Source organism: Vanacampus margaritifer, chromosome 2 (genome assembly GCF_051991255.1).
Source record: "Vanacampus margaritifer isolate UIUO_Vmar chromosome 2, RoL_Vmar_1.0, whole genome shotgun sequence".
NCBI classification, from domain to species: domain Eukaryota; kingdom Metazoa; phylum Chordata; class Actinopteri; order Syngnathiformes; family Syngnathidae; genus Vanacampus; species Vanacampus margaritifer.
In genome coordinates this window covers 9,046,696-9,157,540 of record NC_135433.1, presented here as the reverse complement: position 1 = coordinate 9,157,540, position 110,845 = coordinate 9,046,696, and the positions used below count along the sequence as shown (strand labels likewise).

The 110,845-nt window shown below is 38.4% G+C and overlaps 1 protein-coding gene across 1 annotated transcript; it reads right to left on the bottom strand.

The window, feature by feature from the left end:
- Window positions 1-7,905: 7,905 nt before the first annotated feature.
- Window positions 7,906-108,815, bottom strand: kcnn1a (potassium intermediate/small conductance calcium-activated channel, subfamily N, member 1a). Its single transcript, XM_077558075.1, has 9 exons — window positions 107,538-108,815; window positions 64,861-65,334; window positions 61,639-61,734; window positions 59,625-60,043; window positions 32,348-32,489; window positions 31,204-31,314; window positions 29,267-29,394; window positions 23,696-23,765; window positions 7,906-13,924 (listed from the first exon to the last, which is right to left on the bottom strand). Exons 1-9 carry the CDS (start codon window positions 108,606-108,608, stop codon window positions 13,619-13,621), a joined length of 2,817 nt encoding a protein of 938 aa, XP_077414201.1. The 5' UTR covers window positions 108,609-108,815; the 3' UTR covers window positions 7,906-13,618.
- Window positions 108,816-110,845: the final 2,030 nt, after the last annotated feature.

The window sequence follows — 110,845 nt, the reverse complement described above, 5'->3', positions numbered from 1 at the left end:
GCCCATCTGTCAATTTACCAAATTATGTATAAATTCAACATTTAGTATCCATGATTTTATCAAACAATTGTCAGATTGCATCAAAAGTTTAATGCATTATTTTAGTAATAAATTGCAAAAATATGAGTAGAATAAACAATTTTACATATACAATTATACAACATTTAAGAAAAAAAAGTAACAATACCGATTAACTATAATTACAGGAAAGAATGGAAATTAATTATTTTATTATAAAAATAATCTGTTTTACATATTTTACATGCATTAAGCTCCTACATTTTAAATCATTTTAAATGCAACTTTAAACTTTTTTTTTTTAAACCTCAAGCAAGAATGACCTGGCCAATCTGTCAATTTACCAAATTATGTATAAATTCAACATTTAGTATCCATGATTTTATCAAACAATTGTCAGATTGCATCAAAAGTTTAATGCATTATTTTAGTAATAAATTGCAAAAATATGAGTAGAATAAACAATTTTACATATACAATTGTATAACATAAAAAAAAACGATTAACTATAATTACAGGAAAGAATTGGAATTAATTATTTTCTTATAATATAATATAATATAATATAATAATCCGTTTTACATATTTTACATGCATTTTAGCGCCTACATTTTAAATAATTTTGAATGCAACTTAATTATTATTTTTTTTTAAACCTCATGCAAGAATGACCTGGCCTGGCTGTCAAATGATCAAAGTTTGCTCAAAGCTTTGTGCAGTACATTTCAAGATTTCTGAAATCTATCATTTTTGTTCCAATATTAGAATTCGCCACTAGAGGGAAGCAGACTCCTGAATTTCTTCTGACATACCCCTACATACAATTTTTTTTTTCTGCTCGTGCTCTTTTTTTCCCCGCCTACTGGTTATCAGATTTTTTCATTTTGTTTTTCTACCTGGTCTAACATACATTGCTTAGAGACCCCATCTTCAACTGAGTTGGGAATCTCAACTGAGGAGACAATTTTCCAATGATAATTTATTTAATGTTTCAACTTAAATATTCATTACCTGTTGAATAGAAAGAAGCTTAACCAAATTCAATTGAATTAAATGCCCCCCCCCCCTTAAATGCCATAGAGATTTAAAAGTTGATCATTATAATGTCATGATAACAAATTCATATTTTTCAGAGCAAACAAAGTGTATGTTGTGAAAACAACGTACACTTTTCATCCAAGAAATAAAAGATGCACTAATCTTTACATGAAGATAAGATGTGTATTGTTGGGCTAAAAAATCTGAATATTCTGAGAGAATAAAGTCTTATTTTTTCAAGACAAAGTCCTAAAATTACGATATTAAAGTGAAAGTTTAACAAGGCAAGTAAGTCATATTTTAACAACTGAATTAAAAAAAATCAAACTTTATTTTCCTAATACTATGATAACTTCTAATTCTTGAAACGACACCTTTATTTTGGGGGGAAAAAAAGTATGGCTTGGAAAAAATATTTATGCAGGAATATCAAAACATTTGAACTGAATAATAGTTTAAGCGGTTTTTTTTTTAATTATTTTTTATTGTTTTTATTTTTAAAACTTTTTGTACTAGACAATATGATCAATGCTGACGTGAGCACGACGGTTCGCATTGCATCTTTAGTAGGGGCGAGCCATTTCTAGCCCATTTTTGGGGGTGCTCAAGCACCCCTAAATTAAACCGCAGCACCTCTAAAATTTTGCAGTACTTTATTCAATCTTCATATAACAAACAACAAAATTATGTATAATGTGACACCCCGTCTGTAAATGCAGTGTTGATTTTCATGCAGAGAGAGCTCAGGGCAAGGACACCAGGAATGACCCCGACTCCATTCACCACCCCCACACACACACACACACACACACACACACACACACACACACACACACACACACACACACACACACACACACACACACACTCGGCAGTCCTGGTGACCAATAGGCTCGCGGAAGCACATCACACAACCCACTTCCTCAAGTGAATAGAATCCCACCAGTGGCCCTGCCTTGCCCGGGGCACCCTCGTCTGCTGCCGCATTGCGTGTGCCCCCCCAACCCCACCCCCCACTCCACGGCACAAGTAGTCATAAGTAATGTGCACATGGGATGTAATAGTCATGCAGAGGGAGGATATAGAAGATAAAGATGTGAGTAAGTCAAAGTGCACATTTGTGTGTCTCATATTAACACAATGAATTGTTGAAATGTTACAATTCTTTCAATTTTTTTGTGTGCTTATTTTTTATACTGTGCATTCACATGGGCATTATTTAAGGTTTACATTTTACATTAGAACATTTCCACACTCCACCTCCAAACTAAAAAGTCACGATTAGTAAATATAGTGGTGCCTTGACCTAAAAATGTAATTCGGAACTTGAACCATTTTCGTCTCAAACCATTGTGTCCCATTGAAATGAATGGGAATGCAATTATTCCGTTCCAGACTTCCTCCCAAAAACAGAAAAACACAAAAATGTTGTATATTATTAGCTAACGCCAAGCTAACCTGGGAGGGTTAGTTTATTATTAAAAATATATATACAGTATATTATTGCCATTTTTTTTAGAGAGTCATTTGAACTTTCACTTTTCATTGAGTACACTTTAAAAAGTCAGTGCATGAAATTCAATTTACAATTTAATGTTCACTCACACTTAGTTGTCGCATTTGTGGTTGTGTTGCTGTGTAAAACGTCACATTATTTGAAGTCAATGAAATAGGGGCACTCACTGCTAAATATTTACAGAAAAAATAATAATAATAAAAAAAAAATATATATATATATCCAATATATTATTGCCAATTTTTTAGAGAGTCATTTGAACTTTCCAAATAAAAACATATGTGAAATAAATTTAAATAAATAATGATGATGATAAATGAACACTTATCACTTTTTGGAAGACTCCTGATGGCGTTTACAGTGAAAAAGGGAGCCACGGGAGCCATTTTCCAAAACGTTTGAATGTCTTTTCTGGATTGCCGCACGTGATAACAACATGTGCACACGCAGTGATACTTCTAGTCCTGACACATGGCTCGAGGCATGAAGGCAAGAAAATCCTCCTTTCTTCCTTCCCTAGCAAAAATGAAGCTACTGTACAGCAGCCGCCTCATTTCTATCCCTTCACTCTTCTTTCGTTCTTGACACACAAGAGATGGAACAGCAGAGAGAGAAATAATAACGGAAGCCGATATAAATGACACTCAAAAAAACATTTAGTGGAATGAATAGATAGGCCCTTCACACCCACTCCGCACCTCTAGCTCGGTGTGCATTATGGGAAAAAAAAAAGGCTGGGAAGCAAGATCAATACTTGTATTTTCTGGGATTTCTCAAGTGTGCAGCAAAGCCCGTTTTTGCTGCTGGTGATAAGGCAGGGTTCGAGGCATTATTCAGCTCCGTGCTGCATGTCCGTGCGCGGACACACAGGGAGAAGAACACGCCGGGCATGGATTTAATAATTGGCTCCCCCTTTTCTGCCGCAAGCTGTCCTCAAAGGACCTTTGGACAACCTGGGATGATCCTCACACTGCAAGAGAACCTCCCCCATTTTCTCCAAAGTGCAGCATTCTGAGCTTTTTTTTTCTCCCCACAAGACCAAATTTGAGGTTTTTATACTGTGGGTCTTCGAGGACTTCTCTGCTGGCCCAAACACTTTCAGAATTACAGATCTACATTTAGAACTTATATGAAATAATGCTCATTTATTTCCAACAGTTTTTGTTGTCTTCATTTCCTAGCATGTCTTGGCTTTGTCCAATCAGATTTCAGCTTCGATGTGTTGCTACGCAAATATTAGTTACCCAACAGCCTCACTATCTCAATTGTTGGCGTCAACCACACACACCCATTGAAATAAAGTTGATTTTTTTTTTTTAAACCAATCACATTTAGAGACTAACCAAATATTGATTTACAGTGGAGGATACTGTCGGCATTGATTAAAAAATTATTTTCAAGGCGCAGTTTTAATGAAAAACTTGTCTTTTTTTGAGGCTAGGTTAACCAACACTGCTGCTAGCTGGCTTGTTTCAATATGGAAACAGTTTTTTTTTTTCTCTTCCAGAGCTGTATGTATGAGCGCAACAATTAGCTTACACCTGTCCTTCTCAAATAGGGGCCAGGGTGAAATGCCAGGGCACATGATTTTTAATATTTTTTTTTGCCTTACTAGAATAAAGTGTAATTACTAGGGGGGTGTCAGGTGATTAAAAATTTTAATCGGAATTAATCGCATGATTAGTTAATAGTTAACTCACGATTAATCACAAATGTTGTATCTGTTCTAAATGTACAGTAAAATATTTTTTCCCCAAGTTTTCATATTCTTGTTAACATAAAAGAGAAAAAAATGTTAAAGTAATAGATCTATGGCTGCTTCTTTTAATTATTGATAAAGTAATTTCATAATAATTCATGAAATGGAGTTAAAATTACAAAGATGTACTGTACTGTAAAAAATGAGCGTTATTGATTTGTGTCGAGGTCATTTTCTGCCGCTAGATGGCATAATTGCATTTGTAAGACTTTGGTGGCAGCTCAGTGCATTTTTCTTTTTATATTAAGAGCTATCTAATCTTTGTTGATGAAAATGTTTCTCAGTCCTGTCAAAGAAAAATAATTAATTAATATTGTTAATAATTGTAAAGATAAAACATCTATTGATTGTGATCAACTTGAAATGAAAACAGTGAAAAAGATAGCTATGGGAATTTCTAAACCACTTACAAACATCGCCAACTTAGCATTTCAAATTTCCGAATAAAATGAAAACTGCAAGCATTATTCCAATCTACAAAGCTGGGGACAAATACAAATTCACAAATTACAGGCCTCCCTATTACCACAATTCTCTAAAATTCTTGAAAAACTTTTCAAAAGCAGATTCATAGAAAAACATAAAATACTTTCTGATAGTCAGTATGGATTTAGAACAAAACGGTCAACTGCACTAGCTTTAACAGAACTTACTGAAGAAATGACTGATTCCATCGATAAAAAGAAACTTACAATCGGACTGTTCGTTGATCTACAAAAAGCATTTGACGCTATAAACCAAGATATATTGATTAGTAAATTGGAGCGTTATGGTATTACGGATACAGCCTTGAATTGGATCAGAAGTTATTTACAAGAAAGATCACAGTTTGTGGAGTTGGGGGAATTTAAAAAAAAAATTGGGATATAGTATGTGGTGTCCCTCAGGGGTCAGTGTTGGGGCCAAAACTGTTTATATTGTATAATAATGAGTTGTGCAACGTGTCTCATTTATTGAAGTTTGGGTTATTTGCAGATGACGCAACTATTTTAGTTTTTTTGTTTTCTATGTTTAAAAAATATATATTTTGTACACATGTACTTTTATAATCAGTTTGTTTTTTCTTTATATGCATGTTCGAAATAAAATTGAAAAAAAAAATCTTTAAAGGATCTTTGTGCATTTTGTCACTTTTTTACTCACGACTGACATCACTGGCCCAAAGCTTAACTGCAGCATCTGTGTCAGACTCGCTCATGGTGCGCGTGCCAGTACGTGCATGAGCTTAACTCTTTGACTGCCAGACGTTTTCAGAAAAGGGATGCCGTGGGTGCCAGCCGATTTAAGCATTTTTGACTGATCTTTCAAGGTCCACAGAAAATCATGTGTTTGGACTATGGAAACACACATACTACCAAATGAAAGATTGTACTCTCATCTTTCATCAGAAAAAAAAGTTTGTTTCTACCTTATTCCGTTTTTCAGTAATCAACAATAGAAAATGGTTAGTTTCACCTCTGTTTTGAAAAAAAAAACGTCTTTTAACGTCTATGGCACTCCTCCATAGGATTTTACTAAACGTTATTTAACGTTTTTGGCAGTCAAAGAGTTAAGTGCGGGGACGTGCATGACATCACCCTCTACCACTCCACCCCTCCCATCCCCCCAAAAAACTGGCGTGTGCAGGGTCCGCACACTCTACTATAAAGGGAAGATAAAAGCTGATAGGTGCAGTCAGAGTAAAATAGTCAGGGCTCTTCGTACTCAACTGGGCATTGGTGGAGCATGCATGATGTAGAAAAAGCTTTAATGCACCTTTAACATGAAGTAACTTGTGAAATTCTGCACTTTTGTAGAATTGTAAAATACAACTTGACCCCAGTCTCCACAAATATATGTATTATTATAATTTTCTTTACTGCTAAATTTTGACGTGTTTGCTGCATTGCGACTGGAATTCCCCCAGTCCAGGTTTTCCAAGTAAGGAGCAGTCATTAATCGTGCGTAAAAAAAAAATTGTGGTCTTAAAGGAACTTTAAAATAACTCAAAATTAACCCCCTAAATTTTCTAGTAATTACATATCCATGCAGTAGGTGGCAGTGGTGCTTTCATTGTCAGAGAGTGCGCAAGGAGTATTCTCTCCTCTGCTGTGGTGTACTTCGAACAGACAAATGATACTTGCGTTTGTTTTTTTTTGTACATTATTTTGCGAGGTGATGGTGGCTTAGGTCACTTAAGGTTGGAAACTCACCGCTTGCCGCTGCGTCTGACTCGATGATAAAAACAATACATCATGCAATTTGGCTCTCATGGGACCTTTGGGGTTGTGGAACAACATGGACAGGGTGACTGACTCTGCCACTCTGCTGGGATATCGGACTGGTGCCAGCTCCCTCCTGATTTGGCTGTAATTAACCACGCTGAGCCCTGTTTGTACATGTAGACATGAGGAGACGCTTGTTATTTGACTGTGTGCGTGCTACGGGTTTCACCTTGGAACAGGGCCTCAGCAGCTGTCTGTCCTCTGATACAGCCGTCGTGTTTATATCAATACAACCCCACCCGCCCCCCTCCCCCGCAATCCTGTTTAACAGTAGCTGATGATCAGAGGTCGTTATTACCAGGGTTGGGAGGGTTACTTTTATTTTTAAATATTCCGTTACAGTTACATGTTACCTGCAATTTTTTTTTAAATTAGTAACGTAATCCAAGTAATCCATAATATTAATGTAATGTAACTTGATTACTTTGGATTACTCCAATACTGTGTATGCTCATGCAGACAAGATAAAAATAAATATCACCACAATATATATTCTATACAATGTGCCCTTGCTATTTGTGGGGGGTGATAGGGACCCGGGCAGCCTACAAATAGCAAAAATCCTTGTGTAATTAAAAAGCATGGAGGCTATAGATTGTTTGATTGATTGATTGATATATGCTGTTTTCGAACTGTCACTGAAAGCATAGATAGATAGATAGATAGATCAATCTGGATGACGATGCATGACATCAACTGCAAAATTAACTTTTAAGTTTAGTTGTGTATATGTTGTGTGTGATGTTTAAATAGTGAATTGGTGGGAGGAAGATTTGTTTGGAAGGTGTAACTCACATTATGGTTGTAGGCTAGCGGACTAGCTAGCAAGAAGCTACAGCGCGTAGCATGCCGCTGGACTCTCAGCTCAAACTTTCGCTCCGAGTAAGTTCCCGTGAATACCGATCGCCATTTCCTCCTACCGTCTGTGGAGCTTTTTTAAAACTGCCCGCGTGTGGAGGACACGACTAGTCAATTCGTTTGTCCCCACCTCTCTCTCTCTCTCATCATAGAAATTGTAATCCTCGAAGTAATCCCCATTTTTAATAAATGTGACTGTAATCTGATTACATGTTTTTTCCTGTAACTGTAAGGGAATACAGTTAAAAAAAAAATTGTAATCTGATTACGTAACGGCGGTACATGTATTTCGTTACTCCCCTTATGCTCATACTACCTTTTTCTCTTTTAAAAGTGTGGCCCTTATAGTCTTTCAACAACTCTCACAAGAAACAGAGAATATGTGGTTTGATTATATTATTAGTGTGATGGAAGGGAAATAAATAAATACAGAGAAGAGATTTCAGAGCACGTATCATTGGGGAAAGTCTTTAATGTTGTGACCTTGGTCGTCTCTCCTTGCTAGGACAACAGTTGAGCTGTAAAATTCAAAATCAGCAAAATGCATACAGAGAACACGTTCAACCCATTTGCCGTCCGTTGAACGTCGACGTATTCCTGTGCTACCGCGTACATGATGTATCGTGATGAAGCCATGTGCGCAGAACAATAGATGCGTTACATTTCATTTTGGGTGAGTGTTATTGTTCAATGGAGGTGTGTTGATTTCCTCTCAGGGAGATAAAAGAAGCGGATCTCTTATCTAATGCCAATACAAGCCGCTGACTTTTAATATAAAATGTTTGGTGTTTTCGAGAGGAGAAAATGAGTCAGGTATTTAGTTCTGAATCAGTGTTTTGGCCGAGCTTTGTATGTCATACAGTTGATCTAAAAAGTCTACACACCCCTGTTCAAATGCCAAGTTTTTGTGATATAAAATATGAGATCAAGTCATTTCTAACATTAATATGACTTATAACTTCAACAGCTAATTCGATTTTTTTTTTTAAATGACATAACGTAAACAAGGCATTGTGGTTGCACAAGTGTACACACCCTCTTATAAATAGGAATGTAGTGTGTTCAAAACTCATGTTAGAAGGGAGTCACCACATACCTGTCGCCATTTAAATTGCTTCTGATGAACCTCAAAGTTCAGATGTTCTAGTGAGCTTTTCCTGACATTTACCGGTATGTCATTACGTCCTACATCATTTTTCAAAGGCATGTGTCAAGAGAAGAGTACAGAAGAATCATCAAAAATATGGCACAATTGACATTACCAAGAACTGGACATCCCTGGACGACAAAACGAAAACATATATCATCACTCATCATCAATACTGAAGGAGCTGCAGGAATTTAAGTACAAGTGACAACAATCGGCCATCTTCTTCATGTGTCTGAACTTTTGGTGTAGTGTCAAGATATTGCAAACAAAATAAGAACACTTGAAATTTCCCAAACACGTGTAAAAAAAAAAAGAAAAAAGCACAAAAACTTCAGGCTTCTGCTAGACAAGAAAATGCCGGGAAAAGCCTTCTAGAACACATGAACTTCATTTGGGTTTAATTAGAGACATGTAAAATGGTGCCAGGCGAGTGCTGACTTCCCTTTAACCCTATAAAGCCAAACATATCATATTAAATGCAAGACTTTTTGAGCCCTCTATTTCATGAGTATAATATTTCCCCCCGCCCCCGTTAAAAACCCTGGCGTATATGATCTGACACATTCATTGCACGGATAATCCATTAGGGGGGTAGTATCACCCAGCTGATGGCTTTTCCAGCGACCTTGCATGATCACCCCAATTGAGAAAGAAGAGACACCTATTCTTATTAATCGTTAGAAATGTTCCTTCTGATTTTTGGAAATACTAATATGTTTTCATATGTCTGTTTATTGTTATATTATTGGAAGTTTAAAATGTACGAATTTAAAGGATTGTGACCGGATGTATCACATATGACACGAATCAAAAGTCATATGTGAAAGTTGATTTAAAAAAGAAAAGAAAAAAAAAGTATTCATTGGTCCTTTTGAATAAACAATTTTTTATTGTTTGTTCAAAAGGACCAATAAATGATATTGTTGACAAAGAATCTACATTTTCTCTCATATATTTCATGGTTCAGGCTTTATAGGGTTAACATGATCTTAATTCATTCAGAACACAGCCAGCCACACCCTAGTTTTGAGAGGGTGTGCACACTTGTGCAACCACATTATCTCAGTTAATGTCAATCCCTCTTTTGGAAAGATTTTAAAAATTTAATTGCGATGTACAGGTTGTAGGTCACATTAATGATGGAAAATAAAATTACATGTAAAATAATATATTTAAAGCATTTGTGCAAGAATGTATCAAGAATTTCTTATATATATTGTTTTGAATAAAACATATTTGTAATATCTATTGCTATGTAACATCAGTAGATCACTAAATTGGAATATTGTGGAAAGCTGAATTTATGTAAGTAGTTCAATTTCAAAAGAGAACGTTCTGAGAAGTATTTATTTTTTAAATCTACATATGGGTGTCAATTCATTTGAGTGAAGTGAATTTTTTTACATTTTAATTTATTGAGGTTCACTTCTGAAAAATATCAAGTTCTTACTTTAGTTATTCTTTCATACTAGTCACATAAATCTTCCCTCTTATGCCACCCAAATTATGAATCGTGTCTCATCTCTGTGTTTTCCCTCTTGGGTGTGATGACACCAGACCGCCTTACCCTGTGTCACCAAATATTACACACTACACAGCACGACCCGAAGCTTCCCCCTGCTGTTGTAGTTATCGTTTCAGATTTGAGGTCTTCGCTGCAGGCCGTTTTGGAAGCCGCTTTTTTTCTGACTTAATGATGACAGATGACAAACACGAGGCTGAACCTCACCACGTAATAAGGAGATTGAACCATGAGCGGGCGTCAAGCCGCCTGCCATTAGCTGTCCTAAGTAATTGGATGACATTGATTGAAAGGGAGGCCGTAATGACGGGACGGATTCTTTCACACGGCATGGAGCAAAGGGGAGTGTAGGCGCAAGATGGGGCTCAAGGTGGTCACAGGGAAGGAGTCGTGCTTCATCACTTCCAGGTGAAAGGGGGGGAGGGAAAAAAAAGCTGATACTCATGCTTAATTCAGTTCCAATTATAAAAGACTGAATATGTTCTTAATTTGAATACGAACGAATCTCCAGAAATAAATTTATTTTTATTTTTATTTTTTATTTTAAATAAAATAAAATAAATTGAATACGCGATGGTGGGTCCAGAGTAGGGCTGAACAATTCCTCAATTTTCGAATTAACATGGTTTCAAATGGCAAAAGCTGCAATTTGTTAAAGGAAAAAAAAAACTAACAACCTGTGCTGCAGTAGGCTTTATCCGGTAGGCTTCATTTTATTGATTGATTGTAGGGGTGTGAATTGCCTAGTACCTGGCGATTCGATTCATATCACGATTCATAGGTCACGATTCGATACCGATTAATCCCGATACGAATCTATAAATTGATTATTGCGATTTTTTTAAAACTCAAATTTAGAAAATACAAATCAGTAAACTTGTACATGTACGCTCTAAGATTTGTATGAAAATGTATTTATTTATCTGAAAATTCAGGCTTATAAGTGAGCCACTGCATTTAACAAAGTTGCAGTCTGTTTCATGTTTGAACAGCACTGAAATCAAATATTAAGGCTTAATGTTCCATGAATATAACATTCTTCCATGCTTAATGTGTGAATCCTAACCCTAATTAAGATGTTTTGTTGAATATTTCCATAAAAAATGTATGTAAAAAATTCTATTCGATATTGAATTGATTTGAGAATTGCGTGCTGTAATATCGGGATATATTGCCGAATCGATTTTTTCTAACACCCTTAATTGATTGATTGATTGATATTGTGCCTTGATTCAGTGCTTAAGAATATTGTCAAGTTTATCACTTGTTTCATGAAATTCGATTGTTTTTCAAAATGGTTCAGCCCTAGCCTGGTGTCTCTCAAAAATAAAATAAAATAAAAAAATTGTTCATGTCAAACTATCGGGGTCATTTTTTTTCCTTTTAAATTATGCAAGTAATTAACTGATTAGAAAAAGAGGAGGATGAGTGTGCAGTGGATCAAAAAATGCTGAAGACGTCCTCATAACATTAAATGTCGAAAGAATGAACAGCAGGTGCTCTTTAAATTTGGTGGGGAAAAAATGTTGATAATAAAAGCCTTTTTTATTAAGTGATTAATTGCGATTAATCAAAATTTTAAGATGTGATTTAACTCATTACAAATTTAATTTAGCTGTAATATTATATATATATATATATATATATATATATATTTTTTTTTATTTAATTAAAAAAAAAAATTCTTGTATAACCAAACTCCTCATGTTGATTTCATGCGTTCCAATGGAGAAGCTTTCTGGAGCTTTTCCATGGCTGTGCGGTTGCTAGGCAACCAGCTAGACTCCCAATACTTGACTGAGCTTAGTCAAGAAGGACAGACTCATGCTTGCCACTCTTCAAATACAATGTTGTTACCCTTTTGAAATATGAAATAATGATAACCAGAAGCACGAGTTTTATTTGGATTTTTTTTGCTTTAAAACTGCAGCGGGACCAATTGAGTATTCCGTACCCATCAAAGTTTCTTCAGCACTTTTATTTGCGTCCTTTCAGAACTGTTTTTGTAACCATGGTTTTCCTTTGTCTTGTGTTTTTAAACAGGGAATGCATTACAGAATCACATTTAGTGCAACTCTCTAGATGCTAATAACAAAAAAAAAATCTGTGAAAAAAAGAAGAGACAAACGGAGAAAAAAAAGAGTAGTGGACATAATTAAGAATCCAAATCATCTAAATTCAGCAAGCCATCCAAGGAGCATTACGTTCGACTGTCATTTTTGCACAGAACCATGCAAGGGACAGGGTGTTTTTTTTTTTCTTTCTCTTTCTTCCCTTTCTCACTTTCTACCGTTTACACCAGCAGCCCTCAAGACATGCCATTATCTGGAGAGCAACGGGGAGCTCTAATTAGTGGTGCTGAGGAAGGTACACTACATTTTCCCACTGTTGTGTATGGGTGTGCAGCGTCGAGCTAAAAGTGAACTCATTTTCATACAAACACACATTAAACATACTTTCGCTCGCTCTCGGAACATTCTCCTTTTTCTTCCCCCCCCCCTCCACGGTGTTAGTATAAATAGAAAAGAAAAAAGGTTCTCAAAACAAGGTTGCTCAATGGAGGCCGTGTTATGCATCATTTTTAAGACGATTTCTTTTGATATTCGGAGAGGAATGTATCTGAAAAGGGAATGCAATGCTGTAGTCAAGACTGTTAACATCGTAAAAAAGCTCTGAAATTAGTAATTAAATAACCCTCTACTATTTATACATTCAGGCACTGAAAAAATCACATGTCAATATGTAACTAAAAAAGATAGTCGCTCTCATTTCTCCCTTGGTAAGAACAAGGAAGCTGAAACCTTGAAGTTGGCAATTGTGTAAATTTTTCCTACCCAGTAGTAATGCCATCGCGTCCCCCCTTTTTGCCCCCGCTCGTGCGGGGCACGTTCCCTCCTCGCCGTTTTAGTGCAGTCTTCAACGCTGTTAGGCCCCCCCCGACAGCTTTTGCCCTAACCTACGGGAAAGAATCCATGTCGGCAGTCTTTTGAAAGGGAAATCCAAAAGTTTTGTCTCACCCTCCTCACCGAATACCAGTAGGACGCACTGACACCCCCCCCCAACCCCCCGCCCACCCCCCGCCCCCCAGGTGGTTAAGGACTCTCCGGTGTGATAGCCAGCTCTCACCTCAGTGACCTCTGACCTCAGTCAATTTTAAGGGCTTTTACAAAAAAGCTAACTTGAACAGCCATACAATGGCTAAAACATAAACCATATCTCTACTTTATCTCAGTTTATCAGTCTTTTCTTTTCTTTTTTTGTTTGTCAGATGCATTTGTATTTTTTCTGGATCTCTACCCCAACCCCCCCCCCCCCCCCTTCCTCTCTTAGAGTTGCTCTGATCCAGTCCTGCGCTGAAACGCTCAGTCACAGCGGGAGAGAAATTGGTTTTTGGATTTAATCGGTGTTAAGGAGGAGAGGGGAGCGACGGACTCTTTGAGAGGGAAGAAGAATGAAGTGATGCGATGGATCTGGAAAAAGTACTCGTCGGAGGTTATCCACTATCGGAGGAGGTGTGCGGCGCGGTGGACGGCGAGCGCCGCCTGCGGGTGGTGGACGTCCAGGAGCGCTCGGAGCGTTCGGAGCGCTCCGAGGCTAGCGAGGCGGGCCGGAAGCGGTGAACAAAGCCGTCCAGGAAGTCCTGCTGCTGCTGGGTTATGGCTTGGGAGATGAGGCAGGGCAGCGCCTGCAGGCTGCCCGTCACCGAGTCCAGCTTGTCCTCCAACGTGCCGATTCGCTTGTCCAGCTCCTCGCTGCGCTCTTGGAGTTCGGACACCAGGTCGTACATCACGTTCTGGGTCTGAGTGGAGACGGGTGGGAAAATAGGGGGTTGGGTAAGTGAAGAGTTCAAATGGAAAACAAAAAAAACTTCATACAGTAATTGAGGCCAAGGTGAACTGAACGGAGTGTATTTCTGCTTGTGGAACGTTTCCGTGGCCCTTCTAGTGTCTGTGAATGTTTTTTGTTGAAGAATACCTGGTTTTGTTAGATTAAGGGTCAACAACCTTTACTGTCAAAAGAGCCATTTTAGGTCAAATAAAAAAAAAAAACTAAACAAAATCAGTTTGGAGCCGCAAAACATTTAAAGATTGTGATGAAGGAAAACAGTGTTTAGCTTTAGTCTAATTTAGTCTAAGAGATAACATCGAATACGTAGAGATTCGTTGTCTTTTACTTTTTTTATACTTCAGTTTTCATTACATTTTTAGACTTTTTGCCTTTCTGACATTTTTGGCAAAGTTTCTCCCTCTCTTCCTTTTTTGGAAATGTTATGGCTATTTTTGTGATTTATTTTTTATTTTTTTGCTATCAAATTTCGGACATTTTTGGCAATTTTGTGGACATTTCATGGTCATTATTTGAACGTTTTCTTTTCCGCATTTTCTGACTTTATTGGCAATTTCAAAGACACTTTATGGTACTTTTCTGCTTCTCTTCTATTGTTTTTGGCCATTTTATGGTTACTTTTTGAATATGTTCTTTTATGCCTTTTTTTTTTATCAATTATCTGACATTTTTGACAATTTCAATTACCTGCTTTTACTCTTCCTTTTTTGGGGGACATTTTATGGTTATGTTTTGGGCATGCTTAGGTAATTTTTTAAAAAACTTTTCCATCTACCTTTTGTTTCTCTTTTTTTGACAACTTTATTCATTTATTTATTTATTTTAAATATTTTTGCGGGGCTTTTTAGCCTTTAATTGACAGGACAGCTGAAGAGTTGATCGGAAATAAGAAAGAGAGGGAATTTGAATATTTAATTATTTCTTTTTTAATTTAATAATTCATTTAAAGACCAATTGATCTAAAAAAAAATACAATGCCTCACGACTATGCCTGGAAGTGTTCGGTTTAGGTGAACGGTATGGTATTTTTTTTATAGGTTTTAGGTGAACTAATAATTTCACACGCACGCACGCACATACACTTACTCACCCACATACAAAATAAAAAATAAATAAATAAATACATAAAAAAAAGAGAGCGCAATGATGATGATATGTCAAATCGGTAAAATTACCGAATTAGCTTTTGGGGGTATATTTGACAACCACTTTTGTCATCATTCTCAGTTCAAGTCATTGCTAGTCAATTATTTTCTGAAGAACCCTAACACTTCCTATTTACAACCAAGAAGCTAGATTCAAATAAAGGATTTGTCTTTAGGCACTTTACGGAGTTTGCATGTTCTCCCCGGGCAAGCATCGGTTTTCTCCGAGTGCTCTGGCTTCCTCCCACATGGCAGTATCGAAAATGGATGAAGAGACTTTGTTCTTGTTGCACCATTAAAAGTGCTTTCTACAGTCTCCCTCCTTCATGCACTACAGTAGTGGTATTATTGATTCAGCATTTTTTCTTCATCAGTACACTTCATGACTTGATTTAAACATAAAAGTCACCTCTTTTTTTTTTATTTTGTCATTGACGATAACGCTGCACCTATTTCTGGACATACTGTAACTATTTCTTCAATGCTAGAACCAACTTTCTGGGCTCGGTTGTTGTAGACTGCTGTATTCTGATTTTTGGACGCCATAATGGGTGTTCCAGGTGTAATGAGGGTGTGTCCTTGCAGAAATGCCCAGCAGAATGGCAATTTGGTGGCAGAAAGACAGAAAGTCACGCACCATCAGACCACGTCTAAGTGGTGGCGCAGGTAAAGTATTTTAGGTGAATTTGAACGGGGCACAGGCAGACAAGAGTCAGATGTCAGAAACATTTCATTCATAAATATGGCAATCAAGTCTTCTGAATCGCTGTAGAAATCAGTTAATTGAAGGCATTGTTATTATTTTGTTGTTATTATCATAGTTATACGCGAACAATCGGGGTGGGGATAAATTAATGAGGTCCTTGGAGATAAATTTACGTCACCAGCGGTGATCACCAGCGCATTCTGGATTTAATGAGGGTACGAACGAAGGAGCAAAAACTAAAACGAAATAACTAAAATTAAAATTCAAAAAACATTTTCGTTAACAAAATAAAATAAAAATACTGATGCTTTAAAAAAAACTAACTATAACTACATTTTACATTTACAAAACTAATTAAAACTAACTATAATTATAGCGAAAATGCCCTTCGTTTTAGCCTTTGGGTCGTTTGAAAGTGTGACGTCATCTAGCAGCAGCCAATAGAAAAGCACTTTCAAATGACGTCGCTCCTCGCTGACAATTTTGCATGTTTGACTTTTAGCTCCAATGGCTCGTTCTTGCCTGTTTTTACATTTAATTCAGCTGAAGCGCAAGGCTCGGTAAGAAGTGCATTACTTTTTTCATTGTACCATGGCATTTATTAAATATTGCACACAAGTAATAAACCCCCAAAAATTAATATTAAAACTAACTAAAACTAAACTAATACTGAGCCGCCCTGAAAACGAAATAAAAAGTAACTATAATGAAATTTCCAAAACTATAATAAGCCTGAAGAACAGAGACAATGCTCTGGTCAAGCACGTCTCCGTGCAAATCACTCTTTTTGAAATACGTCATCTTATGCATGTTTGTGAAATTACCAACACCTTGTCTAACTCGCCTCTATGCAGATTTTCGCCGTGCCGGAGTTTGGATACCGGCATGTATCTAGTACTTTACTCTTGTAGCTTCTTGAGAGGAAAGAGAGAAACGCGTACAGTACAATAATTGAAACAAATACCTCAATATCCTTCAGTTTAGATGCAACCAACAAAGTAAGGTAAGTCAGACTCCGACATAATGAAGTAAGGATGACCGCAAAGATATGAAAGCCAATTTGTCAAATTCAAATAACCGCAGCGGCTAAGGGTTCTTAAAAAATAATTTTCCCGAAATTACGAGTGTAGATGAAGGATTTTGATTCTAAATGTGACACTGCGAGAGGCGAAGGAAACGTTAGCAGGGAGATTGAGAGACGAGAAGCGCGGTGCGGTTTCAGCAAGTCAGCAAAGATTTTATCTAACTGCCAATTTAACAACCGCCTTCTCCATTTATAGCCAGAGATGCTCTTTAATGTCTCAAGTATTAGCTTCATGTTCCTCACTCACGTAATGAGAGGCTTTTCACAGTCAACGTGGGATCTGCCAATGCCAGCCAGCGCTTCTACATTTTGTAGCAGGATACATTCAAAAACTATATGCCATATTCTGCTTGTCTTTTCAAGGAATTTGTCCACGATACGACACAGTAATTAACTCATTAACTGCCATTGATGGCTATAAACGTCAAAAATTCATTTTCATTTTTTGTATTAGTTTAACATTTTTTTCCACTTTTGTTGAAAATCTAGATTTTTTTTATTGTACATTTTGTTTTGTACGTAAAATTTGTGATTAATCGCGAGTTAACTAGTGAAGTCATGCGATTAATTACGATTAAAAACTTTGATCGCCTGACGGCCCGAATTTTTTACAATATTTTCTTTTTTTTTCTTTTTATTCATTCACTGCCGTTGACGGCTACAAACGTCAAAAATTAGTTTGAACTATTTCTATTAGTTAAAAAAAAAATTCTACTTTTGTTAACAAGAGTATAAAAACCTAGAATTTTTTATACATTTAGAACATATAGAATTTGTGATTAATTGTGAGTTAACTAGTGAAGTCATGTGATTAATTACAATTAAAAAAATTCAGTGCCGTTGACGGCTACAAACGTCAAACATTAATTCGAACTATTTCCATAGTTTAAAAAAAATATATACTTTTGTTAACAAGAGTATAAAAACCTAGAATTTTTTATACATTTAGAAGATATAGAATTTGTGATTAATTGTGAGTTAACTAGTGAAGTCGTGATTAATTACAATTAAAAACATTTAATCGCCTCTTGCCCCTAATTTTCAATAATCTTTTTTTTTTTTTTAATGAATTTATGGCAGTGAATGAGTTAAACACAAATTATTGAGTACAGGTACATTCCCAGCATGAATTTATTGTACAGCTAGATATTGAAGGGTGTCTTCAAAAAGGAGACAAAGTACCGCACAATGCACACCCATGCAATGCGATGGAGGAGCAGAGGAGGGGCAAGTAAACACACATTAAAGGAGGTGGCCTTGTGACCTTTTAAAACACACAGTGGAGTGGAAATGCCAGCCACATCAAATGAGGCTGCGGGATGGCACCTCCCTTTGAACCGTGTCTGGTCTCCGCTCTGCTCTGCTGCCTCGCCTCATGTCTGCGGCAGGACGGAGGCTGCCGAGGCATTTATGTGTTGCCCCTACAACCCTTTCTGTATGCCTTCCAGGATCGAGACGCCTTCTCTGGGCTCTTTAACGCTGAGATTGCGGTCTCTGCCTTGCAGCTTGGAACGTACCCTGTCAGTTCAGATAGTGTTGCCGTTGTTGGTTAGGCTGGATCTAAGTGCTTAAATCCTATTTAATGCCTATATCTGATGTCGTCTATTTACATGTACGCTCAAGTGATCCATATCTGACCTACACAATGTCTGGGATTATATCATGTATTCATTCTGTTCAAGCGCCACAAACCTGCACTGTCTGACTGTTATTGCTATTATTAGCCATCTTTTCAGTCACCGTTAAGGCAATCGTTGAGCAATCTATAGCACAACGGATTGGTTGTGATGCCACTCAATAGGTGTTTAGCGTTCATTAATGTCACAAGTTAAAGTTAAAGACCCCGTAAAGTGAATTCACAGATTTGTTTCGAAATACATGATATGCAAAAGGAAGATCGGTTCTGAAAATGTGTAAAGATTTCGAAGTATGGAATACTCAATTGTGGAGATTTAGCATTACCCCCCCCCCCCCCCAACATGGCTAAAATGGCAGCCAGTGACGCGCTTCACTTCCCCTGCCATAAAATGAAACATTCTTTCTAGACTGCCATTATCATAAATATTATTTTAAGGCAGTGTGTTCGGGCCTAACATTCAGTATTTAATTGTTAATATTGTCATGTGGGGCTTTGTTTTTAAGCTTGAATGTGCTACAATCCATATCATGTTTTTTTTTTTAAATATATATACAGTATTGGTAGTTTTTTTTTAAGCTTCGTCAACAGCACTGTGCAACGTACCTTAATGTTTTCTTTAGCTCACACACTCAAAATAGTGACTGGATTTCCATCTTGGAAACGCAAATCTGTCTTCTTCCTACTTTGTTATTTTTCATGTGGTCGAAATGTGACAAATGGCACACACGTGACATCACTCCCTAGACGGGAATGTTCATTGTGAAGTCCTTGGAATGCTTCACTTGAAGCTGTAAACAATTTAGTTCATTTTCTTATGGACGCCGATATTGGGCATTTTGACAAGTATTGGCAACGGCTTTTTTTCAAAATCTGACTTCCGATAAAAGGTAAAGCTAAAACCATTTTAATCTCAGGGAACTATTTATTTAAATTTTCAGTTAACTTTATAAGAGATGCTGCTGAACCCTGGGAACCTTCTGAACCTTTCGATTTTGTTCGACATTAAAACAATGAAACGTGTTTCCAGTTTCCATTTAACTTTTTAAGACATAGTGATAACCTTGGCAGCTCCCATAACATTTTTTTTTTGAAATTTAAAAGGAAATATATTGTTTAAGATAAAAAAAAAAAAATTACATTTTGAAAAATCTTAAAAATGGTTCAATAAGCATTAATGCTTAAAGACATTACAACAAAGTCAAGATTGGCATTTGTATTAAAAAAAAAAAAAATTGCGCAAATATTTTTTTTTTTACTGAAAATGAAAATCGGTCTCAAATATCGTCTATCCGCCTCCTTGACTACTAATAATCGGCATCGGCCCTGAAAAAAACATATCGGTCTATCTCCATTCCACGATGTTTACTGTTTGCTATGTGTTTTTATCTCGAAATGTGTCATATTGCTGCATATTGCTCAGTGTGTTTTTCCTACATCTCACAGTGCCTGGTTAACGAGGGGGGCGTCAGCCATTAGGACTATATGTTTTTTTTGTCTTCGCTATTAGTAAGGATGGCAGAAATGAATCAAATCATTTGAAACGATTGATTCACCAAAAGCATCGATCTTTTGGAACGTTCGAAACATCTCCCCACAGCGACATCTGGTGGCCAAGTGTAAAATATTACAATCATCAGTGTTGGCAGCTCCCCAGTAAGGAAATTTAACTATTGGCTGTCTGTCATCACCTAATATACACAACTGGCAATCGGGCTGTAATTGTAATGGATGCCATAAGAGAGAGAAATAATATCATGGGAAACAAAAACTGAATAGCCCCCACCTCGTCAAAATAAGTCGAGAAGTACAAATGAGCTTTTTGTTGCTGAGACTTGGTTTGTTTTTAATTTTGCCTCTCAACATGACTTAAATGCTTTGATGAAACCCCCCAGTGCTATCACATTTAATCAAAAGCTACATTTCAAAGGCTTTTTTTTTTTTTTGTGACAGGGCATTAAGTTTTGACAGAAAGTATTAGAGAGGAAAAAGAATGACCTGCAAAAACATGACACCCGTAGCGGGAATTGAACCTGGGTTACGGATCTTATTCTCAGCCCTCTGTGCGGGTGCGTTACCACTAAACCAACCGCAGCGTTCAAGAGGATGTTGACATTTTATCATGTAGGGCGTTGAATCAGCAGGACAATTTTACATACAAAGTATACTTAGGTTGGATTTATTTCAGATTCAAGACATTTTAATGGTCGTATTTTATTGAATTTTAGAAAAGGCACTTGCTGAAACAATGTGACGTTTGAAGGCGTAATGGAACGCGAAAGGCAACTGTCACGTGACGTCCTGATTCTGAGACAGATTTAGGAACGCGATTCGAATCACAGGTTCCGCCTGGGTTCCGGTACGTACCAAAACAAAGTTTCGATTTTGCCATCACGAGCTACTAGTTCGATTCTAAAGCTCTCGTTTTGGGTACACGTAAGTTATGCTGCGTCTCTTTTTGTTCCCACCTTTGAGTGGTGCGTTTTCATAGCTCTAGTACTTGTGTTGATTTTTTGTGTTTGTGGTTTGCAGCCTTCGGGTACTTTTTGCATTTGTGTTAATTTCCCTACTTGCATTTGCAAAGTACTTTTTGTTTTCCTTTTGTCCTGGCTTTCGACCAGCGCTTTGTGTTTGTATTGACGTGTTTTGGTGTATAAGCCACTCGCATCCTTCCTCTGTGATTCTGGGATCCACTTTCCGTTCATACCGGAAACCTAACAGAAGGGAGTCTACTCCTGTATTTTATTATTTGTTAAAGGGATACTTGACTCATTGAGCCATTTTCAGCAGTAAAAAGTTCATATTCTGTCTATAATTAATGTGATAACTTCATTATTTTTCATGTACAATTAATACCTTTAAAACCTAGGTAATGACCAACCATGCCTCAGTTTGCTGACCAAATCCGGAAAACAGGTGAGCCATGATTGGTCGTTACCTACTTTCTCAGCACGGGTGATGTCATCTTCAGTCGACAGCAAGTGGAAAAAATGTTTTTTAACGGTATTAATTGCACATGAAATATATTTATGTCATCACATTAATTATAGACAAAATATTAACTTTTCACTGCTGTAGTATCCCTTTAATTATTAGTTTTGTAGTGAAGACCGTAACTGAAAAATGACTCACCGCTGCACTTAAAGGGATACTTGACTCATTGAGCCATTTTCGGCAGTAAAAAGGTAATATTTTTGTCTATAATACATTTTTTATCTTCCTTATTTTTCATGTACAATAAATACCTTTAACTCTTTGACTGCCAGACGTTTTCAGAAACGGGTTGTTGCCAGTGCCAGCCGATTTAAGCATTTTGACTGATCTTTCAAGGTCCACAGAAAATGTTGTGTTTGGACTATGGAAACACACATACTACCAAATGAAAGATTGGACTCTCATCTTTCATCAGAAAAAAAGTTCGTTTCTACCTTATTCCGTTCTTCAGTAATCAACAATAGAAAATGGTTACTTTCACCGAAATGCTCTGTTTTGAAACAAAAAGCGGAGAAAAAGAGCTTTTTGTGAAACAATGTTATTTCATGCACTCTAGTGAATTGTACACTTCTTTTTGTCCATGAATGATGCCACAAACACCTAAATAGTGCTTTACTTCTGTAAAACGCTTTCACCAACAATGAAAGTGTTTTTAGTTTGCAAAATACGTTTATTTCCATTCAACAGTGTAACAATTTGACAAAACAATTTCGCAAACTATTTACAAATGTGTGCAACTGTGGTACTACTTACAATTATGTGGATGTTTCAAATACAGTTTTTCCTTTTGTAACGCTCTCCTGCGTGCAAGGAGACGCCGCTGGACTCGCACAACAGTTTACTTTCACTTTCGCATTTGTCCGTTTCGCGTGCAAACGTTACACTTTCTTGACGGCCTTTTTTCCCGGGGAATAAATAGCAAGTAGCAGACTGTACACACTCCTCCGATGAATATGCATTGGACTCGGGGCACTCTTCGTCGTCCGATTGAACGTCCGCCTGAGCGTTGTGCTCCGTGTTTTCCGGTGTCAGCATCGCTCGCCCGTGAACCTTTATAACGTCGTCATAGCCGCCGCGTCAGCGCTTCCAACTTCGGCGTCAACCTCGGAGTCACCATCATCATCATCGATGATGATCATCGTCGTCATCAATGTGCTCTTTATCGTTGGTCGATGTCTTTGAAAAAAAACGGCTCGACCGTGAGCTGCTTGCAAGCGGCCGCCATTATGGCTTCTTCAGCCAATGTCCCCTCAACACTCTAGCCCCGCCTCACGTCTTCTACTGACGCCCACCCAATCTTGTCAAAAGAGTCATCGCTGCCCTCTAGGGGCCAAAAATAGTCATTAGGCACAACAGACTTGATGGAAACTTTCACCACAGATGCGGAAGGGTTCCCTCTACCCGTTTCAAAAAAAAAAAAATAAAAAATGGGTGGACGTCTTTTAACGTCTTTGGCGCTCCTCCGAAGGTTTTTGCAGAACGTCATTTAACGTCTTTGGCAGTAAAAGAGTTAAAAACAAAAATATCCACTTGCTGTTAACTGACGATGACATCACCTGCGCTGAGGAAGTCGGCAACGACCAATCATGGCTCACCTGTTTTCTAGGTTTAATCAGCAAACTGAGCCATGATTGGTCGTTACCCATTTCCCGAGTACAGGTGATGCCATCTTCAGTCGACAAGGGGCAAAATGAGTTTCTAAACCTATTAATTGTTCATGAACAATTATGAAGTTATCACATTAATTATAGACAAAATGTTATCTTCTTACTGTTGAGTACGAGTCAAGTATCCCTTTAAGAGTTAGTGACTGGAAATACCACTTGACAGCGAATGGTACGGGTCAGTGCATACATTGACAATGTATATGCAGTAACAAATTGTAACTGTAGTCAGATTACTTAACCGAGAGAAGTAACTGGGTATTTTGCGTAATATTTTATTTTCTAGCTACGTTACTAGCATCAGTGCTTGTTACGCTAGGTCACGATCTACTTAGATGTTACTTGTATTTTTCACTTAGTCATACAGTAATAATTGCTACAATAAATCCTAGTAAAATACTTTTTGGGACGATTAAGCACAGAGTCAGAATTTTAAAAATTATAAACAGCATATTTAGTGTAAAATAAAAAATAGATCAACTCAATGAAACTTGCCTTCGCCAGGTCCACCAAGGTGTTGGCCTGATCATTGAGCTTCCTTTGCTCCATCTTCACACTGCGCAGTCTGGGTGGAGACACAGGGGGGTCGAGATGGGTGGGTGGGGGTTGGACCAAAAAGATCGGGGAGGAATCCAAAAAGAGTGGAAGGTAGCAGGTAGTTTGGGGTCATGAAAGGGCCGGTAGAAAAGAAAGGAGGAGGAACAACACCGTTGGTTATCAGATGAAATCCAAATCAAAAAATGTCACTGCGCATGCATCGTAAATACAGGCTTTCACCTTTATAATCATACATACATATATAATATATATGTATAGAAATTCAAGCATTTCCTGGTCTTTGTCAATTCAATAGCAAACCAATACATGCAAAATGACGGAAGCATATTACATTTGCGTGTGGTTGTTTACTGCTGCTTTTTCCGAGTGAAAACGAGACGATGTAGCATTTGCTGGTGTCGGTGAAAAAGAGAGACGCAGTACGCTTGAGTACATTACTATCATTGTTGTTTCATTCTAATAGCTGCAGGAAGCCTTAGCTAAACTTGCCGACTAAGCATCCGATAACTCACGCAGCTTACAGTGGCTAATGTAATGAATTCAATAAAGTGCAACTTAACTCCGCTCAGCGGCAAATGCGAAAATAATGCCATTGCGAAATGAAAATTACATTTCCGCTAATATGGAGGCACAAATCAACACAACATTTTACACGGGACGCGTTATTGTTAACGTAAAGCTTTGATTTGCGTTATTGCCGTTGGATGTGATTTGTCAGCACGAACGCAATATGCTTCCGTTGTCGAGCAACCCTTCAAAATCCGTCTGAAATAAAAACATTCTCATTGCTTGTCACCCAAAAATAAGAAATTAAAGAAATGAGAGCATGCCCATTGTCACTGCTACACCCAGTCCAGTGCCAGGAATAATCAAAAAAAACAAAAATAGTTTATCTGCGAGCGTGCAGTGACTGAGAGTGGTGTGTACACAATGAAATGTGTGTGTGTGTGTACATGATGTGTTTTATGTGGATGCCACAGATGGGGCCTGAAATGAGATGTCAAATGACATTGCTTGGCTAGCATACTGTACATACAGTACTTGTGGCGTGATACACAAGTCGCTGTCTTTTGCTGAAGTACCCGACAACACCGTTATGCCTGACTCGAATGTGTCATTGTGGGCAATGGCCGTCACCTGGACGTGTGCGGGGAGGAATTTTTTCTGTTCAGCAAATTATGAGACACGATGGCATTCAATGGCTTTTGTTCATGTGCAAATCGCTTCACGGGAGACGTGCGCGCCTGAGTAGGTTTTCCGCGCTTACGTCGTCGTCATCCTTGAGATACGAATGACCCCGACTTTTTTTGTGATATGAGCCATCGTTTTCTTTCACTTTCTTTCTTTCACAGATTTACAATATAGACATCAAAAACAGAACCAATCAGCCTCAGTGGCAGAGCCTCGTGGGAGTCAGGGGTGGTCAGGAAACACTAGTGTTTTTTTTTCCTTTTTTTTCCCAGGTTTTTTTTTTCAGAAAAAAAAGAAGAAAAAAGGAAATACGAGTGTTCATTTCGTCAACGAAAACTAAACAACAGTATTTTCGTCAACACGCATTTTTCACCGGACAAAAACTAGACTAAAACCCTCATTAATAAACAATAACTGAGACTAAATCAGTATGCATTTTCGTCGACGAGAGACGAGACAAAAATGTACTTCACTTAACTTCATTCACTGCCATTGACGGCTAGAGATGTCAAAAATGAATTTGAACTATTTCTATTAGTTTCACATTTTTTCCCACTTTTGTTAACAAGAGTATGAAAACCTGGAAAAAAATGTATTGTACGTTTAGAACAGATATAAAATTTGTGATTAATCTGGAGTTTAAATAATTAAGTAATCAAACAAAAAAGAAAATATTAAAATATTAGGGGCGTTAGACGATTACATTTTTTTATTGTAATTAATCGCATGACTTCAATAGTTAACCCGTGATTAATCAAAAAATGTTATATCTGTTCTAAACAAACAATGCATTTTTTTCTAGCTTTCATACTCTTGTTAACAAAAGTGGAAAAAAATGTGAAACTAATAGAAATAATGAATTTTTTTTTCGTCTATAGCAGTCAATGAGTTAATAAAAACTGGACTAAAATATATGGACATTTTAGTTCATGAACAAAGACAAGAAAAATTTGATTTTGTCCTGCTAATCTGTCACTGTGACACGAGGTGGGTTTCCATCCACCTATTTTGATTCAAATTTTCAAGAATTGCGAAAAAGAAACTGAATGGAAACGCCAGAAATTTGAAAAAAGGCCCAAAATTCCCCAAAAAGTTTTTACGCTTGGAGGGGGTGGTTTTTAAAGCGTATCGAAAAAAGGATAATGAACATTTTGCCGATGGAAACAGGTTTTGCGAATAAGCGACTACAAGATCGGATATGCATACGTCACACGCACGTTTGTAGTCACAATAAATGGCGGATGATAAAGTAAGATATGTTTGGGGAGATGAGGAAACACAATTATTTTTTATAATTAATTTAAGAAAAAAAACATGAATGCAATCTTAGATGGCTTTATTAACATCAGCTCTCAATGTAACGACACACTTCACTTACAAGCGGGAGGGAAGCCAACAAGACAAACTACTTTCGTTCAGCCCGTCAAAAGCAACATTCCCACCCGGAACGCCCCGTTGTCCCAAAGTTCCGTCGCTACAACGTCATCTCGCGGCGCATATTCGCAAAAAGAAAAGCGGATGGAAACGGGCATGTTCGTTTTGCGCATTTTCACAAAATGTGCATAAAAATTTGGAAACGTTTGGATGGAAACCTGATGACTGTCATGTGACACACCCCCTTTCAAATCTGCATCTAGCGAGTGCAACATGCACATTCAAATGAGACAAAAAAAAAAGTAAATTATATTTATAACGTATCATTAAGCCAACTACTATAACGTTCCAGCAATAATGCTAATCTGACCGCTAAGTAATGCTGGCTAACTTACTAGCTTGTAGCATGGAGCCATAGAAGCCATTTGTTGATATACTGTAATTGTGTGTGAAGTTTTTCATAAAAAATATGAGAGAAATTTCATGTGAAACCGTTTTATATCCAAAATGTTCAACATTATCTGCTGACAAAAAAATTTACGGGTAAAATGATGACAGTTTTTGTTGACTAAAAACTTGATGAATACAATTATGTTTCCTTGGACTAAAATAAAGTCTAAAATGCTGGCTAAAAGTTGACTAAATAAAAACAGGATAAGGTTGACTAATCATGATAAAAATAAGAGTATTTGAAACTGGACTAAAACTGAGACTAAATTAAAAAATGTCTGATAAAATTAACACTACTGTCTTTAAAACAGAATGTTTGATTTTTACAGTCAATGTCGATTCAAATCATTACTTTCTCACCACAGCAAGCAAACAAAATGGGTTTTGAAAACTCTTGTTAATTGCTTGCTCAACACATTCATAATACAAGCAGGAACAAATCTAAGTCAATGCAGCATTTAAAATTGTGAAGAATTATTATCATTTTTTTTGTCTCATTGCGATTTATAGATATCATTTGAATGAATCGGTCATCAATCACACAGTATGCTATATGGAGATCACTCTGATTGGCTGTTTACTAGCAAATGCAACAAATCAGTGCATGAGATACAGTAGAGATTCAAATTCAAAAAACTTTATTTGTCCCAAGCAGTCAATTGAAGGCACATAGAGCAGCAGGGAAAAAAAACGGTATAAAAATATGATCAATAAGGCTAATAATGTTTAAAATGCAGAAGGTAGCATTATTGCCAAAGAAAGCAATAAAATAAGGGAAGAAATAAAGAAGGGGGGAGAAGAAGAGCGATTAAAAAATATTAATTATGAATTTATTAAAAATGTTAAAAGTTTGTTGGTAGATAATAATTGTACATAAAAAAACAAAACAAGGACAAATAAAATGGCATTTTTGTAGTAAGTTAAACGCAGAAAAATATTTGACTTGATCCTGCTTGCGTTATGAGTGTGGTGAGCAAGGTTCTGGAGATGTGGGCATATTACTTCATGAAACCCTGATGCCAAGGCCAATTTTATTGATTTATTTAAATATATATATATATTTTTTTTTTTGTGCCAGTCTAGCCCTGGGTAATGCAGTATTTTTGCACTACAACTATACCACGAAACCCTTTTAATAAATAAAGGTAAATCAAGAAAATGGGCATATTATTTCATGAAACCCTGATGCCAGGGCCAATTTTTTAATTTATTTGTTTTTTGTGCCATTCTAGCCCTGGGTAATGCAGTACTTTTGCACTACAACTATACCATGAAACCCTTTTAATAAATAAATAAATAAAGGTAAATTAATAAAATGTGTTAATTCAGAAGTGTGTACTACATTAGTAGCCCATTAATCAGTAAGTGTAGCTCTCAGTAAAAAAAAAAAAAAGTTAACCCTTTAAAATGTGGTCTGTTGACAAATGTGCAAATTTATATTGGTGAAGCACAAAGAAAAACAAAAAAACGAAACGTGCCTCAGCCAAACTAAATTTTGATTTAACACAAATCTCTCTATCATTAATAACGTTGGAAATAAAAACATTAGCTTCAAAACAACAGCAACCATTTCAACCACATTAGAACTAACTATACGTGCGCTGCTGTGTGTGTGTGTGTGCGTGTGTGTGTGTTCACAAAAATAAGTGGGCGTGCACAATGGGTTTTGTTGATGCAGGTTAATATAGCCTCCAGAGCAGCTATATTAATCATGGGCAAACGTAGCACAGGACGTTTGAGATGAAAATGAACCGCTGGCCAACAAAGCTCAAGCTCATTCTCTGCAAGATGCTTATTTTTTTCGTTTGTTCTTTCTTTTCCTTTCACACGCTCGCCCCCACCATCGACACGGGGCGGCGAAACGTGGACGCTGATTTTTGTTTCATTCCATTCAAGAGAGCATGGCAAGCGAGAGAGAGAAGTCAATGGAACGCCGACTTGAGCGAAACCAAAAACAATCCCGGCGTCTATTTTTGGTTTGTCGTCGTTCTTATTTTGGCAACACACACTCGGTTCATGCATGTCAAAGGCAGACATGGGAAGGAGAGAGGAGGATGTCGAGGAGACAGAAGGAGGATACATAGAAGACTCAACTTACTTCTGAGCTCTGCGGTGATAGAGCAAAACAAAGACAGAACACAGTACAGGTTTTAACCCCACGACATTCACCAAACGACTGATACCTTCACAATTCTCACTGTAAGCACAGGGTCAAAAGGGGGGTTGGCGGGGAAAGGGAACAGAGGAAGGGGGATCGGGGGATCGGGACCGTTACACTAGATTCTAGCGTGTGTGTGTGTGAAGAATTGAATTGAATTGAATCGTGAACGTGGAACTCTTTATAATACATCATAAATTGTTTCTACCACTAAAATCATCTTAGATTGGGCATTATATAGATTTTTTTTTTTTTTTTTGCGATACACTGAGTTGATTCTCAATTGGTGGGTGCTGGTGCGCAATATTATTTCATGATCTGAACACGGGACTTACTGGTGAATGGCTTGGAGAAACTTGCGTTGGTGTTTCCGCACCTTGGCGTGATCAATCTTCTTGACCAACTTGGTGTGTTTGTAGATGAGCCATGTTTCCCTGAGTACATTGGCAGCTGTATTCTTTACCTGGGAAGCAAGGAAACAATCTGTGACGCTCAAACAATAAAATGTGAGTGTAGGGAATAAAAAAAAAATAATACAGAGGTGCATCCTGTGATGAGGAACTATGAGTGGTATTCATTTATCCATCCATTTGCTATAGTGCCTTTCCCAGAAAAATAGACTGAATATAAGGCTGGTGACGTGATATCGGTGTCGTAGTATCGGAGCATATTTATGATTTCAAATGCGAGTACAGGCATAAAGTATCGACGCCGATTAAATAAAAGTTTTATGATTGGCAACATTTTGGTCCTAGAGAAGTTTATTTTTTGTGTGAATACTGTTGCATTCACATTTATACACATACGCTTTTTGTGCAATTAATCAAAATTACAATTTCAATTATTACACTCCACAATTACAAAATCTACATAATCGTTTAAAAAAAAAAGGGAAAAAAAAAGAGATTATTAATACAATTTTTTGAGTTGTTTAAATTTATACATTTGCAATTTATTTTTATTTTTAAAATAATTAATTTAATAAATTGTTTCATCCAAAAGGAACTTGCACGATAAGTGTTTCAAATAATTTAATTTGTCTTAATATTTTTAATTAGTTTTTTTTTTTTTTTTACATTTAAAAAATTTCTTCTTTTGTACCAAAAATATAAATGATTGTCATATTGTCACACATGCTGCACTCCAACTTCAAGTTTTTGCCAACACAAATAAATAATTATGTATTATTATAAATATATATTATTATTAATTCTGTTTGATCCAGAAGGAACTTACATAATTTTAGTGTTTCAATTTTTTTTTAACCCCTTCAGACCCATTTTTTTTCTGCTGGGCAAATTTTTTGTATTTTTTGTGCTGATTTTTACTCTTTTTTCCCCCCCCCCCCCACATAAGAACATAAAAAAATATTTTTTTTGGTGGGGGGGGGGGGGGGGTTATCTCATGTTTTTAGTGGACTTATAGTGGACGCCAGGATAATTTGGCTGTAATGTGTTTTAAACCAAGCTTATATGCAACATTTTTAACATGTCTATCATGCAAATCAACTTGCGATTGTGATTGGTTAGTTAAGATCCAATCATGAACCAGAAGTATTAACATCATCCAAATTTGGCATTTTATTGGTTTAGACACGTGAATATTTCATGTCCACTGGGACCATCTATGGGTCTGAATTTGTTAATTGGGCTTAATATTTTTACATGTGTAAACATTTTCTTGTTTTGTACCAAAAAATAAATAATCCTTTGAATAATCGTGATTTCAATTATTACCAAAATAATCGTGATTATTTATTTTTTTCCATAATCGAGCAGCTGTATTGTCCAGTACCCAGGAAGTCGTGGGTTCGAATCCCACCTCCGACTGTACATTGCAAATGTATCCATGGCTGTTATGCTAAGTGATATACATGCATACCAACTGACTATCATATCAGGAAATGCAATATAATTTCACTAACATGACTGACACGTGGAAGGTCAGGGTTCGATTCCTGTTTTGGACACTATTTTTTTTTGTTGTAATTTCCACACAATTTATCTTTCTATATCCTTCATAAGCATTTCACAAGCATTCCACATGCATTCAAATATTAGCATTCAGCTTTCAGCATTCACACGCAATTTCCTTTGCCTTGTTTTTTAAAGAATTTCCTATGGAAATTGTTTTTTTTTAACTTTGAATAAAATGGAGGTAGAAGTGTCACAGAATGGAATGTGTTAGACTTAGGAGGATCCATCATAGTTTTCTGAAGCACTTCAGTTTTGCCGTTTCTAATATCTTTAATAGCAGCGAGTTGGTCACTCACTCGTTTGCAGAGTTGCGTATCCATCATGAAGTTGTGAACATGCTTCTCTGCCTTGGTCAGCTCCAGTTTCCTGGCCACCACTGCAACCACAAGTGCAGTGCAGCCAGCCCCCTGTTTTCCACAAAGACATGTTTAGACTCACGACATATGATGGAGAACGTGTTGGAAGATTTTTATTTATTTTTTTAACCTCACCATATGCTATAAAAATCTAACATTTTGACATGAGAAATAATCTTGCCTACTTACGACTTGTATTAAAGGCTATCACAGAAAACGAAACAAATGATCGAGTAGTATGGGTTCTTTAGTGATGAGGGGGACGGACAGTGGTAAACTTAATGTGGAAAATCATAATGTGGAACTCCACAGCAATGGATATAGTGGAACTACTGTACGTGTATGGGATACATAACAACTTATTCAGCAAAAAGGAAGAAAAATCGAATTTTGAAGCAAATTAGCAAACTCATAATTTTAACACTTAACATTGGGTACACTTGAATATTTTGAGAATAGCATTTTAAAACTACGATTTTTTTTTTTTAATTAATGAATCATTACAATTAAAATAGAGCAAATTTCTAGAAAACAACATGTAACGATGGTTTGGACTGTTGTATTTGGATTTGTGTTGGAATACAATATAATACAGTCATAGGCTTCACTCTCATATTGAAACTCGCAAAAATATTTTTCTAAAAATAAAATAAGACTTTTAGCGCAGTGTTCCTTTTTTTTTTTTTTTTTAAATAAAAATGACTTCACTTCCATAGTTTGATTACTTGTTTTTAAAGACATACAACTTAAATTTTTTTAACAATATTGCCTCGTACGTAATCTTACCCCTTACAACTTTCTATTTTGTCGTAATAGTTTGACTATGCTTACATACTTCATAACTTTTTCTCTTCTAAGTGCTCAATTTCTTCATTTTTTCTTCCTTCAACCTTCTTTTTTTCAGGCAAATATTTTTTCTTTTAGTAAAATCTTTTTTGGTGATCCTAACAGATTGTTTTCAGTAAAGTAACATATTGCTTTTTGTAGCAATTCATTTCAAGTTAAAACTGTGGTGACTACAACCTGAACTTATTTAATGAGAAAATAATTAATGCATAAGCGGCTTTTGAAAAAAGGAACCTACCATAATCCCTGTAAGCAGACACACGCCTTTCCCGCAGTACGTGTGCGGTACCATGTCCCCGTAGCCAATGGAGAGGAAGGTAATTGAGATGAGCCACATGGCTCCCAGGAAGTTACTGGTCACTTCCTGTTTGTCATGATACCTGAAGTAAGAAAGACGAGCAGAGGTGGGAGACATGCAAGTCAGTAAGACGGCACGCAATTTGGGGAAGGGGAACATGCTGAGTCAAAAAGGTGTGGAGCTGGTGCCGACCAAATGGAAGTGGTGGGGAAGGTGTCATTGACATGTATGAAAAGGTAACAAAGATGAAGGTCAAAGCAAGTCAGATTGATGGAGAACAGTAGGGATACACTGATACCGATACCAGTATCAGGTAGTGGTAAAAAAATTCTCTGATACTGTGCACACCACATTTTAGCCTGACATATATACCTTTCGGTTCAGCCGTGTGTATGTGGAGATATTTTAAGTATGACAGCACTTTTAGGTGATTGCAAATTATTCTGTTGAAAATGGATGTTGCAGTCTTTAGGCAGCAGCAGAGGCGAGGCCACTGCCAACTAGCAAGCAATTAGTTTCGTAAACCTTGTCGCCTGCTCCGCTCCTTTCCCAGATTAATACATTTAATAAAGATAAAAAAAAAAAAGTATATATATATATATATATATATATATATATATATATATATATAAATAAATAAAATAAAATAAAAGAATAATATAATAATAATTCAAAATAAAATTAAAACGAAAATGGAAATTTAACTGAAAATACTTTTTTTTTTTTTAACTAATTAAATCTGAATATAGCTAAAAAGTCCTTTGCTTTCATTTTTGGCAACATTTTTGGGGTTTATTTTAAATGGATTTATTTTTTGTATTACTGGAAAGTCGAACAGTCATTTGGGAATTGTAGTTTACTTTATTTTATTACACAATAATAAGCAGCTTTTTTTTTTTTACATGACTCGACAAATACGCCTTACATTAAAGAAAAACTAAAACTAATGCTAAAACTAGTAAAAAAACTACAACAAATAATTTTACCCAAAATAAAACCTAATAAACTTAAAATTAAAATTAACTGAATTTAGAGAAACAAACGTGAAAATAAAATAAAAACTATTATGAAAAATCCCGAACTGTTGTAACCCTGTTCCGCTCTGCTTGTTCATAATTAGGGGTTCATATTCTCTTTGTGTGTGTGTTTTTAATTTTTTTATTGTACTTTGTAATATGCTCATATCTGCTGTTGAATCTGTGTTGACTGTAAAGTGACATTTTGTGACGGTAATGTACTTTGAACAAATTTGCAGTTATATTATAGTATACAACAATAATAAATATAAAAGTATATATTATGAATATATATATTTTTTTTTTTAGGGTAGTTAATGGTGACTTCTTGATTAGTGCAGTCATCATTCTTTACACTAGCACTCATGGAACGGCAATGTGAGCTGCATTCAGGTACACTTTGTAACTTTTTTCTATGCAATTTAAAATTTTTATTTATTAATTATTTATTTGTACTTTTTTTTTTAAAATATGAGATTTATTCTGTTTGTGTTGTAATGACTAAAAAGGGTAAATTTAGAATGCCGCTTGCATACAGTAGCGAGAAGTGATCACATTTTCAAGTATCTACGAGTAGTCAAATATCTGGGGAAAAAAAAGGTATCGGTGCATCCCTATTTAAAAGTGGGGAACTTAACCTGATGTGTACTCAGTCATGTGATGTGATGAAATGATATCAAAACAAAAGCACCAAACATATTTCAGGTTTCAGTGACTGGTGAGAAGATCGAAACCAAGGAAGCATTCAGAATCAGGCCAATAGACTGTTTTAGCTGTAAAATGTACATGAAACCATGAGATGCCCACGAGAGAGAGAATGTTTCTATGAGATGAGGAACGCCACAGGTCAAACCCGATTTGAACATGACAACCCAACATACTGTAATGTCAGTTTATCCCAAAATACATGTACTTCTGCATTCAATTAAACAGCTGCCATATTCATATTTTGTTGAAAATCTACCACCATGGGGGTTTAAACTGCCCCCAGCAAGGTTGGAAAATGGAAATGATCACTCCTAATTATGTTGCCTGCTGAAAATAGATGACAGCCATGCTTGAATTGACAGTCCAAAGGCCCACTGTGAAGATGCAAAGATATTGGAGAAAAAGACAGACTGGTACATGGCTGCATTGATGATGACATTCCCACACCTTTCACTGAGACAAACGTGCCTTATCCGCCCACCCCCCATTCAATTCGGCTGATTATTCCCAATGGGCTGTCTAGGAGGAGATCAGATATGATTTAATTTGGCGTAGAAAATCAAATATTCATTCAACACTTTGGGACAACGGTTAGCTAACATCCTCCTGACAAGACAATGTATGTCAATCTCATTTCTTGGGATTTGCCTCAAGAACGGGAATTCAGTCTGGCCTGATAATGAATTGCAAATTCAAACTCCCAGCGGTGACCCAGCACGTGCGCTCAAAATTACCCAAATAATTAGCCCCACCCCCCGCGCAGTTCATTAGCACAGAACAGAATACATAGATATATGAAATTTGTTGGCGTCAACATTTTTTGTTGTGCAGAAGTGACTGCTCTGTCTGCTCCTCCCAGGCAGCACATTGCTCTCAGGTAATCAAGTCAACCCATTTCTTCCACCAGTTCTTCAAATGACCACTCGCCCTGTTTCCTTTCATGCTCCAAAACGAAAAATGAGCACTTCTGTTCTCCTCAGAATGACAAAAAAAAAAAAAAAAAAGTGCAGTCCATGGGATTCAAGCTTCACTGATGACATGCAGAGAAGCAGGCTGTACAATACCATGCAGGAGTAAAAAAAAAAAAAAAAGTTTGCATCCTGCATGCTTCAGAGGCAGTATATTGAGAGCAAAGCTGGGGTCCTTTTGGAGAGAGCACCTCTGAGAAATACTGTAGTATCACCACATGGAAGTGGCTGGCATGTCTTCTCAGATGGAGCGTTTGTAAATAGTGGCCGAGTATTTGGATGTGCTCATTAAGTTTCATACCGCTGTCTCTTTTACCTGCATCTCAACATTTCACCAGCTGCCCTTTGATAGTTGCCGGCGGGCTTAACTTGATCACTTATTATGCTCATTTCATTCATCTTGCCATCAAGGCGAGTCAAAGTGGGCTAACTTGAATACAGCAGGGGAAAAAAACATATATAGTGGAACCTCTAAAGTCGAATAAAAGGTTGACATTTAACCGGAATGTATTCACGTGGCTGGTTTGAGCTTTTTGTGACTTTTTAGCTTAAAGAGAGACCGTTAAGAGAAGAAGAATTTAAAGACATACAGTATATACAGTGGTACCTTATAATAATAATTTTAGAATCGAGTAGTTAGATCAAAATTGAACACAATAACATACATTATGTATGTGTGTGAGGTCCAGGTATTATTTTTGGCCACTCGGTTCTACTGTACAGTAGTACTGGTAGCCCATTCCGGCCAATAAAAATAAATAAATAAATAAAAAAAGTTTCCCTTTTTTTCCCCCCTGTAAGAAGCTAATGTCTGCCAATGCTACTGTCTGTTACTGTCTTAAAGCAACACTAAGGAACTTTCAATTTATGTTGATTATGGCGGCGCCATTTGGACAAAAGCGGTAATGTTATGCCTGATGGAAGACCACATTTCCCATGAGGACAAGCACATTACGTCGTTTGTGAGCTCATGCCAGCGAGTGAAAGCCGGACCAATGTTGATCCTTGACTGTCCTTTTACCCACTTCCCTTTTTTCTTTTTTGTCTCCTCAGACAAAACTTTTCAGTTGTTTTGCAGCTTCTGCCAGGAAAGCAGTAATAATGCGTCCACATTTAAATTGAGTTCTGTAACGAATGGGTAAAAAGGGTGAAGTGACGTATGCCGTAAAGCAGTCAGCACATTTCCTCACAAGGGTCGCGGGGGGTGCAGAGCCTATCCCAGCTATTATTATTATTATTATTAGGGGTGTTAGAAAAAATCAATTCGGCAATATCTCGCAATATTACAGCGCGCAATTCTCAAATCGATTAGATATGCGGCCGAATCGATTTTTAAACATAATTTTTTTAATGGGAATATTCAACAAAACGTCTTACTTAGAGTTAGGATTCACACATTAAACATGGAAGAATGTTCTATTAATGAACATTAAGCCTTAATATTTTAGGCACAGCCTGGCCTGGTGAGTGACGTGGGCTAGCTGTTAGCTGGCTAACCTGTTAGCCAGCCTGTGTCTGAGTGACTCTGTGTTAGCGTTCGTATAAATGTGCTTATTTATGTGTACTTGTTTTTACCGTTTACGCAATCAAACCATTGGAAGAGCATGAGCTGCTTTGTCTATCCTACACTACTTGAGTGGCATTATAATACGGTCTTATTAGCAATGTTAGGCTATAATAAATAAGCAACAATACTGTACCTTATGTTGGTAATTGGAAGTGTGCTGCTATGGTGTAGATGCCACAAACTTTTGCACATCAGCACGGTTTGGCCGCGTTCCAACACTTGCACCCCCACCCCTGCGCCCCCCAACCGTGCGCTCACGCTCATCGACGGGAGGGCGTCTCGGCCATCCGAAATGCTTCGTACACTGAGACGGACACTACACACTCGCAGCCTCGCACCCGTCGACGCGCAACCGAGGGGCACAAAGACGGAAGCGCAAGTACTGGGATGCCGCCCACACGTCGCAAACCGGAAACGGGAACAAAGTTGATGGCTGAAAACCCGGAAGTCGGAAGTCCCGCCTCCTCGATGGCATATAGTCCATTGTACACATTTCAATGTATCTTCCTTTTTAAGTGGGAAATGATCCCACAACTTTGAAATTCATGTATTTTTATGGATGCTTTCTTCCTGGCTCGCGGGCTTCATGGCGACTTATTTCTACGCTGAGTGTGATCCCTGGGGAGCTTGGATGCAGAGATTCCTCTTTGACCTTTTATTGTAATGAAATTATTTGAGATATCGAATTAAGCCTTGCGGCCTTTTATAGGAGTTTACTTGTTTCCGTTTAACTCAACTTACTTGAATCTTGTTCGTATCTTGTATTTTTGCTCATGTCTTTAAAGCTGAGACTGATTGTTTTTTGTTTCTAATTGACACAGGTGGATGGACCGGCAACATTAACATCTAAATATAAATGTTTTACCAACACGACAGTTTGACATTAGAACAAATTAATTCTATTAACATTATTTCCAATAGGAAAATGTATTTTCCTAGCATACTGGAACAAATTGTGTTCGACCTTAAAGGTTCCACTCAATTACATGACACTAAGAGTAGGGCTAATACGAAATAAAATTAAATGACACCTTTTTCTATAATTGCCTACTTATATAGAGAGCAGCATCTCCAGTGAGAAATAGAGCAAAAGACAGTCATTTGGGGAACTGAGACAGAAGCGGATGAGAAGTATTTGAAGGCTCTCAATATACTGTGTTAACGTTTGGAATAGCACGGAGAAGAGCTGGCACCACTTTAGACCTATTCAATGACAAGAGCTTTGATAGTTTCACCCCCACCTCCCCCCTTAATAAAATCTTGTGGATAAAATGTGAACATTGTGGATAAGGGCTATAGGTATCAGAACATAATATATTTAAATAGTCATGAATCATACAATATATTGGGGGATGGGGGGGGGGGGGGTACTTAACTGACCTGATTAATCAGTCAAACTAGTCATCTATGACCACTACAATAATACTTCATTTCTCATATCAGTCGTGCCCGTTTCATAAAAAAGTGCCCATTTCCTCTGTCTGTGTGTATGTGAGAGACTGAAAGCTGAAATAAACACATTGAAGATGGAGGGTGTGAGAGAACCAGACACTCGTTACCACATGCACACGCATTCACACCAACCAGCAGCATGAGAGCCAATTTGCCAAAAATATTCTTCAATATTCTTCTAATTACATAAACATAGTTCCAGATGGCTTTTATGCTATAATGAAATTATTTTCGTTATAGGATTGGTTCAAAATGACGACTTGCTTTTTCAAAGGTTGTCTTTTATTGGGCTAATTCATTTAATCCGTAAAAAAAAAAAAAAACATGACACGGTCATTTAGAATCCTTAGCCTATTTCCAAAAAGAGCTGTTACGCAATACTTGAGTCTTGGATTCCAAACGTCATCCTTGTTTTTTGTTTCAAGCGGTTGACCGTTGATTTCCGCCACATTCACATGCTCCTTTTTCTGTTTTATTTAACATTTAACTCTCTGACAATTACTTCCACTTTCCGTAATCCCCCCCATTGGATTCACATCAACAAAAACAAATTAGAAAAAAAAAAAACAACTTTCAACAAATGCAAATCTTACATAAATTTGAGCAACAAGTCGCGATGCCCCTTGCACTAATCCTAGTAAACAGATCAACTCAAGAGATGAATACTGAAGACATTTAACATTTTCAATTTATATTTTTACTGTTTATGAATTTACTAATAAGTATATAGGTGCCATATAACTGTGTATTGGAATGAATAACTCTGTGATAATGTTGTTGTGAAATGTATTGGAACTTTTACTCCCTTCCAGTTCTCAAGAAGATAAGAAAGAATGTGGAAGTTCTCATGGAGATAAAAAATGTGTGTCTGAAAGGGAGTCAAGTTCTCATGCTATTACTCATTATGTCGTAAAAACTGAAGGTCCAAGATCATTACCTGCCTACATCATATATCCGGGATGGTAGGAGAGCTGGAGTAAACATGTCGGTATATCACATGTCTGCTTATTATAATTACTAACCCTTTGTCCAGCCAGAGAGGGGGAGTATGCTTTTTTCAAGTATAAAGCAACTGTGTGTTTTCATATTCGAACACACTCGGGGCTTAACATTACCTTTGAATGTAAGCATTTTCTCCTGTGTCTTTAAGAGCTCTTAAATAAATCTTTGCAAAGAAAGCTTCTTCATAAGATCTCAATGCAATTATTTTGAACACGCAAAGATTACACTTAATATAGTAATCAAATAATACCTTCAATACCTAATTGCCAGGATGCAAACATCTCCACTGCGTGTTGAAGGCAAAGCAAGCATGTGGCAGCACGTACAGCACAATGTGGATTGGCACGGTTTAATGACACATGCGTTCCATAATGTATTAAGGAATAAAAGAGGGTGAGGAACTTGCGTACCACAACAGCAAATCTACGAGGTAACATATTTATGTTAGCTAGATGCAGAGGTAGCAAATCCAGGTCCAGAAAATAAATACCCTGCCACAGTTTGGCCTTAGCCCCTTGTGCTAGCTAGCTAGCTAAATAGCTCCCTAGGTTATAAACGAGCACCATGGGAGCTAGCTAGGGAGCTAGCTAGCTAGTACCTGGGGCTAAAGCCACACGGTGGCAGGGTTTTTAATTTCGGACCTGGATTTGCCACCTCTGGCTAGATAGTTAGCTAGCCATAAGTGACAATTACTTTATTGAATAAATGGTAACAAAATAAATACACAATACATTCATACACAAGCTGCTAAGGCCACAACTGATGTCCGGAATTCAACGCGCTGACTGAATAACCAAACATAATAACATCCAACTAGACGCACACGTCACTCACCAGGCCAGACACTCCTTTACAGCTTAGGACATAAAGATGCCGACCCCAACTGGACAAAAAGTAATACCAGCACCTAATTGGCACATTTTGTGTTGCTGTTTAATAATACAAAATCAATTAGTATCTGATTACGTGATAAATCGTTGCGATGTAGAGTGCTCCAGTGTAAAAATATTCACTAGCAGCCGTGCTAATTGCTGCATCGCTTTCCAAATCTGAGACAAGTAACAACATGACTTGTGTTGAGTATACCCTCTGCTCATATTTAACCAAATGCTACACAAATTATGGGACTAGATCATCAGAGAACTGAATGAGTGACTCTAAATGGAATATTCTTCAAGTCAGCAACCTGACCTTCACCCAATAGAGAACGCACTTCACTCATACGTAGAATACAAAAGTGGTGACAGCAAAAGCCGCAAACAAGCAGAAAGTGGATGTGGTTGGAATGAGGGCTTGCAAAAGCATCCCCAGGGAGGAGAATCACAATCATGCAAGTCTAGCAACAACTTCTCTTCTTCTACACTCTTGCCAGAGCTACACTTGGACAGTCATCAAATGTAAATAACATGATACTATTGCCATCACAACTTGATAATATGCTATGTCCTTGACTTTGAAACAGTCCTTGTATTTAGTCATCACCAAAGTTATTTTAGTCAACTAAAACTAACGGAAAACAATAAAATTCAAAAAACAATTTCGGTAACGAAATAAAATACAAACGCAAATGCTCTTTAAAAAACTAAAACTAACTATAAGTATAGCAAAAATGTCCTTCGTTTTAGTCTTTGGTAATAAATTTAATGCATGAGCCTTTGGGGATGATTTTAAATGTGATTTTAAGTAGATTAATTTTGATATTAACCGGAATAAGGACATTTGAAAGTGTGTCATACAAAAGTGACGTCATCTAGCAGCAGCCAATAGAAAAGCCCCTTCAGATGGCGTTGCTCCCATGGTGTTTTTTAAATATTGCGCACAAGTAGTACACTTAAAAAAAAAAAAAAAAACTAATACTGAAACTAACTAAAACTAAGCATTTATGAAATAACTAAAACTAATACAACAGAACCACCTTGAAAATGTATTAAAACAAACTAAAAATCAAAACTCAAAACAAAATAAAAACTAACTAAAATGGAAAATTCCAAAACTATAATAACCCTGGTCATCACCCTTCTTCCAAAAGCGAAGCAATGAAGTACAATAAGCTGATGCATAGTTTTCCCTCATAGATATAATGGAAAGACCGACACTACCATGAATTTGAGCGCAAACCGCAGAATACCACAATGCCATAACACATTTTCTGTATACAACTGTCACATTGCCAAAAACAATAATAACAGTTATTGTTCATACATTACGAAAGCATGGAAGTAGCATTGTGGAGCAAACAGTTTTGACTGGTCTACGTCGTTCAAATAAACTGCAGTTTATCGACGGTATTGATAAAGTTATTCAAAAAGTATTCTTAAAAAAAAAAGAAGCAAGTTTCCCATAATGCCACAGGGTATTTTCCCATAATTTCAGTGGCTAATGCAACAATCGTGCATGTGCAAATCAATATCCCACGGGATAAAAGTCTTTTTTTTTTTTTTTTTTTACCAATACATTCGACTTTGCAGTACGTTCAGACAACTTTATCAACTCGTTGAAACTACTTTGCAGTACAAAGTACGCTCGAACGACATAGCCCGGTCAAAACTGCTCACTCCAAATTGGCAGTTCCAAGCTTCCGTAGTTACATAACTTATCTGACCAGTAATAAATGTTCGCAAAAGTCTTTGCTCACTGCTCTTATTTAATCGAATGATCAATAAATAATAAGTGATTGGTTGATTTGACAAAAATAGTAGACAAAAATTCTAAGACTTTCCAGAACATTGTAGAAAGTATTCCCTCAAGAGTGGAAGCTGTTCTCGAAACAAATTCCATGCAGTATTCCAGTTTCAGAGACCCTGTAAATGTATTATCCAGATTTCCCAATACTTTTATCAGAATCAATGTGCAGGTCAATACTGAAAGTGAAAACTCCAAGACCAGATCTTAAAGCTTTGATATGAACGTAAATCTGCGGTATTGAATATCTCAAATCAACGGGCTACGTCCCATTGATTCAACGTCTGCACTCATTTTAGTACCATAAATGCAAGGCAATTTCTTAATCAAAATTTTGCGTGGCTTTATTGTCATACCTTATCAGTAAAGTCTTGTCCGGTCATATCCGCGTGCATGTTTTATCTGGTCAAGGGGCTTAGTTTCATGTTGACCTTCATTTTAAAATAAACTACACTAGTGGGGTTTCCATCCATTTTTATTTGTATTTTCAAGAAATGTGAAAATAAAACTGAATGGAAACGCTAGAAATTTGAAAAAGGGCCCAAAATTCGCAAAAAGGTTTTATGCTTGGAAGTGTATCGAAAAGGGAAAATGCTAATTTTGGCTATGGAAAACAGGTTTTGCACATCGCACGTTTTGACCGGATATTACATCACACAAACGTTTGTAGTCACGAAGCAATGGCGGACGATAAGGTATGTTTGGGGAGGGGGGGCTACGAAACAGAAATCTTTTTAGAATTAATTAAAGAAGTGAATGTTAATGCAATTTTAGATGAAAAACAGCAAAGAAACGCTACGGTTTATCAAGAATTACAAAAGCAAAGTCATACGACGTCAACGCACGGGCACAGTTGCTTCCTGGTCTTCTTCTTTTCAATTACTGGTGGATCACATCTCTATGGTGCATAGCGCCACCTAGAGCGGCGGAGTCCCCTCTCAATATTCACAAAAGAAGAACAGATGGAAACGGGCATAAGTCGCATTGTCCGTTTTGCGCCTTTTTTGTAAATTTGCTTAAATTTTTGAAACAATTGGATGGAAAGCCACTTTCAACTCATTTAATGTTTTACGTATTTTTAGTATCAAGTTCCTGACATTCAATCCCAAGTACATGTTTATACTTACAAAAAAGAAGAAGAAGAAGAAGAATTGCGTGGTAGGGTTAAAGGATAATCAGAAAATTCCTGGCATTGAATTTAAGCACCGATCAGGTGGCGCCGGCAGTATTTTAAAACATGTTTTGCGATGCAGAATGCTGACTTACATCTTACGTCTCCATTTAATTAATCGAGCAAAACGATCGTGACAGCACTTTAGCGAATGATTATGTGTAATATATTGCTATCAATCAACTGAATAATTAAAGTGAAAGTACACTCTTTGTTTGCATGATGGATTTATGCCATTCTTGTTTAACTTGATAACAAAAAAAATTGCAGGATATGACGCTGCAGTCTGCATGCATTCATTCATCTCAACTTCAGCACAGTGCAGACCATAAATCATTTTCTGTCAACTGTCACTGTTTCACCATTTTTGAACAGGAAATTCTTGAACTATAAAATGATATTAAATTAAATACAACTGAACTGTAGATACAGTAGGCAATAAGACTTACTTACTAGTGGTATTCCTACGCCCTGTTTTCTAAACGCTGAAGTCAATCTTATCAACACATGGATCCACTCTACCACCTGCTAAAAGAGCTATTTCTTGATCTGCCGGGCGTCCAACAGAAAGTACTGTTCGCAAAGCCCTTCATTTTAATATTTCAAGGCTGAGTTGTGTCTCAGGGGTTATCAGATATCAAGCACTCTATTACAGTGTTTCTCTGAACAGTTGGGCTGAGTGCTGCTGTGTCATAGTCTGCCAGACCCGTCTCTGCAGGGCCCATCTTACATGAAAGGAAACTGTGACGAAAGCTTGCCAAACTTCACAACAACAAAGTGCCCATTAAAAAATGCATTCCACAGGTAGCTCAGTGTTGGTTTTGTTTTTGTAAAAATGAGCGCACGGCGTTCAGGGGACACAGACACGCTTTGAAACACAAGCCCAGGACACTTACGCATTTAAGTATGCAGTGCTAGTAGTCATACAAAAACACATCTGATCTACTAAAGTCACGACATAACTCCATCAGGACTAGGACCAACTAGCTTTAACCATGCCATCTTTTACACATAAAAAAACATCTGGCCACAGAAGTTGAATCTACAACACTTGTACAGCAAAAGTTTATAGTTTTGTTCTGTGCATTTGCCACTGGACTTGAATAGATTTTTCAGGTATCTGTACTTGGTATTTTCTACTCCTTACTTTGACCCAAAAAAAAAAGGCTTTGTACTTTTTCATGAAGTTGCGTCAGAATCCGTACTTTTCCAGTCTTTAAAAAAAAAAAAATATATATATATATATATATAGATATAATTTTTTTTTTATAAATCCTATCTGGCAGGCATAACTGTTTGTGTTAGCGTTGGTTGCTCTCTGCCCCACTGTCGTATGGTGTTCCACAGGGTTCCATTTCGGAGCCTCTGCTGTTTTCATTTGCTGGTGCATGGTTTTTCCTTTCACTGCTACTGCTGTCATCTTTCAAAAAGTTATTAAAATACAAATTACACATAAACTAGCTACTTCCTTATAATTGAGGGAAGCAATGTAATTGTATCTTATTCTCATTGTATAATCTTATTAATATTTTTTATGGTTGCTTGTCTGTTTTTACTTGATCTGTTGAGTATTGTTTTATATTATGTTATTGGGGGGTTGACTTACTCTTTAACTATTTTACTGCCAAGGACGTTAAATGACGTTTAGTAAAAACCTACGGAGGGCCGCCAAGGACGTTAAAAGACGTTCTCCAATTTTATTTTATTTTTGGGGGGAAACGGGTGGAGGAAAGCCTTGGCCAGCTGTGGTGAAAGTTTCAAGCAGATCTAGTTAGCCTAATGACTATTTTTGGCCCCTAGATGGCAGCGATGACTCTCTTTTGACAAGATTGGGTAGGCGTCAGTAGAAGACGTGAGGCGGAGCTAGAGGGGACAATGGCTGGGGAAGGGAAGCGAAAATGGCGACCGGTTGCAAGCAGCTCACGATTGATTTTTTTTTTCCAAAGACGAAAAGCATCGACCAGTGCTAAAGAGCACATTGATGACGACGATGATCATCATCAATGATGATAATGGTGACTCCGAGGTTGGAAGCGTTGGCGCGGGCAGTAGAAGACGTGAGGCGGAGCTAGATGGCTGAGGAAGCGAACAATGGCGACCGGTTGCAAGCAGCTCATCGACCAATGCTAAAGAGCACAGTGATGACGACGACGACGATGATGATGATGGTGGCTTTGAGGTTGACGCCGAAGTTGGAAGCGTTGACGCGGCGGCTATGACCACGTCATAAAGCCTCACCGGCTAGCGATGCTAACGCCGGAATACGCGGAGCATAACCGAGCACGCTCAGGCGGACGCTCAGGCGGACGTTCAATCGGACGACGAAGAGTGCCCCGAGTCCAGTGCATATTCATCGGAGGAGTGGGTACAGTCTGCTACTTGCTATTCCCCGGAAAAAAAGGCCGTCAAGAAAGTGTAACGTCTGCACGCGAAAGGGGCAATCGCAGTGAAACGAATCTGTTGTGCAAATCCTGCTCCATCTCCTTGCACGCAGGGGAGTGTTACAAAAAGAAAAAACTGTATTTGAAACATCCACATAATTGTAAATAGTGCCACAGTTGCACACATTTGTAAATAGTTTGCGAAATTGTTTTGTCAAATTGTTATACTGTTGAATGGAAATAAACGTACTGTATTTTGCAATCTAAAAACACTTTTTCATTGTTGGTGGTGGTGTATTACAGAAGTAAAGCACTATTTAGGTGTTTGTGGCATCATTCATGGACAAAAAGAAGTGTACAATTCACTAGAGTGCATGAAATAACATCGTTTCACAAAAAGCTTGTTTTCTCCGTTTTTTGTTTCAAAACAGAGCATTTCGGTAAAACTAACCATTTTCTATTGTTGATTACTGAAAAACGGAATAAGGTAGAGACAAACTTTTTTTTCTGATGAAAGTTGAGAGTTCAATCTTTCGTTTGGTAGAATGTGTGTTTTCATAGTCCAAACACAACATTTTCTGTGGACCTTGAAAGATCAGTCAAAATCCTTAAATCGGCTGGCACTGGCGGCATCCCTTTTCTGAAAACGTCTGGCAGTCAAAGAGTTAAATGTAAAATTTGTGCCAATCAAAAAAAAATGGCCGTGTATAAGGTTTAAGCAAGTTGATCCTAGTCAAAAGTGACAAAACTCAATTCAAATCAGCTCAACTCAACTGCCACCAGGACCAAACACCATAACTTATGTAAAATATGTGTATATTGTTGCATCTGCTCAGCATGACGCAAAATGGAATCATATTTCAAACTAGGGTTGTCAGGCGATTTAAAATTTTTAATCGGAATTCGTCGCATGACTTCAATAGTTAACTCTCGATTAATCGCAAATTTTACATCTGTTCTTAATGTACAATAAAAATATTTTTTTCTAAGTTTTCATACTCTTGTTAAAATAAAAGTGGGGGGAAAATGCTAAAGTAATAGAAATATAGCTGCATCTTTTAGTCATTGATGCAGTAATTTCATAATTCATAAAAGTGAGTAAAAAGATGTCCAGCACTTTAAAAAACAAGTGTGATATTGATTTGTGTTGAGGTCATTTTTCTGCCACTAGATGGCATAATTGCATTTGTAAGACATTGGGGACAGTTCAGTGCATTTTTCTTTTCATAAGAGCTAACTAACTTGTGACATTCTGCACATTTTTTAAATTGTAAAATACAACTTGACCCCAGTCTTCACAAATATATGCATAATTATTATTAAATTAATTACTGCTAAATTGTGACCTGGACATGTCTGCTGCGTTGCGGCTGAAATTCCCCCAGTACAGGCTTTCTAAGTAAGGGGTGGCCATTAATCGCACATTTTAAAAACATTAGTGGCGTTAAAGGAATTTTAAATTAACTCAAAATGAATGCACTAATTTTGACCCCCCTATTTTAAACACTTGCTTCTCTGGTAAAAAAAAAAAAAGTGTTTTAGTAGATTGTAACATATTGCTCAATTTTAAATGGCATGAATGAAGGTGACTTGCAACATTTCTCTCAACTGTGCAGCAGTAGCTTACACACTCAATCAAAATGATTAAAAATAGCTTCTATGCCTGTTTCATATGAGGGAGCCTTTTTACCCGTCTCACGCTGTCAAAGTTGAATTAAACCTCTTTTCTTTAAAAAAAAAATAAATACAATTTCAACCACACAGACATTGTGCACACAATCCTGACATTGGATTTCTATTAAAGGTGCTTCTCAATACCAAAGGAGGATCAACACACTAAGCCTGCTTTGTCATTGAGGCCTGCCAACGATTTCGTCCACATTCCATAAGATTGTAAGTACTGCTTTTTAAACATCATTATCATTATTATTATGACATGTAACTAAAACAGCTATTTAACATTTCTAATGTAATGCATCCATATTTTTAATTAAGACATTTGTAAAATATTGTCCAGTTATAATCGGCTGGTCCTTTTCGTTCCACTTGATATAGATACCCTTGATATATACTTTTAACAACCGTCTTATTTGGCCGTCGGGAAATAAATGTTGCTCTCAGAGATGAAGTGTAAAGCGCATCAGTTACAGTGAGGTTCACCTTCATGCTTTAAACGGACATTTCAAAATGTGCTGCCTCTGTGGACATGCACAGGCAGATACAGATACTAGATAGGAATTGGGGGGGGGGGGTGGAATCACACACACATTCTTTGACATGGGAGTTCACTGAACTTATAAGTGCTTGAAAATGTATGAAATATTCAAAGTGGTATTTGTATGTCATTTAGGAATGGCTTTTCCTGTGGATTATATTTTCAGGTCTCTCATAAAAAAAAAACACACACACACTTAAGAGTATCTCTGAAACCCAAAAAAACACATTTGCAGTGGATTATCAACGGACAGTTTCCAGCAGGTTCCTTGACACTGAGAAGCATGACGAGTAAATGACATGATAAGTGTGTGAATGTTTGATGCAACAGCTGTGGAATAATTGTGTGTTGGCTGTTTTGCGTCCGAGCAGCAAGTGTGCAGTGACACTGATAATGTGTCACTTTCGGAAAAGGTCATCAGACCATACAGTGGCCGCTTGCCCTCGAGGTTGAGATCATTCACATTAACTGGCCTCCATCTTTGTGCTGTGTCAGTCATCGCAAACATGCGAGGAGCTACATAAACAATTCACACACTATCAAGGTGCAGCAACACAAACACAATCTTTTTTTTTTATTTTGCCATCTGGTTGTCCCCATTGTTAGCTCTTATTATGCGAATGCTGAGTCGGGCATTCGCATTAAAAATGTGTAATAGGATTTCTCAGCAGATTAGAACTGTATGAAATTTGTATGTGACAGAGATGAACAGTGCAACTGAATGCGGATTTAGTTCTCTACTATAGAATAACCTGCACATTTTAGATTATTCCCAGTAATTCCTTTGTGGCAAATTCTTGTATATATGTTTTTTGCTAGGGCTGTCAAAATTAAAGCGTTAACTCTGGAAATTAATTTGAATTCTTTAAAGTGTTAAAAAAATGAACTCTGTTTTATTTACTTCCTGTTTTGGCCTATAACCTGCAGCACATTTTCAGTTTATTCCCAGTAATTCCTTTAAATTGTGGCAAATTCCCGTTCATATGTTTTTTTTTACTAAGGCTGTCAAAATTAAAGCGTTAACGCTGGAAATTAATTTGAATTCTTTTAAGCGTTAAAAAAATTAACTGTTTTATTTACTTCCTGTTTTGGCCTATAACCTGCAGCACATTTTCAGTTTATTCCCAGTAATTCCTTTAAATTGTGGCAAATTCCCGTTCATATGTTTTTTTTTACTAAGGCTGTCAAAATTAAAGCGTTAACTCTGGAAATTAATTTGAATTCTTTAAAGTGTTAAAAAAATGAACTCTGTTTTATTTACTTCCTGTTTTGGCCTATAACCTGCAGCACATTTTCAGTTTATTCCCAGTAATTCCTTTAAATTGTGGCAAATTCCCGTTCATATGTTTTTTTTTACTAAGGCTGTCAAAATTAAAGCGTTAACTCTGGAAATGAATTTGAATTCTTTAAAGTGTTAAAAAAATGAACTCTGTTTTATTTACTTCCTGTTTTGGCCTATAACCTGCAGCACATTTTCAGTTTATTCCCAGTAATTCCTTTAAATTGTGGCAAATTCCTGTTCATATGTTTTTTTTTACTAAGGCTGTCAAAATTAAAGCGTTAACGCTGGAAATTAATTTGAATTCTTTTAAGCGTTAAAAAAATTAACTGTTTTATTTACTTCCTGTTTTGGCCTATAACCTGCAGCACATTTTCAGTTTATTCCCAGTAATTCCTTTAAATTGTGGCAAATTCCCGTTCATATGTTTTTTTTTACTAAGGCTGTCAAAATTAAAGCGTTAACTCTGGAAATTAATTTGAATTCTTTAAAGTGTTAAAAAAATGAACTCTGTTTTATTTACTTCCTGTTTTGGCCTATAACCTGCAGCACATTTTCAGTTTATTCCCAGTAATTCCTTTAAATTGTGGCAAATTCCTGTTCATATGTTTTTTTTTACTAAGGCTGTAAAAATTAAAGCGTTAACGCTGGAAATTAATTTTAATTCTTTTAAGCGTTAAAAAAATTAACTGTTTTATTTACTTCCTGTTTTGGCCTATAACCTGCAGCACATTTTCAGTTTATTCCCAGTAATTCCTTTAAATTGTGGCAAATTCCTGTTCATATGTTTTTTTTTACTAGGGCTGTCAAAATTAAAGCGTTAACTCTGGAAATTAATTTTAATTCTTTTAAGCGTTAAAAAAATTAACTGTTTTATTTACTTCCTGTTTTGGCCTATAACCTGCAGCACATTTTCAGTTTATTCCCAGTAATTCCTTTAAATTGTGGCAAATTCCCGTTCATATGTTTTTTTTTTACTAAGGCTGTCAAAATTAAAGCGTTAACTCTGGAAATTAATTTTAATTCTTTAGAGTGTTAAAAAAATGAACTCTGTTTTATTTACTTCCTGTTTTGGCCTATAACCTGCAGCACATTTCCAGTTTATTCCCAGTAATTCCTTTAAATTGTGGCAAATTCCCGTTCATATGTTTTTTTTTACTAAGGCTGTCTAAATTAAAGCGTTAACTCTGGAAATTAATTTTAATTCTTTTAAGCGTTAAAAAAATTAACTGTTTTATTTACTTCCTGTTTTGGCCTATAACCTGCAGCACATTTTCAGTTTATTCCCAGTAATTCCTTTAAATTGTGGCAAATTCCTGTTCGTATGTTTTTTTTTACTAGGGCTGTCAAAATTAAAGCGTTAACTCTGGAAATTAATTTTAATTCTTTTAAGCGTTAAAAAAATTATCTGTTTTATTTACTTCCTGTTTTGGCCTATAACCTGCAGCACATTTTCAGTTTATTCCCAGTAATTCCTTTAAATTGTGGCAAATTCCCGTTCATATGTTTTTTTTTTACTAAGGCTGTCAAAATTAAAGCGTTAACGCTGGAAATTAATTTTAATTCTTTTAAGCGTTAAAAAAATTAATTGTTTTATTTACTTCCTGTTTTGCCCTATAACCTGCAGCACATTTTCAGTTTATTCCCAGTAATTCCTTTAAATTGTGGCAAATTCCCGTTCATATGTTTTTTTTTACTAGGGCTGTCAAAATTAAAGCGTTAACTCTGGAAATTAATATTAATTCTTTAAAGCGTAAAAAAAAAAAAAACTCAGTTTGACTAAGTTCTTGTTTTGGCATAACCTCCAGCCGAACTTGAACGCAGACAAACTATAGGTATACGACTGTAGATATAGACGACTATAGCTAGTAGTTTTACTTTTAGTTTTATTCGACGCTTGTTGGAGAAATCACAAGTAATTTGTACACTTTACAAAGCCAAATTCAAGTAGCATCTTAGGTGTACGTCTTTGGTGCATCATCTCAGAGTAAAATACCCTGCTCAAGTTCCCTCCACGGGGCCTCACAAATCAACCGTTGTGAAGTGTGCTGCTTGTGAGCACAACAAAGCCTCGGAGCAAAAAGTTCTGAGAAATGTTTCTACGAGAAAAAAATGGCCCGTAAAGCTGAGTCCATTTTGATTGTTTTGTTTAACAGTTGTACTTTACAGAAGTATTCCATTCAAAGATGGAAGAAAGCTATCAAAACAGTCTTTGATTCTAAATATAGTTTCTATTTACTCATTCACTCCAAGCCATTTTCACTGAAGCAACCCCCTTCGCTCTCGTCTGTTTTACTGGATTTTAACAGATTTTGCAAGACCCGCAGAATATTGTGTTCTATTGCTATAAAAACATGGAACCTACCAAAAGAAAGATTAGAGTCTCTTCTTTCATCAGGAAATATTATATTTCTATCTGTTTCCAGCTTTGCAGCAATTAGTGTTAGAATACATTTAAGTTTCATCATTATTCGCAAATCTGTTTAGAACAGTGGGGGGGAAAGTTTTTTGCAACACGGCCCTGGTTGATCGCTTAACTCTGCTGCCACCTGCTGGCCGTTTTTGTAATTACTATCATTGCTTCACCCGTTCTCTGCAGTTCACAGGCTGCATCAAAGCCTTCTGTATGTTCTAGCATTAAAAAAAAAGAGAAAAAGTTTTTTGTTTTGTTTTTTAAACGTAAATACTTTTTGGGGGAGTAAATGAGTTAATGATTTTACTAAAGTAAATGTCTGTTACAAGTTTTGAAGAAAAAAGTAGGAGCAGAAGTAGAAAATGTGATTAATTGTGATTAATCGCGATTAATTATAATAAATTGTGCGATTAATTAGTTAAAAAATTTGAATAGCTTGACAGCGCTAGTTTTTCCATTACAAATTAGCTCTGGAAGTAGCATTACTAACCATTTACTTATTCGTTTTGACGGGATTTAAATCCCTAGTGCTTGCCCACCCATGTTGGTATCTTCAGTGATCATAGCAGCTATGTTTTGCCCTGCATACCGTGAAGCGATTTTAATCCACCCAAATGTTTAATTCAAGTCTCTGGTTGGTGTCAAGAAAGTTTCCCTTTTTTGGTCTGACATTCATACAGTGCGGCGCACTTTTTAGACTGCGGCTGTTTGTATTTTCTCACTAAGCAATACCACCATCTGCATGGAGGTGTATCTGACTTGAACCTCAAGCCTGATAAAGTTAGCGAAACTTCCTCAGGTAGCCTATAGGTCTCGTATCACCTGGAAATCGAGCACTTTGTGTCAGTTAACAGCGTTGGAGTAAAAGCACACAAAGAGAATTAGATTACAGATTTTAGAGGGGGAGAAAAAAAAAAAAAAAAAGAACGCGATACCAGGGAGGCAAGCAAGGCATGCATGAGAGTGTGTAACTGAGTTTTTGGGGTGGATTAGGCCTGCTTGGTGATGGGGGATCAGTCGTGGGGAGAGATGAGGCAAAGCATGCCACGTTGGATGGGTACAGTAAGAGATCTGCAGGGGATCAGTCAGGAGTAGAAGAGAGAGAGAGAGAGAGGGAGGGAGCTGCAGGGTAGTGAGGGAGAATCCAGCTTAGTTAAGGAGCTTAGTTGAGCTAGGTTAGCTCCGAAGATGGGCTGCATCAAGACACAGGGCAAAAGGGGCCCGGCGTTAAATCCATCCATTGCAACATTAATATTCCTTCCAACTCCACCTTCCCTTCAGCCCTCCATCCCTCACTCGCTCCGTCCGCTTTGGTGTCTTTCATTCCCCTCATCTAGGCGTTTTCCAGACAGACTCCATGCTTGTCCAATCTCACACCGTATTGCCCTCTGATGGGCTCAGGAGCGCCGTCAAAGTGCAATGGCGCCGTTGACAGAAGATACTCAAACAGCACTTTGGGAAACAAGCGCCTCTTATCCCCCCCCCCCCCCCCCGCCCTTTTGTTGTTGTTGTTTTTTCATACTTGAAATGATGGCTTAAAAATGTAAACATGAAAACCCACATGCTGTTTTGATGTTTACTGGAGGTGGTGGTGGGCTAAGGGAGATGTGATTTATGGATGAGAATTGGAACAAAAACTGGAGATGCTGCAGTCAGCACTCAAAGTCCCCTTCAAAAATGTCTCCGTTTGGAAGCGACTTACCTGCCTATTATTCTACTGCCTTACACTTTCCATACATCATTGCTGCACGACATCGTAAACATACGCCCCTGACCAGTAGTTACATTAAATTGTATTAAATGACTTGACATCTGTCCCCTTCTTGGATGCTCTGACTGTCTTGCAACAGACTACTTTCTTTATAGCAAAAAGAAAAGAAATAAAACATTGCGTAGAGCAGGGATGAGCATTTGATTGATTTAAAACAAAAAGTTTTTTTTCTTCACTTAACAAACCCAAGAAATTCTTCAAAAAACGCTGATAAATATTCAAGATACGTTTTTCACTATGAGCCGAGGGAAATGGGGAAAAATCCCGTAAAATCCAGGAAAAAAATCAAAAATGTGAAAATATTTTGGGGAAAAAAAGAAAATACAAAAATCTACGCGAGTAGGCATAATAATTTTTTGCTGATTTGCAATGTATGCAGGGCAAAGGTACGGAGGACCCAAAATGCCGAAGAAAAAAAAAAAAAGTAAAAATAAAAACGGATATAAAAATAATTCAAAAATTAAATACAAAAAATAATAATGAATGGAATAAAGACAACAACAAAAAATACATAAATAAAAGTAAAAATAAATACAACAGTAAAAAAACGAGATTAAAAAGATATAAAAAATTTGTGGAAATAAAAACAAAAGAAATATATAAATACATGTAAATATCAATTAATAAATAATCATATACACATTTAGGACCGCCCTCTCATTTGAATAACATTTCATGACACATTTCATGCTGCAGCATTATATAAATAAATATGAGAGCAGAGCGTTTTTATTTATTGGTTGACATTTAATAGTATTTATATATTTATTTTTGTATTTATTCCCATATTAATTTTAATATTCATTTTTATTTTTTGAATCTCGTTTTCTATTTTTGTATTTATTTTTACTTTTATTTATTTGTGTATGTATATGGTTATGTTATGTTTATGTATGTAATTTCAATTATTTATTTTTTGAATATTTTTTTTTAGCTCCGTTTTTATTTTCACTTTTATTGTTTTTATCTATTTATTGCATTTTTGGTCCTCCATACATAGGTAGCACTTCAATAATGTTAAAATTGTGAGTGAGTTGATTTTTGTGAAGAAAACAAACAAAATGAGTTCTTGCACTCATGTTGGTTTCTTGTTCAACAGTTATATGCTGTCCTTGAATGGTAATTTTTTTTATATGAGAGCCCTTTGCACTGGAAAAAAAATAAAGTATGTGGTTATTTTGTTGTTTTCTTCAAACCCTTTGTTATTGGGTTGTGATAATGGATCTTTTATACATTAAGAACTTAATAATGCCCCAAAATTCTTAATAGCATTTTTGTCATACATCTAGATAGGAAGTGCGTGTCTATGTAGCCCCCCAACAAAACCTTACAACCCGCCCCCAGTAGTGTTGACGAAAAATCTTTAACCCCCCCCCCCCCCCCCCCCCCCCACCTGCATTGAATTTGCCATCCCTGGCGTAGAGGCAACGGACAGAAGTCTGTGCAAACCATTACAGCACTGTTGAATTAAATTGTGAAGGGAGACACATAATGAGATGGTAATGAAAGAACAGAAAGGTTTTTGCTCCTCAAACAAATCTTGGAGTTGGTGCTAAAACGACTTTTGTGCAATATGGATCTATAGCAATTGCATCAAGAAAGGGAGGGGAAAAAACTGAAGCCACAAAACGCTCTCCGGCCAACTTGGGAAGGTGACTTGAAGGACGAATCTCCTCCTCCTTCTCGACCCGACCGGCACAAAATAGTGAGCGAAGAGACGCTTGCTTCAAAGTGCTGCTCCGCTATGCTCCTAGCCCCTAAAAACCTGGGAGGGACCCCCCCTTGAAGTATGGGGTCACCTTCATGGCTAACTCTAGAGGTCCTCCCTAATCCTCCTCTGCAGTCTGCACACTAAATTTTGGGAAGGACCATTTATTTATTATTTTAGAAGGGGGGCCTTGCCCCTTGTCACCACTAAACCCTGCCCACCCAAAAATCACGCTCAGGAGAGCAGTGGCGCCAGCTCGGTGCAAAAAATGTTTTGTTTTTTTTGTTTTGTTTTTCCACAGCTAGAGAGCGAGGACTCACATGGTATCCCTATGGAGCAGCATAGTGGGGAATAGAAAGTACAACAAAACATTATACAAACACATGCACACGCTCACACATACATGTGCATGCTCGCACCCATTCGTAGAAACACACCCGCTCGCATGTTATTCCAATACTGAAACCAAATGACATGCACTGGTCATGGGAGGTGTCCGAGTGTTTTTTGTGTGAGAGCAAACCAATCACTGCTTTTGTTGGACAGTCTGACCTTCTCATCGAATCATATTTTAACCCTGTACCGACCCGAACACACAGCTGATATTTTTTATTTTAAATCTGTAAAAAAAAAAAAAAAAAAAAAACTTTTTATGAGAATGTTTACATGACAATGACCTTTTCATTGCAAAATGTTCCCCATTCACACTGAGCTACAAAAATGCGCCATCAGTGTGCGTAGATGAAATATTGAAATGGAGGGTAGAATCCGTGCAGCCAGAAGTGCTCAGCTGCGCCCTTTCTCCGATTTAAGCACTCAAGAGACTATGGGCCTTAATGTGCATACCGATTCTCTATTTTTGTAGACCACCGCTTTCAACATTAAGACCAAAACAAGTCTTACTGTCTAAACTCAGATTAGAGAGATTTATCCAGCAATTTTTTTTTCTAGCTACCATAACAGCCTTCCTGTAGGACTCTCTAAACGAGCTGAAAGACACCCTGCAGAACATTTGGAACACTGCTGCTCTGGTCTTGACCAGAACCAGGAAGTAAAACCACATCAGTTTGTGCTCAGGTCTCCGTACTGGCCTTCTATTGCTCAGAGAATAAACTCAAACTCAGCTTTGCTTGGGTTTAAGTCTCTCAATGGGGCCTCTTTGACATCCCATATGACCCATCCCAGACATTGACTACGTTTACATACAGTCAGTAACACTTTCAAAACTCGAATATTGCCAATATTCATGTAAAAACCAGAATAAGATCCATGAAATATTGGTACCTACTTTGAACAGAAGTTTGGTTTGTGTCCTGTGCGTGCTCTATTTGCAAAAAAATCGTGATATTTCGAGTACAGGAACTACTTGGTATGCGCGGCGGCCATCTTGCGTTGCCGCTCGCCAAGCGAGTCTAACTTGAATACATTGATTTTTGCTGCGATGTTTTCATATTATTTTCTGTCTCTACGGCAAAAATTCCATAGGACTGTGTGTGTGTGTGTATATACATATATATATATATATATATATATATATATATATATATACACACACTCACATACATGTGTGTATATAAGTCCGTGCGACTCCCTGACAAAACTGAAACCGACTTCTCAATTATTGTGGTGAGTTGCATGAGTATAAATGTCTTTTACTGTATTTTCACGACTATAAGGCGCACTTACAAGTCTTAAATTTTCTCAAAAATCGACCGTTATAGTGAGGTGCGTCTTTTGTGTGTGAGTTCCAAAATCTGTAAATGTTGTTGTGCGACTTGGGTAAGCGCTCCGCTTGACTGTCTGCGTGGGAGCATTTCTGCCCACAGTCAAGCGGAGCAGTGCCGACATAATGCTTATATACAGAAAATCTAGCCCTGGTTGAGGACTGGCAGGCAGGAGAACCGGAAAGACTCAACTGAAAGATGATGTATTTTGGTTTCTCGTGCCTGCCAGTCGGACGTCATGGTGCTCACTGCTTTTGCTTTCGCTAGATTAGAGCGAGTTATGCCACAATTTGTGAATGGAATTGTGCATGCTTGGGTACACGTGTCTGCTTGCACTGTTGTTCAAGCTTTCGCAAAAGCCGGCATCATTTCTGAGGAGCCGCACGGGAACGAGACTCTGACAATACTACAATGACGGGAGGGATATCTGGCGTATTTGATGGAGATTTAGCTCAGCTGTTTATTTCAGATACAGAAGATGAGGACTTTGAGGGATTTGTGGATGAGGATTGATCAAAAGTAACGTGAGTACATTGTTAAATACTTCACGAACAATCAAACTCACTGTTTACATTGTTAAATACTTCAATAAAGTACAACCGAACTCAGTTTTGCTCTGCTGCCTTTTTACAAACATATGCTAGCATGCTTGCTAGCGTATGTTTTAGCGTGAAAGCATGCTACCATATGTTTTGAGCTGTATGTTTAACCGTGCCTGCGCCCAATAGCGCGGTTTGCCTTATGTGTGTGTTAAATACACAAAAGGCACCCGTAACTGAGACTGGCGCCTTTTAGTACCTTATGGTCATAAAAATTCGGTATTGACCATAATTAGTTATAAGTGTAAATGATGTCAAAAAACAGGAAACTGAGGCACTCAAAGTCGTTGCCTTTATTTTCACATGGCCAGTTGATTAAAAAATTGCCAGCGCGTTTTGGCCTTTGCGGGCCTTCGTCAGGGCAAGCTCCATGCTCTGTCTATTTGGGTAATGACGTCCATGCGTTCACAGTTTCGATCGGGATATGTTTGCGGGAGTAACTCTGTCCGCTCATGCATGTAAACGGGTTATCCCGTATGTTTCAGAAACAGGAATTTTGACCTTAGCCTGAATATTGACTGCATGTAAACATAATCACTGAGAACCCAAGGGACAGGTCCCAGAGTCAGAACCAAACATGATGGAGCTACGTTTCAGTCCCCTGCAGTTATAGCCTAGGACGGTCTTCCTGCCATTGTTTAAGCCCAAGATAAAATCGGCAATCGTAATTGTGTGATTTTTGCTGAGTATGAATTTCCCTACAGTCTACAAATAAACCCTCTCTGCCACTTTGAGACCAGTTTTCAAACATTTGCATTTTCAGGCTTCAAAGCATCGTTGTCATGTAAACAAATAGCCAAACGACACATTCTTGCGATATTTCTAGATTTAAAAATGGCTTCCTGTGAGAATGTTTAACAAGCCGCCATTCGTGCTGCTGAGGTTTTCTCTTTTGAACGTACTCTCTCTCAAACTGGAACTATGACTCCGGTAACTCCTCACTCTTCGAGGAGCTCAGACATGGTGTGATCTTTCAATCGCCGGGTTCCCACCTTGAGGTTTTAACCCCACTAGTATCCCGCATTCACAGGTTTTGAGGATCTAGGGTTGGTCGTGCGAGGGGAAGTGGTTAGTGAGCGGTGTGAACTCAGTGGGGTCGTTAAAAGGAGAGGTTGGGGAAGGGGCGGGAGGCAGAAGCAGGCGAGGTGGGCTGCAGGAGTTCACCAAGCATCCATAACGAGGGCATGGCTGGAAAGAGTGATAGCAAGCCTGAGCCTTAACTTTTTGATCACGCGGTTCTGACAAGACCTGCCGTGATGGAGTTCTCAACCTTCCCTACCCTACTGGCTCCCCTTCCCTCCAACTATACAAAGATGACTTAAAAACATCAAAGCTGGCATTAACGTCTCATTTCCTTATGTAAATGCCAAATGAGGAAGGAAAGAAAAGCGTTTCCTTCCTCGCTTTCTTTTTCGTTTCAGAAACATAGCTGCCCCCCTTGAGACAGTTGCACAGTTTGGGGCAGAAAACGGGTAGGGGATCCAGGGGGGCTGCTCTGCATTACCAAAACAAATCATTCAGCAAACAAACAATTAGACACTCATGAATTATGGACAAGCCGTATAGCAATAAACACAAGGCGTGGGGACTTGTGCAGCGATTGCTCAGCTAATGAATCATGTGTCAGGGTGCTGTTGTTTTAAAACAGGCGGTGTCGTGAGCAGGCTGCTTGTGCGTGTGGCCGCCTGTCTATGTGTTGTATGGAGGACCAAAACTAACAAAATTAAAAATAAATAAAATGACTAAATAAATGAATAAAAGTGAAAATAAAAACATCTTGAATTTATATATATATATATATATATATATATATAAATATAATTAAGTATAAATACAAAAATAAAAGACAAGATTCAAAAAATAAAAATAAATAAATAAATAAATAAATGAATATATTAATGGAATTAAATATCAATCAATAAATCAAAACACTCTCACATTTATTTATTTCATGCTGCACAACTTGCGACTTGAGTTGCTCGACAACGGGCAAGATAGTCGTCCAGTCGCAATTTGCAAAGGCGGAGTCCAACCCAAGACACGCTTAGGACCGCCCCCTCATTTGAATAACATTTCATCATGGGCATCTGCAGCATGAAATAAATAAATGTGAGAGCAGAACGTTTTTATTTTTTTGATTGATATTTAATTCTTTTTAGATATTTATTTTTGTATTTATTTTGAAATTGATTTTAAATTTTTGAATATCATTTTTTATTTTTTACTTTTATCTATTTTACGGATGTATATACTGTATATATATATATATATATATATATATTTTTTTTTCATTTATTAATTTGGATTAATTTTTTTAATTATATTGTTTTTATTCTCACTTTTAGACATTGATTTATTTATTTAGTCATTTATTTATTTTTAATTTTGGCATTTTTGGTCCTCCATAGTGTTTTATTGTAAGACTTTCTGTGGATTCAAGTGCAAATTAGTGATGGCAAACAAGGTAACGCTGACAGGTACTAGTGAAGGAAGGAAGGTGTTTGGAAAATCCACAAAGTGTTTCAACTTTGACCCCAGCATGATCCAATATTGATGTTTACCTCTCACAGACGCGCACAGTCCATGCAGCAATGATCCAGGACGATATACTGAACACTAGCAGAACAGTTCCCGGGCAGATGGTCATGAGTGTTTTCATGACAAAGCGCGTGTTGAAGTTGATCTTGTTGAGGGCGCCGATGCTGCGAGACGAGGCGTCCGTGAACAGCTTGCTGTGAAGTAACATGACCCTGCCGATCAGGTAGAGTCTCAGGAACATGGGGATGGAGAGGATGATGTCCACGTCGGCGTCTGCCACCGACGGCGTGTACGTAAAAGCCAGCCGGGCCTTCCACGTGAAGACGTACTGGCCGGGGATGGGATGGATGGCACACACCAGCAGCTCCAGCACGATGAAGAAGATCCGCTCATAGGTCATGGCTATCCTCCAGTCATCTGCACCGTTGTCGACCATAAACAGCTGGGGGACGAGCAGACGACAAGATGTCAGTTTTAGCACCACGCAAATACGAACTCGTACGTCAAAAAGTACTTCCGAGGCGTGTCAGAAAAGTTCCAGGATTGCTGCTGCAAAAGATTTCAAATCCAAGCTACTAGAAGTTTTTTTTAAATCGACAATTTGCAAATCAGAAAGGTTGTTCAATAAACAATAAAGTAATGTAACAATAAAGAATTCCAACAAAGTTAAGAGTTGGAATTTATACTAAAAAAAATGACGCCATTATTTTTTCTCTTTTACTGAAATTGAATATCGGCTCCAAATATCGGTTATTGTCTCCTTGACTAGTAATAATCGGTATGGGCCCTGAAAAAAAAACATCGGTCTATATCTAATTAAAATCAGCCAGACTGGCCCACGAATATAAAAAATCCAGGTATAATTGACGCCCGTTGAAATGCATTAGGAGGGGAATGGGGGTAATTCAAACCCCTCAAAATCTTCCCAAAACTACGGTACACATTCATGATACGTGTTCCCAAAAATAGCAGGAAACTGCAGAATTTATATATTTTTTAATTTAAAAAAATCTGCAAATATACGAATCTGTGGATGCCAAACCGTGAGAATGTGGGGGCCAACTGTACTCAGAGTGTTACGTAATACTTACTATTAATAGTACTGTACTTTAATTTCTAAATCAGTCAGTTTCAGTGATTTTTATTTTTTTTTCAAACAAAGGCATACATATTGTAATAATTTAAAGACCTACATTGTTGAACTATTTAACTATTTGAATTTGCCTTTTGTTTAAGAGGACTTAAATTGTCCAGACCCACTTTCTTTTTCAAGAAAAAGTGGGTGTGGCTTGCGTATCTGTTTGGGAAAATAAAAATGCTTATGATTAGCATATCTTTTATAATAATCTAATATAATATCATAAAATATGGCTACATGGCAAAGAGATTTCTTATTTTCAACATTCTTCATGCTAGGCATAAGCCAATTACCAGTTTGATGGTATACCGTGATTTTAAAAAGTCAACGTTTCAATAACCGCTAATATTGGCTGTCACCGGTAAGCTGTCAGCTCTTTTCTTTTTTAAGCGGATGTCTAAGCAGAGCACATCTGATTGGCCGCTTGCAAAGTTGAATAAATAAGCCAACTCTTTAAAATGAACGGATTCCAATTAACCCCACCCCCCATTTCTCAGCATGTAACCTAGAAGGAGGGCGGGAGCAAGATGCAAAACATGATTAGCCCACAGGTCTTTTCTAAAAATCCATCACCAGTGATGGAAAACTGTGACTGTGAGAACAGAAGAAGAATTATAACATTTATTTAACTTAACAAGTTTTACTCTGTATTTAGTTATTTTGTTTGTAATAAATCGTGTTCAATGGGGGGGAGCTGTAGCTTTAATACCATGATACCGCAATACCACAATATTCTTGCTCAACGTTGTCAGAATCTAATATCAGCTAATGCTTTCCTACATTATCATTGTCCGGTATGCAATCACAAATCTCACTACAAGAAAGCCCGAACTGCTGGTAATAAAAAAAAATAATAATTCCCGTCATTTTAATTTTACATCACAACAATTTAAACTCACCTGGATTTCCCGTGCGTGGTACATTATTATAAGACCAAGCAGTATAACAGTGGAAAGGCTGATAAGGCATTTCAGTGCAAATGAATATGAAGATTCCTATAATGAGAGAGAAAAACAACACCATTACTCTTAGACATGACACACCAAATGAATAAAACATTGCAGTACAACCTTTACTTGTAAAAAGATCATTTACATTTTCTAAATAGACTTCTGTTGCATGTTGCTGCTCGACAACAAAGTCACACGCGGCATTTCGGTAAACGACCAATTCAAAAGCCGGGCACGTCATAATGTCGAATCTCACACACACGCACATACACATACTCACCCACATACAAAAAATAAAAATAAATAAATAAATAACAAATAAAAAAATAAAAAAATAAATAATAAAAAAATATATATATTTTATTTTTTATTTATTTTATTTTATTTTTTTAAATATATATATATTTTTTAAACATTAAAAATAAAAATGAAAAAAAAGAGCGCAATGATGATGACAGGGCAAATCGGTAAAATTACCGAATGAACAATACTGAGCTCTCCAGAAATAAACTTTTTTTTTTTTTTAAATAAATAATGTGGAATCTCATCCCTTATAAATTTTAAAAAGTTGGAATGGAAACAAATGGCTCCGTTACAGGCTCAGACAAGGACAATAAATGTCCTTATATAAACGCACGTATGTACAAGAGGCTCACAAAGTGGACAATGCACAGCTACAAGCCGACACACATGCACTACACACACTACCTATTAGCTTAAAAGTCTTAAGTGAGGCCGGATAATGGGCTTTACACACAAACACGGCGGACAGGACGTGGCTAAACAATGAAGCTGCAGGTGTAGGTGCAGGCTGATATTATCCACGGGACGTTAGCAATTAATCAAAGCACAGCACTAACAGGGGGACTTTCCATTTAATGGCAGGTGCAGAAAAGGCAAGGCTAGCATTAGCAGAGCCCCACCACAGAGAGCGTCACTGGTGATAAATAGACCAGCTGGATGCCAGAGTTGCTGCGTTTGTGTGTGCGCGAGCGGGACACATTAGGGCCATAGATCTGGAAAATGAGAGAGTGCAAGAGACCAGTGCCTCGCCATTTGATGAATCTCCAAACAGCTGCCCAGCGACGACAGGACAGCGATCACGCGCTTGTTGTTACAATGAGGACATCGACTGACAAAAAAACAACAAGCGGAAGAGTATCGTTCCGAATTGTCAGCGTGATGACTGCGAAAGTTGCCGCTCATTAGCTCGCCGCGTCCTTCTGTGGTCTTGATTAGAAAATGTATTTTTAGCTAACAACTATATTGCTTTGCCCTTCGGGTCGGGCAACATGTTCTCAAGGCGTTCTAACATCTCAAATTGTTTTAAGAAGTCCCCGGTGAAATAACATTGAGTAAACCAATTAATCCACCTGCCAGAGGTTCAAGGAGTTTTCAATCCCAGAGCTCAGAACCTCTTAATGTCTTTCGCCCCGTTAGGGTTTGAGAAAACCTTTTCTGGGCCTCGAGCGTTATCTGATGTGACGTGGGATGGAAAACATGCCGCAGTACCTGCCGGGTTTGGGATTGGCGCAGGACGTTTCCATTTTCAAATGGTGGACTAACCGTCTCATTTAAATCACACTCCAAATTAGCATGTTGAAGCTAAAAAAACATAGCTATACTTCATTACTCTAACTGGGAGAGATGAATAAATGTATCATTCTGTGATTTGTCCAGTAGCAGACCAAGGATATACTCAAGTTTTTGTACGGTATGTGATCGGTTATGTTTTGCTATGGCGACGGGTTATGTTTGTGTATTCTTTTATATCTGGTGTTAGCGTAGAAACATTTTTCATGTCTGTCTGAGTTACAGGCTTTCCCCTAAAATATGTTACTCATCTATATTTTGGCAGAGGTGGGCATTCCATCAACATTGACGATGGCCATTTTGTTGACGATTGACGGTAAACCCCGAAATTTGACGAACAAAGCATTAACACGAGTTTTTTTTCCGTCCGTCAATAAATTGAAGAATCTGTTTGACAGAACCTTGACGGATGCCCATTTTGAGTGAAAGAAATATTGATGGACGCTTATTTTGCTGCGCGATCAACGAATGACGGATTGACGGTTCGGCTTGAAATATTGACGGATTGACAAAGACCGAATGACGGACGCTCAAAATTCAGTGACGCGCCCACCTTGGTTTTGTTTCACGTGCAAATCACTCCAAAATAATGGCAAACGTAGAATTAACACTCAAAAAATGAAAATCTGTCCAAGACCTTCATGTCATGGAAGACAATTTAGAAAAAAGAGGTCGCATTGGATTCAGAGGTAGCGTTGGATTCTCTGCACGTTCCCCCAGACGCATCACCAATAGATTTTTCGATGGAGATACTGCAAAAATCTCAAAAGTTCCTGCCTGCCGCAAAACTAGCGACAACCGATGAGTTGAACGATGACAGTTGCAAATGAAATGTTACGTAATCCTGTTCGATCCATTTGCTGTGTCGTCAGTTGTGTTTAGAAAATGGCAAAAAACACTTGTTGGGGACTTGGCACGGTGCAAGAACTAAGACAAGGGCAGGCAAAATTCTCTCTGACCCTCCACATCCTGGGCACCACCTCTTCCAGCTCCTTCCCTTAGGGAGGCGATCCCAATAGCTTCTTCCCTCTTGCCATCAATTCCCTAAACACTTAGTGGTTAGTGGTACCGCCCTTCAAGATAGTATAAGAATGTTGTAAGTCCTCTGAAATATTTGCATTTGTGATGAGAAGCAGCCATTGTCTGTCATTACCAGCTCAGTGGCCTAGTAGTACAGTGTCCGCCCTGAGACTGGGAGGTCGTGGGTTCAATTCCCGGCCGGGTCATACCAAAGACTATAAAAATGGGACCCATTGCCGCTCTGCTTGACACTCAGCAATAAGGGTTGGAATTGGGAGGTTAGACCACCATCCCGAGCGCGGCTGCTGCTGCTGCTGCTCACCGCTCCCTCAGGGGATGGGTCAAATGCGGAGAACGAATTTCGCCCCACTTAGGTGGGTGTGACAATCAGTGAATCTTTTCTTATCTTATCTTATAAGCGCCCGGAATATTCTGTAAAATAAAACCTTCGAAGGAACTGTTCATCGATCTCCAGCCTGCATTCGGATCACCAACATTCTCACTACCCGAAAGAAAACGAATACGCGGAAGAAAAGATTATTTTCTTCACCAACATACCTTAGTGTAAACCCCCCATGACAGTTCAGTCTCCGTCACCATGACAACGATCCCAAACATTCCAAAGATGAGCGCGTAGTCGCTAAGCCGCTTCCGCTTCTCGAACAGCGCCCTCCGGTGGCCGAGCTTGTAGCCAATGTCCCTGTTTTTCTTTTGGGGCGCCCTGCCTCCGCCGCGTCCGCTGCCCTCCCTGACCAAGCTCTCGTTGGACGCCTTGCTGTGGTCTTCGCCGCCATTCCCCTTGGACACCACCACCTCCAGGCCAGAGCTGTGCAGCGTTTGCAGGGGCTGCGTTTCCGAGTCGAGCTCCGCGAGGTTGCGGCGCGACGAGGACGCCAGACTGCCCACCAGTGGTCTCACCACGCCGCCATTGTACTTGCAGGTGTTCATGGCTATCTGAGGGAGTCGGCCGCTGCTCTCGGAGAGGGAGGGCTTGGATCCAGCATGGCTCGGCTTCTTTTTCTCAGTAGTGGCCTGTAAAGAGGAACAAGAGTTCAAAATGTCTGTTGTTGTTGTTTTTTTAACCTTTATTTAACCAGGTAAAAATGTTTACAAACATCTTGAAGAGACTAAATAGAATGTCAGCTATCCATTTTCTTAACCGCATATTCCTCACAAGGGTCGCGAGGGTTGCTGGAGCCTATCCTAGCTGGCTTCGGTCAGTAGGCGGGATACACCCTGAACTGGTTGCCAGCCAATCTAGACTGTAATGTGAAACGGTACCGTTCAAAAAGATAACTGTCCGGAAATACCAGCATAACTATGCACGGTCTGATAACAATCTTGCGACGAATATGCGCAATAATGTGGCAGTTTCTTCTTTTAGGGTCATTGTGAAAAGTGGACATTATAGACTATAAGCGAATTTACGCAAAAACTTGCTACAGTGGACTGAATTAATGAGGAAATGACATGTGTGGCTAAAAGGAGGCGGGGACAGAGAAAAACTCGCAGTTCATTGCGATAAACCTGCTCGCGACCAGGTTAGGTTCATGGACTCTGTTACTACGGTAACTGAGCGAGAGCTTAAATGACCTCTTTTTATGAAACAGGCTAGAGTTACCTCTTTTTCTCTGTTTTCAGTTACCTCCCTTTCTGAAACGGAAAACGCAGAGTTTCCCCACATATCAGGGTTTATTGACTCAGGGTTCTCACTAAACCTGCTTTGTGAAATAAACCCCATTTGTCCAAATGTAAAGCATATATTCTCATTTCAACACATAAGCTGTTTAAAATGTGGTAGCTTGTACAGTCACTTTGCTGTTGAATTCTGTTGCGGGCATGCGTGCCGCACGTAAAAAAAAAAAAAATGCTCTAAAAGAAATGAATAATGAATGTACCTTAATGTATAAATAAAACCACTGTATATAACCAATAGTGAAGACCAAAGTGCAGAAAATTGAATCTTTGCGCTGCACAAATTTCGATATGAAAGATTGATGCCCGGCGTGACCCCGTTTCCTGTCTTTCCCTGCTGAGCGGAGCAGCAGGCTGCCCTATCCGGAGGAAAGGACCTTCTCAAATAAGGTATGAGGCAGGGACACAATGCGGGATCCCGCCAATTTCTCAGCAAACATAACTGAATATTAACACAAAAGGATACCTGAGCAGATCAAATCTGACTGGAGAATATTTGGCACTATTAAAACCAGGATAAAAAAATATTATTTTTTTTAAATAAAAAATCAATAAATAAATTTTAAAAAAGAGAGCAATGATGATGACATGTCAAATCTGTAAAATTACCGAATGAACAATACTGAGCTCTCTAGAAAAAAAAACAAAAACAAAACAGGATAACCATGTTATCCCCTATACGGATAAACAAGGCTTCTATTTATTTCTTGAAAGTGTCTTCTCCAGTTCTGCAGACAAAAAAAATAAAATAAATCTATCGGTACAAAGGTCAAGACCGCATCTAGCCGGCCTGTCTATTCTATAGAGACTAAAGCAGATTATCTAAATGGGTTATGAAAACTTCACATGGAACAGTGCCTTTGCTGAAACAAGTTGGTGCGTGCGACGGCACCCTCTTTATTAGCCCTGACAGAGCATCCCTAATGCCTTTAAATGTGCTGGTGGGAATAAAGAAGGGGAGACCCTAATGGAAATGTACTAAACTCCCGTCCGGTGATGCTATCGTCGTGTGCATATTGTGCCTCTATGAGAACAGGACTGAAGGTTAAGGATTAGTGCAGCCCGTAGTGTTTCTAATCCCCTTTTCTGTATTAAATTGCCTTTTAATCTGTGCCATTAGGACCCTCGTACACAGCGAAGACTGTACAGTAAGTGAACTATTGGTTTTAATGAGGGGAAATATAGAAATAGATGCAGTGGATGCTAATCTAACAGTAAGGGATTTTTCATTGTAAGGCTCGGATTTAGGAAACTAAATACTGATCATATGAATTACTGTAAAATCCCCATGTATAAAGCGTCCCCACAAAATCACCCTTAAAAATTGTCATGTTTATTTTCAATCTTGTTTAGTCCCTGTCATGTTTAGCCTCTGTTTTCCTTGTGTGTTCCCCTTGTCGTGTCATTTCCTGTTTTATTGTGAAAAGTCTGACTCCTCTCGTTTCAGGTCACTTGCCCTTCCTTGTGTGGTGTCTGTGTCAACCCTGATTGTGTCCACCTTTCCCCATTACCCTCATGTGTCATCCAATCAGTGCCCTCAGCCAGGTGTGTCTTGTTATGTCATTAATGTTGGTGTATTTAGTCGGTTGTCTCCCCCCTGTCTGTGTCGGTTCATTGTTGCCACTGTCGTAAGTCTTTCGCCACATCACGCTGACCTCTTTGCCTTATCAGTATCCATGTCATGTTGTTAGTCTCGCCTTAGTTGTTTTGTCATGTTTAGCTTCATGTTTTGTTAGTTCATTTTATTTTGTATTTTGAAGTTAGCTTTTTTTGATTAGAAATTAAAACCTCTTTTTGGACTGCACCTCTGCCTCCTTGCTCTGCCTTCCCGCATCTGGGTCCTAAAGCCCCCACCTTACTGACAAAAATCTGTTTTTTCGATGTACTTGGGTTATAATACGGTCTCCCGATTTGCTGGTATCCTTCATTATCAGATTGAATAATATTAATAAGGATTGAAAGAATTTGAATAATGTGTCAATACTTTTAAAGGGGAAGTCAACCCAAAAAAAAAAAAACATTTTGGACAATAATCTGTTCTATGCAGCCCCATTAGTCTAAATATGGTATTCTGATTAATATGAGTTAAGCAGCAAAATCCAGACGTTTTTATCTATCTCAAGGGGGCAGCCATTTTGTCACTTGCTGTCGAATGAAAATGACATCACAGTGCCTGAAGGCTCAACTTTTTGCTCAGGTTTCAGGTAACAACCAATCATAGTGCAACTCCAGAAAACAGGTGAGCTGTGATTGGTTGCCTGAGCCCTGAGCAACGGTGATGTCATTCTCAGTTGACAGCAAGTGGCAAAATGGTCACGGCCGCAGCCTGGGATGGAGAAAAATGGCTGGATTTTGCTGCGTAACTCATATTCCAAAAATGTAATATTAATCAGAATGTCATGTTTAGACTAGTGAGGTCACATATAACATATTATTGTAAAAAAAAAAAAAAAAAAGGTATATAACTGTTTTTAAGGTCTTTCAAAATCATGCGTTTGAAAATCTTGTTCTTGCGCAGTAGTAATTTTAGTAAGCTGCTTTTGAATCTCTTACTAACTGCTTTTAATTACAGTATGTGAAGCATATTCAAAACTCATTCACTCCCAGCCATTTTCACTGAAGCCACCCCCTTCGCTCCCAGCTGTTTTACTGGATTTTGACAGATTTTGCAAGGTCCACAGAATATTGTGTTCTATTGCTATAAAAACATGGAACCAACCAAAAGAAAGATTAGAGTCTCTTCTTCTATCAGGGAAAAAAGTATATTCATATCGGTTTCCATTTCGCGGCAATTAGCATTAGAATATAGCTAAGTTTCATCATTATTCACAAATATGTTTAAAACACTGGGGGGGGGGGGAACTTTTTTGCAACATGGCCCTGGTTGATCTCTTATACTCTGCTGCCATCTGCTAGCCGTTTTTGTAATAACTACCATTGCTTCAACCGTTCTCTTCAGTTCAGAGGCTGATTCAAAGCCTTTCTGTAAGCTCTAGCATAAAAAAAAACAACAACATAAAAACGTATAAATAGGTCTTTGGGACACTGGTAATATTTAAAATAGAACATATTTATACGTTTTTGGGGAGCAAATGAGTTAAGTTAGGTTGTATATGAAATGTTCTTTAAATCATTGATTCTTTTTTTTCTTCTTCTTCTTTATTTACCACCGTAGGTTACTGGTAAAAGTTTTCATTTTTTTATTAAGTCTCCCTATATAATACCCCTCTCAATCATTTTTGCGATATGTCAGTTATTCCTGCAAATAAGCATAGTAGCCTTGAGGAGTACAAATGCATCTTTAATATAGCTGCAATTTGAATATCAGTATAAAAAAAAAGTACTGAAAACACTCAGCACCACTAACATCATTACCAAAGCTTGGCCTGCTTGACAAATAGAATGATATTGATTGGGAAAATTAAACGGCAATACCATTTCATTGAAAGCGATCGGGAAAGGCCCCGAAAATCAATCTTGGCATGAATATTTAAAATGTCTGTGTGAGTGCATTTACTGATTCCTCGATGTACAGGAGCTCAGCCTGTCAGTCTTTTGAATGCTTCACATCCACCATGTAAGCGTCACGTTCTCCGTTTGTTGCGCGCCTCCAAGACTTTGTTGCCCAGGGGCAGAGAGTAAATATGTCTGTCATTCCACCAGGAGTATTTTTAGTCACAGTCAAACTTTCTCTATTCTCCGATGCGCTTGATATGTAAATGTGTGTGATGTCGTCGTAGACGTTGACAGAAGGCCCGACTTTGAAGCTGACGGAACTGCTTTTGACAGAGGACCGTTATAGCCATCGATGTGAGAGATTTAGACATTGAAGCGCTGCTAACGTTTCAGAGTATTGTAGTTGTCTTGTAGTTAAGACAAAATCCCTGAAGGCTTCTCAAGAACAGATTTGATTTAACTGCTTTCACATTTTAAAGAAAGTCATTTTTTTTTACTTTGCCCAGATGCACTGCATAAAGTGTAATTTCATTATCTGTAAATGTTCATGCAATAATTGAAACTAGGGGTGTGAATTGCCTAGTACCTGGCGATTCGATTCGTATCACGATTCATAGGTCACGATTCGATTCGATTAATCCCGATACGAATCCATAAATTAATTATTGTGATTTTTTTTTTTTTTTTTTTACTCAAATTTTGAAAATACAAATCAGTAAACTTGTACATGAACGCTGTAAGATTTGTATGAAATTGTATTTCTTTATCTGAAAAGTGGTTGCAGTCTGTTTCATGTTTGAACAGCACTGAAATAAAATATTAAGGCTTAATATTCATTAATATAACATTCTTCCCTGCTTAATGTGTGAATCCTAACCCTGAGTAAGACGTTTTGTTGAATATTTCCATAAAAATTATGTTTAAAAATCGATTCGGCCGCATGTTGATTTGATTCGAGAATTGCGTGCTGTAATATCGCGATATATTGCCGAATCGATTTTTTCTAACACCCCTAAAGGAAACACAATCAAGCTCGATCACATCAAGATCAATTTCTTTCTAATGCCGACTTGTGTTATTTCAGTCTTACAACTAAAACAAGTGCCGCGCTCTTTGCCATTCACTTGGAGGGAATGTAAATATGAACAAGACACCTTCAAGTCAAACAGCCCACCAGCCAAGAAATCAATGTTCCTATTAGTGTTTTGTGCAGATTGCTGATCGACATTGGCTGACCGAGCGTGTAAAATAGATTGCTGGAGGTGTCTTGGATCCTGGACATGTGCTACAAACAAAATATTTAAAGCGGGTTACATACATACCAAACATCTGGCCAGATTTGAGCGTTTTTTTCTCCTTGCAATCAAAATTAGGAAAGACCCGATTGTCTGATGTCTGAAAGATTATCCTGTAGTCTGGGGTGTGTTAAAAGTGATTTTATTTTTCCCTGATCTGCTAGGAAAACATTTAGGACCAACAAACGTGAACGATAATATATTTTCATTCACAAATCATCCCGTGATTGTGACGTGAAATGGAACAATAGTTAATTAGCAAGCGACCTGAAGCTGGTTTTGTTGCTTGACACAAACAATGGCGGAATTGGTTGTGTTATAATTGATTTGCCACAATAAAAATGTCAAGAAGACCAGATAAGCTACCACCACCACTTCTTCACTAGTATTTTTCCGGGAGTGTGGATTCCCCGTGGCACCGTTCTGCCTCTCAAAGGTCAGTCTTGGTACTACAACAGACATGTTTTGTTTGTAGTTTTCTGTACGACACACGCACAAGGACACATTTTTTTCAGTGTGTCTGGTTTTATGTATTTTGATGAGAAAAACAAATCGTATGCGTGTAGCCTGCTTAAGGTAATTTGTTTTGGAAAGCTAGTCAACTTCAACAATTAGATTTTTTTCCTGAGAGGAAATAATGGAAATAGAAACACCCAGATCCATCGTCAAACTATCGAGTAGAGTTTTAAAAAATGATTTATTGTAAAGCAATTAAAAAAAAAAAAAATGCTGACTCTGGAGTCTGTGCATCACAGATTTAATTTGTACTGCACAGTTTTGCGCAATGCTTAATTAAATGCGAAACATCGGATTGTTGTTGACAACATGTGGGGAAAGGGTTAATGATATTTTTAGATGCAAATCAGTCAATTCATTTATAATGTCAATTGTTAGTTAGCATTATTGACGATACGAAAAACCTTTTCCGAAACACAAGGCATAACATCGTACCCCTAATGTGGTTTCCAATGACCGTTTGCATGACGATACATCAGCCCATTAAGGCCATGTTGTGACAATCATGGGCCAAAATGGGAGCCTGACATGTAAAAAGAGAATGATCCGGGAAGGTAAAGGGTAAATGCACAGGGGGGGTCAGGGCTGCTGTTACATCCTCAGCTTTAGTTACCGCTTGCCAGTGGTCATTTATCATTGAACCAGGTCAGGTCTGTCCTGAATATGATTGATAGATAGATAGATGGATGGATGGATGGATGGATGCATGCATGCATGCTTGGGGGGAAAGGAGTTGTAATACTTTTTCAAGATAGCATAAGAATGATATGAGTCCGTTGAAAACACACACTTGCGAGAGGACTGCAGCCATTTGTCTGTAAACTTGCTTGTGTCCGTAATATTCTGTAAGATAAATCCTTCGAAGGACCTGTTCACCGATCTCCAGTCTGTGTTCAGAAAATCAACATTCTCTCTACACGAACACGCGGAAGACAAAGATAGTCTTCTAACAATAGATAGATGGATAGATTAAAGTCAAAGCTAAAAAAAACAACCAAACAATGACTTGTATCTCAGAAACTTGTCAGTCTTATATCTCAAGACACCACTGGACTTCCATTTTGTCAGTAAAGACGAGAAAAGTCCTCCACAGACATTGCTCCAGAAGCCCTCGTATCACATTCCAAACCACTAAACCGCTAAACGGGCAGCAGACGAGCACAGAAGGGCCAGCGTCGCCCCTGTTGCTGCCACAGCGGAGACAGAGGAAGGTTGCCTGCCCAGCCGACCAATGGCTCAATTTCATTGTGAATGGCACGCGGCATCCAAGCCTCTACGAAATGGAGCCTCATAATCAAATTGAAAAGCCTCAGTGCAGAACAGTTTAAATGAAGGCAAGTCTGTGCCTCGCTCTTCTCTCTCAGCCGCTCTCCTGCCAGCTCAAATCTAATAGAAAATCCTCATTGTTTAGTGACGTATGGGGTGACTGTGCTGCGATTTTAGAAGGCTTTCGCGACCCCCCACCCCCAAAAAATGGTATGTTTGAGAATTTAGCTGGTTGCATGTACACATACAAATAATGGTCAGTCAGGGTCAGAAACCCATTCTGTGCTGGTCTGAACATGATCCGAAAAAGGAATACGTGTACAACCTAAATCCTAACATCCTATTCTCTTAATTTTATAGTGTTTCTCTTGGCTGCACTGCTGTATGTGGATGTTGAATTTGTTGTGGTTGTTTTTTTGGGCCAATCAGATTTCAGCCTCTATGCGCTGCTATGTCAATCTCAATCTAATCTGCATAGGGCATTAAGAATGTTAGACCGTGTAACTTAAAGATCATGTAAAACAAAAAATATATGTCTTGTAAAAATGTTGTGAATATCCAAAGAAGCCTAGTGTAACATAGCACAACTGACCTAAGATACACAACTCTACTGTAAAGTAAACAGGATTAGCTCACCTAATATAGCCAACCCAATGACTGCTATTAAAATGAATTGCAACCCAAACAGTTAGCATTAAGAATGTTAGCCAGTGCGACTTAAATATCATGTAAACAAAAATAAGTCCTGTAAAAATGTTGTGAATGTCCAAAGAAGCATAGCATAGCATAGCGTAGCACAACTGGCCTAAATTACACAACTCTACTGTAAAGTAAACAGCATTAGCTCACCTAATATAGCCAACCCAACGACTGCTATTAAAATGAATTGCAACCCAAACAGTTAGCATTAAGAATGTTAGCCAGTGCGACTTAAATATCATGTAAACAAAAATAAGTCCTGTAAAAATGTTGTGAATGTTCAAAGAAGCCTAGCATAGCATAGCATAGCATAGCATAGCATAGCACAACTGGCCTAAATTACACAACTCTACTGTAAAGTAAACAGGATTAGCTCACCTAATATAGCTAACCCAACGACTGCTATTAAAATGAATTGCAAACCAAACAGTTAGCATTAAGAATGTTAGCCAGTGCGACTTAAATATCATGTAAACAAAAATAAGTCCTGTAAAAATGTTGTGAATGTCCAAAGAAGCCTAGCATAGCATAGCATAGCACAACTGGCCTAAGTTACACAACTCTACTGTAAAGTAAACAGCATTAGCTAACTTAATATAGCCAACCACCGCTATTCAAATGAATTGTAATTCGTAACAGGTGGACACAGCCGCTGGTGCTCGCTTTATTGAACAGACGGTAACAAAATACAGTAAATACAAGCACAGAGTAGCTAATGCTTTAGCTAGTTAACACCTAGCCAACTGTTCATCATCATACGCTCACTTCCACTTTACTTTAAGGCACACAGACTACTCTGCACTGTAGATATGAAAATGGCGACCCCCGAGTGGACGAAAATAATAATACTTGCACCTCACTTGCGTATTTATCTGCATGAAATTTCAAATATTGTAAATAATCTAATAAATATTTTGTGATAGCTTGTGGATTTTGTCTAAACGTTATTATGTTTTTATATACAGTACAGAAGTAGCCTACTCGTGATTTCTATAATTGAGTTGTGATACAGTATTACTTGTAATAGGTGACTGTATTTCAAACTGAAGGCCCAGGTAACCAAAATGCACGGACAGCTACAGACACATAAAATATGCGTGCTAGCCAAGCCTCAGCCAGGCTTTGGCTTATGTTAAATATTGATGCAGAAACAAAAGCGCTAGGATTGTTTGAGAAGATTCATGTGCATGTGTGAGTGTACTTGATATTATCCATTAGCATGAGGCGTAGCTGACATGAAAGGATGGTGTGCAAAAGAGAAGGAGCTTCACACTTCGATTGAGATCAAGCAGTGAAAGGGACATTAAAAAGAAAAGGGGCTCAATAACAAAGAAGGAACACGGCTCTCCGCGGATATCTTTGCCAGGCCCCGCTGTGATGAAGAGGCGGGGGCAACACCGTCCAGTTTGTCCCTGCACACTGGATGCTGCCACATTTCTGTGGCAGGCCAGCAGGCATGAGGGGCGACGTGTCCATCCCCAACCAGCATGTGGATCATTAATCCTCGCTGGTGAGAACAGAGGAAAACTGCAGTGTCTGAAGCCACACATTCATTACGGAAATCTCCCTGAGCGCCGTGTTGACGGAAACAACAAGCGCATGGAAACATACCGTTCAGATGGATGTGGTTGCTGGTGTGGAGTCAGATTCAGATAGCGCATAGCTAAAATTTCAACGAGTGGTCTCAAGATTTTAAGCGATGAGAAATCTGAGACACCCAGGAAAGGAATTTACTAGCCAAAAGTAAACATTGGAGGATCAGAGATTAGCAGTCTTTTAAAGATCCGAATATGGTTCCTGCAGGGTTTTGGAAGGGAAGATCGATGGACTGGAAGCGGACGCTTTTGCATGTAACATGCGCTGTTCATGCTCCAGTCCTATTAGGGGAAATGCAGAAAGGTTTTGGTGGGGGTGCCATTTTTTGAGATTTATCTAGGACAAAAGCTTGTTACCAAAAGAAAACCGGACTAATCGAAAATGCCTTTCCTTACATGGTTTCTCTGTGTCTCGCCAGTTGTTGTTTTTTATGGCGGGGGAGGGAGGGGTGGCTTTTCTTTTTACTTTACTTTAAGGTGCTATACAAATAAAGTTTGATTGATTGATTGATTTTTATTTTGGAGAGAGAGAGATTGATATAAAATTTTTCGCCAAAGATTCTCTCAATCTTAATCCTGACAATATCTAGAATTGTCAGGACGATTCCACCTTAAACACTTGACTTAACTACCCATTGAAAACAGCGTTGTTTCATTTAAAGACTGGCCACAAAATTGGAAACTTATTTTTCAATGGACAGTATTTATATGGAAGCATAATTTGTCATTTAAATCAGTAGTAAGGTGAAATTTCGGCAGCTTGGTGATGAAGTGCAGCCTTCACTAGTGAAAATGAAAATAGCTCATAGAGCTGAGATTTAAACTTTGCACTGTGGTTCAGGTGTGCTAACCACTAGCCAGCAAGCTGCCCTACCCCTCGGTCATCTGTAACAAAAACACCGGCCACATTGGGGGAAAAGTAATTTCAACCTGGGTGATAGTAAAACAGTATTCATGACTTCTTACCAAATTAAGTTAGAAGCCTCATATTAAGACACCTGTTTAAATTAATTAATACCGAGCTGAAGCTACTATTGTTCACTTTTGTAAGCGATATACTGTACGTGGCCCAGCAAGTAGCCAGGCCAGTAGGGCCACTGTGGCTCTCCTTGCCCACATGCAAGGGCATTACCGTACCTTCATATTCAAATTATGTTAGTCTTGGTGTTCCACAAGGTTCAATTTTAGGGCCCCTCCTCTTTTCATTGCATTTGCTGCCCCTGGGTTTCAAAGAATGGTGTTTCCGTGAGCTCAGTATTGTTCATTCGGTAATTTTACAGTTTCATCATGTCATCATCCTTGCTTTCTCTCTCTTTTTTTTTCGTTATTGGTCCTTCGCTTTGGAACGACCCTCCAATAAGTTCTAGGCAAACCCCCTCTCTGTCCATTTTTAAAACTCGTCTCAAAACTGAGTTGAGTTGAAATAAGATGCTACTTATGCATCGCAGCATCCTCAAACTTAAGTCTTTCGCTTGCTTGACTTTCAATTAGAGATTAAAAAGTTGCTAAAAACAAATGAAATCCCCTGCAGAGAAAAAGGACAAAGGCACACGCCTTTGGGAATGTCTTCTTGTCAGGACTAATAACACGTTGTGCTCAATGCTATGATAATTAGCTCCCCGAAAGGTTATTGCACATGTACTCGTGTGAGAGTGTGTCTTAAAAAGTAGGTCCTGTGGCTTCAAGTGATCGGGGGAGGGTGCAAGCGCTTTTCCTGTGGGACACCCACCACCTCATTAGGAACAATTTCAATTTCCTGCAAATTACAGGGGAGTGTCATTAGAAACTTCATTTGAAGATTGGGGCCATAAAAGGTGAAGTGTGCTTGATAAAAATGATGTGCAAATTAAACCTGCTAATTGTGACAGTCATCAGAACCACACCATGTCTCGTCCATTTTAATATCCACACAAAATATGTGTATCTAGTTGTATAAAGGGCATTTTGGTGTGTGAAATTAACTAACCTACACCATCGATTGAGAAAATCGCACGACTCAAGGTTTTATAGCGCCGAATCTTCATGTTTTATCAGCCAGCCTGAGCTCACAACAGCCAACTCGACACTCTTATTCGTTGACTCCCACGTCACTCACCAGGCCAAGCATCACATTTTAAAGCCACATACACTCAAAAGTCACGGATATTATAGTATGGAACTTGAGAATGGCGACCCCAAGTGGACAGCAATCTGCTTTTCATCCCTCCGCACTTAGGACAAATATCTCGATTCACGTCTTCTTTCTTCTGCTCATTATGCCGTGATGCATCTCCAAAGAAATAAGAAAAGGGTCACTTGAGTCATGTAGTGTAAATCCAGCCTAATTGGTGCTTAAACAAAAGTGGACGTGGACCAAAAGGGCCACTCGAAGCAAGCTACTTTGCACTTGGGGAAACTTCTTCAATGACAAAACATTATTTCAGGCCATGTGGTGTTTATGGCTGAGACGGCATATTTTACTCCGCTCATTAACATATCTACAAGAGCTTCAGATATTAAGTTCAAAGATAAATACAGTAATGAATACTGAATAATAAATACAGTTCACTGATGTTGAAATCCATGTTAAAGCCAGTGATTATTGAACTAGTGATTTGCCACCTTCGTGTGGCAAATACCTGAGGGAATGCCGTACTCAAATGCAGAAGAATAACCAGACCACCGACGGTGCAAATAAAGCTTTGTCTGTGTGGATCCAGAAGACTGAAATGTGTTCATTAGTTGACTGCCCCCCCCCATCCCCCCCGGGAGCTGTTTGACATCCCAGCAGGATGACGGTGGCCACAGAGATTATCACCCTTGAGTGCTACATAACCCTCACTGTCTTTAACTCATTCACTGCCATTGATGGCTATCAAAAATTGAAAAAAAATAAATCATTTTAACTATTTCTATTAGTTTAACATATTTTTCCACTTTTGTTAACAAGAGTATGCAAACCTAGGATATTTTTTTTTTATTGTACATTTAAAACAGATATATAATTTGTGACTAATCGTGAGTTAACTAGTGAAGTCATGCGGTTAATTACGATTAAAAAAAATAATTGCCTGACGCCTCTAATTTTTGATAAAAAAAAAAGGCGTCTTAATTAATCGCATGACTTCAATAGTTAACTCACGATTAATCACAAATGTTGTATCTGTTCTAAATGTACAATAAATAAAAAAAATCCTAGGTTTTCATACTCTTGTTAACAAAAGTGGAAACATTTTTAAACTAACAGAAAGAGCTCAAATGAATTTTTGACGTCTAAAGCCGTCAATGGCAGTGAATGAGTTAATAAATACGCTTACTCAACACGCGACGACAATATCAGTACACAAACGTGTACTTGCGTCACGGCGAAGGCACTCTAAGTCATTTGAGAATGAGCCTGGAGTAAAGTCAAGCAGAGACCCCCCCCCCCCCCCACACACACACACACACACACTCCCCGCCCCCCTCCCCAAGGGAAAACACATCAATAGCATAGAGAGAAGCCAGGACAACCTATAGCACAGAACGGATCAATACACAACAAACTCAGTAAAGATTGACTTGAGAGTTGCCTGGATACGTCCTGCGTGAGATTTATGACGAGGATGCCACCAGCCAAATGGAGGACATGAGGACAGTCAGGAAGAGAAAGTCAAAGGAAATTGCTTCTTTGCATTCTGGTATCGTCAATCCTCCTTAGCTTGAATAATAGAACTTCGCATATATACATACTGTATGTATGTATATAGAGTGTATGTTTATTCAGATTTCCTTTAAGCTGAAGTCTCCTGTCTTCGACCTGTGTTGCCACAGTTACCTTGAAAAAGTAATTTATTACTTAACTGATTCCTTGATTTAAAAAGTAACTAATTTAGATTACAAGTTACTCTATTAGTTTCTTTCAGCAGACACCAACAACTCAGTTTAACATAAAAATGTTTTTTGACAGTTTTTGTCAAAACTTTATTGGAAATGCATTTTAATAGCAATGTTTAAAATGAAGATTTTTATTAAAAATAAAATAAAGACAGCTTTTTTATATATGCATACAGTATAAATGTGTTTGTCTAAAAATAACTTTTTCAGACTTTTTAGCATAAATACATATCGTTGTTGTCCTGTGAAAAACACTTATGTCCATTTTAGTAATTTTTTTTGCATTTTTACATTTTTGGGATGAAACTGAATGCAGACATCTCAAAAACGTAAAAAATAAAATAAAATAGACATAGGCCTAAGCATTTTTCACAGGATAGCGACAATATACAAGATATCAAATAAAGGCAGTCTTTTTAATACCTGACATATTTAACTGTTAATACTGTAAAACTTCCCCCTTTATTTTATTTGTTAACTCCCAAGTGTTGTCATGTGCGAACCATGCATGTACCAGATCATGGCTGAATTTGTTGTGGTGGTGATTCTCGTCACAGATGTTTGCAGTAGTCATATCAAATATTTTTTAAATCGATTAGCTTATCGATTATTCCATTGAATAATTGAGTAATCGTCCCCCCCCCAAATTTTTTTTTTAAGCAATTAACTAATTTATTAAATAATATTTAATTATTTTTATATTCACTAAGGTTGGACGTAAGTTGAATTGTGTGAATATAAGCACTCGTAATTTATTATCTTCTATACATGTGCATTAGTAAACGCCAACTAAATTAGCGTATGCTAAACGGTTAGCTATTGCGATTAGCATTAGCACACTTGCGATCACCGCTTAACTCATCCAATGCCATTGACGGCCATAGACATCAAATATCCATTTGAACGGCTTTAGCGGGGAATCTCAAACATCATTAACGTTCTTTACGTTATCAACCATTTGCTTCCCCTCCGAAAAATGAACCCCAACTGACAAAAGCGTAAGAAAAAACGAGACATTATAAATGTAACATACAACGAGAAAATTAGCGAACACGAGCCGTTATCAGGTTTCATTCGTCTCCCCTCAAAGAGTGAACTCTCGCCATTTGTCAACCGGCTCCGGCATAATGTCTACTGCAGCCATCTTCCATACAGTCAAGCTAATTGAATATTCTTATCTTCTCTGAGCCACCCACTTTTCTTTGACTAAAGTCAAACGCAGACCAGTCGGAAAAAAGCAGCACACACACACACACACACACATGACCGTTTTAGTACTTCACAGCCCTGGAAGTAATCTCTGAGCTCGCCGAACCCTAAATCAGACACCGCACGCTTAACAACAGTCAGCCGTCACGACCCTTCTTTCATGGCCATCTATTACATCTTACATGATAAAAGTTCAGAAAATTGTACTAATGGCCCCAAGCTACAGTTTCCCAGCAGGACTTTTTTTTTTTTTTGTTATGGAGAGCCGCATTTGCCTAATGCCCCTCGGGCTCTTTAGTGTAAATTGCTTCTATGTCAAAGAAGAGGCGCTGAAAATGGACTCTCGCTGGAAAAAAAGCAGGCACAGATGCGTGGTAGCTTTTGTGCGTGAAAGAGTTAAATAGAAAATGCCGGTGACAAAGACGGGGAGTGCGCAGACCGGAGGCCTATTATGGGGTTAACAGTCGGTGGGAGGCTGATAATGGAGGCTCGAGCAGCTGTATGGGAACGACAGCACGCAGGGAGACAAAAACACCAGAGAAAGCAGTGAGCCACACACAAGTGCAGGGAGGCAAATAGAGGAAGGCCACATCATGCCAGGATCGTGTGAAAAGTCTCAATATGGAAGAGAATAAGATCAAATATGCATAATGATAAATATATATATATTTTTTTTTCTTTCTTTTTTTTTCTTTTTTTCCCTCTTTTTTTTCAGGAGAGCTCAGTCAGTATTGTTCATTCGATTTGACATCATCATTGCTCTCCTTTTTAAAAAATAAATAAATAATTTAAAAAAATGTTTTTTTTTCTTTCTCTTTTTTTTTTAAATATATATACATATACACACATATATATATATATATATATATATTTTTTTTTTTTTTTTTTTTTTTGTATGTGGGTGAGCATGTGCGTGCGTGCGCGTGCGTGCGTGTGCGTGCGTGCATTCATCAGTTCACCTAAAGCCCATTAAAAAAAAAATCCCATACTAATAATATAATATAATAATAAATTGCCAAATGCAGAAACATCAATGTAAGTTATCACGATGTAGTGGCTCTCGCTAACAGACAGAATTAAGTAACCAGAATTAGGTTAAAAAATTCTATATACGTAGACCATGTTTCTATAAATTTTGATAATGATAAATATTACTGCTGGATACTTAATACATAAATACTAGGGGGTGTCAGGCAATTATACATTTGAATCGTAACAAATCACAAGACTTCAATAGTTAACTCACGATTAATCGCAAATCTGTTCTAAATGTACAACAAAATCTACAATGCATACAAGTTTTCATACTCTTGCTAACATAAGTGGGACATTTTTTTATTGAAGTATTTCACAACAATTCATAAAATTGAGTTAGAATTAAAAAGATGTACTGTACTGTAAAAAATCGAGTGCGATATTGAATTGTGTTGAGCTCATTTTTCCGCCACTAGATGGCATCATTGCATTTGTAAAACATTAGTAACAGCTCAGTGCATTTTTCTTTTCCTATTAAGAGCTATCTAATCTTCAACTTGAAGTAACTTGTAAAACGCTGCACATTTTTAAAATTGTAAAATACAACTTGACCCCGGTCTCCACAAATATATGCTTTATTCGTAAATTTATTACTGCAAAATTTTTATGTGGACGTGTCTGCTGTGTTGCGACTGGAATTCCCCCAGTACAGGCTTTCCATGTAAGATTGTAATTGCACGTTAAAAAAAAAAAAAGTGGCGTTAAAGAACTTGAAATTAACTCAAAATTAACACACTAGTTTTGACACCCCTAATTAATACATCATTTAATATTCAAATTTTACAGAATTGCCAGTTTCTCTTCTTTTTTTCCTCACATTTTATTACTTCAAAGAAAAACGTATTAGTCAATTTATACTGAAACTGAAGTGGATACATCGCAACATACTGTACATGTTGCAATTTCGGAGCCTTCTGAAGGGTCTAAGGGCACACTTCTTCGCCAATCACAAGAAGGAGTCATGCAATATCACCTGATAAATCTCCTTTCAACTCGAGCTGAGCAATTTTGAAAAATAATCTGTGAACCGCCGCTTTTAAGTGACAGAAAATATTTCTGAGCACTTTTGCAGTCCACTGTTAAGCCTGAAAAAACATTCGATTTAGGTTGAAGAAGTGCCCCCCCCCTTCCCCCCCCAAAAAAAAGTAATGCCCCTCCAGTAATTCTTTTCTGCAGCCGGGTTCGATATATCTATTGTTGCGTTGGTGGCAGGGTTTGGTGGCAAGTCCATTTTTGGTGGCGCCGGGTGGGGTGGAGATAGGGGCTGGGTGGGGTGGGGCTGCGAGGTGGGCGCAAAGGGAATATTTCACCCCAAGGCGCAAATCTAGCCAGAACCGCCTCTGACTAAGGGGCTAGTGACAAGCTAACGTATCTTTACTAATGCTCGTTACCAAACTTCCAGGTCATGTAAATGGCAAAGCAGGTCACATAACACAACCTGTTAAATATTAAAATTAAACTCAGTTCCTGTTTGTTTGTTTGTTTGTTTATCAGAGCAAAAAATTGAATTATGAAAAATCTGTCATTTCTATTTTAGTTATTTTTTGCTCAGTTAAAAAAAATGTAAAGCATATTTGTAACACATTGACTGTAGAATTTACAAGAAATAACTGGCAAAAAAGTTGCCGCCTAATTCTTGTAAAAATCACAGTATATTACCGTATTTTTACAAATATTTACTGTATAAAAATTAGTTACTTACTGTATTTACTTTTACAGCATCAGCGTAATCTAGTTTACAACCGCTTGTATTCTACGTAATTCATATATATATACATATATATATATATATATAAAATACATAATGTCGTATTGTATGTCGTTGTAAAAGCCATCCATCCATTTTCTTAACTGCTTATTCCTCAAAAGGGTCGCTGGAGCCTATCCCAGCCCCTCTTCGGGCAGTAGGCGGGGCACACCCTGAACTGGTTGCCAGCCAATCGCAGGGCACACTAAGACAAACAGCCATCCACACCTAGAGACAATTTAAAGTGTTCAATCAACCTGCCATGCATGTCTTTGGAATGTGGTAGGAGACCGGAACACCCGGAGAAAACCCACGCAGGCACGGGGAGAACATGCAAACTCCACCCCGAAAGGCCGAAGCCCGGACTCGAGGTGGACGCATAAATGAATGTTAGCTATAATGTTGCCTGTTTATCAGAGAAATGCGACGTGCAGACGATTTTAGACTGCCCTTGCACTCGAATATTACTCATCAATTGTGTTGGCGATAATACAGAGTCCAGAGTTCTCCTATAGAGACACCCGCTAAAACACGAGAATCTTTATTCTATATTTACCTTTAATCTGCATATATACATGCCAAAACATAGTTGCTGTAAAATTTTGAGTATTTGACCGAGAAAAGACTGTGTATTTGTTTTTACCCATAATGCACTTTGATTTACCCATAACGCATTGCAGTATGGTTAAATACTGCTAAACTTAAAAACAAGATATTGCTGTTGTTTTTTTATAGAAATGTGTTACAGTGTAGTATTTTTTTCTTTCTTTTTTCTCTCTATGGACAAAATTGGAAAGAACAATTCAGGATATTTTTTTTTATTTTTTTAGATTCAGGATCTTGATGATGCAAAACACATGCAAAGCGCATCAACTCTTAACAACAACAAAAAAAAGCCGAGTAGAATCTTCCGCACTTGTGCTCGCTTATCTATGTTTGTTCAGCTAGGTAATTCCTTTTTTTTTTTTTTTTTTTTTTTTTGTTGCGTAATGAATCGAACGCGTTTCATTCAGCTTTGTCTTTGTGTTTGTGAAGCCTGCGTGTTGGAAAGGAGCCACCGCGGTTGGCAAGAAACAAGCGCACCCATTGACGCACACTGCTTTGCATATTTAAACACACGTAGAGTTCACAAGCCTCTGATCAGTGACTGGGGGGTGGGGGGGGGGATTTTGTTTATTCCGTCTTTCCGTGGAATCGTTCTCGTCAGTACAAACATAACAAATGAGACGTGCCCTTACATACTGTAAGTTGTGACTGAATTGTCCGCCGTGAATATTTAACAGTGGCCGGAGGAGGACGTGATTGAGTTTTACGGGGGGGGGGGGGGGGGGGGGTGGGGGATAGTTGAGTCATGTTCTCGAAATGAAGTCGCTGCAGTCAAACTCCGGCCTCGGGTTGTAAAGACCTGTTGATGAAAGATGGCTTCCCTCGCAAAACAAAACACGCTCCCACAATAGCGGCTTTTTCCAAATCGCGCGTCTTCTTCCTGGGCTGGCGGGCAAAATGCGGTGTCGACGGTGAGAGCGAAAATAAGATGAAAACAACACATTGCCGCATCTCGCGAAACATTCACAAATAACCGGCAGACAATACCGAAATGATTCAATGAGCCGGCGCAGCGGCAAAAAAAAAAAGCGGGAAATCAACACGCACGCACCTGCTCTTTGACACCCGCCAACACAAAGCAATCAATGTACAGCTGAATCTCTCCGGGTTTCCCGCGCCGCGCGGCGAGTGACAAATATCTGCTTACAGCTGCATAACTCACTCGCGGAGGCTTTTTGTGTTGTGATCATGCCGTAATGTAGGAACAACCTCGGATCAATAAGCTAATTAGCCATAAAACATATGCACTTTGGTCATACATTATTTTGCCTGGCATCCCTTAAACAGCATCTCGCAAGAATTTGCATATAAATGAGCAACGGATATTTATAAAAAATGAATACAGAGATTTGATTCTAAATACTTTATACATGTTTGTAGATAATTATTTTATCTGTTTTCCTAATTGTTTTATCTGTTTTCCAAATTTTGTGGGCGTGGTTAAAATGGCGCCCTAATATATAAGAACAAACAGTTCTGAATTAATTACCGCACTACCGGTCACTTAAATGATGCGATGATTTTCCACATCAACTGCACAAATATGATTTTGCATTTGAATTATTGTAACTGTTACGCAGATCTGAGCGGCTAGATTGAATCGGTAGATATTAGAATTTGATGCAAAATCGGCTCTAATTTCCCCAATCGATCAATGATGTCATTGATTGGATCCACGCAATCTCATTCAATCCAAAGTGTCTCAGCTTATACAGTCTGACTTATTTTCAAAATTTTGATCCAATATTTGAAATTTCCAATATATTACTTTTTTATTTTATTTATGTATTTATTTATTTTTCTTTCCCCCACCCATTAGCCATGTATTTGTATCCATGTATTTATAAGTTTATCAGTGTTTTGGGGATCATTTTTTAGGGTTTAATTGTTGTAAATTTGTAAAATTGTTGCAAATAGCGACGGGCTACTGTTCAGTTAAAAAAAAAATAAAAAATTTTAATCACGTTTTTTAACTCTTTGACTGCCAGACGTTTTCAAAAACGGGTTGTCGCCAGTGCCAGCCAATTTAAGCATTTTGAGTGATCTTTCAAGGTCCACAGAAAATGTTGTGTTTGGACTATGGAAACACACATACTACCAAATGAAAGATTGGACTCTCATCTTTCATCAGAAAGAAAAGTTTGTTTCTACCTTATTCCGTTCTTCAGTAATCAACAATAGAAATGGTTACTTTCACCGAAATTCTCTGTTTTGAAACAAAAAAACGGAGAAAAAGAGCTTTTTGTGAAACGATGTTATTTCATGCACTCAAGTGAATTGTACACTTCTTTTTGTCCATGAATGATGCCACAAACACCTAAATAGTGCTTTACTTCTGTAAAACGCTTTCACCAACAATGAAAAAGTGTTTTTTGATTGCAAAATGCGTTTATTTCCATTCAACAGTGTAACAATTTGACAAAACAATTTCGCAAACTATTTACAAATGTGTGCAACTGTGGTACTACTTACAATTATGTGGATGTTTCAAATACAGTTTTTCCTTTTGTAACGCTCTCCTGCGTGCAAGGAGACGCCAGGACTCGCACACAGTTTACTTTCACTTTCGCATTGGTCCGTTTTGCGAGCAAACGTTACACTTTCTTGACGGCCTTTTTTTCCGGGGAATAAAAAGCAAGTAGCAGACTGTACACACTTCCTCCGATGAATATGCATTGGACTCGGGGCACTCTCCGTCGTCCGATCGAACGTCCGCCTGTGCGTGCTCGGTTGCGCTCCGCGTTACGACACCGTCATAGCCGCCGCGTCAGCGGTTCCAATTTCGCCGTCAAACTCGGATTCACCTTCATCATCATCGATGATGACCATCGTCGTCATCAATGTACTCTTTTAGCGTTGGTCGATGCCTTTTGTCTTGTAAGTGTAGAGCTGCTTGCAAACGCTCGCCATTGCCCGTTCCCTCCTCCATCTAGCTCCATCTAACGTCTTCTACTGCCGCGTCAATGCTTTCCAACCACGGAGTCACCACCCTCATCTTCATCATCGATGATGATCATCGTCGTCAACAATGTGCTCTTTTAGCGATGCTTTTGGTCTTTGAAAAAAACGGCTCTGGCGTGAGCTCCTCGCGACCGGCCGCCATTTTTCCTTTGTCTTCCATTCTCATCTCCTGCTCGACGCTCTAGTTCCGCCTCTACTGACGCCCACCCTATCTTGTCAAAAGAGAGTCATCGCTGCCCTCTAGGGGCCAAAAGTAGTCATTAGGCTCACGAGACCTGCTTAAAACTTTCAGGACAGCTCCGCAAGCCTTTCCAGCACCTGTTTCAAAAAAAAAAAATGGGAGGACGTCTTTTAACGTCTTTGGCGCTCCTCCGTAGGTTTTTGCAGAACGTCATTTAACGTCTTTGGCAGTAAAAGAGTTAAATAGATTGGATCGATTAGTCCGCCTTCTCATTTGATCGATCATTTTTAAAGGGACAGTGTGTATTATTTAGTGACATCCAGTGGTAAACTGATAGAATGCAACAAATTTGAAGCACGCTCACTACGGTGCCTCACAGCGACCACAATTTGCAAGGCTACCACTATACCAATTATGTGGCGTGAACGACCGAGCGAGTGAGCAGGAGCTAGCGGGAGCGGCGAGCAAGAGTGGCTAGCAAAAACTCGCTGGAGCGGCTAACGAGCGGCTAAGGAAGATAATATTTTTTTTATTATATAAATAATAAACAATAAGTCAGATGTGACAGCCAAAGTTTGAATGGGCTTCTTTGCTAGCTTAGCTGCTTTAGAGCGCTTCGTTGTTGCGTCCTGTGTAGGCATTAGCATGTCTCCACAAAAAAACAATTTGAGACAGCTTTTCAAAACTCACGATTTGATTTAATATGGTACGGCTCATTTGATCATTTTACACATCTGTATGAATTTAAACATTCAATTTCCTTCTAAGATATATCTCTACAATAAAGGACGATTTCATATTTATCTCGATATATTTCAAAGTAGAGCACTTAAATCTTTTAAATCAAAAAAACGATTTTCTGGTTTAAACCAGTTTTTGAGTTGATAAAAGAAAAATGATAGCTGTAGTAGTAGCATCCACACTATAAAAAATGTCGCTCTGTGATTGGTGGAAATCAACGGGCTCGGAACAAGATGTGTTCTCCGGAGTTTGTGAACTCACAAAGAGCAAGGTTATTGAACCCCAACTCAAAGAAAAAACAACTCAGCAAATTATATTTTGGGGTAAACAACTTGCTTGCCTTGTTGCTAACATCGAAAAATAGATTTGGCAATATATTGCGATATTACAGTGCGCATTTCTCGAATCGATTCAATATGCGGCCGAATCATTTTTGATGGAAATATTCAACAAAAAGTCTTACTTAGGATTAGGATTCATACTTTAAGCATGGAAGAATGTTATAATAATGGAACATTTAGCCTTAATATTTTGTTTCAGTGCTGTTCAAACATTGCAACCTGTTTGTTAGAAACAGTGGCCTGAAGTTTCAGATAAATAAATACATTTTCATACAAATCTTACATGTACATGTACTAGTTTACTGATTAGTATTTTCTAAATTTGAGTTTAAAAAAAAAATTGCAATAATCAATGTAGAGATTTGTATCGAGCTAATCGGCATTGAATCGGATCGTGGCCTGTGAATCGTGATACGGATTGAATCACCAGCTACTAAGCAATTCGCAACCGATTTATATTTTGAAGTTTTCTCAGCTTTAGAGCAAAAAACATTTCTTTGCGGTGCGTCACATTTATTTCGATATTACGGGGATTTTGAGAAAAGCGGCCCTGATACAAAGTAAAAAATAAATAAGCTGATTACTGATTAGTATTTTTCTAAATTTGAGTAAAAAAATAAATAAAATCGCAATAATCAATTTAGAGATTCGTATCGAGCTAATCGGCATTGAATCGGATCGTGGCCTGTGAATCGTGATACGGATTGAATCACCAGCTACTAAGCAATTCGCAACCGATTTATGTTTTGAAGTTTTCTCAGCTTTAGAGCAAAAAGCATAACGTTTTGTTTTTTACAGTGCATTTCTCAGGGTGTGCTACCGGTATTTGATTGACAGTTGAACAGCTTCGAGTGCATTTAAGTGTGGCGTGATTTTTAACAATTTTGAACCTCATTTTATATACCTGGTATTTTTTTAATCATTCAAATGAGCCAGGGTTGTTAACAACCCACCTCTTTGCGGTGCGTCACATTTATTTCGATATTACGGGGATTTTGAGAAAAGCGGCCCTGCTACAAAGTAAAAAAAAAAAAAACTGATTACTGATTAGTATTTTCTAAATTTGAGTCAAAAAAAAGAAGAAAAATTGCAATAATCAATTTAGAGATTTGTATCGGGTAATCGGCATTGAATCGAATCGTGGCCTGTGAATCGTGATACAGATTGAATCGCCAGCTTACTAAGCGATTTACAACCGATTTAAGTTTAATCAGCTTTAGAGCAAAAAACATAAAGTTTTGTTTTTTACAGTGCATTTCTCAGAATGTGGTGCCGGTATTTGATTGACAGCTTCGAGTGCATTTAAGTGTGGCGTGATTTTTAACAATTTTGAACCTCATTTTATATACCTGGTAATTTTTTTAATCATTCAAATGAGCCAGGATTGTCCACTTCTTTGCGGTGCGTCAAATGTACAAGACATTTATTTCGATTTTACAGGGATTTGGAGAAAAGCTGCCCTGCTACAGAGTAAAAAAAATAAAATAAATCATGTGAATAAATACCACATACACGTCGTAAAAGTGGCCAAGGACAAATTTCCCCGCAAAAGCAAAACACTTGCCATGCGGTGACTCAGCGTGTGAGTAAGCAAGCGAGGCCGACGGCGACTGAGGAAACCCCGAACGCGCTTTCTTTCCACTCTTTGTATTCAACCGGACCGCAAGTAATTCAATCCGCCTCTCCTTGTGCCGGCTCACTCAAATGAAACGCAAAGCCAATGAACTCTATCAAGTGGAGCGCCATCAGAACACCCGGCCGTCGTATCGCTCTTTTTTTTCTTTTTTTTTTTTTGGTGCGTGGGTGAGCCCACCACGGCGCACGCTACACGACGCGTACACGTGTGCGAGCATGTGCGAGGAATGACTTGGAAACCCAAAACGCAATCTTGACCAAACGTTCGACCCCGCGGGAAAGCGGCCGACTTGCTACGCAACCCCCACCACCCCCCCCCCCCACTCTCTCCATAGCAACACTCACGGTAACGCATCTATTTCAGAGCGGCGTAGCACTTAAAACACACACAAAAATAAATAAATAACTTGGAGAGAGAGAAAAAAACAGCCATCAATTATTAAAAAGAGCTTCACGTTCATACTTACTGTGTGTGTGTGTGTGTGTGTGCGGTGCCAGCTGCTGCCGAAAACTGAGCTCACGCTTCATCCAATCGTTATCAGTTATCTGCAGCGGGGCCTCGTCACATGCAGAGGATGTGAACTCGGACCTGCCCCCCTCCCCTCCCCCCTCCCCCTCGCCTGACATTTGAATTGTTGGCCGCCGTGTGTTTACTTTCAAGGTGTTGGCTGTCCTCGCAGGCACGAAAGGCAAAAGTCGCTAATGGGAGGAAAAACAAAAAGGGAGGCCCTGGAACAACACGGAGTGGCGCGATAGAGAAGGTTCGAATGGACGTGAGGTTTGCCAAAGGTAGGGAGGCTATGCGTCCACGGGAAGCGGGAGTGTTCGATGATGGATGGGAACAGAGTTGACATTTTGTATGTACAGATACTCACATGAGCTCCTACAAAATAAAATGACGGGTAAGAGAGATCCATGATAGTACGATTAAGGAAAATAATCTAATTGCGATCAGCCCCCCCCCCCCCATTTATTTTTTTTTTTTTTATTGCAATATTATATGTGATTATTCTTTTCAAGGTCCCTTTCAAAGAATTTTCCCAACAAAAAGTTAATTATAATAAATAATATCAGATGTATTATGGATTACAGGATTTTAATATAAAGGCAAATGAAGCCTTAATATTAGGGGTGGGAATCTTTGAAGTCTCACAATTCGATTCAGATTTTTTGGGGGGGGGTTCGTTTCAGAATCGATTTTCGATTAAAAGCGATTTTTGATTCAAAATGATTTGATTGACAATGATTTTTGCTTTAATTTATAGTGCTAATGCTAATTAGCGCGCTACTTGCGGCACTTTTATCACTCAAAAGAACGGCTCCACACTACAAAAAACAACTTTTATTGGAATGACTTGATCGTGACTTTTTCCTTCTCCTCTCTAATGTGGCTACAACTTAACAGCGTATCAGACCGCGTGGAACCACACTGCCCCGCAGTGGCCAAATCGGGTACAACATGAACAGCGCTCCATATAAAAGGCACACACAAACAAAGGCAAGGCAGTATAAAATAATTTAAAGAAAATCCATTTTGGGACATTTAAAATCGATTCTGAATCGTACTAAATGAGAATCGCGATTCTTATGAGAATCGATTTTTTGGCACACCCCTACTTAATATCACAGTTTTTTCTACTACATTTACAGTTAGCTACAATTTACCACTTCAACATATCCAACTTTTTATGTTGCATAAAACATGACACACTTCATTTATCAATAAATAAATTATATATATATAAAATACATAAAAAATAAAATTTTGCAATCTCCAGTCAGTAAACGCACACATGCTAAGATTTTCCGATTTCCACTAGCATTCTGTAGCAATCTTTGTGGGTGGGTGGTTCGTTGGTTGTGTAGTTTCCCAGGGTCTGGATGGGCCGTGAACCCCTTCCGCTCTGTTTCAATGCGCATTTAAATCCCAGTTTCTCAAGATTACGTAATCGCGTTTTGTTAAACCAAAAAAAACGTTAAAACGATTGCAATTAATCATTCAGCCCTAGGCCACGTATATATATATTTTTTAGAGTGTGGGGGCAATATTATTTAATTGCGAGTTTAGTGGCAGATTTGTGAGAGAAAAACTCAGTAATTTACGAATACCCGTAGCGTAGCTATATTCTAATGTGAGGATTCGTTGGTGGTTAATGGGACAATGTTTACAAAATGAAAAGGCAGGATGGAGACGGATTCATTCTTAGTTTAAACTTTACTCATCATACACGGCAGCCAGAGCGACAACACTTCCTGATCCCCTATCAGCTGACTAACACTAACCAATCAGAAGCTAGCATACTTTAGGTCAATGCAAGTGAATGACAGAGAGCAGCAGATTCGACACATCAACTTAGCTACTCGTACAAAAAATAAAATAAATGTATGAACATGTAAATAATAATTTTGGAAACATAAATGTACAAGTAAATATACATTTTAACAAATTAAATTAAATGCTTGATCGTCCGGGTGTGGACCTTCTCAAAGCGAGGCGTCTTTTCCGGCAATATTCAGAGAGAAAAAACTTGCTAATTTGCCACCTTATAAAATCGCAAATTTGCGAGTTCACTTTATATAGTCGCAAATTTGCGAGTAGTGGCAGATGTGCGAGGAAAAAACTCAGAAACTTACGAGAAATACACGTAGCGTAGCTATAGTCTAATCATGTGAGGATTCGTTGGTGGTTAATGGGACACTGTTTATAAAATGAAAGGCAGGATGGCGACTGATTCATTCTTAAATTAAAACTTTATTCATCATACACGGCAGCCAGAGCGACAACACTTCCTGATCCCCTGTCAGCTGACTAACACTATCCAATCAGATGCTAGCATACTTTAGGTCAATGCAAGTGAATGACAGAGAGCAGCAGATTCGACACATCAACTTAGCTACTCGTACAAAAAATAAAATAAATGTATGAACATGTAAATAATAATTTTGGAAACATAAATGTTATAACTTAAATAACTTAAATGCTTGATCGTCCGGGTGTGGACCTTCGCAAAGTGAGGCGTCTTCGTCACCGGTAGTACCCAACGCTTCAAAGTCCGAATACTTAACATGATATGTTTAATCTCTGCTAAAGCAATTAATTACTATCTCCTTATTTGAAAACCCGACCAAAAAGTATTGGCACAAACATTCGAGTAGTGTGCCACGAGAGTTTTTTTCCTCGCAAATATTTTTTTAATCGTAAATTTGCCACTTTATAACTACACAAATTTATTACATAAATTTATTTACGTAAATGTTTGACTTTATTAAGTTTTTTTTTTCCGAATATTTCCCCCACGCTCCTAATTTTTTCTTTATTTATATGTGGCCCTAATACATCGCCATAGGGCCAGCCACCAATCTGTAGCAAAAAAAAAGTATAATGCTAGTGTGGGGTCGAAACCTTGTATCTCCAATACGGGTGTTCCATATCATACCATCTACGACATTACCGGTGTATTTTTTGGGGGTGATCATTTGAAATATGGCGAAATTGACGTGACGACGTAATGCATAACATCATACGTCTATACGTCTTCGTGTCTATTTGGACGTACGTGCGTCGCTCTGTCGGCAAAGTGGGAGGAAGCTACATTCATCGTGTGGAGGCTGTCTGGTTACAGGAGGTCGGATATGATGCGAAAAAAAATCGTTTGCAAATTGTGCGGGAAAAACTGTTGCCGTTAAAGTTAAGAGGACGCGCAAGCTAAAGAAGCAGCTCGTGTTGTTTGGCGTGAACAAAAAAGTTAATGACTGGAGCACCGTAGTTGATGTGACTTTGTTATGCTAACCGGCGGCTAAGCTAACGTGCTCTCCACGAGACGGCGTTGCTGTAAACATGCAAGTTTGCGTTATTCATACCCGCTTAGGTAATGTCTACAAGCAATCACGGCATTTTCTCGCTCCTCTTATTGACCAATCAGAGACATTCACGGCAAAATAACGCTCACAGGAGGGTTGCCGGTTACGGCAAACATTTTTTCAACAATACACTTGCCTGCGATGTGCAGAGCATGACGCTACAGACTGGCTGCTACCGTATCATTAAAAAAAAAAAAAAAAATGCCTCTACATCACGAGGATCAACCACACGGGAGAAAATAATGGACTTTTTTGACTTTTGCCACAAACTTCTGAAGATTTGTGCTTTTTTTTGCATTTGCTAAGTAAATGTGCTTTATGTGCTTTAAGCAGTTATGTTACAATTAGACCTCGCAGGGTAAACACTACCTGGCCTGTTCTTATTTCCATTTCATTCCATTACGGTTGCTATATTTGCACTTTATTACAATTGTGGGGGAAAATATTGGCTTAAATATTGTGCTGCAATAAAAGTTCTATTAATCCAAAGCACCAATCACAAATCTATTGTTCAGTAATTATTACCAATATCGTCCAAAAAAAATCGTCACCGCAAATTTCTTTGAAATCTCATGATATTATTTTTAGGCCATATCACCCACCCCTAATCTCCAAAATTGTCACTTTTCTTCAGAGCAGGCCATTTTCAGCACTTTTGATTTGTCAATAAATTGTAAAAAATAAAAAATAATAATAACATGTAACAATAACAACATATGTGGAATGACCAATAATATCGATTTTTCAAAAAAATATTAAATTTACCAAATTGTGATTTATGAGGATTTGGGCTGATGCCAGCGATATATAATCACAAATCTATTGTTCAGTAATTATTACCAATATCGTCACCAAAAAATCGTCACCGCAAATTTCTTTGAAATCTCGTGATATCATTTATAGGCCATATCACCCACACCTAATCTCCAAAATTGTCACTTTTCTTCAGAGCAGGCCATTTTCAGCACTTTTGAATGGTCAATAAATTGTTAAAAAAAAAAATAATAATAATAATAATAACACCCAGATGTGTGGACTGACCAATAGTATAGATTTTCTAAAAATATCAAATTTACCAAATTGTGACTTATGAGGATTTGGGCTGATGCCAGCGATACATAATCACAAATCTATTGTTCAGTAAGTATTACCAATATCGTCCAAAAAATCGTCACCGCAAATTTATTTGAAATCTCGTGATATAATTTTTAGGTCATATCACCTACCCCTATTCTCCAAAATTGTCACTTTTCTTCAGAGCAGGCCATTTTCAGCACTTTTGATTGGTTAATAAATTGTAAAAAATAATAATAACATGTAACAATAACAACATATGTGGAATGACCAATAATATCGATTTTTCAAAAAAATATTAAATTTACCAAATTGTGACTTATGAGGATTTGGGCTGATGCCAGCGATATATAATCACAAATCTATTGTTCATTAATTATTACCAATATCGTCCCAAAAAAATCGTCACCGCAAATTTCTTTGAAATCTCGTGATATCATTTTTAGGCCATATCACCCACCCCTAATCTCCAAAATTGTCACTTTTCTTCAGAGCAGGCCATTTTCAGCACTTTTGATTGGTCAATAAATTGTAAAAAAAAAAATAATAATAATAATAATAATAACATGTAACAATAACAACATATGTGGGATGACCAATGATATCGATTTTTCAAAAAAATATTAATTTTACCAAATTGTGATTTATGAGGATTTGGGCTGATGCCAGTGATGTGTACAGTTGCCTACACTGTAAATAATAATAATAATAATAATAATAATAATAATTCAGCCATAATGTTATTAGAAGTTAAGTGCATAAAACATTTTCACACATCAATCTATGTTTTCAATTATTAACCTATGTTCATATGTTTGAATGTGAATAACTCTTTAAGGTGAGTTGTTTGAACAAAAGTCAAATTTGAACTTGATTTAATGTGCTAAGTTTATTGGTTGGAATCGGAAAATGGATTTGGATTTAAAAGATACAGGTGCATAGAAACAAACTGAATCTAATCTTTTCAAAATATATCCAGATACATATCCAATAGTCTTTTATTAATCGTTTCATTGTTCGTTCATATGTACAAAGTATGTCAAAATTACAACATATCGAATATTTTTAGAATCCATATTCCATTGAATAATCTGATTAAGAAAAACGATGTACTCACCAATCTTTTTGAAACGGATTCAGTTACTGTCTCGGTCGTTATTTTCCAAAGTAAAAGCAGACATCTTGTTTTGATTCAACACAAAAGATAGTTTTAAGCCACCCGATTATTGAAATAGTTGATTACTTTGATAATTGATTACTTGTCAATTAATCTATTACTTTTGACACCGAACTGAGCCACAATTTATCGCATTGAATCATCTTCCCACGAAATCGAACCAAATCAAATTACATTTAAAGATCAAACCATCTTTGAATCGTGTACTGTTTTGAGATATGTACCAAATTGCCGATGCACAACTCCATGATCCACATACGTGCCTGTGGCTAAAAAAGCGAAGCATGGAGAGTCTTTGTCACCAAAATGCTCAAGAAAAGAAAATGACTAATTTCTATTAACAGAGCTATTAAAGAACAACCGTAGCAGAAACGATTCACACGCTTGAACATAGCACAATTTAGAAACAATAAATCAGATTGCACTGGCTTGAAAAAAGAGGCTAATCATTCAATAGCCAGTGGCGCTATTGTGATCAAATCTTCTGTAATGTCAATTTATTGCTCAGTAGCCTAACATGCTTGTATTGTGTCATTTGTGCATCCTTTTTATTAACATCAGGCGTTGTAGTTGATGTTTTGTCCAAATCAAACCCACCCAAAATGGCTAATTAGCTTAAGCAGTAAGCTAATGGCCGTCATGGCATGTTATTTGTGGTTCACAAAAAAAAAAAACACATCACAATGGCTTATGTGGCGTCTCAATGAGTAATTTCTCGATTTGAATGCATTTCTCTTGCGGCAGGTTGGTTATGCATGTGAGGCCCGATTGGCCAGTTTGGGTGTGAGTGGCCAATTTTTTTTTTTTCAAGATTGTCCAATTCAGTCGCGTTCGTCCCCGGCAGGCCTTGGATCTTTGGTTCCCTTTGTTATGGGTTGTGAGTATGTTTGTGTAAGCAGGAATACATGGAGAGGGGGTGGGGGGGGGGGGGTGTAGGAAAATCTGATGATTTTGATTAACTTTAGCGGACTTCTATACAATCACCCAAAGAACAATCCATTACATTTTGGAGACTTTCCAGAAGGTTTTGTTTGTTTCCAGGATTACACAAATACTAATTCACTTACTCTGTCGGAGACACTCATTACACTTTGGTGCAGGTCCAGTTCAAGGTGCTGATTAAGGAAATTTTAATGCACTTTTTTTTTCTTAATGATGCAATATCGTAACATGCACCATGTTGGTATCTATAAGGACTTTACTTATTACAGTCTTTCTTGGCCCTCAATTGTATCAAGCCACAGTTGGTTTGGCAATTTTATTTCTGTAGCACATATCATACTCGATCTCAATGCGCCTCACACAACCAAAACCACAACACCGAAAAGCATTTACAAACAGAACAGCTGAAGACGTTCACAAAGCGAAGAGAAGTAGTTGATTCGAACGATTAAAAAAAACGTACATTGACAATATTTTAACTCATTCACTGCCAAGGACGGCTATAGACGTCAAAAATTCATTTTACCGTATTTTTCCCGAAAAAAATCGCAAATTTGACCTTTTAAAATATAAAGTGGCAAATTTGTGAGAAAAAAACTTGCCACTTTATAAAGTGAGCAAAAAAAATCGGAAATTTGCGAGTTTATAAAGTGGCACATTTTATATCTGTTCTAAAAAATTAAAATCTTAACAAAATTAGAAAAAAATGTTAAACTAACAGAAATAGTTGAAATGAATTTTTGATGTCTGTAGCCGTCAATGGCGGTGAAAAAGTTAAGCAAAGAAATCAACTAAAAAAGACCATATGATAAAATTTATTTTAAAAATGCTTAAAAGACCTTGATAAAAGGTCAAGGGAACAAATCCTGGATTTAAAAGCATTTATTCCATTTGCGTGCAGCATACCAGCTAACAGCCGCTTCACCATGTTTGCTTTGAAACCTGGGTGCCACTAATCGACCCAAGTCTGCAGATATACTGGGCTTATATTCAATTTGATTTTCTTAATTCAGGACCAAAACCATTCCGAGACTTATAGACCAGTAGCAGAATTTTAAACTCTAATCTACAGTTGACTGGGAGCCAGCGTAAAAACCTTTAGGACTGAAGAAATCTCTTAATTGAACTGGTTAAACTGAAAAATGGATAAATATAGCTGCATGTCATCTGCATAGTCAACATTGGCATTCGGAAGCATTCTGACCCCAAGGGTAACATATATAGAGAGAACCGAAGGGGTCTAAGGATTGACCCTTGAGGGACCCCACATGTTATTGCCATTAATTAGAACACAAGGCGGTGACTGCCAGGTCTGTACAACGCCTGTGAAAATCTGCACACCTTGGAAGGAAGAAGGAAGACCACCTTGATAGTGGTCTTTCTTCCTGACCACCCCTGTACTATGTTTCTTATTCTGGTCCACGTACACGTGGGTAGGTATAAAAAAAAAAAAAATCGGTTGTCTGTTGTCTGACCTCTTTTCCAAGGATGTAAACTGTAAACCTTGGCTTCAAAGATTTTTTTTCCAGGTACTCTCCATATGTTAGTTGTATAAATGAAATACTTCCTGGTCTGACTGTAAACGCGCACACGCTGAGGAACGGCCACAGTAAATCCCGCAGACAATGTCAACGAGACAGCCGGACGAGGGACACAGTTGTGTTGTTGACCTCCCCAACGTCGTCCAGGTGACCGGGAGGGAGCATGTTACAGGATTGCCAGTTGACAGCAACATTCCCGGAATAGCTTTCCATCCTTTTGTCAAGCAGCCATTCTGCAAATGACACATACAACCTTGGCTTCTCCTGATCGGAGCCTCCTCACTTTTCCGACACACGCTCGAGCAGTGTGCGTGCCACAACCGGGCCAAAAAAATAAAAGTGACAATAGAGCAGCTGATCAGCCAATGAAAGTTTTTCTACATTCGCAATCTCCGTATTTTCTTTTTTTTTCTTTTTTTTTTTTCCTCTGGAGAGCTCAGTATTGTTCATTCAGTAATTTTAAAGATTTGACATGTCAGTGTGTATTCATTAGTTCACCTAAAACCTATTAAAAAATCCCATACCGTTCACCTAAACCGAACACTTCCAGCCAGAGTCGTGAGGCCGTCAGGAGACCCGAGGAAGGACCAAAGAAAAGAAAATCTCCGTATTTTCTATTCCTTTATCGTCATCTCAGTTATGCGCACAACCGTCATTGAGATGAGTTCATGTAACCGGCTAACAACCAACAGCTAAGAACAAGCTAACATTTAAGCTAGATGCAGATTTTCCAAATGTAAAACAGACAAGACTTGTCATGTCGTTAAAGTTTAGTGGAGTCTCATCAATACCAAGTCAAAGTTATGTCTTTTTTCTATTTTTTTTTACCGAGTAAGTCCATAAATTGGTGATTTAAGTCTGACTTGACTCGAGTCATCTAAGCAAAAATCGCAATCAATACTCAGTAATCAGCAATTACTGGATTATTAGTCATATAATAAAATCATAAATTGACAAGAATATTTTGTGATTTGATTTAGCAATGCTCGCTACAAAATATCAAGGATGGGCATAATAACTGATTAATTGGGTGTTAAAGGGGAAGTCAACTCAAAGAAAAACAAGTCTTGGCAATAATATGTTCAATGCAGTCCCACTAGTCTAAATACGGTATTCTGGTTAATATTGCATTAGTAGAATATGAGTTTAGCAGCTAAATCCAGCGTTTTTTTTTTAAATCAATATCAAAGGGCGGCCATTTTGCCACTTGCTGTCGAGTGAAAATGACATCAATGTGCTCAGGTCTCACAGCTCAGCTTCAGAAAACAGGTGAGCTGTCATGTTTAGACTAGTGAGGCCATTATTGTCAAGAAATGTTTAAGCTTGACTTCCCTTTAAGAATCAAGTACATTGTGTTTGAATTGATTATTGATTAATCGCATCTTGAAACAAATTGTCTTACTTGATATGGATGCAGTCAAACTTCCCATTGCTAAAACTACTAAGCAGTTTGTGTATTTATAGCAGCCACATAGCTCAGCCTTCCAGCCCGCTAACTTAATGCTAACGCTAGTTAGCAATTAGCGTCTATGTTCCCGTGCTACGACTCTTTAAGGAAGGGATTGAAAAAACAGTGAAGTGCAAGTAAAAATAGAAATGTAGCTCATATGACACTACTCACCATCATTTATTCTTTATCCTCTGTGGAGAATAACTATATTAGCGCTGTACTGATGAACTAAGAGTAGCTGAGCGTTTCCATTCAATTCACTGGTAAAAGATGTTTTGAGCTACGAGCACGTTCACTGAACAAATTAAACTTGTGTTAACAAAAAATGGCAAATACCTCAAATACTTAACACGTTTTGAACTTTCCCTGTTGACGATTATAATATCCAAAAACATACGTGTGGTGACTGATGACCACTTTCTTCCTGACAGCAAGACTTGGAAATAATCCTTTCGAGATATGAGCAAATCCAGCAGTATTGGTCGTCCACAGTGTCCCTGCAGGGGGATATCACCATAGCAGTAAGTGGCAGGCATTAGAGTACTTACACAGCCTATCACAATGGACGCAGTAATGCATCTTTCAAAGCACAATGTTATTGAGGCAGGACACAATATCGCGCTACCCCCCGCCGGTTCAGCGGGATCGCTATTAAGTTTCAGGGTGTGCTGCGGGATACTGTAATCGTATACACTTTATCAGGCTTGTTCTGTCGCAAGTGTTTTGCTTATGGGATTTCAAATAGGGGCTTGGGGGGGGGGGGTATGGACTGCCTCATTAAGAGCACGTCGCTAAGATGTAACCGCGATCCCCCAAATATCTTGGAGTAGATCAGCGTGTCATATCGGAATACTTGGCTGATCGCAGCCGGTGGAAAGGGTTCAATACTGAGCCAGTGCTCGTAATGGGAGTTTTCCATAATGCAATAATTTGGCGATCACCGTGCTAAGACGAGTTGGCGTTTTGGATTATTGCTGAATAAGCAGGAAGTGCGCTCAAATTTTGCTATGCGGTAACAAGTTGACAAGTCTGTGAAAAGTGGAGTCGATCACCGAAGCACTTAATTCCGGTGTTAAACGCGCTAGCCGTGTCAATCTTAGCTTAGCGATTAGCATGGCTTCTATTTTCGTCATATCAATACTTTGTCAGAAATATGCAATCATTTGGCGATCACTGTGCTAAAACGAGTTGGCGTTTTGGATTATTGCTGAATAAGCAGGAAGTGCGCTGAAATTTTGCTATGCGGTAACAATTTGACAAGTGGCCGTCTGTGAAAAGTGGAGTCGATCACCGAAGCACTTAATTCCGGTGTTAAACGCGCTAGCCGTGTCAATCTTACCTTAGCAATGAGCATGGCTTCTATTTTCGTCATATCAATACTTTGTCAGAAATATGCAATAATTTGTCAATCATTGTGCTAAAACGAGTTGGCGTTTTGGATAATTGCTGAATAAGCAGGAAGTGCGCTCGAATTTTGCTATGCGGTAACAAGTTGACAAGTGGCCGTCTGTGAAAAGTGGAGTCGATTACCGAAGCGCTTAATTCCGTTGTTAAATGCGCTAGCCGTGTCAATCTTAGCTTAGCGATTAGCATGGCTTCGATTTTCGTCATATCAATACTTTGTCAAAAATGTAGCTTACTCCACAACATGTTTCACCGAAATAATAGCCAGCTGAACCTTGTTGCTAGCTAGCCAAGTTGTGCTAACAGCAGTGGGCGATGTTAGCGATGCAGTCCAGCAAAGCTTTTTGATTTGTTAATAAAACTGTTATGAGGCACTAAAATGCTAATTTTGCCTCTCTAAGGGTGTATTCAGACCAGAAAAGTCTTTTAGTTCGCTTGTTTGGTCCGGACCAAAAGCGGACTTTATTTTTTTTCGTTCAGTGAGGTGGACTATATTGCTTAATCACATCGACCCGCGTGATGATCTGTGCTCCCATTGGACAAAAATAACAAGGGCTGAAGGCATCACCAAACCCAGAAATAGCGGAAACCGTGAAATTCTGACGTGCTGCGTTACTGCTCTGCATATTTGTGGCGTTACTAGATGCAAGATATTTGCGCGCATCAAGAGTAGCTCATCCAACGGAGGTTCCGCGACGCTGTTTCTAATTTTGGAACGCGTCGTCGATCGCAGTAACTGGAGGAGCAGTTGCGCTCCGCGTGCCCCGCCCCCACCACAACATGCTGACAGCAGCATGGCTAAACAGGATATGAATAGTTAAGCCACAGTTGGTTTGGCAATTTTATTTCTATAGCACATATCATACTCGATCTCAATGTGCTTCACACAACCAAAACCACAACACCGAAAAGCATTTACAAACAGAACAGCTGAAGACGTTCACAAAGCAAAGAGAAGTAGTTGATTCGAACGATTAAAAAAAACGTACATTGACAATATTTTAACTCATTCACTGCCAAGGACGGCTATAGACGTCAAAAATTCATTTTACCGTATTTTTCCCAAAAAAAATCGCAAATTTGACCTTTTATAATATAAAGTGGCAAATTTGTGAGAAAAAAACTCGTAAATTTGCGAGTTTATGAAGTGGAAAATTTGCCACTTTATAAAGTGAGCAAAAAACTCGTAAATTTACGAGTATACAAAATTCTAGATTTTCATACTATTAACAAAATTGGAAAAAAAATGTTAAACTACTAGAAATAGTTGAAATGAATTTTTGATGTGTATAGCCGTCAATGGCAGTGAATAAGTTAAGCAAATAAATAAACTAAAAAACACCATATTATAAAATTGATTTTAAAAATGCTTAAAAGACCTTGATAAAAGGTCAAGGGAACAAATCCTGGATTTAAAAGCATTTATACTTGAGACTGACTTGTCAACTTATTCCATTTGCGTGCAGCATAACAGCCGCTTCACCATGTTTGAATGAATTTAGCGCAATGTTCACTACCGGGCAACGTTTCCCCCCTGCGATGGTTGGCTACGGTGGCTTGTTAAGCCCAAAAAGGCGCATATGTCCTGCAGTTGGAGCGTATCAGCCGTGGTTTGTATTCAAACTGCAAAGCGAACCGTACCGAGTGCGTTTGGTTGCGGCCCGAGACCACCTCCAAAAGGAAAGTCTTCAGCTCACCCTCGACCCTAATGAGGATCAAAAATGGTTGAATGGAACCTGCTTCTCATGACTTGGCTCTAAAAAGAGAAGTACTCTCAGTGCAGAGCCTCCATCAAGGCCACACAATCATATTTGGGATTAATGGTGAACTTTATAGCTTGACTTTATAGCTTGACTGGTCCTCCTAATTTTGCCAGTCAAGCCCTAGCTAGCATTCATGCATGGATCACTGAGAATTTAGGAATGCCCTTTCGCACAAAATCCTGCTAACACAGTGATTCCTAACCGGTGTCATACACTGGATTGTGTAAAAAATATATTAAAAGAGAATTAAAGTATGTATTCAACCGGAGTTTGAAGTGGAATTTTTAATTATTTGAAAGGGACAATGCACATTCATCAACATTTCACAATGTAAATGTGCCCAAGTTAGCTTAGTCAAGCTAATTTTCATTGGCAGTTCCTTGGGCGGATGTCAAAGACAAAAATCACGGAAATGTTTTCCTTTTTGGTTTAAAATAACTTACTTCAACTTCCAGAATCCTTTGCCATACCCTGGCGAATGGTAGAATCCAGGAAGTTTTTCTTGCTTTGGTCCAGTAAAATCTATCTTTTATTGTGTCGTACCAACTGGCTAGCGCTAAGCTAACCTGTCTTCTCCAGGCTGTCGTGGGGTTAGCAGCAAAGTAACAAAGACAAATATAAATATTCCCATACAGAAACGTCACAAAGTGTGAACATTTGGATTCAGAGTTAGTTTTCAATGGTCAATTCGCGATTCAATTTGAGTCATCGCCGATTGATGCACAGCCCTAGTAATGATTGTGCATACTGTGTAGGGGTGTCAAAATGAGTGTGTTCATTCTGAGTTAATTTAAAATACTTTTAATGCCACTATTTTTTTTTCAACACTTGATTATTGACCACCTGTATTGAGGGAATTCCAGTCGCAACGCAGCAGACGTGTCGTTAAAATTTGGCAGCAATAAATTGAATAATAATGCATATCCAGTATTTGTGGAGACTGGGGTGAAGTTGTGTTTTACAATTTTAAAAATGTGCAGAATTCCACAAGTTACTTCATGTTAAAGATTAGATAGCTCTTGATGTGAAAAGAAAGATGCACTTGGTCTTACAATTGCAATGATGCCATCTAGGGGCAGAAAATGACCTCAACACAAATCAATATCGCACTAATTTTTTACAGTAGGCCTACGTGCATCTTTTTAATTTTAACTCAATTTGATTAATTATGAAATTAGTCTATACATTACTAATAGATGCAGCCATATTTCTATTAGTATAAAAAAAAATCCACTTTTATGTTAACAAGAGTATGAAAACTTTTTATTGTACATTTAGAGCAGGTAGAAAATGTGCAATTAATCGCGAGTTAACTGTTAAAGTCTTGCGATTAATTACGATTACACCCTTAGATGAATTTAAGTCAGACAGAACGATGACAGTTAACAACGAAGGCTACTTTTACTTCAGTCATTTCAGGGTTCTGCTGATTCTCCAAAACAGGGCCAAGTGAGGAAGAGTCATTGAAGGTGGTTCGAGGTCCCACCTTTTTGTTACCGGCGCCAGCTGCAGCATCTTAAAAAGGAAGCCCGGTGCATTTATTTGGACGCCGCCTTCTGCGCTTGTCTCGAATCTCTTGTCATGTCAAAAGTTGACCTCACCGGCACCTTGAGCAAACGCTGAGGGACGGCAGTTTTAAGGCTCTTGCGAAAAAGGGAAATGAACCCTTATCATTTTAATATGCATCCCGTCAGGCATCTGGAGAATGTTCCAATGCGGGTAAAAGTTACAAATGGATGTGAAAGCGCAATTAATGTAGTGAGTACGGCAAGTGAGGAAGTTGGGAGATCAAACCTTGGACAAAAATGGAAATATGTCAAATCCAATTAAGGACAAACAGGGCTATTGTTAGACCGTGTTGAGATCTGAAGTGTTATTATTATATCCATCCATTCATTTTCTCCCGGATCGGCCTCATTACGGTCACGGGTGAGCTGGAGCTGATCCCAGCTGACCTCGAACCTCGACGTTGTTGCGTACCGTTGTGTTTAACTTAAGCGCAATACATTTGCATTCAATCTGGCGAATGTGTTTTTCTCGCTGTCTGCTGCCTACAACTCATCCTTTCTTCAAGAGCTGAACACACAAAAACAGACCTCTGATCTCAACACAATCCCGTCCAGTATATCCTAAGTGTCTGATAACCAAGATCTTGGCAGCATAACTATCCCACTTTCCCTCGACCTGTGATTGAATGCCCCGCAAGAGTTTATTTTATGAGCACTGTCTGACATAATTTACTCAGGATGTCTATATTCATGTTGTTATTTAGAATCTCTCAAGCAAGCACCGTTAGCGGCCGTCTTGACACATTCATTGTGGCGTGTTTAAAAAAAAATTGTTACAAATAAGCCCGCTGAGGTTTTTCCTCTCTACTGTATTGTATGTCTTATCCATCATACTATATTACGTATGACCACACACTCTAAGAAAAAATAGATCGTATATAGAATTTTTTTAACCTAATTCTGGTTACTTAATTCTGCCTGTCAGCGAGAGCCACCACATCGTGATAACTTACATTGATGTTTCTGCATTTGGCAATTTATTATTATATTATATTATTAGTATGGGATTTTTTTTTTATAGGTTTTAGGTGAACTGATGAATACACACACACTCACACACTCGCACGCACGCACGCACACACGCACGCACATACACATACTCACCCACATACAAAAAAATAAATATATATATATATATATATATATATATATAAATAAATAAAAATTTAAAAAGGAGAGCAATGATGACATGTCAAATCGAATGAACAATACTGAGCTCTCCAGTAAAAAAAAATAAAATAAAAAATAAAAATAGATCATTGCACTTCATGCGTATCTGGAAAAAGACGTAAGATGTCGTCGTTACAGAATTGGAGGGCATTTCTCACCTATGAATTTTCCATAAATCCTTGCACAAAATACAAAGACAAAATGTGGCTGTTAATTAATATTATTTAAAATATCAAGCCGTTTTTGAGCAGCGGCGTATTTTTTTCTCTTGTCCCTCTCTTTATGCTCAACTTAACAAAATTGAGCTTTTCTTTGGTTTGATTTTGTTAAAAAAAATTGTTTTATCACAAACGTGTTTGAAATAACACTAAATTCCTTAAACTCGTGTCTCTAAACGTACACACAAGCCATTTACTAAGTCATTTTCAACCATCTAGAACAGTAATTATTGAAGTGCTTTACTAAGTGGGAGTGGCATGTGGGCGCCCTCTAGTGGTACACAAAAGATCCATCCATCCATTTCGAAACCACTTATTCACTAAATAAATTGTTGAAAATGTGTATAATGCTACAGCTGCCTCTTTTTTTTATCCAGTAGAATACATTTGTTCAATTTTAAGTACAATATAATTGCGTGTTACGTTGGCTTACAATAATATTAAATCTACTGTAGGCTACTTTGTAGGAATAAATACCTCAGCCTCTTTTTTTTGTGTCTATGACAGGCCTACGCTACTGTATTTTAATGTTGGTAATTATGCTAGTGCTTGGAGAGCGTTGTATATTTGGACTTGGAACTTGGTGTAAAACATTTGAGAACCACTGGTCTAGTGGAAGTGGGAAAAAACTGTGCTTGAACCTTTGCCTCAGCAGAAATGACACATTCAAGCTAATTGCTCGGACCATGGGTAAGTCCTCTTTTTTTTCAGCCGTAATGAAGTGTTACTCACACCGAAGCAACCCTGTTACTCATATTATCAGCAAAAGATCAATTAATTTGAAGGTTTGTCTTTTTTCATCATACAGGTATAGCCAAGTTTGTTTTTAACCAGTTAGCATAGCATAGCGCATGCTAATGTACATTGTGGGGTAAAATCTGATGTTAGTATTGATTTTTAACCCTGTTACTTTAAAAAAAAAAAAAAACTTTATTTAGAGTAATACAGCAGTGCCTTGATATACAAATAATCGGACCCCCCCCCCCCCCACCCTTTGACTTTAGAGTGAAAATTTGACAACACTGAAAAGGAGCATAGAATTCAACACACTTCACAACAAGCATCAGTTAGATGGTAAATAGTGAATAATTATTCAGGAAAAAAAAACCTTCATACTTTTCATTGTCACTTGAAGTTGAAGTTTGCATCAAACTAAACATAAACCAGGAAGAATTTCATGTCATGTGTTTAAAAGAGCCACAATACTTTGCCTTAAAGATTGCTAGCTTAATGCTAACGTATAATGGGAAATGCCATAGATGAGTTGAGGAATTGCATCAACAGGTATGTGGTGGCGTTAATACTTTGAGCGATAGACTGGATCCCATCGTCCATCCATGGGGGGGTGGGGGGTTAGACCACACCCCCCCCCTTCACCACCACCACTACTAACAAAATAATTCCATTACATGAAAAACTCGCGAAAAATATTTTCAAGGCATGAGAAACGGTCGTTTAAGGAAATTTAATTGTGCGTCGGACCCCAATTTGGCTAGCGGCGCCGTGGATAGTTTAACACAAACCATACATCAACGCTAACATGCGTATAATGGTTATCTTCTGCGTGAACAACTACTATTACTGCCGCTTCCTCAGTCGCTTACAGTAGTTGTGAAACTCTTCTTCGTTTGTCTCTGCATTACACTGCCCCGAGTGGCCAAGTCGCGCTCACCAAAAGCCGAGATGAATTCAAACTAAATTGTCCTCCATTTACGGAATCGCGCTGCACCTCGCCAGCGCAAACGCAAGCCCAACGCACTCGTTGAAGTGAGTTGGGAGGAATGTGGAGGCCTTTGCCATGCAGTTGCCACGCAGTGCCAGGTGCAGTTGCAGCCGGCCGCGGCCACATTAAAGCTGACACCGAGCAGAAGCCCAAACAAGAAAACGCTTCCCTGTCTGGGCCGGGGGAACAACAGGCGCTTTTGTTTGCCGAATCACCTGCCATGGGAGCCTCATTTGAATATTTCAGTGGGCTGTGTTGTGTGCTCGAGCAAAACAACACCGCAACACGGAACAGGTGTGCGGGGCCAATAGAAACATATGTGAAGAGACCGTTAGATTGTTGATAAGACGTATGACGTATTCCCCCCCCCCCCCTCATTGGAAACATGCGGTCAAATCATAGCTTCAACAGCACACACAAAAAAAAACTGCAAATCATACGGCAGGCGTGGTCATTGAGTAGAAATGTATGCATGTCATTGACTATTATGACACATGAGTCTGCGGTCTACCTTGTGGAGCTCGATGCGTATCCTCTCCTCTCCTTTATGCGGGCTCTCGGGCCACAGGTGATAGCTGGAGCCGTAGTTGGGGCTCTCCCTGCTGCTGCTGTTGCTGTTGCTGCTGCCGGCAGTCGCGCTCGACTTGGCCCGCTGTGTCGCCGGGGGCGCGTCGCCTGCAGGCGCGGGGGTCCTCGCGCACTTATTGCGGTCCGGGGCTTCTTCACAGTGCCGACCCGGCGTGCCGCTCTGCTGCTGCGGCAGTGGAGCCTGGTGAGTCCTACATAGCTCGCCGGAGCCGCTGGCGCAGTGGTTGACGGGCAAGCTGCTCCCCACCAGCAGCTGCTGCCGCGCTCTTAATTGCGGGATCTGTTGCTCCTGCGTGTGAGGCTCGAGTGCTCTTCTGTCGGTGCACCTTTTCTGCGAGTTCGCACGGATTCCTTCAGGGGAGGAGTCCCTCTGTGGGAGTCTTGGATGACAGTGCTGCTGCTGTTGCTGCTGCTGTTGTTGCTGTTGCTGCTGCAGCTGCCTGTGGTCTCGTTGCCCTCCTGCTCCTCCTCCTCCCCTGCAGCGTTCCACGATGCTTGCCTGTTGGTAATTACTGGCACTCCTTCCCAGACGATCCTCTCGTTTGGATTCCCGAGAAAACAGCAGTGAGGAGGAGGAGGAGGCGGTGGTGGTCGGCGGCGGCGGTAAAGGCGGGGGGAGAGGCGGGGAGGAGGGCTGCGGTGGCGCGGCGCGATTTTGTGAATGGTTCGCCTCCTGCGTGGAAAAACTGCAGTGGCAGCTCGGAAAAACCGGGGCCGGGGCCCAGGGATCCCGCTGCGGAGCGGCCGAGGGCTCCTCTCGGCCCGCCGGAGGTGGCGCGTCCCCGCCGTGCGGCGCTCTCCGCGCGGGCTGCAGGCTCACGCACGGGAGCTCCTGCAGGCTCCGGCGGTGAGCGTCGGTAGTCGAAGCGCGGTCGCGGTGGTGGGAGGAAGAGGGCGGGGGCGGCAGGCTGAAAACAGGCGCGTCCGGCTCCCCGCTCGGTTCTTGCTGGGGGGTCTGGTGCTGCGAGACAGCGACCGCGTACCGATGCCGCATCCCCTCGATGGCCGAGGCTCGCTCTGGGTGCGACTTGGACGTGCGCCGCTCCGACGCCCGTTCATTGCGACCAGCCCGGCGGAAGAAGAGCGACTTGTATCATTGGTGGCTGCGGCCGGGACCTGCCTTCAAACGTCACACTTGTGCCAAAACGCCGCCTTCGACTGGAGACGGCGGGTCCGAGCCCGTGCTATGCGCACAGGTTGCGGCGGAGCGATCGCGTTGGCTGGAAAGAGGAAGTCGACAATGAAGAAAGGTGCAGGTGGGATCCTGCACGTGCTTGGACGATCGTGTCGATCCACCGTGGATCTGATAGATCCACTTTGGCCATGTTGCCGTAACCACCCTGCATTGTCAGAAATCACTTTTATTGCCTCGTCACCACAGGCCTGGCAATTGCGAACATCCAAGCAACTCTTCAATAAAGCTTTTTTTTTTTTTTTTTAAATACACGCACTTGTTGGTTCTCATGCATAAAACGTGTCTTGAATCATTCAACACTGGTTTTGTGTTAACCTTGCAGAAATATTTAAAGTGTGTGAGACAAAAATACAATTGTGACCATAATATACTATTCATGTTATATTTGAAGCTTTTGGAATAGGGACGGCTTCCCACAAAAATATGACTTTGCTATTGTTGAATTAGCAAATTGAGTGTTGCGCTAAAGCTAAAATGTTATTTTTACCCAAATGTCCAAGCAACTCTCATTAACATTTTTCAATGGAACATATTGGTTCTTTTATGAATGCATGAACTTGTGTTTGAACATGTGTGTGTATCCTGCTATTGAATCATTTAACACCCGTTTTGTGTTACCTTAGAAATATCTAAAGTGTGCGATCTGCAGCTGCCACTTCATTCTCGTCATTGCTACCTGTATGGGTTAGTCATTCTCTTACGAAGAGGGGGGGGGGGGGGGGGTCAGTTACAGCGGTCGTGATAGTTTAAGCATTTTTGATGTTTGCGAAACTAAAATAAATAAATAATAGTTTTAAATGGAAGAAAACGTTATCAATCATTTTTGTTTATAAATATACATTTGTGAGGCAAAATACTGTCTGCCTCACTTTGCACTTTTTTTTTTTAAGTATGGATTTATGCAATATCAGCAAAACTGCATATATAACACACAAACATCAAATACAATAGCCTGACGATGAAAAATTAGGACGGTCTAAAAAAAATTATATCGGATACAGAAACAGGCAATCAAGGCTCCTCAAACCCGGATTGTGGAATCTGAGTCGACACGAGTAGTGTTAAATTGCATACTAGCACAGTATGGAATGCTACTGGATCTTTGATTTGATATCCTTGATATCCAGTTTAAGGTCATACGATGGTCATTGTGCGCGAGCACTTGGAAGCACATCCGATGGTGTCAGTAATGAGAAAATTTGATTCCTGCCCTACTCAAAATGAACGGACAGAAAACACAAGCACTGTCTTTACATTCCACACAAATTCCCTTTTGGACCAGATTGGGTCACTATAATAACAAAATTATTCATTTAGATGTGCCCGTAATGTGTACTTCTGCCAATGGTATTAATCGGTTCAATTGACTGTATATTTTGTAAATGGCTTAAGGATCTGCTCTCTTTGATTTGTGAGCTGGGCTCTTGGGGAAAAACGAAGATAATAATTTTTTTTCTTACTTATTTGTAAAAAAAAATAATAATAAAAAAAATCAATTAATTGCACCACATTGGCCCCTGGAGATGCTGGCCCACCGGGCATCTTCCCATTATTCCAAAGGGTCAGTCCTGCCCTACTGTACGGTCTTTGTGACGACAACACATTTAACCTTTTAGTAGTACAATTAAATGAATCCTTGCCGAAATGTCTGTTACGTAACTTTGTGTCCTGAGTTACAGCAAAGCTCTTCCAGGTGACTTTAGGAAAAGAGTAGAAGCTAATTTCACTATTCTAGCAGCTCGAACGAATTGTCTTTTCTTTATAATAGGGATGTTCTGTAACACTTTTTTTTTTTTTCATGAGTATGAGTACTCAACTCTTGAGTAGTCACTGATACCGATACCAAGTACTGATACCACTTGTGCTGTTGATACATAAAATTTCCCACCCCAGATAATTTTGAAGAAAGACCTATATATCCCAGTAGAGCAATTTTGCTTAAAATTGCATGAAATTAATGACCATTTTCTTTTCCTATAATTTCAAATTTGTAGTTCTTGATTGTCACATCAATTTCCCTCATTACTGTGTATGCG

Coding starts and splice junctions, on each gene's coding strand:
- kcnn1a (XM_077558075.1), bottom strand. CDS start 108,608: ATGCGGCATCGGTACGCGGTCGCTGTCTCGCAGCACCAGACCCCCCAG. Junction 31,315..32,347: donor GTCTGCTTACAGGGATTATG/GTAGGTTCCTTT, acceptor TGTGGAAAACAG/GGGGCTGGCTGCACTGCACT. Junction 23,766..29,266: donor TTTCTCCAAGCCATTCACCA/GTAAGTCCCGTG, acceptor GTCTCCACCCAG/ACTGCGCAGTGTGAAGATGG.